Source organism: Sander lucioperca, chromosome 15 (genome assembly GCF_008315115.2).
Source record: "Sander lucioperca isolate FBNREF2018 chromosome 15, SLUC_FBN_1.2, whole genome shotgun sequence".
In the NCBI taxonomy this organism is placed as follows: Eukaryota; Metazoa; Chordata; class Actinopteri; order Perciformes; family Percidae; genus Sander; species Sander lucioperca.
The window spans coordinates 22640257-22741716 of NC_050187.1; the positions used below are offsets into that span (position 1 = coordinate 22640257).

The window sequence follows — 101460 nt, forward strand, 5'->3', positions numbered from 1 at the left end:
TTACAGTTTCTCTCATGGCTAACAGTCAGGACTACTTGACATGTTCATGCAAGTGTGGAAGTTTGCGCTCAGGTCCTGGACAAGTTTAACCTTGACAGAAAGGAGTAATTACTCTCACTTTATTTCAAAATGTAACATTCACCTTCACATTATAAGGACATATGTGGATATATTCTTTGTCCTGTTCTTGTAATCCAAAGATGTGTTTATCGTCCTTGAATATGGAAATCTTTCTCTTGATGGTTGTTTCCTCTGGCAGCTGTCTGGCAGCTGAAGCAAACGTATCTAACGCGTGTTTCAGCTCTTTATCATCAGGCATCATAAATCAATAAAGTGAAAGAAAATAAGGCTTTTTTTCTTTTAACAAGACTGACATACAATTTCTGGAACAACAGACAGATAGCTCTGTCAGCAGGAAATAGGAATTGCCTTTCAGGATTCATTTGGCTCCACTAATTGAAACTAATACTTTTCAAATAGTATATTGATTTGGAGAAAGCTCAACTTTTCAGATGTGCACAGTAAAAATGAACGAATAATACAAAATGTGAAGGTACCAAGATTAAAAGAGAGTTGTGGGAGGCGTGTTACCTGTGTGGCACCACAAGTCATGAAGATGACAGAAAAAATAATAGTATGACTTCAAAGCTCCTTCTGCTTCCTGGGCTGTTAGAAGGCCTAAGGTGCATTGTATTAGTGGCCTAATTAAAATAAAGTCTTAAGAGTGTCAAGAAAATACAAGTACAGTGGATAAGCCTGCACCTCGAAACCATATCAGTGTGACGTCTGGATCTTTATCAGAAAGTCCAACTGAATTTCCCCAAAATGTAAAATCTCACACATGCGCACGCGCGTGCAAACAGTTGACAGGCGAATCCAGGGTTGATTGATGCAAGTAAATGATTTTTTTTCTGTCGTTCCAGAGTGAAAAAGATTGCCACAGTGTGAACACAACATTGTTCTGTAAAGCACAAATTACTTTCGCTGTCAACCGTTCCGAGTCAATCAATTGCTGTTTTGGATAACTTTTATAGATTTACATAAATAGCTTAAAAGACGTTGCTGAATAAAAACTGCCGTGCCAGACGAAAATATAATCGTGACAATGATCAAAATGATTTCAGCATTTTAAAGCCATATTTTACCCTGAACATCCTCATGAACAATGAGCTTATATCGTCCCTGCAGTCACTCCGTCGGCGCGTTTGCCTGATGCGCAGCGCCTCCCCAACTGGTCCCTCACTTTGACAAATTCCTGGATGTGAGCGGGTCTGCTGAATGAATGTCTTCTTGCTCGTAAAGATGATACCTTGAATGTTTTAGAAGTTGACACATCTTTTTTCTCCCCGCTGGTAGACTATCAGTTTGGAGGAACACAATGGGACTGTGGTCATTTTGGAGTTTTTCCCTTTTGGCTTTCGTATTTCTGTATCCCTTCCACCCCAAGTTTGTGGCTCAAGCGGAAATAAGTTCTTCCAGAGCAAACGACAGATTTCATCGCGTGGATGTAACGCTGCTGGAGGCACGAGTAACACGAGAATCAACGGTAGTCAAAGTCGACAATAGCTCAAAAGTTTTAAGCGCTTTTAAATCGGAAGCATCCGGTGCTTTGAATCCGAACAATGGTAAGCAAGTGGGGAATGAAACACAGAGTGGACTTGGAAACGAGGCACTGTTCGGCAACAAAACGGCACCAAACTGTCGGAATCGTCTCAAAATACCTGGTAAAAAGTGTGGTAACATATCCGAGGACAGCCAAAGGCGACCTACAGCGAAAATAATGTTAGAAAACAGATTTCCTGATACAAGAAATAGGGTAAAAAGGAGTGCTGGTACAACATACACCGAACATGTGGAAAGGAGTATAAGTGGAGATGCTCAGTCAAGAGAGAGGTTTGTGGAGACTGTCCAAGGTGTTTCCAACTCGAGACCCGAGTACCGGCGCACTGGGGAGGAAGCCAGAGGGTCTAACCCGAGGCAGAGTGAGCCGCACCTAGACACTTCTACTTTTGCTTTATCGGGAGACTCGGCGCACAACCAGGCGATGGTGCACTGGTCCGGACACAACAGCAGCGTGAGTTTCAGTTTTACAAAAACACTTGGTAATTTCATAAAGGTTTTAGAGCGCACGTCATTTCCACACACACTGATTGCAATGCTAACTGTGTTTTCTCTCTGAACTGCACATTTTTAACATGTTTTAATAGATTTACATGAATCTTGTCAATTTTTTACGCACAGCTGTTTCATCGCGCACGAGGGGAATTCCTACCTACGAACTCATTTCAGTCTAACATAGTCTTGAATTGAGCAGTGCATTTTATCTTTTTACATCCCTGATCATTTCTTTTGCTATTGCCTAGATAGAGGTTGTTACTGTAAGTGGATTGCTCGCCTGTTTGTGTGGGCGCCTGATGGATATGACTGTCCACTTGCAAGATTCCCTCTCGCTTAAAAAACAAAACAAAACAGAGTACAATAATTTATTTCAACAACTTCAACCTGAACTTTAAATTAACAGTTAACCCCGCAGGTACATTTATGTGAGACTGATCTATGGGAAAGTGCAGGTATTTTGGCAGCAATCACAACACATACATTATTTATGAAATAATCAAATAATATGTCTCTCAGGAAGCAAGTTGCAGTAGCTACAATTAATAGGGATTGTGTCCAACCTGACCCTTAATGTGACGCTGATGAGACACAGTCTGACTTTTTGGCAAATGAACCATGTGTTTGCCGTTGACATTTGACTTGCACTTTGTTGGTAGTTGTCTAATTGCCTGGATGAATACAGCATTGCAATATGTTTGTTGTCGAAATGTTGCCACGCTTTGCACTTTAAAACAGGTTGATGGGAATGTGCCCAACTTTAATGGATGACAAGACATTGCAGCAACCACCCAGATCACCCCACTGCACCCTCACAAACACATACACACACACGCACACACACCATTTTACCATCACAAAGACAAAGCCATGGAGATTTTATCTCTTACTTTACATATACAGCAGGCAAACGTGTTTGCAAGCTCCAGCATTTATCAGGAACAAAGATCTTACAAGTACAAACAGCCTCATACAAAAGAAAGGAGCTACTCTGCTTTTTTACTGCAGGTAATTCAGATCACCTCAGTTTGCTAGGTAAAAGGGTGTGATGCAGCAACATAAATCTGGGAGCACATCAGAAGATTTGTCTCAGAAACACTATGAATATTATTCATACATTATCCAAAAATGCATATACAGTATCTTTTACTGGATAGTTTATATAATTCAACCTTTGTATTTTCTTATCGTGTAAATTTTCTTTTTGGTGATATATGTCATAATGTTAGAGGCATCACAGACTTTGGCCTAATGATGCAGTGCTGTGGACAGTCTCTGGATATAAATCACATATGCACCTAATCTGATTTGTTAGCTGTATTATGAAATACAGTATGTTGTTGGTTTGAAATGTCTTCACCAACAATGGCCCTTTGTACTGCAGGACACTGTTTACTGCATCATCACTGATGGGCTTGTCACTGCAGCCAGTCAACATTTGAGATTTATATAGTCTGAACCCCTGTCCGTGGTCCCAAAAGTACGAGTGGAAGTGCAGAGTTTAAATTGATGGCATTTTATGACTGGATGTTAGAGCTCAGGCTTTATTAGATGTAAATGACTGATAATAAATCAAATCTAAAAGGGACATTTGAAGGAAAATTACTTCATTCCTGTGGTCTAGGGTAGCTCTATCAAATATTAATTTTAAGACTTTGCCTGTGATCTGGCCAAGATGTAAACTCCTATAGGGAGTGAAAATGAGAAAGATGTAGATGGTGATGGTGAAAGCGCCAGGGGCGGGATCTTCAGAGTTCAGATTTGATAAAGAATTTCATCGTATAAAACCTCAAATCTGTCCACAAATCACTCCTCCCACTATTATTTGATTTATGTGATTGTCTGAGACATCAAAGCCTGGAGTCTATAGCTCTCTGGTCTCTGACTTTGAGAGAGATAACATTAATTGGACTCAACCATGGTAATACATATACTGCACAGCTTCCCTTTTAAATTCATGCTTCTTACTTGTAGTATTGATTGACTCTGCATGCTTCTCGCTTTTTAAATCTGCCCAGAATGTGAATGGGGATGGAGATATAAAGATTCACAATTTGTAATCACGTGTGCCATAAATATGAGCAAAAATAGAAATTAAACTAATACAAATATACTGATAAATACACTTGGCTGGGGATGTCCTTTATGGAAAATCAATATTTCAATATTTTTGCCTCACATGAGTGTTCAAGCTGTGATATGTCTATGTTGGTTATCTTTTTTAACAGCCATTGCAGCACATCCTACACTCAAGGGATGCAGAGCCCCCCCCCGAAGGCAAAAGTCTAAGTGTGCAAGCCAGCTGGTGATCAGGGAGTTATTGGCAGCCAAATGATTTTAGACTCCTGATTGACCATTTTTGCAAGATCCTCACAGACAGCTGACCAAACTAGGACACTGTGTTGAAGCTGAAGACAGTTAATGAGTGTATTTATTGACATCCCTCTCCCCCACCCCCTCCCTCTGAGCTTCTGCTGCAGAAATGTATATTGGTGTAAATAAGGCAAAATATGGGTCTGGTCATCTTCATTGGCCTACTATTAGAAACTTGCTCAGGGAGGAGCTTGACATTGATGAGGCCAGCTGTTCTTCTTGGCTAAGGAGTGGATCTTGTTGTTTTGTAATGTTTTATAAGGTGGCGAGAGTCAAACCAATCTGTCAGCTCTGTAACATCGTCTTTTTCTGCTGCGTTTGACTGGGAATCAGACAGGCCTCCTGGGCTGCGTTGTCCGCATGCTTGATCAGAACGAAGCGGTTATTGTTGCACATAATCTCATCGGTATAAATAGATAATAAAAAAGAGGAAATGGCACGGCCCTGGGGGACACTTGTGTTTAAAACCGGTTCATTAGATAGACAGCCATTCCATTTAACATGCCGGAGCTGGTTGCGTAGAAACTCCTTGATCCATAAAATCAAATGGAATGGGTTCCCAATTCACAGAGGCATTTGACCAGTTTGTGGGTGTTACAGGATGATGAAAGTGCAATAAGATGCTGCATGTTCGGATACAACGAAGGGAAAACTTCCAATGTGGTTTTGTTTTTCTGATAATTTCCCACATTTCTCTTTCATATTCTTCACACATAATTGCATTTTCCTGGTTTTGCAGTTATAGTTTGGGGTAGGATCCATTTTGACAGTGGTGGAATGTAACGAACTACAAATACTTCGTTACTGTACTTAAGTACATTTTTCACATATCTAACTTTACTTAAGTACAATCAATAGTGCATACTTTTGACTTTTACTTTGTTACATTTTGCAGCAATTATCTATATTTTCTACTCCACTACATTTCTACAACGTTCTGTTACATTTTCGTTGCATTTTCTGATCAGTTTTTCCCCCTGCCAAAACGTCTTCCTGACCGCCACACGTTTGCAGCATAGACATTATATAAACTGGACCAACAGATGCCATTGCTCTGGACGGAGACCAGTGAAGGATATTAGAAGCACTTTTCCGGTGATGGCTGAGCGTTACTGCGCAGCCTCCAACTGAGAGAGACGACGTAAATGTGACGTGAGCAACCTGTCTGAAAGTTGGAAGTCTTCTGGTAGCTTGGCCAAGAGAAATCTCAGTCATTCCGAATCTTGCAGAGATGGAGAGCGTATGTATATGTAAGGAGATAACCTAGGCACAGGCTAATTATTGCTAACTAAAATGCTAGTTAACATTAGTAATTAAATCAGATCACCCTGATAGATAACCAGAATTGTAAGTCAGAATGTAAACTGGGCCACATATGGTAAGCACAATTACATTAACCTAAAACTAACATAATTAAAATGCCACAGCCCATAGTGTTTTTTAAAATTATTAGAATATAGACATTAAGAGAATAAATCGTTATGCAATTACTTTTACTTTTAATACTTAAAGTACATTTAAAATCAGGTACTTTTTACTTTTACTTAAGTAGGGTTGTTATTGTTGTACTTCTACTTTTACTAAAGTAAATATATCTCTGGTTATTTGTACTTTTACTTAAGTACTGAGATTCAGTACTTCCTCCACCACTGCATTTTGATAAAAGTCACATTATGTTCAGTCAAAGGGGGCTGATATGTGACCTTATAAAACCTTTTATTCATGCACTTTTCATCATCCTCTGGCCCCCTGGTTGCTAGCTGATCCATACTACGATTGATGAAAATCAAAAGTGGTTCACGTTTTATCATTTCAGTACGGACTGTTTTCCTACTATGATACATTTTGTATTAGCAAATACTGCAGCACCTTAGCATTTGGAATTTTTTTTATTTAAAGGTCCAATGTGTGGGAATTTCTCCCATCTAGCATTGAGATCATATATCACAATCAACTCTCTCGCACCACGCAGTTCGAAGTATGTATTACAGCTACGGTAGCCTTCACGCTTTTTTTTGATGACGCCGGTCTCTTGCTCTTTTCAATATCCTTTTTTTTGACTCCTGTTCCTGAAATTTGGATTTTGAACACGTGTGGTCCTCCATACCCATTAGCAGCATTAGCAGCACCTGTGAGTTTATCATGTGACAGCGAAAACACGAAAGGCAGAGCGGTGTAACGTATTTCAAGATGGCGCATAAATATGGAACATCTACCCCAGTTCATGCAAATGCAACTGTAAAATTTCAAGCCAATAGGAATACTTGGAATTGATGGTGGTGATAAATATTCATGAAAAAGGACAAGTTTGTGAACGGACAACACAGATTTTGAGAATGAACAACTAAAAACCTTACACACTAGACCTTTAAGATAAGCCTTATCTAGAGTGTTTGTGTATATTATTGTTAATACACCATGGTGTTAAGTTTCAGATTTTTTACTAAATATGGATTTTAAAGTGGTAGCCAATGAAAAAAATAAAACAAAGGTAATTTTCTTTCTACAAGCCATTTTCATCCTCCACCTGCTTGTCCCTTGGGGTGTCAGCACCATAAGTCTGTTCATTAATCCAGCCTGTCTCAAGCCTTTAGGGGTGCACTGTCCACTGATGTGATTGTAAGATGCTGATAGAAACGGCAGCAATCCTGCGGGCCATGTTAGAGGTAGACTGCTGGTCACAACAGCAAAAACAATTTCTCAGGAGCCTGGATGGGCAATTTCTAAATATTTTAGAGAGAAATACAGCATTTCCTATAGGTTCTTTTGCCTCAGTTTTATTTTATAGTGCACAGGCTACACATGTTACCCTCTCTATAGTAATAATTCAGTGAAATTCCAGTTTTTAACTGACATGCATGTGTGACTTTTTTCCCCCCATGAATCATTTGTGCTTGGGAACCATAATGCAGTACATCAACAGAGCCTCTCAGCACTTCCTCAGCACTTAGACTGTAGTTTTGGCTCACAACGTGCATTTTAAGCAGCAGATAAAGGTCTGCCACCAGTTGTATGTTCAAGTGCACTGTCGTTGCTTGATTCCTATCTGTTTCTCTATCAGTCCCAGTCTCTCTCTCCCTGTTTAACACATGCGCATACACACACTTATATTTAAATTTTAATCAACAGTGACAAAGCGGGTGCTGAATAATATCTGACAGGTTTGCATGTGATTAATTATTTTAATGTCTGTCGCAGTGTGGTAGACACATACTATAGCTGTGATTAGGTTTTGAAAACAAATTTATGCATTTTGTGATTGGGAAAATTATAAAATTCAAATTGGGAGAAAGTCCTCCTTATTAATTATCACAGAGATAGAGTTAACACAAACTGTGGCACTTTACATGTATTAAAGAAGTTTTTGTTTCTAAAGGTCATTGCTAAATTTGTTCTGTTCTTTAGTTTCATCACTCCTAATATCAGGCCAACCAAGTGACCCCAGTTTGCAGAGGTGGAAAAAGTACTAAAATATTGTACTCAAGTAAAAGTACCAATACTTTGATGAAATATTACTCAAGTACAAGTGATATTACCTATTTGAAAAATTACTCAAGTAAAAGTAATAAGTAGTTCATTTAAAATGTACTTTAAGTAAAAGTTACTTAGTTACATTTAAAAAAAACTGTAAAACGGGGCGGGGGGATCTCTCCCATGTAGTGAAAATAGGACAAGGGGTCATAAATCCAAAATTATTACACACCTAAGTAGCCCGTATGAGCTAATTAGATGTATGTGAATTAATTTAGCCAGTTTCCTACATACGTTGTCCTACGGGTTGCTAGTGCTAGACAAAAATTAGCAATGCCACAAAACATGTTATTTTGCTAATTGGCAATCTGCTATTAGTCATGAAAACTTCGTACAAATGCACAAATACTTACCAAAACATGCTTCCGCAGATTAGATGTGGAGTTATTGAATGCTGCCTGTTCAGTCACCTTTGGCAGGCACATCTGGCATTGCATGATGAAACTATTGGCCCTCTTGAATTTAAATGAAAAACAGTCTTTCAAATGTGGCCAAGGATTTTCGTCGTTTTGGGCAGCAGAATTCGATGTTTCAGCTAGCATTTCTACTGAAACAGTCTCTGAACTGTCGTTGCTCGCCTGATCCATCTCCATCTCGTTCTCAATCTCCTACCTTTTTTTTTTTACTCAGTAACGGATGGGATTTGTAATGTAGCGAAATGCAATACTTCACTCAAAACGTAATCAAGTACATTTTAAATGACCGATTTTAAAAACTACTTGAAAAATACAAAATACACAACAAAACTACTCAATACAGTAACGGGAGTAAATGTATTTCGTTACTTTCCACCTCTGCCAGTTTGGTAGTCTGTATCCACGACGTTCCACTTCCGGGATTGATCCGTTGCCTTGGGCTTCCTTTGTGTTGGCATTTGAAACGCTGGTCAATTTATGAGGACTATTGTCAACCTTTTCTCAGATCTCTGCAGGGTAAATCCAGACAGCTAGCTAGGCTATCTGTCCAATCTGAGTTTTCTGTTGCATGACTAAAACAACTTTTGAATGTACACGTTCCACCAAAACAAGTTCCTTCCCAAGGCTATTTTGCAGCGGCACTGTGGCTTTTCCCGGTGCTTAGCACCACCCAAGATGATTGTGATTGGTTTAAAGACATGCCAATGAATCAGAGCACTTTTTCTCCCATCCCGGAATGCTGTGTGGACTAGCCAGACCCTCCTCCGCAGCGCTGCGGTGGAAGAATGTCTGGCAAAGCGAGACTACCAGTTTGGTTACATTATGCCTTGAGACTCACAGGGCCTTGAAGCAGCATCTTGCCTGAAGCAACACAGCAGTTACTATCATGTTTAAAGATGACAGGGATTGCTAGTTGGCAGTCAGCTTAAATAATTGTTTGACTTGGCAGTTTACAGTGACAGGAATGTATTAGTTGCGGGAGGAAATGCCTCTTCCTCTCTAGTGGGATAGAATGGACCCAAGCTAACGCACCACACACACACACACACACACACACACACACACACACACAATCAATGGAGATGATGGACAACTTCCAAACAAAAAAGGACACATTTAGAAAACAGTGTATTGAGCTATATAATTTGACAAAAGAATATGGACAAAATGATGGCAGTAATTCAGAAATTATGACAAAATATTCATGAGCAGAGGAGACTTGACAGAAACTACACATCATTTACATGAGTTATGGATAGTATTGGAGCTGATGTGAATTGACATCGATAAGAATTTCATTAGACTTTAAATTATTTAAACAACTAAGCATTGAATTTGAAATAACATCTAATTGTATTCTGTGCTTTTCTACTTGACAAGCTCTGATAGTTAAATATTGCTCTTCACCATGTTTAAATGACTTTGATTATATTCCCACTAATTTCCTTCTTTCTTTGCTCTGTGCTCTTTCTATTTCTTTACAGTAAATGGCTCAATTTTCCTCACGGAGGTGATTGAAATTGAAATTTCATCATATATGATGTTGTATTTGTTTGTACTTCTGTTGCCTTTCTTCTTCCAAACAATGTCCCTGGCTGGAAACATATTACTAAGTGTAGATGGCCTATTGCAGCTGTTAGCATGGTATGCAACAAAAATCAAAACTATGTGTGACATATATGGATCAACCAGTCTCTGAAATGCATATGTTAGAAAATTGGTAGCTTATGTCGATATTATTGTGACCAAACAAACTAAGAAAAAAGCAAACAAATCAACAGCTCAAAATGTCTCATTATACACAATTTGGGTTAAAGGGCATCCAATATTAACCTAGTGTGACCCACATTATCAACCCTATCTCCTAGATATTATGTTTATATACTACTAATATAATAATGATATACTACATTTTGGCCCCTCAGAACTCTGTTGTGTTTTGTGACTGAAGACAAATACAAGGTGAAAAATAAAGTGTTCTGTTGGTCTTCTGTTTAAGCCAAACATAAACCATGGTTAAAGTAATGAAAATGTTTCTACTTTGACTCTTTCAGATAACGTTACATTAAACGTAAAAGGTCATCACTGCCCTGTCAGTATGAATAATAATACCTGGAGAGGAAAAGGGGCCAATTCACTGGACTGTATCTCCAACTTTTTATCAGGGGAGAGTGAGACCAACCAAATTGTACAAAAAGTAGTCCAAATTACTACAAGACGCCCAAAACAAATTTTACCTTCCCAATTGGCTGGAAAACCACCCAGTGTGGCAACACTGACGCCCTCCAATTCAACCACCTTTTTATAACTTCAGTTCAGTCCAAGAACATACAGTAGTACTTTGTTGCCTGGGAAAGAAGTTCCCTCTAAGTAAAATCCTGGCAGCATTTATGTTTCCTTCTAAATGTAACTGGCAAAACAAATGCGTAGTATATAAACTTAATGTCTAGGATAAATAGATACTCAAATCTGAACTTTGACTTAACCTTAAAGAGCAGGCAGTATCTACCACTACACATTGTGAAAAATGCAAATCAGTGACAAGGGGATGAAAAAACAGGGATATGTGGGACATATTTAGCTCATGATCTGAGTCTCACAGCACTTTTGGCAGTGAAAGGGGTCGTTTTAGGTGGAAGGCTTCTCTTTTCCAAAATCTCAATTTGGACCTACTGCCGCCTTTGGCTCCAGCTCAGACCCCCGTGGGCAGAAGCCAAGCCATTAGGAGCCAAAAGTTGTGAAGGAATATAATAGAGTGGAAGAAATGTCTGAATGGTGTTACATTGCTCAAAGTTCTCCAAAATGCAAACTAGTGTTCAAATTGATCACAAAACAGTTCATTTTCCATATATGTTATATTATTATATTTTACCTTGGTACATTTCTCTGTTGTAGTCCATAGCTTAATGAATAACACAGAATTACACACAAAAAGAAGTAAATGTAGTCATGCTACAACCTCTGAGCAATAAATATGAGCAAACAAGAGTGGCACAGAAAAATGCTAATGTTGTATTTTTGGCTCTCCACACCGCTTACAATGCATCAAATTAATTTTAAATTGCATTGGGATGTGCCTAAAACTTTGTGAAATGTGTCAAAACATTTAAATGACTTTTAAAAATTCCATCAGATTTGTCCTTGAATGCTGCATTCCTTTTTTTCACCATCTCTGCAAACCACAGTGCATTGTGCTGTAACGTCAACATCAAAACACAAAGGAAAAAATAAAAACAGAGTGCCGTGTATATTTCTATACCTAGTCCATTAAACATAGTTCAAGCTTTCTTTAAGGAAATGCAGCAGACCAATCACAAACAAACAGCACAGTTTATTGTGTATTGTTGTTAGCAGCAGAGAGACATAACACAAACTCTCCTCACAATAGAGCTGTGTTCAAAGTGAAACCCTTTTCTCTTCAGCCCATTTCATTAATTCCCCACCATAATGGACTGAATTGATTGCAGCAACCTGCATTAGGTCTATATGACCGGAGCTCAGAACTCAGGAGGATAAGCAAACATACAGACAGCAGACTAATGCACCAGGGAGCTTTTGCTGGGGTTTACTTGATGACAGCAGCATCCCCAGAGTATGTTTTCACCCTTAAAAGTACAATCAATTTGGTCCACAGATAAGATGAGGACAGAGTAAGGCCTCCCTTCCACCGCACCATTCCTCTTAAAAGACTCATGTCTTTTCTGCTAAGTGCTCTACTTTAGAGACGTCCTCACAGAGCCATAATCAAGATGTTGTGTTTTTATCCCTCCACCCACTTGCAATGCATCTTGATTTTGCCCTCGTCGCTGTCAAGCGAATTTATGCAAATTTGCAACCAATACTGTATTTCTTTTCTCTGCAGGTGTTTGCATCAGATAATTTCTAATTGATGCATGAATACATTCATCTTTAATCTTATGAGAGGGAAAAAGAAGTTACATTTTATGTCTTTTGTTTTGGATGAGTTCTGATACAAAAGTTTTGAGCTCATTTCGATACACAGATTACTACACTTTCAAGTGTGTTTGTGGCCCAACAAAGGACATACAACAATATTCTTTCTTGTGTTTGACTGGTGATCTTTTCCCTTCATATCACAAGAAATTAAAATTAAAAGTGATAGTCCAAAACAGACCAAAGATGTTGTCAGCGTGCGTAGGAGATTAATTAGCTAGTTGACTTAAAAAAGAACTGTGTTTGTCAAATTGCTCAAATGACTCTACTTGCCCTTGGCTTCTTCCTTCCTTCTCTTAATGAAGTTGAGAATGTAATGAGCTTAACAACAAATGAAACCGGTTTTATTTTTGTGTCCTCAGGATAGCATCTGCATGAACAGGCCAGTGAAATGCAGTGTAGTGAGGTGAACAATGGAGTCTCAGCTTGCTCTTCTCACATTGATATGCCAGCTTTTGGTTTCTGATAATGGCCAGGATACATTAGGGTGCCCCCATGGATCTGCATTAGTTCGTAGACTTGGCTCTTCCCACTACGTTTTTCCCCCTGCTTCCTTTTCCAAACCACTTTTTATGCTTCTAATTCAAAGCAGTAATAGCTGAGAGTCAATTTTGGGGTAATCTATGCTGTGACACAAATTTGGTAAAAGCTTGGCATCACCCCAACCTGGCCTACTACAGTCCATTTGGTCTAAAAGAATTTTTTTTTCTGTCATTTTTGCAAATGTACACAATAAATAATACATAAAATAAAAAATAATGGTGTAAAATACCCCAAAATATACTAATACGTACCTACCCTTTCCGTTTCACTCACCAATGCTGTTGTGTTGTGTGAATAGCTGTCGTGTTGTGGTGAATTGCTGTCGTGTTGTGGTGATTAGCAAGTTGCTAACTGTGTCTGTCTGTGTCTGAGCAGGTAGTGTACAGTGGGTTTTTAGACCTTTTTAACTGAAAACAGTTGCATGTTGCAGCCGGAAATTACGCTACAAGAGCGGTGAGAGTGAACCAAAACAGCAAAGTTATGGACCGGACAGCTAAACAATGAGCCAAAACTCTTTTATAAACCCTTTAAAACCGAGCTGCAGATTTGGCTGATGATTCTCAGTTAGTTACACATTTTGTAACTTCTATTCTGCTATTATGATCAAATTACTACTATAAAAGATGTTTTTAGTCTTAGTGAAGCATTTTGGTTAAGTAAAGTTATTATTGTCATAACATTATACATACATTGTCATGTTATAAATTATATAATTTGTGTATTATCATCTTCATGGCCTGACTCTCTAGTTGGAAAATAGAAAAACAGAAAAATATTCACTTACTGTACACATGTGTCAACACACAGCCCAGGTAAATAAGAGTGTCTACACTCAAGGCTTGTCAGATTATGTTTTAATTCAATCTTTTGACAGATTCAAAACCCACTTTTACTTTGTTTATCAAATTTGATGAGGTCACATAAACTGACCCCCCAGACAGCTGTCGGAGAAAGATGGCATATTTGGGTAAAAGCCATCTTATGAAAGCTATTTAAGACATGATTTAATTAGTGTTGATATATTTCAGCGAATTGTCAGGCATTTTGATGTTGTGGTTGGACTCAGGAGGTAAATAGATAAGGGTTACTCCTGGGAGATGGCTCTGTGTATAGATGTGTTTACCCTACAGTACAATATACACAACATTATGTGTATTCATGAGAATGTAAATTTGTATCATTTTAGCAGTGCACTTTTCACTGGGTGCTGAAGGTAAATAAAATATAGATATATGTGTCAATGCATGAGCCATTAACCATGTTATTACAAAGAGCCTTACATCACTCACTGTTATCAACTTTGGGGGTCCCTTGGAAATTAATTTAGATCCTTCACTTGGCCCCTCCGGCTAGGTTCAAAAACACTGCCAGATCTACATGAAAGTGGCTGTATTTCTTACACTTCTAAAGATTGCTCCTACTTCCTGTTGTCTGTTACTCCTGAAAAGGAAAGAAACAACAATCTGGAGGTGTAATTTTTAGAGAGAGGGTCCCTTTTTTTCCCTTGACTACCCAATTAAACAGAAATAGTTTTTGAGGGGTGGCGTGTTAATGATGCTTTACTGGGGGCAACAGGTTCCATTTGGAGCGTGAGGTTAAAAAAACACAATAAAACTGTGCTGATGTGCTGCAAGTCTATTTCATTTTATTAATAGCTATATTGCAGTACACTACATAGCAATGATTCATACCTAAATTGTGAGCTGTGTAGAAAATCTTCTGCCCACCAACATGGTGTTGAGATGCCTCTCACGTCCCACTGAAGCACTTTAAAAAATAAAAATGGAACATCTCTCTTTTAAAAAAAACAAACGGAGGGATATGGAATTTCTAATTCGATTTTTGTTTTTGCGTGAATGTGCAAGACATGTATACGCTGCATGCTTGTAGAAGTGTAGCGTGCAGGTCTGTGAGTGGATGAGTAATTGGTGTTAAGGCGATACATTATATCAGAATGATTTAATGGCTCTAACACTTTGTTGCCATGGTATTCAGCCACCTGAAAGAATTAATATACCTTTACATGGCCAAACAGCATGCGCAGGTTTCTCGTGAAATATGCTGGTTACATGAAATAAGACAGCAAAAAAAAAACTGGTGAGCCTGTTTTTAAAAGGAATAAAGAAAAAGAAACAAAGACAAAGACTGAAAGAATAACAGAAAGAAAGCGAGAAGGAAAGAAAGGAAGCAAAGAAGGGAAAGCAAGCGACAAGAATAGAATGTTAGGATAAAAGGATGACTAAACCCAAGTCCTTGGTGGGGGAGGGCCAATCGGAAAAATGATTGGTTGACTTTCCCGGGGCAAAACTCTCTTTGCTCACATCAATAAAACATAAACATGAATAAATGCACTGCTTTTGGCCTTCTAGGGTCCTTACTTAATTTCATGTATGCAAGTGAGCGATGATACGCATGGAAAATTGTATTTACCTAGAAGGCTCAAAATAATTCTGGAAGCCATTTTGTGTTTGTTTGTTCCCAGTATTTACATAAATGCAGGGCTGCAGCATAAACTCTTAGAATATGCGTTTAATGCTACTTCATTTGCCGGGTTCTCATAGTTAAAGTCACGCATCTGATGTGCACAGCACTGTACGTGCTCTCCCTCAGCATTTATTATTTTTTATTCATGTATAGTAGCTCCCTATTGACCTGAGCCACAGATGCACAGCTATCAATAATGTTGAAGACGTGTCTCCAGTGATGTACTCTTGATGTATCCACTTTGGGACAAATCATCCAAACAGTCATCTGCCTGGCTAGTCTGTTGGTCCCTGAGGTAGATCGTCACTGACCCAATTTAAAGGGTCAGCTTTTGTTAATGAGCCGACCACACAAACACGTTTAAGATGGAGTTCCTAATGACAATTGCAGATTTGTTGCTGAGAGGCTTTTTGTCATCAAATTTTAGACACTGTTTAACATCCTCAACAAAATTTGTGAGCATTTGATTAAATTGGATCCATGTGCAAGATGGTGCAAGTGATTGAAGCCCATAAAACTGTGAACATTTATGCGTTGTTCACTCAGTTAATTTGCAATTTGCAGTGCTGGATATTTGAATCCCTTTGGTTGGGATGAACCGCCTCTAGTTTGACACTGATAAAATCAATTCCAGGTTCAATTTACCTCGTAGTATTTATAATGTCTCATGACACACAGTCGTTGTTAGCAAAAGAGAACTAAAGAGTCAAACAATCAACAGTTTGGCAGAGTTTTTCTCTCGTATCTATTTTTCAAAGCAGGCAATTAGGCCTAACATCACAGCCACTTAACTAAGTCTGTACTCCAAATTGATTCAGACTCCAGCGTTGGACCTTGCAGACATGGTGCATTTAGTTATGCAAATGCTTATCTCTCTGTGTGATTGGTTAATTAACCTGTAATGCATATAGTCCCAGCCATGCACAGTGGCCGTTTGATAGCTAAATTGTGGGTCAATTGGCTTTTTAACATTTCCAAAGCAGGCTTAGAGGAATGTCTTTTGTTCCTCCGAATCTTGTGTGGCTTCTTTCAGTTTAATGACTCGTTCCATGGGTCCCATAAGGTTAATGTGTTTAAACTCACTGTAATTGAGCTTTTGACCTATCTTTCAAGCTTTTTTTTTTTTTTTAATTCGTCATATTATGCCATGTCCCTGCTCCTTGATTATTATATACCATTCCTTCTCCCTCCCTTCATGCCCTGCCCTAAACTCTCTACCCCAACGCCCCTTTCTATCCTGAGCTATGAGCATCCCCCATGGCAAGTCATTTATAATACCATTGGAGTGACAATAATTCGTTTGCACACCATTTCACTCTGCCCTCTACGCCTTGGCAGGCTTTTATGGGCCACATTTTTGTTTCCTCAGAGAACACGCAAAAGCATTTAGCCAAAACTGGAACTGGACATCTTCCAATAAGTAAAATGAGTGACATAACATCTTCCAGCAACATTTGACATCAACGTCTGTTTATGCTTTTGCAGCTTACTTCACTATTTTAAAGGTAAAAGCAAAACAGAAGAAAAAAGGAAAGGAGAGAGGGTTGTGCGGTGAAGCCACTGACTGCATTTCTTCTCATTGTTCAGTGAACAATTGTGTTCAGATTTTGCTGTTATGTAGGTATCATTCCACATGAGTTACAGACACAATTCTTGAAAGCCCACATGGATTTTCTTTAGATCCTGCCACTAGGAGACTGACATCTCCTGACAACATGAGGATCACTTGTCATTGGGATAACATAGTGTAAGACGCTGATATTTATTAGTAAAGGGATGTAGCAGACATGTTGTAATCATTCCATGTCATTAGGTGTAGACAGGTAAGTATGCTGGTGAGGCACTTACGCAAAAGCTTTTTAGTGCAGATGTTGGCATGTAATTAAGCATGTCTGTTGCTGTTATGTTGCAGGTGATCCTGATCTTGACTAAGTTGTATGACTTCAACCTGGGGGCTGTTACTGAGAGCTCACTCTGGAGGTAGGTTTGTTTTTAATCATTGCTATTTTTCCTTTTCCATCTAAATAGAAAGTTTATGGCATCATTGCAAGGATTTTTTTTAAAGATGCCAGAGCACAGCCCAAAAAAACAATAAGTATAATATATTCATAGAGAGTGCAGTATAGTGCATGTGTGATTTATAGTGTTCTTACTTGCTAGGAAATGAACAATCAAGTTACACTGGAAGCCAATATGAAGTATGTTTTAATAAAGCAATCTGAAGTAGTTCCGAAGGAAATATTCTCATCTTTGCTTCCTTCAGCGTCATAAATAACACAACTGAAAAACAACCTTTAAAAAAATGCCCAACCTATTTTATGTCCATCATCAGCAAAGAAACTTTTTGAAAGGCTATTTTTGAGAGGTAAACCGGAAGACTTATCAGAAGGATTCTTTTTTGGTGTCTGTTTTCCTCTGACCTAGAAACTTCCTGATGGAGTTTTTTGATTGATTGTCATCTGTAACCTTTTGTTTCAGAAGCAATTGACATGCAATTGCTACTGTATATCTGTAGTCATTTCATTCAGTATGTATTGAGAGGTGAGTTACAGTGCCCTGTCAGATCATAAATAAGAATGGAATTCATTAAGGATTATACCACAGAGGCCAATTCAGCCCTCTGATATGGCTTCTTTCTCACCTCTCTCATAGCCTGCAGAGAACTCATTTCATTCTGAAATACACGTGAAAGAGACCATCAGTCCGCCAAGCATAGAGTTTCAAATTAATATCTGTTTCACCAGAGGCGCCGCTAAGATTTACACCCGACTTGACACGTTTTGAAATCCCATATTGTGTACAGGAGGTCTTCCATCATCAAGGTGTCTGCTTAACAATAGCACCACGACTAAATTAGAGTGTACCTCAGGGGGTGCACAAAGGCTCTTAGTATAGGTATTAGAAAAGCAGAGATCTGAATGTTATGAAAAGAAACGGGAGTAAATGATTTCTGTGATAACACAATAAATGATTTATGACTACAGCTCCAGGCCACTGTTGGTGGCAGAATGCAATGTGCAGATCAATGGGTGACTTGCAAAAGCTAAACACACATCAAGTCCCTTTGTGTTTTTAGATGGCTACTCTTTCTTCACAGAACTTCACGATGTAATGACATCATTTAAGAGGCTTTCTTTCACAGCCTCAATCAAAGATGCCAACTGAAAGGAGTAGGCTACTTAAGCACAAATACAAATGTGTTGAGGGGTAAGTCTTTGTAAACAATTTCAACATCAAATGGGACGATTCAGATTAATGCACAGACAATGATAGCAGACACTGGGTATCTATCCAATTATGCAGTGAAATTACATTTGGATGCACTCAGGTAGAACTGAGAGTGTGTATTTGTCAGCTTTGTGTGCTAATTTATTGCGCTATAGTAACAGAAATACCACACTTAAACTTCCCCTGCTGAAAAGAAAACTGAATACAAAAATATGAAACTAAATATCTAAGTCAGTTAAAAACAGAGAGAACCAAAGGCCACTAATTCATAATAAAAAAACAGCATGAAAGGATTATACCACTGCTCTGGAAAGGATGTTTTTAAATTACTTCCTCACCATCTTCAATGTACAAACATCTACCAGCATGAAAATATGCTATATATAATGTGTTCTTGACTCAGAATGTTGTTGTATTCAAGGGCTATGCTCATGTTGGAGTTTACAGTCCATTTACTGCAAATGGAATTTATTGTATACACTTATGTTACTGTTGACCATTTTCCAAAACATACCTGAGGTTCATAAATGGATTTCCTATCTTGCAGGCTAGTTTCATTACATGTCAGTGTAGCATGAAATCCAGCTTGCAAAGACTTGGTTGACATGTGTAAAGTGAATATTTAGTCTGCATAATATGTTTGTCAAAGCTACATTTTGCTGAATGGTATTATAGTTGCGAGAGGAAAAGCCTAATGAATATGCCACCATTTTAATGCAGAAAGCTAACATACTTGCAATGTGCTTCTCTTCATATCCATATTTCTCATTGGTTTTCAAAAGAAATGTGATTGCAACTCTGTGAATGCATTTCTTTTTTTTTTTATCTTAGAGCTTTCTTTTTATGCACTGGTAAGGAGGAGTTTCAGATTAGCGCCTGTGCGCTAATACGTTAATAATTTTTTTCCCTCTCCATTAAACAAAATATGCTAAATGTCCCTGCTGAGTTTTGGGATGTTATGTTGACACTAGTGTTCATTGTGAGGTCTAACAAACCTGTTGTATGCATGTCCTTTCTAATAAAACATTTGCAAAGTTGATTTATTTATTTTTTTTTTTTAAACCTGCATTGTTAAATCCATAAATCTTCTACTTTCTGTCTTTTGATGGTGCATTTCTACATTTATTGCACTGTTATTGCCACTGATTGTTAATCATTTCATTTATTCATTTATTCATCATTCATTTTATTTATTTAATCAATACAAAGTATTTCACTTGTTCATCTTGTTCTATGTACAGGTAGTCTATGTATTTTATAGCATGCATACACAATACATTTGCATTACTGTCTTAGCAACTTTCTCACTAAATTTAGACTTTTTGGACTCCTCAAACTTGTTTAGATAATATTTCTCAGTCAACAAACCAATCTTCAGCCTGAAATAACATGAATGTAAATGTCCGTTTATCGATTAATCCCTGCTTTCCATTGTTTGTCCTTTTTCTTGGTGTTGGTGTAAATTATGTACATGACTATTTTCGTTTGAGTTTCCAAGAGTTTATTCCAGTGTCTGGATTCTCACTATTCATGATATTTATACAACATCCTACATATAAGGCTTTTGAAATTGGAGGTGAATATTAATGAGATGATAGCAGGTTGAAAAATAATAATGGCTAATGTTAAAGCTTGTACCGTCAGTTAAGTTTTGCTTGACTACTTTCATTTTTCAAAGTCTTGTGTACTGTATACCTATCTATATTTATATATTATGTAAATTAGTTTGTGACGTTATCTTAAGAAATCCAGCTACTTTCTGAGCAGGCTTTAGTTACTTACTAATCTTATTTGTGGTCAAAACCTCTGCAGGGTTTCTTCAACAGTTATTCATTGAATGAATCAGTCTGTTTGTACAGCACATTTCTGTAAAATCTCTACAACACTAACTGACTACTTGAAAGCTCTTTTTATTCAACTGTCACCCTGTGCTGATGAAAAATGTTGGTTGAATAAAGAGCAGACTCTTTCATTAGTGAGTGTGTTTTTCCGTGTTATTTTTTCCCATTTGGTCCTTTGTATAATTTGAACACCTACAGTAGATGACTAGTGGAATAATGACTCACTTTTTTAGCATGGCACATTTCTTGCAGGATTGCATCAAAGTGCTTTATAAGAGCAACACAAACAAAAATAACACATTAGCAAGAAGCTAGTCTCTAGCTCTGCAAGTTGATATCCATAACACAAAAGGCTGCCCGAGAGGTAGAAAATCAATCTAAAAACGCATGGTATGCTTTGGAGATGCAGTCATGCGAAGGATAACTGATTTGCAGTTAATCGGCTAAAGAATGCCAAACCACTGGTATGGTGCTTTAAAATCTGTCTCAGGCAAGTCTCTAATGGATTTTTTCATCCTACATACAACATGTTTTGTTTGTTTGTGTCCAGATCCTCTGATTATGGAAGCACCTACACCAAACTCAACGACAAAGTGGGCTCAAGGACAGTTTTAAGTTACCTGTACGTCTGCCCCACCAACAAACAGAAGGTCAGCATTTCCCTGTTGCTTTTATCTCTCTGTCTGATCTCTCACAAGCACGTTCCTGACATCAAATTACATTTTTTTTTTTTTTAAATTGCTGCCAAATGACAGTATCTCTGTCTCTCTCTCCCTCTTCTAATGCCTATCCTTCGTCTGGCCCTCTGTACTTTAGATAATGATGCTTAGCGACCCAGAGGTAGAGAGCGCTGTTCTCATCAGTTCAGATGAAGGGGCAAGCTTTGAGAAGCATCCTATTAACTTCAATATCCTGAGCCTGCTCTTCCACCCTGCACAGGAGAACTGGATACTGGCTTACAGTCATGACAACAAGGTAGCTTCTGAGTGAATCCATAATGAAGATAATATATGGTATGAAATGAAACCTGTTTTGTTTTTTATTTTATTTATTATTATGTATTATTTATTTTTGTGATTCTGCTGTGGATGTGATGATGGCTGTGCTGCTCATTAACATTATCTTCCTCCTCAAACATTTAAGTGTGATGAAGATGGGGCCCAATTTTATCTTGCAGCTGTACAGTTCAATGGACTTTGGGAGGAAATGGCAGCTTGTTCACGACAATGTGATGCCAGGACGATTCTACTGGTATGATTACATGCATCCTATTTTTCTATAGTGATTGATTGTAATTTGGATAATGATAGTGTTCATGACCCCTATGCTGCCAGAAGGATCCAGTGACCTATTGTCTAAAACAGGTCTCCCCCATGGCAGTCAAGCACAAAACTGATTATATCCATGTCACGTAGACCTGAAGAAATATTGTTCTTCCTTTTCCATAGCACAAACATGACATGCTGTTTTTGTTGTCGCTGTCATTTAGTAATCTCGACTGCTTGGGCACAAGGCATTGAATAATGATGTGAGCCCATGTATCCGTATTTGTCATGGCACGTGTCAAACCCAAGAGTGTTTTTTAGCTGCGAAAGAAAGGGCATTGGTTGGAGGACATCCTCTCCACATGCACGAACAGCGGGACGTTAGATAAATAAGAACAGCGCAGCAGGTATAGCGGAATCCGAAACAATGCATTATTTGTGCTCTTGAAAACCATTTCTTCATGCACATTATGTCAGATAGTTATTTTTCACATTGGTGTTACAGCCACCAACAATTTCATAACAACACACATTTGCCATGGTAGCTATGTCTCGGAATACCTATTGTTCTTGGGTCCTGTACTGATGCTTTGGTACATTGAGATTAATTGCCGCTGGTGGCGCAGATTCTACACTGGCTGATTTACAAGAGATAAAGACATCTTTCTACGGGTTTCACAGAATAGGGATGTCCATCTGCAGAGGTGATACTGAACCTGACCTCCCTATCTTTTATCTCATTCTCATTTTCCCTTTTCTTCCCCATCTCCACTTCTGTCTGCTCCATCTATCTTCTCCTCCTCACACTCTTTCAAGGGCGGTAATGGGGCTGGACAGAGAATCAGATGTGGTCCACATCGAGACGCGCATCGCAAAAGGCCGTGAGTGCTGCACTCCAGTCCGCCGCTGTAGCAAGACCCACAGGACCCCTTGCTTTTCATTTAGAGCGAGGTCACGGGAAAGTTCTGTTGTTCAGATTGGTCCCTGAAGTCTAGTAAAGCAGAATAGGTGTCTCCTGACAAAAACGGAGAGTTTTAGTGGGTTGATGGATGTTTCTTCTCTTTAATCTATCCCCTGTGTCTCATAGGCAAATCTCAACTCCCCCCTTCTAAAAAGCATGGTATGTTCTGTCAAACCAATTACAGGGGTTTCCTGAATTGGAAAATATACTCATATTTATCCTGTGGTGAGAAAATCTGTCTCTGAATTAGCATACAAACTCTTCTTGTCTCATATAAATACTGCATTAGTCTTAAATCTCAGCTAATTTGAAATGCAAAAGGGCCAACTGTCTACTGTAGTAGTAGTAGTTGTTGCATATTTTCTACATTATTTCTCTAGTTAGCTTAGATTAAAGTTGTTTCAGGACTGTGAACTATGTGTAGCATTATGCATAATGTCTAGCTGCTCCAGTGCATACAGAGTACGCTTTAAAGGTGTAAATGTTTGTAATTTACCTCTGATTGATTTCCTTTCGCCTCTCTCCAGGCGCCCAGTATGTGAAGTGCAGAGCCCAACGATGCACAGAAGGCAACAGACTGTACCTCTTTCCTGGACATGTAGACACCAACTCACTGGTTGTGCAGGATGAATACGTTTTCACACAGGTTTGCATAGTAATAGATTACTTTTCTTTTTCTCTTGCATCTTTTCACGCAAAGGCTTCTGTCTTCTTGAACTTTGATTTTATTTTTCTTTTTTTTATTTTTTTGGTCTCTTGTGCATCCAGTTCATGCTTTTCCATCAAAACCCACATAATGGCTTTCCCCAACACACCTGTTCCCCACTTGCCCAATGTGTGTTTTGATTATGTTTTGTCTCGTTCATGTGAAGGCACGCTCAGTATTTGAGTTTCCGCACAGACATACTCCATTCCTGAAAAATGTGTTTGCTAGCTGAGATCACACGGCAAAGGAACTGTGAATAGACAGGTTGGTGTCCTTATTACTATTCACTCTGACTTTGACTCCAATTAGACACTGGCAGTCAGGGTCATCATTAGAAATTTAATTTTCAAATGCCCTCAGCTGTCATTGATTTCCATCCACAGCTCAAGTAATTTTCTCTCTGCTGGTCAGCCTTGATGCATCTGCTCATCCTGTTAGACTCCAGCTAAGTTTCAGGAAAATAAAAAAAACTCAAATGATATAGTTTTCTAGGGTTCAGTGTTTGTAGTAAATCACTCTGCACTCTTACATTTCAAATAAACGCCCCTAAATGTTTGCTGTTCGATTTTAATTTATTTATCCACAGATTTAATCTTCTGATATGATATGATGTTGCAGCGGCAACACTTTAGCAGTGACCCAGTTTCACTTTCAACACACTTAATCCACAGACTTGATTGGAATGGCTGTGATGTAAGAATGAAAATGTATGAGAAAAAAAATATCACAGCGTGATTCAGAAATGGTGATTCAATAAAATGCCCAAATTGCATTTAGCTGAGATGAGATTGACCGTCAAGGCAGAGGCAGACACGAGGAAGATGTCTGGTGAAAATAACTGGACACAGAGAGTGTCTGCGCGGCGCTGTGGTGGCACAGATGACTTTCTTGTGACTTTCATTGCTCGGGGCAGTTGGATTTAACTTGACAAAGAGTAATGAGGTTATCGATTGGGCTACAACGAAATAAGCAGTCTTCAACACCTCCAAAGTCTCTTGGGAGAGAAGGAACAGCCAAGTGCAACATCCTCAAAAATGTGGCCTGGGAAAATGCAGCTCATTGATTTTCGATAGATTATTCCATTAGAGCCCTAATGTAGTGTGTTGGGGGACAAACACCATCCTTCTAGTTGATTAGAAAATAAGCAATCAAGTAGTGTTGCTCTGCCCTGTAAGTGGACGGGAAAGTGTTAGTGCATTAAGATCTTCAAGACACACTTCAGATAAAGCAACACAATTTTCAGTGCCTCTTAGCGTTAGACTAATTGAGATAATTATAATACGTGCAATTTCTGTTGTGCTTGTAATTTTAGTCTGCTTTTAACACTGGAGTAAAATTGCAAGATTCTGGTCATGTCAGTCATGTATTGCAAATTCCCATCCCAATTTGTTTTTTCCTTTTCTGGAAAGTCTATATAGTCCTCTCTATGTAGGAAAAACTCATGGCATCAATCAAAATGCAAATAAACGAGTCACTGACCTAACAATAGAGGTGTTAGGTGAAGCGACACTAAAACATGTATATGTGGTCTATTTAAAGAATGACAAAACTTCTTTGACTTCATTGCAAAGGTAACCAAGTCAGGACGAGCCAGCTACTTTGTCTCCTACATGAGAGAATCCTTCAAGCGGATGAAATTACCTAAATATTGTCTCCCAAAGGTAAGCAACACCACATAACTGTAAAAATATAAAAGTATTATAATAGAGAAACATGATTAGTGTTTCTCTTGTAGAATACAAGTCGTACAAATGTTATTTTGTGAAAAAAATTGCACACTTTATTACAGTAAAAAACTCTTCAACAATACATGGCTTCTCTGTGTTTGCTCACTTGAACCTATCATTCTCACCCGTTCTCTCTTTTCATCTGTCTCACTTTCTTTCATCAACACCTCCCTACAGGACATGCATATAATCAGTACAGATGAGAAGCAGGTATTTGCTGCAGTCCAGGAGTGGAATCAGAACAACACCTACAGCCTGTATATCTCAGACTCCCCCGGGGTCTACTTCACCCTTTCATTAGAGAACCTGAGAACCAGCAGAGGACCTGCCGGTAATCTACTGGTTGACTTTTATAAGGTGCGTAGTTAGTCTTGTTCATGGGCTGCTGCTGTCACTGCACCACTAATGCCTCTTTTACTTATTCCACATAGTAGTAGAAAACATTGTTCAGTTTAACCTGTGATTGTAATTAAAGTAGGTCAGCAACTACCAAATATTTTAATTTTCAATTAATCTGGCTATTATTTTCTCCATTAATTGATTAGTCGTTTTGTCTATAACATTTTTCAGACCCTGAGGGGACATATTCAAATTGCTTGTTTAACTGATCAATGTAATAATGCCAAAGATATTAATTTTAATGTGATATAAAACAAAGAAAAGCAGCAAATCCTCATCAACACGTAGCTCTTTTGTTTGTAAATTTGGAGTGCTGTCAGTAGCGAGAAAAACGAAAACAATCGGTGTTGCCTATACAGTGTTATCCTCCTGCTAGCGTTAGCACCCAGGAGGCTGAAACCTGAAAGTTTTAAAAGTGCTTTTAGCCTCTTAACATGTTCGAAATGTCATTACAAGTGCCTACCCATGTGAAGTGATTCCTTCCGAGTGAAAACAATGAATCTGACTGCAGTAGATGTGAAAGAAATGCATAAAAGTTGTGCTAATTCAGCTCTGTTTAGTTCCGGTGTTGAGACGGCAAGACAAGTGCCTAGGGACCGTCTACAAACTACAACACTGAAAAGAGATACAAAAATATTTTCAAAAATAGGCATATGCTTATTTTTTTAAAGTGCTGTAGTACAACTAGCAGGAGACAAGTTATAATTGAGGTAAGTTTGGAGACCTTATTTAATCATTAAATTAATACATATTTTGTATCTCTTTTCTACTACTAAGTACATTTACTCAAATACTTATGTACAATTTTGAGGTACTTTACTTGAGTATTTCTACTTTATGCTGCTGTACTTCTGCTATACTACTTTTGAGAGGTAATAATTATACCTTACTCCACAGCGCTGTGGACATTCCAGGATAGGAGAGAAAAACGGTCTTGGTTGTTTGCATTTCTTTAAACCAATCACAATTGTCTTGGGGGCGGCGCTAAGTTCTGGACGCAGCAAGGTGGCTCTGCAAAATGGTCTCGGCAAGGAACTTGTTTTAGTGGGACATTTGCACCCTGCAAAAGAAAACGCCACATACATTATTAAATGAAGTTGTTCACACAATACAGTTAACACAAAACAGTAACGTAAGCTATTTAAATTAGCTGTATACATGTTAAATGTAATTTGCTCTTAGCAGTGTATCGCAGTGTGTAGTTTGTCCATACCAAATACCCGCCAGTCGGTCCCAAAAACTTCCCATTTAGATAGTAAATGCCGTAAACATATTATTATATACATATAACCTTACTGCACGATCCAAATTTTCTTCAGAACTTGCCATTTTCAGCGTGTAGCTTGCTATCTCAAAGCCTGTTGTTCGGGTCGCGAAGGGATTTTAAGAACCGCAACACACACAGAGCAATAGGATGTCAGGCTTTATATAATAATAATAATAATGAACAAACATAAAAACAATAATAACAGTGACAAGTGCCTTTCAGAATACTTTTGATACATTAAGTACATTTTGCTAATAATACTTCTGTACTTACTTTAACATTTTGAAAGCAAGACATTTACTTTTAACAGAGTATTTTTACACAGTGGTATTGCTTATTCTACTTCAGTAAAGGGTCTGAATGCTTAATTTTCTGTTAATCTACTAATCGAGTAATCCTCTTAGCTCTAAAGCACCATGAATATGATTGTTATTGTACATCGGGAAAATACCATAGACAATAAATGCATCTTTGCTGTTTTCCTTCGCAGGTTGAGGGGATAAATGGCATGTATCTTGCCAACAAACTGTTGGACAATCATATCAAGACTTTCATCACATACAACAAGGGACAAACATGGGCCCTGCTGCCAGCTCCTGCCGCTGATGTGGCTGGAAATAACCTTCACTGCATTCTGGTGAGCTTGAGCCTTTGGGCAGGAGTGAATGAATGCTCTTATTCATGCAAAAGGAAGCTTATGAAACATATCATTTATCAAATGTTTCAACCTCATCAGCTGTGCTTTGGATGTTCTTTTAATTCCGAGTCATATTTGCAAAGGGCGAGGCGCCAGCTTCAGCATCACCCTCCTGAATTGGCGAGGAGATGCTCGGCTGGAATATTCTCATTATCAGTGTAACGCACAGAGTGTCATCGTGTATAGTTTCAGGGGTCCAGACTTTCCATTAACCTCTGTGATTTCAATTTACTACCCGTAGTCACACTGGACTAATGAATGTTAGATTACACTGAATTACATTATGCTTCTGTGTTGTTATTCAGCATATATGATATTAATCTAATCCAGTCAGTATGTTCTTTATAGTCTGTTTAAAATAATGTAAATTGTTCAGTTAATAGCAGGTTACTGCATTCATCCTTGTCATACAGATGACCATTTTGCTCTTGTCTACTTTCTGACCCCCGTCAAACCTCTGCTATTTGAAAAGCTGTATTGATGTTTTTCAATGTGCTTTAGTCTGAGAGATGAGTGAAAATGATTTGAATCAATTTTGCCAGTTTTATCTGTGCATCTTTGAGAATTTTAATTACATGCCTTGTTTGCTTTAGAATGAAACAATTCAAATGCCCTCTGTGTCCCCTCAGCCATTTTTTTGTCTTTTTATTCCAGGCAGAGGAGATGAGAGGAACAAAGTATCTTTGTTTTATAAATGCTATCTGAAAATGTTAGCACTTTCCTCTCAACAGGAAGCATAGTTTGAAGGCAAAGCTAATTATAAGTGCTTCTGTGAAGATCTGTCTGATAAATATTGTCTCAACCTGTACTCCATTGGAATCCGTTTTGTTGACAGCCATTTTGTTCGCTGCATCTTCATCTGGAGATGTCGGAGAATCCCTACACGTCTGGACCCATCACCAGCAAAAAGTCTGTGCCAGGAATCATTGTGGCTACAGGTATAGAGTTACCTGAAGGAAGTGCATTCAATTTATAGAATAAACTGATCAGATTAGACCAGAGGTATCCCTACTTTCTCAGAAAAATGCATTTTAGCAGTGCAAATACAAACACACACAAAACTAATCACACAGTGCCCTCTTTCTGTCATTGAAATCAGATACTGAAACTTCAACTCCTAAATCTCATATTTTGGGTGAGATGATTAGGTTGCAGACATAAACATATCCTCTAGTGGAAAATGAGGACATGTATGGATTCACAAAATAACTCTGACGATTTTATCAGGTGATTGTGCATAGGGATTGTGCATTGTGTGTTAGGGAGTCTTTGCTATGTAAATACACACTGAGTGAAATTATTCATGTTTTTGTACTCAGGGAATATCGGAAAAGAGCTGTCCTCCACTAACCTTGGGATGTTTATAACATCTGATGCAGGAAATAGCTGGAGACAGGTGGGTCTACACACACACACTGCATGCGTTTACCTTAAACAGATTATGTATTGTTATTGAAAGTGAGCTGTCATGAGCAGAGCAAATGTGTTTTTTCAATGTGCACCAATACAGATTTTTGATGAAGAGCACAACGTTTGGTTTCTTGACAATGGAGGGGCTTTGCTGGCAGTCTTACATGCAGCGAAGCCTATTCGACACTTATGGTAGGTGTAGCTACTGCTCAACAATAGCTGACATCATAATTACTGTAGGTATGAACTGTAGGTGTTGGACTTGTAGTGGGAAATTACCTGGGTATAATTTCAGGTTTCTTTTCTGTGTTTGATGCAGCATATGATTACATTTAATGTTTTGAAATGCTGATGGGCCAAGTTTGCATGATTATTGTATCGGCACTGCAGCTTCAGAACTGTCAGAATCATTTACAACAGCAGAGAGTCTGTTATGGCTTTGTACTCTTGGTTGGATATGATGGTTTGAGTGCTTTTATGTAAATGAAAAGTGGAGCAGGGTGGAAATATGAGACTGAGAATGCACTCATAAGTTCCACATATTGCAGGCGCTTTGTAACACTATCTACTTTGATGTCCCTGCATATTACAGCCCTGTCAAAAGTGATTAAGCTCTAGGAAAGGTGATTTGAAACCCCCCAAATCTATTTCTAATGTTACAACCTGAGTCATGTCTCTCTTTTCTGTTGTTTTGTCACCTTCAAAAATGTCCCTGGGCCAAGGAACATTTGTTCTATTGTTCAGCTCTGTGTCGAGATCATTTTTCACATCAAAGAGAATCTGAGGTGCTTAATTTTTCAACTGTGGCAAAAGCTAAATCACCTGAAATCTTTTATCATATTTTTTTGTGCCTTGTTTTTCACTGCTTAACCTCTGTGCTTGGGATGTTTAATGTATATGCATAGAGAAGACAATATATTTAGTCACTGCACAGAGATAAACATGGATGCATAGACAGAAGGACAGATGTTCATGCGTTGACATCTGTTGTTGTTTGTTTCCTGAAGGATCAGTCTAGACGAAGGAAAAAAATGGGACCGTCATAGTTTCTCCTTGGCACATCTGTATGTGGATGGAGTGTTAATGGAGCCAGAATCTGACAATCACATTATCACGTAAGGAAGAGACACACAAGTACAGTCAAATATTATAAGGCTTAAAGAATTAGCTCTTCTATGGATGTAAACAAAGAAAGGTACTGATGTCCCTAACTTGTAAGATTTGCATTTGGTGTTGTTACACCATCAGAAATGTGTATATCTTCATCTCAGAATAGTCTCATCTGAAATTTACGTTTTGTTGAATCACTTTTTAGTTTCTTTGGACACTTCAGTCATCGGTCGGAGTGGCAGCTGATCAAGATCGACTACAAGGGCCTCTTTAGCAGGAGATGCATGGATGGAGATTATCAAACATGGAACCTGCAAAACAAGGTAACAGGAATATTAAACATTATTGATTTAGTGTCAGCTTCAAGAGATGTTTGTCTGTCGTCACTGTAAACACACATCAGCAACACTTGCTTAATGCATGAACAAAAATCTTTCTTTCTGTCGATCTTTTCATCCCAGAGTTTCTTTCAATCTTGTAAAAAAACTACATGATCTTTTTATTTGTTTGATAGGGAGAGCTGTGTGTGATGGGTGAGAAGCAGACCTATATGAAGCGCAGACCAGGCAACCGTTGCATGCTTGCCCAAGACTATTCGAGGATCTCTTTCTCAGAGCCATGCCCCTGCACAGCCTATGATTTTGAATGGTAATGACTTCTTTTCTCAGCTTTCCCAACTGGGACTTTACTGTAACTGAGACTTTTATCCTCAGTGATCCTTAATTTCTTTCATACCATGTTTACCAAATACCCCCTCTCCTTTGAAAACCTAATTCACTTATACTTAATTACGACTGCTTGTAGACATTTGTAATCAAAAACAGAAGTATCAGTTTGCAGAACTTCATATGCCTTAATATTCATCTTACATGGCACATTTACTGGAAAACGAATAGGACTGAATTCATCAAATCTAATTATAGTTTTGAAATTGTAGATGGGAGTTTGGAACTTTTAATCGTGCTACTGTAATTTGCATAATGTCAAGTGACTTAGTAGAATTCAATTAATAATGAATCACAAAATTAATTTTAAATATCTTTTATCCATCTGTCTGAAATTCTGTTTGATCCTGCTTGTCTGACAATCATGTCTCTAGTTATGGTCTTAAACTATGCCATGAAGCACCAACTGCAAAGCATTTGCCCCATTACAAAAGCTTGTAGAAGCTAGATTATTTTAGTAGCAGTATTTATCATTTAAGAAGTATCGTGTTGTTTTGGCAGTGATTATGGGTGGGAACGCCAGGCAGGCGGGAAGTGCTCCCCTGCTTTTTGGTTTAATCCGAACGGTGTGGCGAAAAGCTGCAGCACCAGCCAAAGCTTTCTTAACAGCACAGGGTAAGTTGCCCCTAATGTTCAATCCATCACAAAACAGTATTATTCCATTTCAGCTTGTTTGTCACGTTGTCTCGAACACAAACATAAAATAATAGTTCACTTCCTCAGTGGTTCAGAAAAGAGCCTCTGAGATGAGCTGAAAAAAGTAACCTAGACTGTGTCCCAGTTCCATAATACATTATAATTCTGAGCCAGTTTTGAGTATGCAACGTGTTCACACTCAAAAAGTGACACAATGAAGTATACTCAAAGAGGCCAGTATGCATACTACTGTACATCTGTGTACTGTTGATTGACACTTTTGTCCCACAACAAATTGCAGAATTGAAACCGAGGAGCTGCTCAGAACTGGAAAAAATTTAATCAATTCTGGATGCTAGTGAAACAGTTCCAGAAACATAAAAACAAAACAAAAAAAACCAAAAAAAATATTAAATATTTGTTAAAACATTTTGCTTTCTCTTTGTGAAATTTAATTGACAGTAGCATTATAAGTTGCTGTATGATTGATATCCATTGCCACAAGTCTCCATTCACTGAAGTACATAGATTTATGAAAATTAGAAAATAGTACATAATAGTATGCAATATGGGATTATGACAGAACACTTTGTCTTTTTTTTCTTTTTTACTTTATGCTTCAAAAGGTATCGAAAGGTTTTGTCTAATAACTGTAAGGAGGAAGGGAGGAACGTGTACTCGCCCAAAAGGCAGTTGTGTCGTCCCAGACCACCCCGAGGCCTCCGGCTGTCCACCAATCAAGGGGAGCTCAGCGCCACTGTTGGAAGCAACGTTACTTTCATGGTCTACCTTGATGATGTGAGTCCAATCCCTCTCTATCATCACTTCTGACCCACTAGAGTGTGTGGCGGCCGGTGTCTGTATCTGCAGAGACCCTGTCCTCTGCCTGTATTTTGACTTTTCTTGTCATTTTGCTGTGTTCAGGACCTTTCTGAGCGTTTCTCTGCCCCTCGCTCTGCCTCCAGCTGTCACTCCTCTGCCTCTTCTCCCTCGGGGCTCTGTTCTGCCCTGGCTGACACTGTAATCAGTGTCGTCTAAGTCGGAAGCTTGGGAAGCTCCGCTAAATTCTCCTCTCTGGAAACAAATACTACGCCCATAAAGCTAGACTAATGATAGCTCACTGGCTAGTGTCGTTGCCGGGAAGGAGGGGCCAACTTTCAATGTTATGTTCACAAATCCTACTCATTCTGCCTTTAACTATTAGACAAATTACGATGTTGATAGCACTAAGTGAAAAGTCAGAGGATCACCATTATTAGAGGGGCATGAAGGTGTGTACAAATTACATGGCAATCAATCTATTATATTTTCAAACCAAAAATGCCAACCTCATGTTGGTGCAAGAGGAACAGTCAGGGGATCACCAATGTCAGGATACATCCTCTGGGCACCATGAAGGTGTTCACCAAATTTCATGTAAATCTGTCTAATAATTGTTGAGATATTTCAGTCTAGAGCCACTAGCATGGCTTAAAGCATAACTCTCGCTAAAATGCAACCTAGGGTCTTTTTGTGAATATACCCGAGTCAAACTTTCGTTTAAAAGCATAATTAGGACGGAAATACCACTTTTAAGATTTACCGTATTCTTGTTTTCGGTCAAATGGCCTTTTGAATGGGAGTGCTAGGGGCACTTCTATGATAGCATCAAAATCACTATTTTTAAAACACTAAGAAGGCTCGACACAACATGAAACTTTGCTCGAAGTATCACCAGGGGCTCTACACATGAACTCGAGCATTGAGAACATTGTTTGTGTACACAGAGTTTACTAAAAAGAAAGGTTTTAACAACTCACTGTAGCTGTTGGTTTTTCCGGTCGCCGTCCATCTAGCCAGTAAAAAATAGTCGATCTCTGAATGCTCAATGCTCGAGTTCATGTGTAGAGCCCCTGGTGATACTTCGAGCAAAGTTTCATGTTGTGTCGAGCCTTCTTAGTGTTTTAAAAATAGTGATTTTGATGCCATCATAGTAGTGCCCCTAGCACTCCCATTCAAAAGGCTTTTGACCGAAAAAGAGAATACGGTAAATCTTAAAAGAGCCGTTTCCGTCCTAATTATGCTTTTAAACGAAAGTTTGACTCGGGTATATTCACAAAAAGACCCTAGGTTGCATTTTGGCGAGAGTTACGCTTTAAGTCATCTTTCCCACTTTCCTGTAGTGTAGCCATAAAGATAATTTTGTTTGTATTTACCCAGGTTTTAAGATATCTCTGATATTTCTGCCTCCAGCCCAACACTATGGGGGTGAATCAAAATTTATTTGTGGCAAAATAAAAAGTTCAAACAGTATCATTATTGGATAATCCTCAGATTTCACTGTGAACCGTTTTCATTGGAAATACTTTCTGCTGAATAAATAATCACTGTAAAAAAACTATTGACAGTGTTCTGTGAATTATCCAGATTAGCAGGTACACTGTCTCGAGAAAGACAAGCTGTTGTTGATTCTTTAAATATTGTGAGCACCACAAATTAAACTAGATGGCTAAATGCCACTAGTAGATAGTGAGAAAAGCTGTTCTGTTGTTGTTGTTTTTATGTTTTTATGTATTTGGTGAAATACTCTTTAATAATGGGAATATGTGTTTGTTTTGGATGATTTTATTAGTTGGAGAGATGGCACCAGATAATAGACTAATCCTTGGGACGCTTTCATGACCTTTGTAGCTTTTTTAAGATTATTTTTTGGGCATTTTAGGCCTTTATTTTTATAGGACAGCTGAAGACATGAAAGGGGAGAGAGATGGGAATGGCATGCAGCAAAGGGCCGCAGGTTGGAGTCGAACCCGGGTCCGCTGCTTTGAGGAGTAAACCTCTATATATGGGCGCCCGCTCTACCAACTGAGCTATCTGTGCGCCCTCTGTAGCTCTCCTTTTACTTTAGTCTTCTTTTCTCAGTTGAGTTTCTGTCTCCTTCCATTCATATTCACCTGCAGAGAGTTTGTGACATGGCTTATAGGTCATTTCAGCTAAAGCACTTAGTGGACTGTGCTTACTTCACTTGTATGTGGTCTAATTGAAGTATCCTGATCTAAGCCGCGGTGACAGATGCCATGTCTTACCATCTGTTCACAGGGAGACTCGCTGAGGACCAGCATCCAGCTAGACTTCGGGGACGGCATCAAGATCACGTACTCTAACCTGAGCAGGACGGATGATGGCATCAACCACATCTACAGAACGACTGGGATTTACCGAGTGACAGCTTCTGCTGAAAACAACCAGGGATCTGACAGCAGCACACTGTTTTTACACATCACCAGTATGTGAATAAGAAACATCATTACTCATTCCTGCGGCAGTGCACATAGCATGAATCTCTCCTCTTTCATGGATAGTCACGTTCCCACTCGGCTGAATTTCATTTCAGTCATGGTTGTATTACTTTTATGCATTTTAGCCTTGGAAAATGGATAAACACTCCTGGAGCTAAATGTACATCAGCTGTGATCGAAGTAATACTCAGTGTTTTATGAATTTGTGTGTTTTTTGCGTATGCCTGCATTTATTTGTTTGCACACATGTGTAATGCATGTATGTGTGGTGGTGTATGTGTTGCTGCCTCAGGTCCAGTGGAGCGTGTATATCTCTCTGCTCCTATTGTAGCCATCAGGGGGAAGAAGGTTAATCTGACCGTGGTGGTTTGGCCGAGTCACACCAGAACATTGGCCTTCTTCTGGTGGTTTGACAACAGCTCCGAGGTGAGAAGCTTCTCCTCCCACTCCCGCTATTGTTCCACACACACTTTTTTGTCCTGTTTACTGCAGTCTTTTCCATCTCCTCTTGATGTCCTTTCGTTGTTGTTTACAAAGTGTAAATCTACAGAGCTTTAACACAAATCATTTAAAATGTTCCTGCACGTGACTGCACTGTCTTTCTGGAGGATCCAGCTAGGATGGCTGGTCATATTTATTTATCACGTTGATTCTGTTCACTGCAGCAACCCCTCATTATACAGTTTGTCAAGGGCTGCATGTACGTAGTATTCTATATTCGGCTGAGAGGATGCAGGATTTTCTGTGAAATTCTGTTTTTTTTTTTCCTTTTTGAAATCCAGCCCATTATAACCTTGGAGGGAAGCATCTCATACACATTTCAGAGAGAAGGAAAAAACAAGGTCACGGTCCAAGTTGCTTCTGGGAGCACTATAATGCAGGATTCAAAAGTTATAACTGTTAAAGGTGAGTGGGGGAGACAGTCTTCAAAGCACTTTAATTGGTGCGATGCACGTTACATGAATATGCAATATGCGATCTCGGGGAAAGTATGATGCTTCTCGGTCCACGCTGCAAACGGCGCCACGTTTATGTCAATGTGGACTTATCTAATGAATAAAATGTCACAGTAGGCGAACACAAGATTTTGAGAAGCAATTAACTTCAATGCGTATGTTGCCAAATGAGAAAAGACAAAACTGCACATCAGATTAATCAAAAACGAAACCAGAAGTAACATTTATATTCTTAAAGACATCACTTTGCTTTTTTGTCAGAGTTCTTCAGATCGCTGCTGTTGTCGTTCTCGCCAGCTCTTGATGAGCACAATCCTGACATCCCAGAGTGGAGGGAGGACATAGGGCGGCTGGTGCGGACAGTTCTGTCACAGGTACATTGAGTCCATATTACTCTGAGGTCTTTCCTGGAGCCAACATCAGCCACCAGTGGCTTTCAGGGTCATTACTATTTTATACCTGTGTGCAGTATTGATACGACAGTCTTGGCGTCTCTTTGTAGTTGATCTTTGACGACAGTAACCTTACACGGTTGTCTAGAGTGAATTTGAATTGAAGCTGATGTGAAAATGTTGTTGTCAATTTTGACTTTAATGCTCTAAGTTTAGGAGTATCAGTTCAAACTGTATACTTGCCTGTTGTGTTGGTCAGGTGTCTGGTGTTGCTGAAGATCAGCTGCTGGTGTCTTTGTATCCTGGACTTCCATCTACAGCAGAGCTCTTTATCCTGCCTGATGAGCAAACATCAAGTGAGCACAAAAGAGGGAGTGAGGAGGCTCTAGAGATGGTAAGATGTCCAGAAATATATAACATTATCATGTGAACTTGTATTAAGAATAGCTGTTTCACTTCTACTGATATGACACAAAAATCATATACAGTATGACATCATTAGGTATTAATTTTTTTTTATTAAATTGATTTAGGCCCTGGATTTATGTACTTTTGCATACTAGCTGCTACTGAATGTAAAGTGGCCAACAAACCAAAAAATGTTTAAAAGAATAATTCAGCATTTGTTTATTTGCTTTTTTGCTGAGAGATATGTTAGATCTAAAGCTCTAAAGCTAACAAATCAACACATATTAAATTGTTTGTTTATTCCGTACACAATAGAAATGTAAAGTTGACAAGTTGTGGTTTAATGGGACGTTAAATGCTGTAAGGTGTTAATTAGTCAAATTTGTAGGTGATTTTTTAACTATGGAGAGCCAGGAGAGAGCCAGGCTAGCTGTTTCCCCCTGCTTACAGTCATTATGCTAAATTAATCTAATTGCCTCCCGGCTTAAGCTCCATACGCAACGTACAGACATGAGTGGTGTTAATATTTTCGTCTAACTCCAGCTAGAAACGTATTTCTCAAATTATTCTTTTAAGAAAGTGTTAGTTATAAATTGCCAGTTCATAAGATGATTCGAGCATTATGATATTTAACCTTACAGAGTTGTTTTTTTATTTGCATATTATTATTTTCTTTTTTTGTGTTTTTGTTAAATACCTCAAACAGATATCGCATATTTTTGTCACTGCCCTGAACCAAGGCCTGATCCAGTTTGAGCTGAAAGCGGATATTCGCATTATTGTGTACATGACTCAGCAAACCTTGGGTAAGTTTGTTTGTAACCTTAGCATATCATTTCTGCACACTTGGACCAATATAATTGTTGCATTTAAAAACCTTTTGCAGGTACATAAAAAATGGTATGTCTACAGTGCATTTGTTTTGCCACGTGTCTTTCTTTAAATGATTTGACATTGAGTTCTACCCAAACACTAAAAAAATAAGACAAAGACAAAAGTATTCCCTGTGAGATGTATATGATACTGTATATTACAGGATTTAAATATATTTCACAGTGAATTAGTTTTGCACCTGAGGCTGTGAGACAGTAGTTTTCTTTTGAAGTCAGCCAATCAATGACATGATTGACAAAGAAGGCATTTGGTATGCACTGAGGAAATCGGCAGGGTCACCTGGTCATTAGCATAACGCAAAAACTTGTCGATCAACCCTGCGTGCCTTTACCCTTTTCATCCACCAACGGATCTGTCTTCATTTGTGTCTGCATACAAAGGTCTAAGTTGCCTTTAAAATGATCGAGAAAGGTCATAGACTTCATAGGCTTCTCTCTGAAGGAGAGAAAGATGGGAGGTGGGGGGAAATACTTTGAATATTGCATCTCAGCATTTAAAAAGCCATGACTATGCATACGCTACCTGCATGACAGACCCCAGGGAGAGCCAGTAGACCTCCTAAAGGTTCCTTTTAATACCCTGAGGGGATAATATGCAGAGAGCAGCTCTTCAAACTGTACCTGCAGTTGTTACATGACATGGGGTGATGAAAGTAATATCATGGTTTTGGGAGAAAAAGAAAGCATTTGTCTTGGTCAAAATGTGATGCTCATTTATTGTGTTTGTTTTTCAGCACCACTTGTGGATTCAAACTCCATCCACAGTGGGTCGGCCATGCTGATGCTGCTCACCGTGGTGTTTGTTGGTATAGCAGCATTCTTCATCTACAAGTTCAAAAGGTGTTCACTTACATAAGAAAGTAAATTGTATTGAATTCACCTGTAAATCACAAACAATGTATCTTTGTTGTTGATGAAAACCATACACAGCTGCTCCGCTATCTCCCTGTCATTAGGAAAATCCCTTGGATCCATGTTGAGACTGAGGACAGTCATGAGAAGGAACCGGAGGTGATCAGTACAGTCGGTCAGAACGACAACATGTCCAAGGTCAAGCTCAGTGAGTTTCCTTCTCCGAAGGAACTCATGGAAAAGGAGCTGGAGGCTAGGAGCAGAGGTACGTAAGCAACACCATTAACACTGATTATGTGAACATACAGCATTTTAAGCAGAGGTGGAAGATGTATTAAGATTTTTTACTTTAGTAAAAGTAGCAATACCAACATTTTAAATTCTCTGTTACAAGTAAAACTCCTACATTAAAAACCTTACCTAAAGGGATACTTTGCTGATTTTAAACCAGCTCTGTGTCATATTTGTGTTGGCAGTGTGTTAAGATGAACAGTGTGTGGCTTCCCTCCATGGCGCCAGTACATGGAACGCCCAGTGGAGGTCTGCATCATTTTGTGTCTCGGCAGGTCTCCGCTGCTCCAGCTCTGTCGCTATGGAGGGAAGCCAAACACCATTCATCTAAACACAAAGGCAACAAAATTATGACACAGAGCTGGATTTAAATCAGCAAAATATCTCTTAAAGTAAAAGTGTGTAGGTATTATCAAGAAAATGTAGTTACAGTATAATGGTAAAAAAAAACTCATTATGCAGCCACAATGGGTTCTGCAGGTACCAAATAAATGTAGTGGAGTAACAAGTACAATATTTCCCTTTGAAATGTAGAGTAAAAGCATAAAAGTGGAATACAATTAAAATACTCAAGTAAAGTACATGTAACTCAGAATTGGGTTTGATTAAATGTACTTAGTTACTTAAAAAAACAAATATACAAGTCAGTGTTTTTCAGGATGTGGAAAATTACAGTATATGACAGCTGTGATGCAATATTTTCTGCCAAGACCACATTAAATACAGAATATTAATATCTGTGTCCTGCTCAGACACTCACAGGATTTAAAGGATGACTGTCACTGTAAGAGACTGATACTGATTAACATTGCATTGCCCTAAAACACATCACTGAACGTATGTTTTGAATAAATTGCACCTGTATTTTGGTTTTGAGAAAAAAATGATTGTTTTATTTATATGACTGTACATTGAAGTGCAGCACACCTGTATAAGGTGCTGGAACGTGTTTATCAATGCAATATGTCATACTTTTGCAAATTGCACGCCAAAAGCAGTAACCAGATATCACGATGGCAAGTTAACTTTTTGATTGCTATGGTTGACATCCACCGTGATGGCTTTTAGATGAGAACTATTCAGTCCCTGCAGACACTGAATTATTTGACAAAACTTTCATTGCAGTGCTCCTGACAAAGACATGTGGGCTGCAGGCCATTTTCTGGTCACTCAGCACTTTGGCCATTATTAATTTCTTAGCTGTTTCTACCATTCCAAGTCCTCGCTGATCTGAAACAAATGAACTCCTTTTCGGTTGCTTTCTAAAGTGTTTATTTACTTAAGGGCAGAGCAGTATGGGACCTTTTGATTTGGTGCTCGCTAGATTAAATCAATTAATTTACAACCTGCTGTTTAAAGATTTCATTAATACTCTGAAGCTTGCTTTGATTCTTAGCCAGTCTCATTTAGGCTGGAATACAAGCCTGTTGTATCCATTTAGCAAAGAACATGATAAGCTCTGTCTGCTAGTGCAGGCCACTGTCCAGTAATCATTCATCTATTTTGACTATTGCCTTCATTATTCACTATTACATTGTTACATTGCTATTACATCCTTCTGAAATAGTACCGAATTCTTTATTGCCTGTAAAGTAGATCTTGCTCCAGCTAGTGGAAACATGTCCCCTACCAGAGGAAAACATTAACCAGTTTTACTTTAATTAATGTCTGGGTTCAGTGATTTTATGTGTTTTCATTTTAGTCCAAATGGCTCTAAGAAGAAGGAGAGTAGTCACTGATTCTCAGTACAGCTAGAACCATGATCAAATTTTATAAAGGTTAAACATGATTAGAACATTTAAAACAGGATTTGACATATTTAGAAAAAAAAAAATTACGTAATGATTGATGTTAATACAAATTGTTCTGAATGATTAACATGAAGCTCACAAGGGCTCGTGTTTCATAATAAGTAGAAATTTGCAGTTCAGTTGAAATAAGGTCTTTTTAAGCGTAAAAGACATTCAGGGCAAGGCAGGAGGTTGTCAGAACAGGTCTATGGAGCAATTGAGTCAGTATTTCCCAATTCAAGAGACACAAAATAAATGATATAAGAAAAAGTGTTATTTACATAACCGCAGTTACCCTTGATGCTCATGCACTGTGAGGAAGGGTGGTGTGAGTATTTATCAAACCTCTAAGAATTATACTTAAAGTTTTCCATTAAAGATACACCTTAGGATTAAAAAAAGTTCTTAGCTGAGTGTAAAAAATAAAACTCAGTAATTACAATTAATTCATTAATCAATTGTATTAACAGCCAATCAGAGACAAGCATTTATACCTACATCTGCTTTACTGTTTATTCCTTTAAATATCCTTACATTTTATTTTATTCAAAACATTTGTCATTTACATTTTTATATGTGTGAAATCCCTAAAGCAGCTATAATTACTATTGTATTAACAATGTATGAAATGACAATGTGAAAGGGGTCAATCATATTTTCTTAAGTAAATACAAATCACTGCATTTAAACTACTGACTCAGTTGAGAGATAAAAGGGCCACCTTTGAATAAACCAGTGTCTGCACATTCTAAATGACCCCACTTGGCACAGCGATCCTATCTTATCAGCCCTTGAGGCCATGTTCCTTTGAAACAACAGGGGGCTTTTCAACCAATATGCATGGCTTATAATTAAATGTAAAAGCTTGTACAACTCATTTGATCTTCAGGAAAAAGGATGACAGAGAAAGCAAGATTGAACTTTGACTTATTTGGTTGGTGTTAAAGGCAGTTATTCCTACAGCCCAAAATCAATGTCATTTAGATAAAGCAGAAATACCATAGAAGTTGTGTTTGCAAAGAGTCTATTTCATTATCATATCATCAAAACAAGCAACTTGTGATGTGCATGTGATATCAAAGCAGCTGACTGTCCCTGTATTTAGTTGAATCTTTTATTATTTGTTTGCATGTTTTCAGGAGGAATTGGAAGAAATATGGAGAGAATTGTTACAAGGGAATTCCCAAACTGTACTAATGTGTAAGACTCTGTTACTGAGTAAGTTGATGTGTTACAATTGTGCTGAAATAGTTTGCTTTGTTGAAATTTGTTTAGTTTTTTCAAATTCATTTCACGCCGATAGCTGCGATCATTCAAAGTAATGTTTTTAACCTACATGGATAGAGTAAGTATCTACTGTATAATACCTAATGAAGATCAATCCACCGAGCCAGACTCTAGGGCCTCTAGGTTGAGGGCGGTGAATTGATAAAATTGGTTGATACTGTTACCCAGCACAAAATATCCAATTAGCATCAAGATTCCCTTGCTCTACATCAATACAATGGATGTATTGCTATTAGTATTTTATGAATATTCAGCTGCCATTGTGTACTGTTGATGAATGCTTTACTGCCTTTGACATATATTTCTTCTTAACTAGGATCATGTCAGGATAGGAAAAACAGACTGATTTGTTGAAATAATATACCATCCATCCATCCATCATCCATCTTCGTCCGCTTATCCGGTCTCGGGTCGCGGGGGTAGCAGCTCCAGCAGGGGATCCCAAACTTCCCTTTCCCGAGCCACATTAACCAGCTCCGACTGCGTTCCCAGGCCAGGTTGGAGATATAATCCCTCCACCTAGTCCTGGGTCTTCCCCGAGGCCTCCTCCCAGCTGGACGTGCCTGGAACACCTCCCTAGGGAGGCGCCCAGGGGGCATCCTTACCAGATGCCCGAACCACCTCAACTGGCTCCTTTCGACGCAAAGGAGCAGCGGCTCTACTCCGAGCTCCTCACGGATGACTGAGCTTCTCACCCTATCTCTAAGGGAGACACCAGCCACCCTCCTGAGGAAACCCATTTCGGCCGCTTGTACCCTGGATCTCGTTCTTTCGGTCATGACCCAACCTTCATGACCATAGGTGAGGGTAGGAACGAAAACTGACCGGTAGATTGAGAGCTTTGCCTTCTGGCTCAGCTCTCTTTTCGTCACAACGGTGCGATAAATTGAATGTAATACCGCACCCGCTGTGCCGATTCTCCGACCAATCTCCCGCTCCATTGTTCCCTCACTCGCGAACAAGACTCCAAGGTACTTGAACTCCTTCACTTGGGGTAAGGACTCATTCCCTACCTGGAGAAGGCACTCCATCGGTTTCCTGCTAAGAACCATGGCCTCCGATTTAGAGGTGCTGATCCTCATCCCAGCCGCTTCACACTCGGCTGCGAACTGATCCAGTGAGTGCTGAAGGTCACAGACCGATGATGCCATCAGGACCACATCATCTGCAAAGAGCAGCAATGAGATCCCCAGCCCACCGAACTGCAACCCCTCTCCACCCCGACTACGCCTCGATATCCTGTCCATAAATACTACAAACAGGATTGGTGACAAAGCGCAGCCCTGGCGGAGGCCAACTCTCACCTGAAACGAGTCCGACTTACTGCCGAGAACCCGGACACAGCTCTCGCTTTGGTTGTACAGAGATTGGATGGCCCTGAGAAGGGACACCCTCACCCCATACTCCCGCAGCACCTCCCACAGTATCTCCCGGGGGACCCGGTCATAGGCCTTCTCCAGATCCACAAAGCACATGTAGACCGGTTGGGCATACTCCCAGGCTCCCTCCAGGATCCTTGCGAGAGTAAAGATCTGGTCCGTTGTTCCACGACCAGGACGGAATCCGCATTGTTCCTCTTCAACCTGAGGTTCGACTATCGACCGAACCCTCCTTTCCAGCACCTTGGAGAAGACTTTACCAGGGAGGCTGAGAAGTGTGATACCCCTATAATTGGCACACACCCTCTGGTCCCCCTTTTTGAAAAGGGGAACCACCACCCCGGTCTGCCACTCCTTAGGCACCGTCCCAGACTTCCACGCAATGTTGAAGAGGCGTGTCAACCAAGACAACCCCTCCACACCCAGAGCGTTAAGCATTTCTGGACGGATCTCATCAATCCCTGGGGCTTTGCCACTGTGGAGTTGTTTAACTACCTCAGCAACTTCCACCCGGGAAATTGACGACAATCCCCCATCATCCTCCAGCTCTGCCTCTACCATAGAGGGCGTATTAGTCGGATTTAGGAGTTCCTCAAAGTGCTCCTTCCACCGCCCTATTACCTCCTCAGTTGAGGTCAACAGCGTCCCATCCTTACTGTACACAGCTTGGATGGTTCCCCGCTTCCCCCTCCTGAGGTGGCGAACGGTTATCCAGAAGCACCTTGGTGCCGACCGAAAGTCCTTCTCCATGTCTTCTCCGAACTTCTCCCACACCCGCTGCTTTGCCTCTTTCACGGCAGAGGCTGCAGCCCTTCGGGCCCTTCGGTACCTTGCCACTGCCTCCGGAGTCCTCTGGGATAACATATCCCAGAAAGACTCCTTCTTCAGTCGGACGGCTTCCCTGACCACCGGTGTCCACCACGGTGTTCGTGGGTTACCGCCCCTTGAGGCACCTAAGACCCTAAGACCACAGCTCCTCGCCGCAGCTTCAGCAATGGAAACTTTGAACATTGTCCACTCGGGTTCAATGCCCCCAGCCTCCACAGGGATGCACGAAAAGCTCCACCGGAGGTGTGAGTTGAAAGTCTGTCGGACAGGGGCCTCCTCCAGACGTTCCCAATTTACCCGCACTACCCGTTTGGGCTTACCAGGTCTGTCCAGAATCTTCCCCCACCCCCTGACCCAACTCACCACCAGATGGTGATCGGTTGACAGCTCTGCCCCTCTCTTCACCCGAGTGTCCAAAACATACGGCCTCAGATCAGATGAAACGATTATAAAATCGATCATTGACCTTTGGCCTAGGGTGCTCTGGTACCAAGTACACTTATGAGCATCCCTATGTTCGAACATGGTGTTCGTTATAGACAATCCATGACTAGCACAGAAGTCCAACAACAAACAACCACTCTGGTTTAGATCAGGGAGGCCGTTCCTCCCAATCACGCCTCTCCATGTGTCTCCATCATTGCCCACGTGCGCGTTGAAGTCCCCCAGCAGAACTATGGAGTCCCCCACTGGAGCCCCATATAGGACTCCACTCAAGGTCTCCAAGAAGGCCGAATACTCCGAACTCTTGTTTGGTGCATATGCACAAACAACAGTCAGAGTTTTCCCCCCCACAACCCGCAGGCGTAGGGAGGCGACCCTCTCGTCCACCGGGGTAAACTCCAACGTAGCGGCGCTCAGCCGGGGGCTTGTGAGTATCCCCACACCCGCCCGGCGCCTCACACCCTGGGCAACTCCGGAGAAGAAAAGAGTCCAACCCCTATCCAGGAGTATGGTTCCAGAACCGAGACTGTGCGTAGAGGTAAGCCCCACCAGATCTAACCGGTAGCGCTCCACCTCCCGCACCAGTTCCGGCTCTTTCCCCCACAGAGAGGTGACATTCCACGTCCCCAGAGCCAGCGTCTGCTGCCCGGGTCTGGTCCGTCGAGGCCCCTGACCTTCACTGAAATAATATACCTCAAAAGCTATATATATATATATAAAAAAGTTAAATGAAAAAAGCACCATTAACTTAATGTACACTGTATATGTGTAAAGGCTTGATCAGTTTACATTAAATTCAGCATTGAATGACAGAGAATGATCATGATCTACGATATATACTAGGACATTTAGGCCAGTAGGCTATACAATTCATCAAATGTAACCTTTTAATTTTGTTTCTATAATTCTGTTTCTTTATATCTAGAATAGATGATACAACCCAAACAACAAAATACTTGTCTGTTTAAGGCGGAACACATTTTGCTTTGCCTCCATACCACAGAAATATAATTAATAGATCATTTAAGTCATCATTTTATTACGTTAAATAAACCACTTTGCGCCCTGGATAAACAATAACATTTACCGCCCAATAACTAGAGGTCTTTGAGTTGTAAGTATACACTAATGAATATTGATATAAAAAACGAAATCTGACTGTTGAATGCTTATAAGAAAGACATATGTAGTTGGTTTTGCTCTGTAAGATAACATGGTGCTTTCAATGACTGTTTCTCAGATGATGGTACGCTACAAAAATGTGATGTATGGACATGAAAGCCTGGCCTTAGAGGTGGACATACTGTAAACCTGTACATAGAAGAAGATGGAATGTAAATCTATACAGTAGCGCCATTCTACTTTATTCTAAAGCCAACTCACTGAACAGTCAGTAGTATGTTTCTTTGATCTTCAGTCTCAAAAGCTGTATGTCCTTTTTTATTTGATTTTTTACAGTAGCATGCCCTGTGATAAAAGATAAATTTAGGGTGAGCGAGTGCTGTAAATATATAATGGTTGGTTTTAAAGTTTACACATTAAACAAATTATTAAACACCTTGTCTAATAGTCTAGTTGTGCAATTGCCAAAAGTTGTGCATGATCTATAATGTTGTTCATTTTTGTCTATGATATATAAATTGTCTTGTTTTGAATCATGTTTCTTACTGTGAACAAATTGCCATTTTAAAATTGTTAAAAATAAATGTATTTTTATATGAAATTATGTTTTTCTATTATACAGTTTGTGTTGTAATGGAAGCTATACAGTACTATAGTGTACACTCTTTAAAAGGATGCCAAGACAGACTCTGTGTATGAGAAATGTCTGTGTTGTCATGACATAATCCTGAAAACAAAGAGATCCATGAAGCGTTTTTACAACATTGTCACAGTGTTATCTAAAACTCAGGTGCATTGTAGCAGCCAGCGTATCAGTCTCAGCAGTACAGTTTTAATGATCCCTCAGAGGCTCTGAAGTCAGCTTTAATGGGCAGAAGTGTGATAACACCCATGTGAAGATTCCCATCTGACATTTTGACTGAGCTTCATTCCACCTCTATCAATCTATCACTCAAGTTGCCAGTTACAGTTGTTTTTTTATTTAATGGACAAATTACTGTGGCTGCAGTCAAACGATAAATATTTTTTTAAAGAACTACTGGCGTTATATTGCTTATTCTCCATCCTCAGATTTAGAAGGAAAAAAAACAAGCCTTCTACATTAAAATGCCAGAGCAGGGTTGGAGGACAGAACTGTGCGGCTGAAATGATTCTTCACAAAGCTGCAGCAACAAGGCCCTTGTTCCTCTGTTTTGCATTTTGTTTGCTACCTCAACAGCTTTCATATCACACACCAATCTTCATCACTCCAACAGCCATCAACGCCCCGAGAGGCTTATTCTCGCTCCTGCTCTCAGTCTGAATTAACACCAAGGCCTTTCTCTAACTGCCCTGGGATGTTCGGTGGTGCACAATCAAATTGAACGGTGACAATCACTAATGGATGATTCGCTGCAGCCAGACACTGTAATGTAGCACTCGATGAAAGGAAACATGCTCATCAATTTCACACTGTGGCTAACACAATATTGCTGTGGGTTATTGTTGTGGGACATTTTTAATTCAAGATGCTACCCAGTCTGGGAAAATCTTTCTTGATTGTGTGCATGTGTGTGTGTGTGTGTGTGTGTGTGTGTGTGTGTGTGTGTGTGTGTGTGTGTGTGTGTGTGTGTGTGTGTGTGTGTGTGTGTTGATTTCCTGGAGAGGGGATAATTAATTTGTTCACAGTGGGAGAGCCAAAGAACTAGCCCATTAGAATCTCTCCAGGCTACTTGGTGCTTTTCTTTGTCCTCCCGCTCGGCCCCATTGTATCATGCAAATGGATGCACTGAAACTTTGAGCGTGCAAAGCAACACGTGTTAGAGACAAAGCAGCAAAAGCCACAAATTTGGTGAATTGATAGTGCCCGTCGATCAAAAGTACCAATTTGTTTCACCTTTTATGAAATCTGTTCTGTTGATTGACTAAATTAAAGGTCAAATACAACTATATGCAGCAGTCAACTACATGGATTTTACCAGATCGAAGACAGCAGAAATAATCTGTTAATGCTTTTGGGAAGTGAGTTTAACAACCAGCCACGCTGCATCAATGTTGTGTTTCTGCTTTATTCTGCAACCATGGTTTCTCCTGCAAGATCAAATGAAAAACACAGTATCAACCAACTGCATAATCAATCACTTGTAATGAATGGGTCTTCTATAACATCTGAGAAATGGAATATCCTGCAGTTCACATTTCTAACATTTCATTTTTTCCTAATTAAGACATATCTTTAATATCTTGAAAGAGGAAAAAAAAAAAAAAACATGCAATTTTGTTCACAATCATATTCACAGGTTGATTATTTGGACCTGACAAGAGTTTTGTTAAATAAATAACAATCACGAAATAAAACTCTGATGATCGGTGTGGAGAGACAGTGTTCGCCTGATGATGAGTAGGCCTATGAGTTTATTTATGCTTCAGGCTCAATGGCAGGATTGGAAGGAAGAAGTATGGAGAAGCCTCCAGTCAATTTGTCTTACTGACATATGATGCTGACAACACTTAAAAAGAAAAGTTTGATGAAGAAGAACTTCAGTACTTATCCCAAAGAGACAGCAGCTGACCAAAACTCTGTGCGTAGGCTGAGCCTTGTTGACAGGAGATACGTCTTCTCTATCTCTGTGTCCCTCGCAGCAAAGGAGATGAACAAATCTGCAGCCTTTTGTCTGCTGCGTCCTTGGGGGCGAACTGAGAACAGACTGCAGGCTCCTCTGCGTTACTGTAAACTGAGAAAATGCCATGTGGAGATGCTGGTATCACTGTGGTAGATAAACAGTCCAGAATTAAGAAAAAGGTGTAAAATGAGTTTCCATTCAAACCTGGTGGTTTCAGTGTTGTCGTACTTCCTGTAAGAAGGCACCACAGCCTTCACAGTGAGATCAGTTTTAAAGAAAAACAACAAAAACATGAGAAATGTTTTGTAACTGTGTCAAGGAGAACAAGTCTTTTCACTTTATGGTGGTGCGTCTCGAACACAAACGAATAGCTAATCAATCTCGAACTAATTAAATGAAATACATATGTAGCACTTTTTACTGCATTACAGCAAGTGTTTGCTGCTGTACTGTAGCTTCTTTGTTAACACGAATTATTCAAAGAAATTTACATTTAGTTTTCTTTATAGAAACCACAATGTACAAGAACAACAAACAAAGCAAAACAATGAAGCACATGTTTAAAAACCATTGCCTTGTTTAACAGGCACATTTACTTTAAATGAAAATATAAGATTGCCGCTGCAATAATAATCCATATGCATGATTTAGATGAAACATAGTGTATAACCTAGTTGTACAGTAAGTAGGTATAACATGTATCATTCATTCCAGTGGCACTAAAATGACTTATTTGAGTCTCCTGAACAAGAGGGATTGCTCAGTTTCTCATCTACTGTATACACCTATCTAGTATATCCACTTCTCCATCTTCTGTCCTTTTTTTGTTATGACATATATGACATTTTGAGCGGCAAAGAGACAGGCTTGATGGAATACACAGATCTGGGCCTAGGAGCCCTGTTCATCTCCTGGATATTGCAAGCTTTCATTTGATGAGAATCTGGTGATAAGATTTTCTGATTGTAGAGCTTAATGAATCTGCTTCCCTCACTGTCTTACTCAGATAAGCTATTTCCACAGTTAAACAAAGTAAACTTCACAAACACAAGCCCAGAGAACCAAAATAGGAGCATATTTTGAGATATTATTATACATCACTTCTGTCCCGCTGTTTAATATTTTCATATTTGAGCAGATGCAGCTGTAACCAGATGAGACAAATAACTTTTACTTCTTCCATTATGGATGTACATTATTTACATAACAAGATCAATGTCCTTGCAAAAAATACAAGTATTTTCAGTCAAAAAGTGTCCCTTTTCAAGAAGCAAGTATAAATCTGTACAGTCTCCTCAGAGGGATTAGGCAGCACAGTGTAAACTGGTCCATCCATGCATGGGTAGCAAAACACTCGAGACCATTCATTGTGACTGTGGTTTCATAGCTTGCTGGAAGTAACTGCCAAAGAAGATGTATTGCTTTCGAGTTGGTCATAGACTCTCAACATTAAAACACATGGGGCGCTTCATCAGAGAGCTTGATGTCTGTGTGAGATGGCAGGTAGCCTGACAAGGGAGAAGAAAGGAAAGCAACAGAGGAGGAATTTTATGTATCCATTTGCATACAGGGGTATTTTTGCAGGCAAACACATTTATCTTGGACGGGTCGATTGTTTAGCTACGGGTAGAAGTAAATCAACTGGAACCTCGTAGATATTTCTTGATGAAAATGCTTTCACCACGCCGCTACTTTCCTGATGCACTAATTATTTTATTGGGTCAAATAATTCACCTAGACATTCTCATCACTTTAGCTCGCACTTGATTGTGCTTCACTTACCTGTGAATACTAATACCTTGCTGTGACAAACTCAGGTTGGCAAATCCATAAATATACTGCACATAATAACTATCTTGGCAACTACTGTATGATAATACAGTTTTTAATATACTTTCACAATCTTTGTGACAACTTAATTTGCTGAAGGGTCAGTTCACACCATTTACAAAAAAACGTGTTCTTACTCAACCCTGATATATAACAATTTGTATAAAAATAACTATGCAGATAGTTTATGTACTGAAGTTGTAGGATATCTGTCTCTGTGATTCCTGCCACAACTCAAACACAAAGGGGATGAATTAAATGTTTGTGGTGTTCATAGCATTAAAGAATTACATTTAAAAATTCAACAGCAACAAGTCTTTCCAGAAACAATGTTCTGGTTAAGGCATGGTCACATTAGCCTTCTGTTTGATCAGATGGCCCCTAAACAAGGATATGGTGTCGAAATTTTGGTGTGGTAAAGGAATATTTTCAGAGCAATCATCGAACTGTAATTGAACTGTAGAACTGTACAAGTTGATTGCACGTTGCTAGGTAGTTCGTTTTTATATTTATATGTCATGCCAAACATTTGGCCCATATCCCATGGGATTACAAGACACTGCTATATACAGTATCACACATAACACACTTCAGATTAAATCATAGGCAAAACTAAAAGAAACATATGTACTTGTATGTACTCTCAAATAACATATGTTCATGTGTAAACTGCAAACATGTTGTACTCTGAATATTAGAGAACAGAAAAGAAATGCTACAAGCTTAAAGTTTGTCCTGATTTTCCTCATCTCCCAGGCTTTCTCTAAGTAACTGGCTAACTTAAATGTTTTGTACGTGAATAATAGTCAACTCAAGTCTTCTGTACTAATTAACAAGAATAATGACTGTATTTTTAAGCAGTGCATCACTGTTTCTGGAAATTTGCAAGGAAAAGTTCAAGAAGAGTGGCCAGGAGATCACAACGGAACAGGAAAAGCTTGCTTTTATTCGTCACGCGCACAATATGGGCTTCACTGAAGTGAGATGGAAGTGTGTGACCATACCTCTATGGCTTTACTCTTCATAGGTGTCACTCTGAACAGTTTTTCATGGGAATGACTTTATAGTTATGAAATAGTTGGATACCTCAAACCCTGGTCAAGTAAAACCACTACCACCAGATACAACTTAAGGTAATTGAGAGAATGATTTTTTGTCATTGAATTGGCCCTTTAAGTAATTCTGCAGTTTTTTATGACCAGTGCACCAGCATTTTGGAAGCTAGCCCCTTTTGTTGCATTGAAAACAATGCAGGTGGTGATTACCTGACCTCTTTCAGAGGTGTAATACCACAGACTGAATAATTACTTTGACAAGTGATATAATAAAACGCAACATGAAGAGGAATGACTGTAGCTTTAAAGAAAGACATAATAATACCTCTGCCTTTTGAATCCAACTGTACATCCACATTATCCAGTGAGGTCAGCTTGTCCCCCTCAGGGTTTGGGATGGCTATGGAGGTCACTGGCGGGATGACCTCTTGTTCTTTGTCAGGCTGCTCCACTGTGTATGTGTTGATGCCCGGGATCTTCCTGTAGGTCATGCAGAGGGGGAAAAACATTTTTTTTTTTTTTTTTTTTTAAAAAAGGCAAACTAATGAAAACCTGCCATCAGGTCTGTTTCACTAATGCTTTCACTAAGCATAATATGTCACACACTATTTTTAACTGTTAAAGGTGGGAGAGGATTGCTTGAAAGCTGGAAACTAGGGCATTTTGCATTCCACAGGGCATTGCTCTCTCACTTTCATATTGTTCACCTCCGTTTTCAATCAATTTTTCATCCCCTCAGATGCACCCCCAATTCTGCTTAGAACTAACATCTTGCATTTCTAATTTCAGAGTCTCCCCTTGTGATTTTGTGCCGCAGCTGGTGCAGTGACATTTGAGGCAGCTTTATAAACGAAAAGTTGATTTCTTAATGTAGTAATTAAGATCTTGAGAGTTAAAGTTAAGTGATGTTTTACTTTATAATGAGTAAAATTATACAAACTACAGAGGAACTAAACCATTCCCCTATGATTGGCATAGGATTACCTGCTGCAGAGGATGCTATTTACTGTATGTCCCTCACTGTATAATATATGTTGTCTCAGGACTTATCTCCTCAACCTTTCCTGCCATTCTGCAGAGTATGCCTCACCTTGGATGGCTGTGTTTAGCATTTCCGAAAGGTCAAACCTCACATTGTCAGTTAGATGAATATTGATAACTGCAGGACTCTGACACCCAATCAGCACTCTGGGAGAATTGATTAGACTGTCATTCTCTGTAATATTCTGCAGATTGAGACAGAGGGGAATTGTCTTATTCCTCAAGCTATTATTGTGTCGCGAGTGTCCATAACTCAGAGATATATGGAGTCTGAATACTTCTGGAAAGTTTAAGGAGTTCAGCAGTGAGGTGCTTGCTTGTAGATAATGGGTCCGACTCTGTAAAAATGCATGCACACACACACATACATACACACACAAAACAATAACTATTTATCTATATATCGTAGATATCTGCAATGATGAGTCTGAAAATCTGAGGATTGATCTCCACACATTCTTTCACAAAGTTCTCCTGTGCCTTGTACTGTATGCAGAGACAATATATTACATCCAGTATACTGTACCTTTTAAACGTATATATTACAAAGACAGCCAAGCCCATCAGTACGACTGACACGAGCATGATGACTGCAGTGCTGCTGTGGCCACTATCACCGCTGTCTACAAGAGGAGCTTTGAAGGAGAAAGAATGAAATGGAAATTGAGTACACATGCAGGCCAAATAAGGATAAATGCATATGTTTTATCTGACATCAATATAAATGATATAACAGTAGAGCATCTCTGCTGTCTTGTTATGCCGTCAAAATTACAAAAATCATGACAAAGAGCTTAATGTCCAATCAACACTTAATCGTTTTCTTCATAGTTTACTTTATCAAGAATAATCCACTCCCTATCATTACTGCTCTCCAGGGAGTTTAAATATACAAACAATACACCAATAGGACAATTAAATCGAGATTTCAGTTTACATTTGAAAGTCTGTAGATTAATTTGTGTTTACATGTAGACTTACTAGTCATCTTCACTTCAAACCTGGAGGGATTGCCAAAGTTTAGCCTCAAATAACAGAGAGACAACCACCTGAAATGCACCTCTCTCCCAAAAATGGATCAGACTACTATTTGTTCAGGCAGGTGTGTGGCAGAGGCAGCAGACTCACCTGGTGATAGTTGTGTGGCTAACACGTTCACCTGCACCCCAGGTTTGAGTGTGAACTGGATGAGGTCTTGGTTCAAAGCACTTAGCAGAATCTGAGAAAGCTATGAGGAGGAGTGACGGAGCAGAGAAGACTCAGTTAGCAGCGGCTGCACAGCAATATTCCACAGTCATCAATATTTCAACTGCAGTCATTCCATCCAACAGTCTGAATTATGAATCAGAATTTTTGCTTCCTTCTAAAGAGGAGCGAACGTTGATATGACATACAGAAAACCAAACCTGCTGCACCAAAACCCTGCAGGCTTTTAATGGCGCTGGAAACCCTATCAGATAAAAGGGCAGCCTGCTTATAGAGTGGCAGTGACATTTATAAAAAATAATAATCATCTTTTACGATTTCAATCGAAACAGGGAATTCTTCACGTGGTTATCTTTTTCAGCATACCTGATTTACCGATCCAAAAGTTCTGTGGGGCAAATCTATTCAAAATCAAAGTATGTTCTAATATCATAAAATTGCTGCTTTAATTTTCCCTTAATATGCCTCAAGTTCCCATGCTTTTCACACCTAAATGAAGCAATCATTTAACAGGAGACCAAAATGCCTTCCCAGAGCCCCTTTGAGTCCTTAGCCATGCCTCACTAATTCCATCTCGCTCTTTCTAAAATCTTTCCACTGGTTAAAATTAGACTGCTCTACACAGTATGAATAATTACTTTTTGTTCTAGTGGCATATCAGGGTCAGTAAATCTATTACACATTTTAATAAGCTGCTCCACACATACACTTACCAAATGCATGTATGTATGTGTGGGCGCACGATCACTCAATGCATCCACATTGCAAGTCATTCACTGGAGATGAGAGCGGTGAACTGAAGATTTATTACCCTATTGTCTGTGAGGTTCTGCCAGGTAATCAGACAGGCTTTAGATAAATACATCTCTTTAATTCCCAATCCAGGCCGCCTGCCCCAGTTTGTCTTCTTTCTCAATGCCAATTATATGATGCATCAATGTAATTAAATACCTATTAACTTAGTTCAAGACTTACTGAGAGCCAGCAAAATGTTTACTTGTGATACATCGATGTCCCATCCGTTATGATGAATAAATTAGCTTTTTTTTAGTTTAGCTGGTGCTTAAAAAAAAAATGTTTTATTGTTTTGTTTACATATTTAATAGCTTTCTATAACATGATAAGAGATTCATTTTGAAAAATGTATTTTCCCTTAAGAAAGCAATAACAACCATGAAGCAAGCTGGCATGAAATGATTATGGTTTTGTTGTGATTATCTAAAGGTTTATGCAAGTCTCTAAACTTCTAAAGAAAATGGCTGTGAGTCTACAACATGTACTGAGATGCTTTGTGAGTATTGTTTCATTGCTCTGATGGATGCCGTTTCAGTGTTTTTACATGGGAAGACATTGCCCTCTAGTGTTGACATTATGCATTACTTTTTAGGAGGGTTTGAAATACAAAGTGCATGAGTGGGAAGTGGGGACATTAAGTCATTTAGGACTTGAGCAATAAAGACAAACAATCTCATTTTTGAAAGCTTGAGTCTGTGTAATACAAAGAGTCCAATCACGTTTTTTAGTCTAGTGGCGAAGAATACAAACTAAAATGAACTATTTAAGTTTCTGTTTGGGGCAACCGCTAGCTCACCCAGTAGAGTCCTTGGCAGCAGCCGCGTGCAGGTTTGAATCCGACCTGCCTGGCCCTTTGCTGCATGTCGTCCCCCCTGTCTCTATCTCCCCTTTCCTATCTTCAAGCTATCCTATCAAATAAAAGCCCAACAAATTAATCTTTTAAAAAAAAGTTTGTGTTGCATCATTAAACAAAATGATTAAAGTCATAAAACCACAAATACAGTAAAATAGGAAGCAGTTCTTTGATTGAATGACACCCCAAGGAATCAAAGCTGTTTACTCCAAAACTAAATGAGGAGGATGTCTTATGGAGCTATTGTATATGAGATGAGATGGGTCCTATGTGTCTGCATGCTGATAACTGGAGCTATAGGAAACACATTCCTCTTGTTCTCTGTTTTTTTTTTATCTCAATAAACCACACCAGACTTCTTCGCATCTTTTACCCCAATTACTACAAAAAATTTACATTCTTCATCATTGCTGACCTTTTCCGAGAAATGATGTAGCATTTTCCCTACCCACCATGCAGCCAGTGGTGTCCAATCATTTTACCATGGTATGAAAATACATTTGCAGAGACTTTAAACTTGGCTGACTTCGGTAATCCATCACAATGAGCATCACGTCTGTATTTATTTTTGTCAAACTTAACCATATTGTTACATGGCAACAGAGTGTAGCCTTTCCACATCAAGTTGCACTTAAAACTGTGTTACCATGCAACAATAATGTAACTTTGACAAAAATAAATGCGGACATGATGTTCATTGTGATGTATTGCCTCACAGAAAGACAAGTTTAACGCACTGAAATTTATGAAACCAGTGGCTGCCTGGACGGTTGAAAAATTATTCAATATATGTAAAATGTAAAACACTTCATAAAATATATGGAGAACAATGAGTGATAATGCAAAGTATTTTGACTTTTAGCCTCTTGTATAAGAGATTTTATATCTCAAACAAAAAAAGTAAAGGAAAAGAGTAGAGCTACAGGGAGACATCTGTGCAAATATAAGTATCTGATTACAGCACACATACCTCTGTTCTTCAGATATCCTCAGGTCAGAGACTTCTTTAGTAAAGAAATTAACAAGCTGAGGGTAGTGGATCTTATTTTGGTTAACATATTCATTGATGTATATTAAAGACACCTAACAGTAAGACTATAGTGGAACACTAAACTCCAAAAACTCCTTTACTGTTCATGTGGAACGGAAATTGGAAAAAGAATTGGAGATAATTTAGGATGATTGCAGTAATATATGGGCAAGCCAGACAATGACTGATGAATTGAAATCAGCTTTTTTATATTGGCAAGAAATTGCAAACAATTTATATAACAATGAATAGAGCTTAATGGCTTTTTTGTTACACTGTACCAGGGCACAACCCTGGATAAACTCATGGCACAGATACTATCGGTGAAATAAATTGTAAGGAGAAATTGACCTTTATCTTAAGCCTACAATGTGAAAAATATGTAAAATACTGGAGAAAAAAAAATATACAGTGCCTATAAAATGTAACCTATACTGTATATGTCACTAAAAGGCAGTGCTTCTGTAGAAGTATTGTGATGCCCATGTCACGCTTTTAATTATCACAGAAAACCACATTGTAGTGAGCATCTGCCAGGGGCCGTTAAAATGATTTGATGAGACAGTACCTGATCCAGGTGTGCCCATTTTTCATCCATGGCTCCGTGTCTTGGCCTCTTCTCGGGCACAATGAAAATCTCTGCTGTTGTTGGTAAACCTGGAAGCACTGTGACCAAGAGCTGATCCCGGTTGATTCCTGTGACCTTTAATAACAACAACAAAACCTCATTATAAACTTTTTTTTTAATTGACAGTGTTTGAAGTGATACTCCATGCTTTGGCCCTGTATTACTGTCAAGATATATTGCACGGATCAACTGAAACATGCAAGTTCACTTTGACTGTCTTTGGTAAAGGCCAGGGCTTTTAGTGCATTTATGCCATAACCAGAGGTCTCTTGTCAGTTTCCTGGTGTAAACCATGGTAATATCTGACAAGACAGAAGGTCAAAGTGAATGTTTCATACTGAGGGCTAACTGTAGGATATATATAGAGTTCAGTATCCAGGTCTTTTACATAACCTGCTGCTTTTTTGACATCTGAGAGGTGAAACCAGATGCATTTAACCACAGTTGGGCTCTCTTTAATTGAGGTTTTGGTGTTCTCTCCAGGAAATGGCATTCAGTTCTTTAGAGAGCACATGGAAACTGTCACAGTAATGCTTTTACTGCCCTTTAGTGTTTTGACAAGTTCAGTTGAAAGCTGGTGATAATGATTTCAGGTGATGCGCCATGTCAGCGTGCAGAGGTTAACAACTAATTACACAGCAAGTGAGGTTAAAGACACTGCAAGTAGTGGAGTGCGACGCTTGACACAAGACCACATGCATACATTACAAACACAGCATAACCAAGAATGGAAATGTCAATGGCTCACTAGACAGAGACTTGAGTTTTTTTCTCCAGACTAGCGCAAAGCTGCTAATTGCCAGAATCTGAATTAGTTCAGTTTATTCTTGATTGTGTTACGACCTTTATAATAAAAGCTAGCAGCTCAGGAACTGACCTGAACCATGGAGCTCTTCACCACTCTGCCAATGTCCTCTCTCCACTCAGACACCCCGGGGTTCAGCTCGTCCAAAGTAGAAGAAAAGGCCAAAACGTGTGACCGGAAATAATCTGAAATGCAGGCACAGATCAAATTCAGATCTAATGTACGTCTTCTGTCTAACTAATGATACAGTATAGATTACCTCTTTAGAAGCCACCTCAGATACTTTGAATAACAGAGTACTGTACAGAGTCAATTCTCTATTGACAGTCTATGGTATTTCCATCAGAAAATATGGAGGCTAGAATTAAATGGCTTAAATGTGATTGCCAAATTGTAAATTGAGGAAGATGAAGAAGCATAGGAGCACAACCGAACATATGTCTGTCTCAAAGTTCATACATGTTGATGTGAATTATTCTTTAAGATATTGCATATTATATCCCAGAAAAGGTGCATAAAATGAATGGTGAAATGTTGGAGTTCCCATGATGAAATATATCCTCCTACTTTTGGCAGCTAGGAAATGCATTGTTATTCCCTGAATATCTAATATTTATCCAACTCCTTCATCAAGATCAAAGAGAAGCCTCAGGAATTTTACATAATTTGGCATTTTAAAATTAATTTTGAAAACATTTTGAAAATATAATGGTCCATGTTATATGTGCTTGTGTTTGGATGGTTCAATCTAGATGTCATTTCTTAATAAGATCAATGATGGGTTGGTCTTGGGGATGTACTATATGTTGTGGGATATGTCTTTAATAAAGACACAAAGAAAGTCAAATAATGTTTACAGTTAAAAAGAAGAAAACTCTAAATGTAATTTAATGCATACATGTTGTCTACATCTACATTAAACTGTGTGATTTCACAAGCTACAGTCAAAATATGAAGGAATAAAGAATAAACAAATCTTTTTAAAAAAGGCCTCAATATTGACCTTGAAGGTTTATTCCTAACCATGGAAACAGCAGCTTAACAAAATAATTCCTATCCACTTAGTTGAGTTTTCAGCCAAATCTCATGGCCTACATCAGTGACTTGGAGTTTGCTCCATATACAACAATGTGATAAAAACTAAACCATCACCATGACAACTAAGCAAACTCCATCCACTAATGAAGGCGACATAAGCTCTGGAAAAACCAAGTAAGGAGACATTGTGATAAAAAAAAAATTGTGGAAAGGCTTTGAAAATTTAAAAACCTTTAAATTTGAAGACACAAAACTGACTCCATAGTTTTCCATTCATAATTATATTAAGAGGCTGTCTATGTGTATTGAGTTTACCATAAACAGCCACAGTCATCTGATCCTGATGGACAGTATTGCCAACTGAAGCCTGAACAGTGACAGTGTGCCGTCCCTCCTTGGAGAAAGTGAAGGATATCGCTCCGTCCAGAGTCACAACAGGCTGAAAGGCAAACAGAAATAAAACAACATAACTACACAATAAACAAGGAAACATCAGATAATAAAGCTATACAATCTCCAAGGGGAATGTAAGGCAGTTTGCAGTACATCCACATTTATACCACAGTGTGCATAAATATGGATGTATCTGATGTCTTTCATGTAGTCATGTTGTGGTGTATAATGTATTTATGTATATATAAATGTATGCAAGGCTTTTTATAGACTGTGGCAACAAATTGCCTTGGAAAAGGATAATTAAGAATCTAAAAGGTGCATACCTGAAACCAGTTCTGTCAACATTTGTGCGTACATGAGGGATATCTAAGGTTAAGTAGTTACTGGATTTAAATGAGAGAAGAGATGTGAGGTATTTTGGAAGCAGGGCTTTATAAATGAATAACATGAGATGGCTATTTGTGACTTGTGAATCTATCACGCCATTCAGTAAACAGGCTGCATGGTAGGAATGAGATAAGAATGAGAAAGTAAGGCTTACCTCCGTTTTGTTATTAAACCACCAGTAATAGGTGACTGTTCCCACATTGCTGGGACGTAACACTGTCGTGAGGTTTACTGCTTTGTTCTTGACGACTACCGAAGGAGCCGAGAGCTGGACGTGTTCAAGCTGACCTTTAAAGAGAAAACATGAACGCTTTAAATTAACACCTTTTGTTACAATATGGCTAAATACTGCTTCCATGAAGCCATATTTTCAGCAATGACTGCCCGGAACATTCTGAGCATATACCGGTAGATGAGACAGTGGAGAAATGGATTGCACTGTGGGAGTTTGACTGTGTGTCTGTGGATGTTTTGATGCTTTTTTGCCGCCATGAAAATGTCACCATTGGAATCCATTATAATGAGCTGAATTCAAACTGACCGCATCTGCTCTTCTCTTTCAACGAGAAGACATCAAACAGCCATCTGTTAAGCCTACATGGGGTTAGTGACAGTCAAAACTTAAAATGGAGATTTTGGATGTAGTCTTGCTTTAATAAGCCTATTTGAAGTTACAGAAGAGTTGTTTGCCCATGTGTTTGAATTATTTTTTGATTTGTTAAGGCCAACAAATTGAAGTGTTTTGACTTATTGAAGGCTGCTGGATCTTATATTGGATAAAGGATCAATACCTTAGCTAATAGTGTAGTCACTTTATGATATTAAGTTCAACTCGTCATGAATGCAAGTGATGAAAGGAAGTAAAGGGGTGTTACACAATTGATTAAAATAAGGGTGAGGCTATTTGTACCCTGGTACAATTAGAAATGAATGCTATTCGTACCCCGCCGGTGCACACAGCATTGTGTTCTATTAATACCCCGTCTGGTACAAATATCAATGTATGCTATTTGCACCCCTGTGCATTTACAGTACCTTGGCATATATTTACACACAGTTATCCATATTACTCATGTATTACACCTTTTTGGAATATTCTAGTTATATATATATATATATATATATATATATATATATATATATGTAGGAGAAGATTGATGAATATTCATTAGGGAACTCATCACTGATTGGCTCGCCCTGACATTCTTACCCTAACCAACCCAACCAGAACAGGCAATGAGTACTAGCCATTCAGGGATGAGTCCCCAATGAATATTCATGAGTCTTCCCCTACCATCCTGCAAAAAAAATGTCGCGTTCGCAGGCCCTGACTTGCGCAATGGCATGCAAATTATCCAATCCAAAATGAAAAAAACAAGATCGCCTTACCGGGGAAGGAACTCGAACTCCAGACTCCCAGACTAAAGCTCAGTGTTCTAACACTGATAATAATGCAGACAAAGGGCCTGTTTTCACGTTTAAAAGAATTGGATGACTAATCATACAATTGTTTATGTTTTAGCAACCACTTTTAAATGACCAAGGTATTTGACTCACAGGAGACGTGGAGGTAGAGTATCACCCTGTCAAAGCCCAGAGTGTTGGTAGCTGTAGCAGAAACCTGGTAGATGCCAACTTTACTGTAGATATGCTTGACCCCGTCATCGATGGAGCTTATGTTAACATACGATATTGATGTCCCGTCGCCAAAATCTACTGTTATACTTGTCATGGAGCCGAGACCCTTCGAAAAGAAAACAAAATACTCACATCACTCACACTGTAGCCTCAGTTGTTTTGTCAGTGTCCTCGCTGACACATAACAGAGTGCATTTTCCATAATATCTACAAGAAGGAGGTCAAGTGGTAAATCATGTCACCGCATATGTATTTGATACGCTGGTGCTCCAGCCTCTGTGCTACGTCCCTGACAGCATCTCAATATACAGATAAAACACTAAAGAAAAAGCATGCAGCCTACAAGTATCACCCTGTAATACACACACTACTGTTGTTTTGATAAAGTGAAGCCAGCACCTCTTCCAGAAAGACCAAGAAAGTGACATTCCTCTCCAGTGTTGCTACCAGTGTTCCCTCACTGGTGAAGAGCTGGAGGCCCCTTGGGGCCTGACTGGGACATTTTTGTCGTCTGGGGCTGTACTTCAACAGCATTACCTCAGTGCAGTTGTTAGACAAAGCCCGGCGATATCTGGAATTCATTAAAGACCCCCAAAAGACACAAATGAGCACCACATGAGTTTAAAAGCAGACATATAACTGATGCACACACAGGGAGACATTCATAAGAGATGTACAACAACCTTTTTGGTCTACTATACCCCAACAGCTTTATAAGATGAGCTCAATAACCTTTTTATCAACACCAGCCTTCAGTTACAAATGTGTCCATGTTATTAACACTATTAATTATATAAAAATGAATATTTTTAAAATAGCTATCCAGAAAACTGTTGATGTTTCAACTGTTTCTCAGGTGCAGTCAGTTTATTGTGGCTTGTAGTTCATTGGTTATTTTGACAATACATTTGCTAAAGATCAGCCTCAAATCAATTTGTAATTCTGCTTTTTGTGACGATTTGTGTTCTGACTTTCTTCCAATCTTCCTCCTTCCATCTGTTTTGAAGGTTAGGAGCCTTTTAGTATGCAAGCAACCATTCTCACACAGAATAGCAGGTGTTTTTCAAGAAAGTTGAGCTTGAATGTAACCAACGACATCTTTACTGCCACTACTCCCTTTGTTCGTGTCAATACAACGGATTCAGGTGTACCCTGTGGTGTTGAGGAAGCTGTCCCCCGTGATGCAGTCTCGAGATGTTGCTGAAGGAACGAACCAGAAAGCCTGAGTGCAGCTACCGTCAATCTGCCTCTCAAACCCGTAGTCGCTGTTTTAGTTGGAGCAACATGTACAGAAAGAGATACACTGAGGAGTTACTGAGATTAGTTTTCATTCACATATCAGATATAATTACTCAACTCAAACAGAATCATACACAATATGTACATGTCTACTGTGACTGGAGGTGTTCTTGGCTCAAGAAATCTTTTCACAGCACAGCAGCTCAGAGTATTTGAGATTTGATGTTTTGTGTAACAAACCTCGGAAGAAAAAGCATTGTGCATGTTTTCACAAACTATAATTATACCTCGAGAAAGTCAGAGGGATCTGTCAGATTTTTTTCGTCGTGATCAGTGAAAGAGTCTCAGGAGAGCTGGAAAGTTTAATAAGCCTTTTAGTAATGAAGAGGTGTTAAGCTTTTTTAATTGAAAAAGTGTGAGACGGCGTCAAGTCATACAGAAGTATAAGAAGTTCTGAATTGAAGACACTTGTTAGACATACTAAGTATATAATATTATAATTGGTTCAGGAGTGAGGCATTAGTTTTATTCATTATTCAAATCTATTCAAGTGCAATTTATATGAGTAAAACATATTTAGAAATGCACTGCTATTATATATTTGACTGTTGGGGATGAGCATCAATATCTTCAGACATCTTCTGTCAGTTAAATTGTTACGTGATGAAAAATGATCATTCCTGTTTTGTAAAACTTACATCCTAAGTCGATAGAACGACAACACAATAACAGATCACAATATACAACTATTCAAACACTCCTCTTATTGTGCCTTAGGTTTGCTTCACATACTCTGCCTCTGGAGATTGACAAAGTGTTGTGCATTGGATTTAATGAAGTAAAAAGAGAACTTACCACTCAAAATCTGCCTCTGTGCACGGGCAAGAGTCTGACATCTGGGAAATATACTGATTTCTGGCCTTGACACATAGAATGTTTGCTTTCAGTTTTTGGAAGATTCTCTTCATTCCCATGATGCACACTTCGCCCTGTGATGATTAATGCATCAAAAACATTTCTGAGATTCTCTTTCCTTTTTTTCATCTTGCTTTTATTGTGTGACTGAATCAAAGAGATTCACTTGGGTTTAATCAGCAAGAAGCAGCAAGATCTTACCTCATTGTGTAACTGCCATGTCATGTAATCTTCAGATGTGCATTGTTGTTGGAAAATGGACCGGAAGTCAATTTTGACAAGTTGCCACTCAGATCGATGACTAAAATGGCCAAATATTCTGCACAAACAAGCCAGAAATACAAGGTCAAAAACATTGGGTATATATATATATATATATATATATATATATATATATATATATATATATATATATGGGGCTGATTTAAAAAAAAAAAAAAAAAAAGTCACTCCACTTTGGGCAATTTAAATGCACTTTTTAATCCATATTCCTCTGTGGGTTAAAGAACCTCCTCTACATCTTGGGCTTATGAAACCCTTTTAAAACCAGATTAAATAAATAATTACCCAGTGCAATAATTAACAAACTAGAAACACATGAGCGCTTTATGGTTCCTTCATATCTTACGTCATTATGAGGGTGTCCTCTCCAGGCTCCCCCAGCACCCCGTCAACATAGAGTGGAGAGGAGGTGAAGCTATATTTGTCCCAGTTTCTGCCCTCATCAAAACTCAGCCTGAGGGAGAGAACAATGGTTTGATCAAAGACAGACCAGCCACAAATAGAGTTGAATTCAGTAAGAAAATCCTCAGCAGAAAAGCAGTCTGACTCCTTGTTTTGAAGATTGAGTACGTCTCTAAAAAGATGCGGTACACCCTTGGAGAGCCTTACCAAATGTGTCTAATTGGCAGAGGTGTGTGTCGGATGGCCACCAGAGACCCTCCTTGATTCAGGAAAAACACGCTGTACTCTTCCTGAAAAACCTGCAGACACGACCAGCTTCCATTTATCACACCAGAGAATCAATCAAGTCGACATAAAGTGTGCACCGATGACAACATTAGGAACATGCATACTACACCTACAAAGTAAACAAGTAGAAACCACAAGTGTTCTTTACACAAGAGTCTTAGTTGTGTGAATAAACAACAGCGTCAAGCAAGCGTTGCTCTCTTTGTTGATTTTTGTTGTCTTAAGCCGATGGCAAAAAAAAATCTGTACCTTCCTTTAGGTTTATTTGTTTTACAGATCAGAGATGCACATGTCTTCACAATGCTGGGTGTCAAACCTCAATTCTTTGTTTCTTTGCGATCATGGCTGTATCACCAAGAACTGAAAAGCGTGATCTGAAAGTTGGTACTAAAAGCTCAGCCAGAGACCAGATAATGCCTGACTAAAGTCATGTTTGTTTCATTTTGTTCTGTAATATATTGAGGGAAAGACAACAATTATCACAGAAGCTTTTAAGAAGTTCAACAAAGTGATTTATACAAAAAGTATTGGTATAGAAACACAGGTATTGGAACCAATCTTACAGTTATCACTGTACTCAACTATATACTGTACCTCTCTCCAGCTGTTTCCAGCATCAGATGTGATGAAAATACTGACATTATTACTGGTCAGCTCAGGTCCAACTACACCTGAACACAAAAGGTAGAACAGCACTATTTTCAGTATTTATTCTGGCTAGACACACAAAATGTTTTTGTTATTCTTTCCACTAAAGTAACATGGAACACATGTGCAGGAAAGATTGATTTCAATTTATTTTGAAAACCGTTGTCGGCTGAGAAAGACAGATTTGAATGAGAGTGCTGAGGGATACATTCGGGGACCATCATTAAGGCTGAGAGCAAATCAAATAATCTCCTCACCTGATGCTATTATAATTCCTGGAGCTGAATCTTTGCTGACAATGTTTCCCGAGGTGTAAGGATTCTCTGACACATGAAGGTGTAGATGCAACGAACAGTCAGGCTGCAAAACAAACACGAGGAGATTAGTTGGCTGAAGTCAAAACGTGTAATTCAAAGGTTTGATAATGACCTGGATCACATACAATAAGCTTCATAATAACTAGCCTGAATTGAGTGAGAATCTATAATTATTTGAAATAAATTAATAATTGTCTTGTTAACTAAGAAAAAAGTAAATGTTAAACTCAGAGAGATCTGGTAAAATAAATTTGAGCAATTAAAGAAGAAAAGTTTTCCCAACAAGAAACATTACATAGATAACATCATCCACCATCAAGTCTCCATAGAATAAAACTGAGTAAGGGTATTTTATGCTGGAAGCTCAATATGGAAGTATCCCTTTGACTCTTATACATGTTTACTTAACAACTGAATATATCAAAATGTGTATTTTCAGTTATTATGGTTAGTATTATTACAGCTAAGACATCATCTTATGTGTATGCACAGTACATTAAAATGCAGTCTGGATGATGGGACATGTTCATGGGACTTTTATTGGACTCATAAAAATCGACAAAGTGGCTTTTTAGATTTTATTTATGGCTAAGAATGCCCTCTGTGTAGAATTGCAGGATTGTATTAATTTTCATTTTAACTTTCCTTTAAAATGAATAAAAATTAACAACTATTTCTTCATCTAACTATCAGTCTTGATGATTAATGAATGGTGACATAACTCTTACTGACTTCATTTAATAAAAGAATCTAATAAATAATGTTTAAAGAAGTGATACTGTACTGCACATCAGTGCACTAAAATGATATGTCATATCATATCATATGTTATACATAGAGCATTTTACAATTTATGATAAAATCCTCACTAAACTATTAAAAGACTATGACTACTACGACTAGCAATATTTATGATTACAATAGAACATTGTTAATATGACTTTTAGATTCATAATTAATAAAGGATAGTTATGTTGAGATTGGTGTTACCTTTAAAGTGATATATAGATATTAATTGAGTATGTCAAATTATTTGAAAGGTTTCTTCAGTTACTGACATATTTCTGAGCCATCTTGATGTGATTTGCATTTAATTGCACTCTTTGACAACAGCTTTGCATGATCTAGTGTTTTTTTTTTTGAAAAGATAATGGAAATCCAAATAAATAAATCTATCTCTTGTCAGTGGCCCACTTACTGGTTCACAATAGACCTTGTTTCCCTGGAGATCGGTTGTTGGAGCCTGAAGAAGACGCCAGTCTCTCCCCTTGTTGTATGTGATATAAGTTTTCACTTGGTTCTCAACAACTTTATTTGACAGGAACACCCCTTTAATCCCAGCAACCTGCGAACATGGGAGACAGAGAGGGGTTGGGGGAAAAATTGCAAAAAAGGGAGGAAAAGAAACATATATTATTCAGACTTAAGTAAAGCTGAAGGCCTAGTTCGGAGAGAATACGATGTCAGAAAGTGATAGTTTTACTGACAGGAAGCACTATTTTGGACCATCTGTAGGACTCTGCGGAATCAAAACAACATATGGTGCAGCCTTGAGATATTTCTTCTTTGTATTTATGTGCACAGAGATACTGACTCTCACGTTCAGCTCTCACTTGTGTTTACATTTCTCTTCCATTTAAAGAGCACAGATCTTTGTCAAAGGAATAAATCATTTCATATATTCTACTGGACAATGCAGCTAAATATTTCTGGGCATAAAATGTGTGTGGAGGTCAGTGAGCAGTAAGAGTAACCAATGCTGATGGCTATGTTAGGTGTGTGTTTGTAACAATGTGATGCTTTTACTGCTGGCTGCTGATGAGGATAATCTAAAGTGATGCATACATGTGCAGTCACTGTGAACATCATAACACATTTGTCAACACAGATATAACATGTTCAGGGCACAAGTTAAAGCAGATATTGTCCCTGCATTGTGACTATGCACTTTAAGTGACACTAGTGATTCCTAAACTTGCGTATACATGGTACATTACCCGAAGACCTGCAAAATGTTTTTCTTTGTGCAACAACAATGTCACATGAAAAAGATAATAAAAGCAGGCAGAAAGTGCATATGAGCGAGACACTCAGATGCAGCAGGATGAAATGTACCAACATCTGTTCCATTATGGTGAGGACATACAAGACATCTGAGCGCAAGGTACAATTAAGCATGGCAGAAAATCAAAATGAACTCTAAGCAAAGTTTTAGGCTGTCTGTTGGTACTTTACTTGTCAGAATCTCTTGTTATTGTTCAAGCTTCCAAACCAGGAATTTAAATTTGTATGGTGCTCTTAGATAGTCTTCAGTTTCTTCTCGAAGTTAGGTGGACTTCAAATTGCATGTCAATGTGAGTGGATTGATGAATAAAGCTAAGAGGTATTTTACAGTGTACAACTAAGCATTATGACATCACCCTCGGCTCTAGAAAATTACAATGGGCAACTTCTACTAGTTCTGACATTTATAAACCTAACGATTAATCAATCAAAAAAACTGTTTGAATAAAAACAATCGTTACTTGCAGCCCTACTCTTGTCTGGCCAATAGTTTAAAACCTGAAATAATATAGTCAGAAAATCAATTTGCAATAATACAAAACAGATAAAATAGCAAATCCTCAACTTTGAGCAGCAAATCTGAGAACCTGGAGCGACCAAACGTTTAGCTTTTTGTTTGATAAGCGATTTAAATGATTACTTGATTATCAAAATGGTTGCTCATTGATTTTCTGTCAGTCGATAAACTTCATTACAGTGCTAATTAAATGTAATTAATTTAGAGTAATCCAAGTATGGACAGCATTAGGACATACAGAATATCAGTGTAGAATTACATAAAGAGTTGAATTGCATATCAGAATGATTTTGCATGTATAATTGCACTAATTATTATGAAGCATGTCAACTCATTGGTTTGACAGTTAAAGGTCCTATGACATGCTGCTTTTTGGATGCTTTTATATAGGCCTCAGTGGTCCCCTAATACTGTATCTGAAGTCTCTTTCCCGAAATTCAGCCTTGGTGCAGAATTACAGCCCCTAGAGCCAGTCCCACAATGAGCTTTCCTTAGGATGTGCCATTTCTGTGTCTGTAGCTTTAAATGCTATTGAGGAGGAGAGAGGCGGGGCAAGGTGGAGGGTGGCGGTGTGGTCTTGATCAACTGCCATGCTTCGCTTGTTTGCAAGCTATGATGTCTCTCTCTTTCTCATGGGTGGGCCAAATTCTCTGGGCGGGCAAAGCAGAGAAAGGGGAGGTAACCTTCCCCCTTATGATGTCATAATGGGGAGATTCCAGATTGGCCCATCTGAGCTTTCATTTTCTCAAAGGCAGAGCAGGATACCCAGGGCTCGGTTAACACCTATCACCATTTCTAGCCACTGGGGGACCATAGGCAGGCTAAGGGAACTCACATTAATGTTAAAAACCTCATAAAGTGAAATTTTCATGCCATGGGACCTTTAACAGTCACGAACACGACACATTGACCTATAAACTGCAAAAGTTTTATGAGTTGGTCCAGCATGCCTGAATAACATGAAAACATGTGAAACAATGACTTATGACTACCTCATAGAGGTCTATCATGATGTTGCCCTCCGGTCCTCCACTGCTCACAACGTTTTCCAGCATCAGGGTGAAGAACAGCCCTCTGGACTCAGACATGTACAGGTTGTAGGAGTCATTCTGATGCCAGTCCTGAATCGCTGCCACCACCTGGTTGTCATCTGTGCTGATTATCTGCAAGTCCTAAATATGTGAAATTCATGAGTACTGTAGATGCCATCAAGGTTTTAAGAATGTATTCAAAGTAGTTTTCTCAACAAAAACAGTGTGAATCTGCATATTATTGTGCGCATATTGGCCACAGAGCTGGAGCAGCAAGCTAGCAGTTTGTCACTTCTTGACATCATTCAGTCAGGATCAGCAGAGATTAGACCTCAGATGTTTCATGCCATGCACTAAAAATTAAGACAGGCTCCATTTAGTTTGACTGAATCCCTTCTCCAGAGTGAGGTGAGGTAGGGGATGTGTGTCCATCTTAAGAACATTTTCACGGTCTACATGGATGGATGGACTGATCGAAACAACACTATGGGCACTAAATCTGTTGTTGTGACACAGTCTCTAAAACCACTAAGCCATCCTGCTGTGCTTTTAGTAAATGGTATTCAGTGCAGAACACTGTTTTTGTGCAAATGCAAATTGAATTGAATTTTTCCTTAAAAAAAAGTTGCTTTGGAGCTATGGGGAAACTGCAACTCCGAATTATTTTTTAAATAAAGATCTGTTGATACAGATGAGAGGGCAATTGATTAAAAACTGTGCATGGGTCTTAAATAAACACAAGATCTGAAGATGTAGGCTAATTATGCATAACTGAATCAATTTTCAGGAGGATAATAATGTGGGGAAAACAATTTAATGCATTTGTCAGCAGACATTAGTATTAACTGGGAACAACTGTACTTAAAATCAACCCTCACTAAGTCATCATGATACCACAAATAAGTCTGAAGTAATGTTTCACAGTAAAATGAATGCTACACTTGTTTTGCTGTTTGTTCTTCTGCATGTGCTCAACTCACCAAACTGCATCCCTTTCCAGCAGTCTTACCTTTGGCAGAGTGTACTTGGGAAGCTTCATTGGGTAAAAAGAATTTCTTTTATAGGACACATAATGGACAGACTGGCCACCTACTGGCACCTGGAAAAGCAATATAATGCAATTTGCAGTTTAATCGAATTTCAGGTAAATATTCATAAACTTCACTGTGTACACTGATTGTTAGCAGCATGTATCAAACAATTTAAGCCACCATCAAAACTCGGGGTTTGCTACTGATTAGGATGCTGTACATTATGCAGAGTGGAGTTGTAGTATAATACACAATGTTGTGATTTCAATTACATGCCATCCTTTCCCAGGATAATGGCCCCTTTTAGTTAATGAAAAACATGACTGTACATTAAGATGCGATTGAATGCAGTGGTTATACAGCTTTTAATTGTCTTTTAATGAGCCAGACCTTGCAATAAAAACCCACCTGGATGAAAACGTATTCATCCTGAACCACCAGGGAATTAGGGATGATAAATCCAGGGAAAGGCTTGCCCTTGTTTCCATCAGAGCAATTCTGAAGTTTACAAGTTATGTACTGTGACCCTGTGGGGAAGCAAGAAATGAGTGCTAAAAATATAACAAAGAGAAAAACAAACAATCTTCTATAGTCCCCAATCAAGGTTTAGCTTATGCTGATGGTATTAAGTGACCCATAGAAGTAACATTTTGGAGGCCAATCCTCATTCTCACTAATAGATAAAGTAGAGAGAGAGCTGTCCCAGTGTGTTAGCATCAGCCAAATGAGGCAGTCTCCCCAGGGACAGGGCATTAACACACGAGGCCTTATGGAAGTTCCCCCCTCTCTGCACTGTGGCCAATAAAAAGAGCCAAGTCACAGCCTGGCCCTTGAAAAATGAATTAGCTTAATCGTATGAAGAGTCTCCATGCAGCCAATTCAGATGGGGAGGCAAGTTTTAGTACAGCAAAAATAAGAGCTCTCACTCGTTTTTGTTTTTTTTAAATCAAGGTTTAAGAATCACAACAAATGTTGCTAATTTGATGTGAAATCTGTTTAAAATCCAGACTAATCTAGTTTTCTATGTTGCCAAGGTAACATCATTGTATTACTCACGTCCATCAGAGACGCTGATCTCCAGGTGAATCATTCCTTGCTCTTTGTCTAAACCCAGTCTGGACCTGTAACAGTATTACAAACAGGTAAGAAACATAAGATTTCTGCTGAAGGGAAAGTGTCCGTTAATAATTGTGTGCATTAATAATGACGTGCCCATTACAAATTACATCATATGGGTAAGGGTACATTAATTATCATGAATGTATGCATGATTCAATTAATGAAAAAACATGAATAAATTCATGTAGTAATTTATGAACTATCAGGAATGCATACATCAGTGGTGTAGTCTAGTTTTTTGTAGTATACTGTGATTTTTCCCTCCCAGCCTCATTCTCAGCCATGTCCCAGAGCGACAACCCCATACATTTTTTGTAACGTTACCGCGTGTAGCATCAGTCTCATCTGGCTTATTTTCTGTAGTTTCTGTAACATAACCGTCTGCTGCAGTGCCACCCGAAGCTGCAGTAGCTTCAGGGGCAGGCTTACAAAAATAATGAGAGTGTAGTTTGAGTTGGCTTTTCATCTCATATCTACTTTAGTGATTCACATTAGTTCATTTCATGTTTGCACAGAGAATGACCGGCAAGCCACTGTGTTGTTGTTCCTAGTTGACTTGCAACACAGACGGAGTAAATTTATGACCAAAACGTTATGTATCTTTGCGCTTTTATATGGGTATATGTCATATCACGTAGACTACACCACTGGCATACATGATAATTCATGTACCCGTACCATAGGGTGTTCAACCCACATTTAGGCCAGTAGTTTCACCCAGGATGGGAACTACTGCAGTGCCTATACAAATAGTAGACTTGGTTACAAAACATTTGTCTTGTAATTTTAACTTTCTTGTTATTTATTTTGATCATCAGGTGGCTTAATAAGGCATTGAGGCAAAAAAAAGCTTTATCAACTATTTTGTTGCTGTCCCAAGGCATATTTAATAAAGTGATGCTGTGGAAATAATTATAACAAAAACAAAGAAAATTGAGAAAACTGTTCACATAATAAATGCATTTAGCTCACAGTAATAGTTAGTTTTTTCTGTTATCAGAAGTGCAATATTTGTGGTTTACATTAGATTTTCATTTTGAATGTGTAAGGGGGCATGGGAAATACAGCTGTGATCTTAATTGTTCTCTCAGCAGCAATAACACAACTGTATCTATAAACACTGGCCTGACAGACATTTGACCTGCACTGTACTTTATGGGTAAGGTGCACTTAGCCATTTCATTCACTTTCAATAGAGATCCTTCATGACGTGCAGAGCGACAGGAGTGACCAGTGCCACTTGTATTAATAGCAGCTGTTGTGACAGAAGATGGGTTTCTTCTCATTTTCTATACCGTGTCTGAACTACAATATAAAAAGCCCCCGTCCTGCTTCCCTCAGCACTCTGTAATTACCTCACAGCTCCATCTCTTTTAATGGACTTTCTGTCAAATACTTCATCCAATTCTATCAGGGAACAGAAGCGCTTGCTCTTAAATAAACCCTTGCAATGTTACACAGTGTTCTCCCATAACTAACACATACCAGTATGTCTGCCTAGCGCCTTGGCTTTTAACATGTTTTTCTAAATCATGTTTATCAGATTTTTTCAGATTAAGATGAGTAGTGGATGTGATGTAATAAATTCTTTCATACTTGATGTCTGATGTGCGGGGAGCGTTTTTTTTCTTCCTGGCATGTATTGGTTGACTTGTTTCCTCAAAGATAAAAGGAAGTGCATATGTGAACATCAAAAATTTGGTCTTTTGATTGATCATGTTCTAACGCTCAAACTTCAGGGTGATGTTTTTTCAATTTCAGACACCATTGTCCTTAATTAGCATATAAACTCAAGCTGTAAATAATTATTGGAAATACATGGTATACAGTATATTAATATTATGTAAAAATGTAACTGTACAGAATATACCTGACTTGTGACTATGCAGCTCACTAGAAACATATTTATCTGGGTTAGTGAGGTGAAATCTTTATTTGCTGTGATTCATTTATTTTCTATTTTTCTCAACAGTCTACAGTGTAATATTTATGAAGCTCAGTGCAAATTGTTCCTGATGTATGAGGCAAGATAGTCTGTTGATGTTTGGTACAAACTTAAATTATGAACATATTCTCTCATGGAAAACAACCGCAGCTTAGAGAAGCTTGTGTGAGCTCAAGTACATTACCATTAGCTACAAAAAAGTTTAATTGTTTCCCTGCAGAGAAAAGGCTTTGTTATGTGATTTAGGTGAGCCTGAAGATGATTGATCATGTATCATTGCTCACTATTTGTTGATTTATTTATTTTTTTTATTAATGTGTCTGTAGCTTCTCTGAGTTTTTCTGGATGGATAATTCTAAAAAAAATACTTAAATGTACTTTTGGTTTCTCATTAGTCCATGTGGGCAGTGAATTTGTATTTGTATTGCATGACACAATAAACAACAATGAACCACACACAATGAGAGAGTCACTAACTCTTGTGGAGTTTATATATTACTCTTTAACCCCCATAAGAAATGAGTTTTCATGCATCCACCTTCCCTTTGATGATACAAACATCAGTCTCATTAAACAGGAGATAGTCCTTGTTTTGTCTGGTTCATCACCTCTTTCCTAAAGTGATTTTTATTGACTGTAACATTGTTAATGTGTTGGTCGTATTTCCCAGACCAATGCAAAAACATGTACTGTAGGTCACTCCAACCTGCTTGATTAATCGGTGGTTCTGCTACTTTAGTTCTATGTGTGAAAGGGATTCTGTCGCCAACAACTATAAAAACCGTTATAAATGAAACATTTATCCTGGGCCATAATCCCTGTACCAGCACCCAACAGCTAATAACGCTAAAACACTCTGAGAGACACCCAGAAGCTCTCTGCCACATCACCACAGCGAATTTTGTGCAATATACATCGGGTAACCTCCTCAATAAATTGGATATGATTTGATTGGTAATACTGTGGTCCCAACATTATCCTAACAATATTTCATGGGCAGAATGCATCCAGTGAATGAAATATTAATCAGTATATAGACACTTAGTATATTAAGTTAAAAGAAAGAAAAAAAGAAAGAAAGAAAGAAAGAAAGAAAGAAAGAAGCCTAGTGTGGTTTAGCATTTAAAAATAAAAACAATGGGATTAAAATGTGTCACAGGATTTCATTGACTCAATCTGTACTGTAATCAGTTGTGGTAAGTAAGTAACTGTTCATTTACTCAAATGATGTACTTAAAGTGCTCATATTATGCTCATTTTTAGGTTAAAAAAACACCATATTTTTGTTGAACTTCACATTGCTGCAGCTCCTCTTTTCACCCTGTGTGTTGAGCTCTCTGTTTTAGCTACAGAGTGAGGCATCACACTTCTGGAAAAAGCCAAAAAGCATAATATGAGTACTTTAAGTCTGATCTTAAGGTATTGTACTTTTTGTTAACTGACTATTAACTGTAGTAACTGGTTGCTTTTCAAATTAAGATTTCACATATATATAGATACAAATATAAAATACAATACAAAACAGCCCTGTCCACAGGTTTTTTTGCACTTCTACCAAAAAATGCATTGAAGTGTAAATATTTAGAATTCAATAATCTTAATATATATATATATATATATATATCAGTCAAACTGGGCAAAATACTTCTCATGTTGAAATTGTAAGCACATTCTGCTGATAATACTTTTGTAATTTGACCTTAAAGTAAGTTTAAATCTGAGTACTTCTTCCACCACTTCTGACAATTTTGTGACATTTCTTAAAAGTACACTTGGCACTCTAAACTTGTTATTAGGTTCAAATCTGGCTCAATAACATTGTTTTGTTGATATTAATGTAAATGAGCTGCTGACTGATCAGAAACATGCAATATTAATGCAGTATGTTTACTCATGTTTTTACCACACCACTGTTAGCATATTTAGCAAAAATATACATCTAAATAAACATGTTTTATGGAGCATGTAAATATGTACAGTGAAGGCATTTCCCCTCTGTACAACTGCTGTGAACAGAATGCTAAAAATGCATACATTTTTTTAATTAATGTATAATTCTGTGTTTGTCTGTTATTCATAGTGTTTTGGAGCATATCAAATATTGCAGCATTTCTCTCCCAGGAAGACAAATGACTGATTGTTCATCTCACCAGTAGAATCTGTTGGGGACGACTCTGTCATGCACAAGCTGCCATCTCCTCCCAAATTCAACAGAGACATAGAGCTGAAAATGAGAGGAATGCATTAACAAAATGAGTTACAGTATAAAGAATAATGTTCCACATCAGAATATCCAAGATAATTATTCCCTGATAAATGTCTAATTGTATTATCAAGAAGCTGTCAAGATTTGTAGATTTTGTGGCGTCAATGTGTTGATGTTCTTTTGAATATTGCACTACTGAGTGCATACTTTGTGAAAATGCATCATTGATGAGAAAATGCATCAGTTCCTGTAAAAATACAGTGATGCAAAAAAAATGAAATAGAAAAAGATTATTTATTCTGATGCCTTGGAAAAGAGGGAAGTGGGGACTGACAAATTGGTCTCTGTATTAAAATCAAAGTGTCTCCTTCTTATAGTAACTCAGCAGGCTTCGGCCTAATTGGTGTTAGAAAATCACTCATTTAACTGCCATTGTAGTCTTTTTATTCCATAAAGCTAGACTTTTACTGCAAAGCTGGATGTGTGTTCAAGCATTCAGAAGGCCTGTCATCTTGCCATAATGATCAGGCTGCAAGCATCTTAAGCGCATCATTTTGACTTATCTAAGAGCATTTTACTTTTAAAGACATGACAGGCAATCAATAAAGGTAAAAATTAAACCAAACTAAAATGAATTTCAGCAGTTAAAATAAAAAAAAAAACATTACATTTAGCTTTTACAAAGTTGTGAAGGCAAACTCCTCCATGGCGTCTTTATTTTGACCCGCCGATGGTTCTCAACTAAGCTTTCATCTTCCTCCCAGCACCATTTATCTCAATTCTCAGACCTTGACTGTTTTTCTCTCGGAAAATCAAGTCTTCCAATAGCATGCTGGGAAGGCCGAGTTTGACGTCTGTGGTGTTGAGTAAAGTAGACAGCAGGGTTCTCACACAGAGTAATGAAGAGTGTGTGTTTATGCTCGCAAATTGTGTGTTTTTGTGTGAGCTTGTGGATTGTTTGGGTGTGTCTTCCTTGTTAACTTTGCCCTGTGTTATTTGGGACACATCTATTCAGAGTTAAGATTCTACAGCCAGACCTTATGACTTTTTTAGGGGAGCAGGTGATCAGCTGCTTCTATTTTGGCAACGGCAGCCTTGGCTTAAGTGGCAGATGTCTCTGACTATGTCCTGAAAGCTAGCCGTTATTATCAAAATGAATGCCTTTGAACATGACAACAAAGATGGTTTGTATCATTTAATAAATATATTAATTTTGTTGTGACCCAACAGGCTTGGACGGACGGAACAACAATTTGGCAGAACACTCACACCGAGCTAACATGTGCATGATAAGCAGTAAGTGAACCACACATATATTCAGTAACCAGAGATATTTTTTCTGTCACATTTTCAGTTTTATTCCAGCTATTTCATGCCTACTGACAGCCACACATTACCTTTTGGTCGTGGCTGTAAGCCAGAATCCAGTCCTCCTGCTCGGGGTGAAAAAGCAGACTGAGGATATCAAAGGCTAGGCTGTGTTTCTGATAGGTCGCCCCCTCGTCAAGGCTAATGAGCAGGCTGCTCTCCACCTCCGGGTCGGTAAGTAACATGATCTGAGAAGAGACGAGAAAGGAGACGGGGGAATCAGCAGCCCACCTTGACAGCATCCATTCCACAGGGCTTATGTGTACTTGTGCGTTGCGCTGCCTGGAACAAATGTGTGGTGCAGACACCTGCAGGGCTGCTTTGTGGTATAAATGATAAAAACTCTGCTACACAGCAATAATAAATGACAATTTTTTTTCAATACAGGCAGGATTTTTTTTTTTACAAGATGCAACTTACCTTCCTTTTGTTGTTCGGACTCACGTACAAGTAGCTCAGGATGGTTTTTGGCCCGACTTTCTCATTAAATTTCTCATATGTGGTCCCATAATCAGTTGACCTAAAATTAAATTATAAGGATAAAGTAAATATGTTGTTGTGAAGAGTAAAGGAGAATGGAGAAACATCTACTGAGATTAAGATGCTAATGGTATCATTAAGCATATCAGGCAAGCAGAAAATTGCAACAGCAGAAGTCATGAAGCAATTTGCTAGATGAATGGAGATTTTTTTAATTATCAAAGTAAACAAGAATATCCTGTGACATGCATTGAGAGGGAATGAGATATTATTATTATTGATGCTTTATGGTATAAACATCATTTAATATTTGTGATTTTTATGTTTCAGAATTCAAATGGAGGATTGGGTAAAATATTTGCCTGTTGGCTGAAAACAAAAGCTTGAAAAGGTTTTTGAAACTTTTTCAAAACCAGAGATATACTAAAAAAATATATAAATTGTCCTCCAAAAAAGGCACTGATTTCCTGACCTTATTTTGGTTGTTTTTCATATAAATTGTCACCTAACACACATTTCAGAAACAAGCAACCTTAAAAATGGTTAATACTGCTTTAAAAAAAAAAAAAAAACACATTTGTGGATTCTTGTGTTTTTATAATTTTTATAGGATCTTTCTTTCTTTATAGGAACTTCATATTTCCCAAATGCTCGTCATTACTGATTATTTCACCCTTGTGAATTGATGCTATTCGATTTACTTCCTGATTGTTTGGAACTGCAGAATAACCACGTTTTTCTGACCTTATTAAAACCTAATAGAAACTATTTGTGAACAAAACATTGACATAGCATCACCTTTTGAGTTTATATAGCGAACCTGTCAGCAAAAAGTACTTTAGTTACAAATCCAGGGAGCAACATTATCATTCGTTCGGAGTTGTGTGATGAATGCAAGTTCATGCTGTTATGCTGTTTATGCTGTTTGGTGCTAAGCAGGTCGTGTACACTTGGTTTTTAGAGCTTTTCAATGAACATCTGTATGTTGCAGCCGAAAACAATGCTATGAGAGCAGTAAGAGTGATCCAAACAGTAAAGTTGCCGGCCGGACGGCAAGACAATGAGCTGAAAACTCACTATTAGGCTGTGTTTCACGTTGTCATTTGAAACTCTATTATTATAAAAATATTGTTTATAGCCGCTTTAATGAAGAAAAAAATAATAGAATGACCAAAATAATTCATGTTTTACATGTTATATGGGTCATGCATAAAAAAATATATTAATTTTGTCTGACAAATAAATGTATACTATGTTATTCTACACGCACATAGTAACATAGTAATGTTACTTATATATAATTAGACAACAGAGAGTTTTAAACTACTTCTTATAAAAAAACTCCAATAACAGAAATCCAAATAAACTTATTTGGAATTTACTAATGCGTAAAAGTGCTATACACTTCAGTCACAGCTATAAAGCAGATTAAAAAGGCATTGCATTTAACCATGTTTATGTGTCATTTTCTGTAGCAGATTTCTGACAATCTACAATCAGTTTGATATGTAATACCAGACAGAAGATCTCACCTCCATAAAGAACTCTCTGTTACTTTGCCAGAGTTGAAGTCGTAGTACTTTGTCAACATGAGGATCACCTAAGAAACAGATTAAACAGATTATTTTGAAGGAATGGTATCATCACAGTGAACAGCAGCAATAAAGCGTCACATAAATGAAACAATAGAGCTGAGCCATCCATGCACATGTATTTTAATCTCCCTGATAGACACAGCTTTATAAAATACAAACAAAACTGTGATGGCATGTCAACCCATTGCTTTGTTTGTCGTGAAGCTATAAAAATTGTGCATATTCTCTGAGAAAAAGATGACCACATATGCATGCTATAATGGTCTCCGAGACACAGTGGACTACCAGCAAATGCTACCAAACTATGACTAAATGAATAAATAAGTCAACCCTATATTTTATTTCAGGTACAGAGAGACATCGTAAATATCATGGGCATCTTTTTTTGAAGAGGATCATAAAAAGTGTTGCATGTGGTTTACAATGAACAGGCCTTTACTTGATATACATTAAAAAGGTATAGATTTACAGATGTCTTTTAAATTGCCCCAGCTATTAATGAATGGCTCACTGTGGACATTTCTATTTGGCTCGGTTTCATTTATTAAAGAGAGACTAACTAGCTAAATCAAAACCTGTGTGTCTCCATGCATGTTGTTACTGATGCATAAAGCCATGTTTAGCTACATTGTACTTGTAATCTCCTTTTTTTCAATTATGCAATTATTATAATAACCTCCATCTAAAAGAATGCATTTTTCCACAATGGCGTTTTATAAAATCTCAACAGTCCTTCACACAGAAAGAGTTGTTCACATTGTGCCCTTCACCCTTTACACAAATGAATCGCTGAAGCAGTGTCCAGCCTGCACTGTGCAATCGTAAAATCTGCAGATCATATAGCTCTCTGGAGAAGCCTCTCTGGGCAACTTTTCATAGCTATCCTCTAATTATCAAGTGTTATGAGAGCTTGGGGTAACATTCTCCATAATAAGTGAGAACTTCATCATGTAAACAAGAGATTTGAACTTTGTAAAACCTTGCTGGCACAGTTTGTAGAAATTCCAAATAGTTATTTTCTAGGCTTTCGCTCATATCAAACAAGTCAATCGTCCTCATCTCTAAATAAAAGCCTCTTGAAACCAAATGTGACAGTCAACTCCAGCAGCTGTAAAATCAATTTTAAAAAACGATAGTACCTTAGATTTTTTTAAACTAAATTCGTTAACACCAACTGTCTGTCGATATGCTTTACTGGTGCTACACCACAAAACACAATAACAGTAACTGATATATTAATACAAAACACTATTCCAGTATTCCATCCTAAATATAGGCCACTCACTATCTGATTCTCTTAATTGATATTGTTAATTCTCGTATCAATACATAGAATCACCAAAGCCAATGAAATCTAATAAAAATCTTCCTACAGAAACTCCTGTTATGTAAGATTTTCAATTTCCTAGAGCCTAACAAGATAAAAGGTCATTTTTGTCTGACCAAAAGTCAAACACAGAAAATCAGCAAATCCTCACCAATGAGAAGCTAGGGGTGCCTGGGAAGCTTACCTGGTAGAGCAGGCGCCCATATATAGGGTTTTACTCCTTGACGCAGCGGCCGCAGGTTTGACTCCACCCTGCGGCCCTTTGCTACATGTCATTTCCCCTCTCTTTCCCCTTTCATGTCTTCGGCTGTCTTATATAAATAAAGGCCTAAAATGCCCAACAAAAATAATCTTAGAGAAATGAGAAGCTAGAAACAGATAGTTTTCTATTTTCCTTTAGAAATTACATTACAGAAACAATTATTAGTTGCTGATTAATTCTTCTACTAATTGATGACTCTACTAGCCAATTTTTTGAGCTCTAAAATAAACTAAGCAGTAATATATGCATTGTACTAAAACGGTCTTACATGTCCTGCACATTTATCATAATGCTGATTAATGTTTTCTAACATAGAAATATGTATCTTCTCCTGCACGATATCTCAATTTATATACTGTGAATATTAAATAATGTACCACAAGTTCCTAAAGAACCTCTTGTTGTCAAAGCAATGCATTCCAACTTAACCAGTTTTGCTTTATTTCCTAATTATTTGCCCTCTTTGTGAATAAGCTGACTAAGAAAACTCTGACTCTGCTATTACTTTGTGCTGAATATATGAAATAGATGAGCTCTAGTTCAGAGATAATCCATGAAGCTTGTTATAACTATGGTACCAGGTGTCTAGAATGGGTTGCAGAGATTTATGGTCTTCCAATAAAATGGCCTTTATACCTTCCAAAAGTCATACCCTCATGGACACTGTCATATGCAATAAAACAACCTGCAGCAGTCTGAAAATTAGGACAAAATATATCCCCCATTATGTATGGCAATTAACTTTATGCATTTGCTTGGGAAGGATCCAGGATTACAGGCGGATGTAATTTGCATCCAACTTTGCCGCCTGGAAAAGTTTCCTGTGTTCTGACAGACGGTGAAAGTGGAAGTTGACGTATAAATACAGTGATACAATATTCACTTTGTAGATCTTTCTGTGTGAAACAGGCATTTGGAGTTCAGCAAGTCACATAAGCCATTAAATTGCTATTTGAAATAACTGGACGAAGGCTGCTTCTTTTAATGCTTACACCATACATTGTATAATGGCATTTGCCCTTTGGATTTAAATAATAATGCCATATGTTTTAGCATATCTTTCCCTTTGAATTTCAACAAAGGTGTCACATTTGATGCCAGCTACCATGCAGTGCACAGCCCTTTAGACTGCAGTGGCACCAACATATCTCCAAACTAGATTACTTGACATCCAAGAGCAAGCAAATTGATTTTTCAACCTCTAATCCTTTGTAAATCTTAAACCTTAAAGGTAAATGGACTGGGATGAATTTGATCATTATGTAAGAATGAATGGAGGCTTAATGGGGACTTATAGGGCTTAGGGTGAAGAGATTACTGTTGAGAAATGGAGGTGTTGTATGACGAGGAGAAGGGATAGGGTATCCAGAAAGCAGAAGTGGGGATGGACACCTGAGTCAAATGAAAGGAGCTACAGAATACACATTATGATTCATTCTCACTGCAACCAACCAGTTGATCCAGCCTCATCAGCTGTTGGAATTAAGTTGCCTCATCAATTAAACTGTCATCACATTTAGCCACTGCAATTAAACAGATGGATGATTCCATAAAAGCAATTGTTACAAGAGTTACTGACTGGAATATTAATAATAAAGACAAATATGACATATCAAACACTGGCCATGTGTCTAAAGTGTTTCCCTGCCTTCTGCATTAATGTTGCACTACAGGGTTGGGCGATTGGAAGGATACATCGGCGATTGGCTGAGTACATTGCACATTGTTTTTTTGGGGGGCACTTTTTTTAATTTTATGTGGGTTTGGGCTGACAGTGGCCAGTTGGAAATTTTAACACGCCTAATCTGATCCATTATTGATATAAATAAAATTGATTATAGCAGCTTTAATATAAAGATTTGAATTTCACATTTTCATAGGACAGACAAGATTTTGTGTAATGATATTCAAATAAGTGAGAACCGCTGACATGAAATGTCACAACTAAGACAAATTAATTGGGAGGAGAAGGGTGAGAACACCTGCCTACAAGATTTTAACACCACAGAAGTGTTAACAACGTGGCAGAGAACCCCAGGGGCCAGTATAGCATAAAGTATGAAACTTCACTTGATAAAATCACCACATTAAAACAGCATAATTTAACACCTTTAATAAAGAAATCATTAAGTATTACATTGTTTATGGCACTGTGATTCACTCAAAAGCCTGCAGGAAAGCACATCCGCCTATACTTCAATACCACCTCAGTGAGACACGTAATGTACAGAGGCTTTTGTCTGCCAAATCAATTTATATAATTTCATTAACAATGGCAACATTTCCTCATAGACCAGATGTTGTGCTGAAGCTAGGTTGTTTGAAGTCAGAGCTGTTGGCTCTCACATGGATAACAGGTCACTGCAATCATGAATTATAAAGCGACTTCACAATATCACTTTGCACAAAAAAAGCTATGGGTGTCCTAATAAAACCTGATATCCTAATACAAGGAGGAGTAAATAAAACAGTATTGGTCATTGCTTTCAGCACTGGGTATTAATATGACTGGAAGTTTTTAAAATGTGATTCTTAAAGTAATAACGTTCAGCTACAATGTGACTGATGGCAACATGCCGTTACCTTGGCAGAGGGTATATTATTGATCTATGTGCATCAAATAACTGGCATTTCAAATTGACAGAAAACAGGTACTCTATGTTACAGCTGTGGCTTTCAAGCAGAAGAGTCTGACTTTATTGGACTCTTCATGTCGAGACCACGAATCTGTGTGGAAGTAGCAGCTTGGTTGACAAGTCATCTGAAACGGCTTTCCTTCAGGCTACAGCTCTCGCATCATTTGCTTCTTCACCATAAATGAAAGTCAAGGCTAGTACAGCAGCTAGGCTACGGTGGCCTGCTGAGCTTGGAAGCGTCAGTGTGCATTAGGAGGGGGTCTGATCAATGCAGGCAAGATTAGAAAGCAAGAGGGTAGGTTTGAATCGCCCAACCAAAAAGTTGAGCTCACTGTGAAAGGAGATTTTCTTTTAAACTTCTTTTAACTCTTCAGCACTCTTGTGTTGTTTGAAAGTGCTGAGTGCGATGGTAGAAGATTAGTTGCATGTTGACAAACAAAAAGCTCCCTGGACTCTCATAATAATTAATAAATTACATTTTCTATGACATAAAGTAAAACAGCAGATTACATAAATATGCTGGGGAAGGATTTATTTTGCCCATATGTCTTCTTAGGCTCACCAACAGTGTTTGAAACCTCCGGTTTTTGCATCACTCTAAATCCAAAAAGGAAACTTCAGGGAGTAAATCAAAGTTAAGGTTCTGAATGAGAGGCTTTTCTTACAGCAGCCAGATGGTGTAAGTCATACTGTATGAATGAGTAATGCAGGTGGCCACTATAAAATGAAAGAGTTCTGAAACACAAAATGAGTGGCGACTCAGCAATGGCCAAAAACCAGCAGACTGACAACAACAGCAACTATGAGTGTTTCTGATTCATAGATGGAGTACTGAGGCACTGACCGTGTTGGTTTAAATTTAACCACACCAACTAGCAGAGGACTGGAAAATGCATTTCAAAAGGTACAGTGGTCATTTTAGTTTGAAAAATAATGAAAGAGTGAAAACTTGCAGAGCACATATAACAAAAATATGGACCTGCACAACATCAGTTTGATATAAGCGAAAACAAAGTAAAATAAATAAATAAAAAAAACTAGAATGGCAATCGGAGAGTGCATCTCCACCAAAGCAGATAGTCCAGTCTTCTATGATATGCAAATCTGCAAGCACAACAGCCATATATGTCTGGATATCTCTCCAAAACTATTAAAATTATGTCAAAATATGGTTGTGCTCAGCAGAAGCCTCGTCATCTCAGATGGGCATTTATTATGTACTTATAAATTGGAAATATTTCACATACTTAACATACATTTGGTACCTTCTTAGTAGGTACATATGTATAAATGTCAAATGCTTAGACAGAAAAAACATTATGAACAAGTTTATGGCAGTTTTAAAAAGGACTGACCAGTTTGCAGACAATAGTATAATAAGTTAAATGATACAGTATGTGTGTTTATTTACAGTACATGTCTATAGCCACACCTTAGTCTGAGAAATGGGCGTTGTTACAATTGTGGTGGTGTTAAAATTGTACCTGTTCTCCCAGAGGATTACTAGCACCTGTGAATGTGGAATGTGATATGGAGTCATGAGATGGTCATTACTCCAACTCCGTTTTCACCTGTCTCAGCAAGTCTTCCCAGGACCGTCTACAACTGGTCCAGAACTCTGCTGCAAGGCTGTTGACCAGGTCCAGCAGGATGTCGCACATCACTCCTGTTTTATCCTTGTTACATTGGCTTCCGATCAAGTTCAGGATCCAATTTAAAGTTGTTGTTCTTACATATAAAGCATTGCATGGTCAGGCGCCTGTTTATATCTCTCACCTGCTCCATCCGTACACTACTAACAGGTCCCTCAGGTCTTCTAACCAGGGATTATTGGTGGGCCCACACACACGTGAAGACCCACTACCCATCTAATTTTGTGTTCTGACACTACTGAACAATTTGAAATTGTTAGTATCGCCACCCGTGATTCGGATCAGCTCCAAAATTTAACAGGTTCTTCCTTTTCCCATGCTACAACCGTCCACCAAGTTTCATGAAAATCAGGCCAGTATTTTTGCAAAAATCCTGCTTACAACAGACAAACAAACAAACAAAACATAACCATGGCTGAGGTAATGAAAGGTAAGATGGCATTATGCTTTGTTCCAGTCAAATTAACTGTATCGTGGTCTAGGATCAAATCTTTTTCTGTTTTTTTATGGCATTTCTGCTCTATTTGACAGCACGCAACAGAGAAGAAGAAAAAAAATCAGGCGGGGGAACACAGCTTGCCGATAGAAAAACACACTGCAGGATTTCAAGGCGTTAGAGATCCTCCCCGCAGGAAGGCTTGGTGGCTTGACAGAGCTAAACTCAGCCTGCCGGTAGTTTCATCGCAGTGCTGAGCTTTAGAAACCAGCCATTCTGTTTATCCATGCAATGTAGGCAAGGCCACATCCTGAATTTGTAAGGAAAAAAAATAAATATTTGTCTTTAGATATCTTAAGTTGAGTCGTTTTATTACAATTCTTATCAATATGTATTTCATGAATTTATTTATGTTTCTTTAGCAGGATGTGTTATGTTCACTCCCCCCTCCCCACCACCCCGCACCCCCAGCAGCCTGTCCATCACAGCCACCCAGGAGAGAGGGGAGCTGGCAGGGGTCCGTACTAAAACAGGGTTGTCTGAGCACGTCAGCATGCTATGTGTAGGAAGCTGCATACATCACAGTGTCCAGAACAGGGCTGTTTGTGATGGTATGCTTAGATACCAGAATCAATGTGGGGAAGGTAGGGATGGTTGGTAGAGATAAAATGGACTAGAACTAAACTGAATTTAACCATTGGTAAGTCACCTGTTCCTCCCCCTAAGTCTGTCCATTTAAAATGCAGAGCGAGGGCTTACTGACAAAATGGTCCCAGCGTCAACCAAATTAGATCTTGCTGTAGTATAGCAAGCTGCAACTTCTGTAGTAATTGTTCTATAAATACTTTATAAATGATTATATTTTTTATTAAAAATAGTATACGGTGTGTATTTAAAAGATAAATAGCAGCAAGTCACAATTCACTTTAATGTTGCCTTGAATAAATCTTAGGTGTCATGTTAGAAAGTTAAAGTTGTACTGATTGTTTTGACTGAAGAGTTCATCCATTAAGCCATGCTGCACATTGACCGCAGAACATACTGTGGATACAGTCATTTAATTTCACTTTCACTTTTGTGCAGGCATTGAAAGAGTCAAGGTAAATCCTTGTAATTAACATGTCATAATAAGCTAGAATCAAATTCAACCTGAAATAACCCTTGCTCTGTTTGACTGATTACTTTCACCTTTTTGCCTCACAATGATGATTATATAAGTAACAACATGACATTTGTCTTAATAGCACCAAAGTGTTATCTTTTATGGAGTTTTTTCCCCACTGTGTAATTGAGGTATGGCACCCGTTTGCTCTCCAAAGGACAGTGGAGATTAATGATTAAACACAACTGAATTATTTCAGTAGAACAAGATAGATGTTTGCATTGAATGGACAGGACTGACAGCTTGCTCATCTCACAGTTCAAGACAGCAAGACTCAGCTCAACAACATGAAATATAACAGCAGATACATTGGTTTTTCAAGGACCTTGATTCTTCAAGTGGAACCGGAGAATGCCACCAAATATTTTATCCATCGTTCAGTCAGTCCCAAGAGACAAAAGCCCTTTGCCAAAGATGGAGGCACTCAACAAATGTTTCTGACACTGAAGGGTTTGAGTACACAGTAGCGGCCATTCAGCTATGGAAAAAAATTACTAGGACCACTTTTTGCCAAGAAGGCCAGTGAGATGAAGACACAGGCTCTACATCAACAACTTGACTATTTTGGGACAAAAACTCAAAAAAATGTCCTAGGTGCTGAAGAGAGCTCTATCGTATTGGCCCAGTGCACATGTCCACTGACAACTACATGCTTTTTTTTAAATTAGGACCAACGTGCCTTTTTACTTTGTTAAAAGTCCACTGTTCTGTAATTCTAACTAGTCAGCAAATAAATGCACAAACGGTAACTGCTTCAAACGAGGATTCTTTACTTGCAGAATTTCAGGCGTGAACAGGCATTGCATCTCAAAAAAAAACCTTGCTCTTTTTTTCATTCACGTCAATTCCTAAACATAATCCGCACTGCATTATGGGTAATGTAGTATTACTCAATGTAACCTTTTAATCAACAATTTACATCAATAAGGAATGATGCATGTATGTATCTCCTTGAACATATTCAATCAGTAACTCAAATTCAAAGTGCTTAACACCCCTAACAATAAACATTAAGTTGCAACATCCTCCCCCCCGATGAACCATAGTTCATTACTCAAGTCTCTAAAGGATATAGCAATTGAACTGGTTTTCTCAGTAAAGTCCCAGATGATGTGCGAACTACACAGGACCTCACTTTCCCGTCACGACCTGGAAATAGTTCCTCAACTCTTCCCAGCTTCCAAGTCTGTATTGGCATGTTGCTATCTCCAAGGAGGACGATGTCGCCCACCTTCAACAAGGTAGGTTGCGGTGTGTCACAGTGATGGGCTGATTTTAGGTCCAAGAGGTAGTCCTTCCGCCAGCTGCTCCAGAACCCGGTCATGAGCCGTTGCCTGTATCGCCATCTTTTTGTCATCTCCTCTCTGTTCAGTATTGCATTCCCACTGGCAACTGTGAACGGCTTTGGTGGCAGAGAGGGGAGTCTTTTTCCCACAAGGAAATGGGCAGGTGTCAGCGGCTGTGGCTCATCTAGGTCATTGTTGACAAAAGGTAAGTGGTCTGGAGTTCAAGATGGCCTCCACCTCTGTCAGGATGGTGGTCAGTTCTTCAAACCTAAGGGATGCTCGTCCGAGAGTTTTTCTCAGGCAGGTTTTCACTGACCTGACAAGTCGCTCCCAGAAACCACCCCACCAGGCAGCTCGTTCAGCAATGAATCGCCATCTTATTCTCTTCTCTGAGAAATATTCTAGGAGTTGCTGATCTTTGATGCCCTTCCAGAGTTCTTTCAGGTCTTGGTCAGCTCGCTTGAATGTCTTTGCATTATCTGAATAAATCACCTTACATAGTCCCCTTCTAGCAATGAATCTTTTCAGAGCCAACAGAAAATGCTCGGTCGTTTGACTGGAGACGAGCTCCAGATAGACTGCTCTAGTCACAGCGCAGGTGAATAATGCAATATAGGCCTTACTAGGTGCACCACCAATTGTGACATAGAGAGGCCCAGCAAAATCCACACCTGTGACTTCAAATGGAGGAGTTTCTGTAATTCTGTCACGGGGCAATAGAGCAGTAACCTGCTGCACAGGCTTTGCTTTGAATCTTCTGCACACATTGCACCTTGTTATAACACTCTTCACAAGCTGTCTCCCTCTCATTATCCAGTGTCTCTCTCTTATTTGCACCAGTGTGTCTCGCACACCTGCATGCATCAGGTTCTCATGGCTGTGCTGAACTAACAACTCACCGTATCCGTTCTTCGCAGGCAAAATCCACGGATGCTGCTGTCTGAAGCTGAAGTCCGATTGCTGCAGCCTGCCTTCAACACACATCATCAGGAGAGCGATTTCTTGACTGAAGTTATGGCGTTGCGTTAACTTTATCCAGTACTTCTCTGCTTGAAACAGCTCCTCTGCTGTCAGTTCTCCCTTTCTTTTTAGTGTCAAGCGTGTGTTGTCTGTAAATCTCTTTATCCAGGTTGTTATTCGTAACACTGACTTCAGCTTATTGTATCTTTGTAGGTCTAACACCGGTTCTGATGTGTTATGCTCTTCACTGCTGAGCTGTACGGTTACATGTTCACTTACGTTCAGTTCTTCTTCAACTGCGTCGTCTTCCACTGAATGGTCATCAGAGTCTTCCTCATGTTCAGATGAGGTCAGGAACGCAGGCCCCTTCCACCACAGGCGATCCTGACTCAGGCTCTCCACAGGTGGGTAGGTCAGCCGGATTTTCCTTTCCTTTACAGTGAGACCATGATTCTGGGTCAGTCAGGGACTGAATTTCTGCCACCCTGTTGGCCACAAACTGCTTCCACTTGTTCCACTCGCTGAGCTGCGAATCCAGTGTAGCATGATCATTGAATCTGTCCACATGTGAAGTTGATAGATTTCGATTTTCAGCAGGTTTATCAAATTTCTTGCAAGCCTTGCTCCTATCAATGCTCCCATAAGCTCCAGACGTGGTAGTGACAGTTTCTTCAAAGGAACCACTCTTGACTTTAATGCAACCAGACTAGCGGCCATCCTTCTGTCTTTTTCCTGCCACTGTAGGTAGGCTACGGCACTGTAGGCCTTCTCGCTAGCATCACAAAACACATGCAGTCTTGTTCCCTTGCCACCTTGCTCATCCCTTTCCCCATACCATCGTGGTATATAGATCTGGTGAATAAGGGGAAGTTCAGAACGCCAGCTGTTCCATTGTTGATTCAGGTCAGGTGGCAGCTCCTCATCCCAGCTCAGCCCTCCTTCCCACATCTCTTGCAGCAGGCATTTTACCCTTATGGTAAAAGGTGTTAGGAAGCCGAGGGGGTCAAAGATGCTAGCAGAGTGTTGCAGAACGCTTCTCTTTGTGCTGTTCTTTGTCACTTTCTCCAGCAGAGGTCTCATATCAAACACAAAGTCATCAGTCTGTGTTCTCCACACTAAACCTAGTACCTTTAGCACTGTTCCATGAGCCTCTGGCTCCTCAGCGAGTCCAATGGGTGTCTCTTTCCACCTTTCTTTCAGTGCTGCAGAGTTCGTCATCCATTTGCACAGGTCCATGCCAGCAGCAGACATGATTTCCTTCGCTCCGGTCGTCACAGAGACAGCTTCGTCTACATCACGGACACTAGCTATAAAATCATCAACATACAATGACTCCTTAATTAGCCCTACAGTATGATGCTGTTCTTCATACTGCCCGAGATGTCTTTTCACTGTAGCTGCTAACAGGAACGGGCTTGGGGAGACTCCAAACACCACCCTGGTCATCCTCAACACGCGCAGCTTCTCACCAGCTTCTTCTTTTGGTGAAGCAGTGAGCCACAGAAATCTCACTGCATCTCTGTCTTTCGCTGCAAGAAAAATCTGCAAAAATGTCTTCTTGATGTCTGCCGTGAATGCAATGTCATGCAGTCTGAATCTGATCAATATGCCGAGCAGATCTGGATTGAGGTTTGGACCAGTCAGGAGACAGTTGTTCAGGGACGGACAGCCATCTTCATGTGACAAGGCATCAAATACCACTCTCAGCTTTGTTGTCATTTTGTCCTCTCGGAGCACAGCATGGTGAGGTAAGTAGTATTTGACGTTTGATGTTGAACACTCACCCTCGGTTACGTCTTCGGCAATGCCCTGTTGTAGATAATCTTCTACCACTTCACTGTATCTCTGGAAGAAGACTACATCTGCCCGCAGCCTCCGTTTCAGTCCTTCAAACCTCCTCTTTGCGATTCTGTAGTTGTTTCTGTTGGTTTCTCATGCCGCCACGGCAACTCCACTTCATATCGCCCATTCTTGAATTGCGTTGTTTTTTCAAACCTTTGAAGAGCTTCTTCTTCATCTGTATGACCAGGCTCTTGTCTTGTAATACCAAGAGATTCTATCTCCCAGAATGCTTTCAGCTGGCTTGAAATCAATCTGTCCTCTTCAATGTGAATGTGCATACACGTTGCTTCAGTGATGCTCGACATTGTCATTGGGCCCTGCGCAGACCATCCAAATACACTTTCAAGTGCAACCAGTGTGTCATTGAGTCGTTCTACACGGCCTGACACCGTGCTCCAGTAGTAGTCTGCAGTCATCTTCAGTTACATCAGCAAACTGCAGACCCCTTCTTTCCAGTTCATGCTGGATACGCTCTCCTGGAACTTTCATTACAGCAGTGCACACTTGCGGTGTTTCGATCGCTTCAATTTCTACTTTCTGTCCCTTATTCCAAATGTTCTCCAGAACGAGTTTCACAGTGTTGCATTTGGTTGTCACAGGAGCAGCAGAGCCAAATGTATGAAGAGTGAAGTCTCTTGTCTTATAACAGGTAGCTGTAGGGCCCTTGACTGTTTTTCACACACAAAGCTCCTCTGACTTCCTCCATCTAGCAGGCAGCGTACTGCTGTCCTTCCACCTGGACCCACTGCATATGCCTGGGCAGTCTGTAGCAGCACTGTACTCTGGCTCTTTGGCTTGACTTTCATGGCATGGGTAGTGAATGAAGAGACCACATCTTCTACATTTTCACCGGTGACCGGCATAGGCTCTTTACGGTTTCCGCATACAGCACTGTGATGTCTTTTTCCACATTGGTCACATGATGTGTCTTTAATCCTACAGTTTCTTGCTATGTGCCTCGGCCCAAGGCACACAAAGCATCTTCCCGTCCTTTTCAGAATATCCCAGCACTCAGCTACATTGTGTGAAGGACAAAGTTCTGGTTTATGCTCTGCACTGTCACAAAAAACACAATTCTGTGTCCTCTGACTGGCAGTGTGCAAAGCAGCGGCTGATGGCATGCTCTGCCTTTTCTGTTTCAGCTCATAAGCTGTATCATTTCTTTTCAATGGCTTATTTAGACTCTGGTTATCCTTTTCTTTTCTTTACCTCGTGTCAGTTGCATGGTTCTCTCTCTGCTGATGATCTCATTTTGAAGAAACTCCATCACCTCTGGGACTTTCCATTCATCATACAGCTGTCTCAATGCAACAATGTCTGATGACTTCTTCACAGGGGTAAGATTCAGCAATTTTGTCATGTGAGCATTTACTACAAGGTCTTTTCTCCCGTATCTCTCCTGTAGCAAATCCAATGCATGATCATAGTTGCTGTCTGTTAACATCAGCCCTGTTACTGTCTTAGCTGCACCAGAGAGGTATGACTTCAAATAAGTAAACTTTTCCGTTTTACACAGTGTCTCGTTTTGGTGAATAGCTGTCTCAAATTGGTTCCAAAAGTCTCTCCATAAACTTATATCACCACTGAATCTTTGAATGCTCAATTTGGGTAACTTAACAGAGTTCTGAATTGGAGTTCTGTCTCCAACACCTCTTCTTGGGCTACTCACGCTGTCATGAGCTCGTATCACGCTCTGTGCACGCGTCCTCATCGTGATCACTCGTTCGTTATATTCCTCTTTCTGCTTCCAAATCGTCCGTTGCAGTTTCCCGTTCAATTCCTCGGTCTAAATCCAACAATACTTCTTCTTTAGTAGACAAGTTCACCAATAACTCGCAAACGCAAACGTCCAACATCAGCATTGTCCAGGCTAAGCTCCGTGTCGATACTTTGCAGGAGTCTCGTTGTAGCTCCACGCATCGCTCGCCGTTTTCTGACCAATCTTTCCATTTGTTCTTTCATTTTCCTTTCGTTGGTTGCTGACTAGATATCCCGGGTTTCGGCACCAAACATTGTTCTGTAATTCTAACTAGTCAGCAAATAAATGGACAAATGGTAACTGCTTCAAATGAGGATTCTTTACTTGCAGAATTTCAGGTGTGAACAGGCATTGCCTCTTAAAAAAAAAACCTTGCTCTTTTTTTCATTTACGTCAATTCCTAAATGTAATCCGCACTGCATTATGGGTAATGTAGTATTACTCAATGTAACCTTTTAATCAACAATTTACATCAATAAGGAATGATGCATGTATGTATCTCATTGAACATATTCAATCAGTAACTCAAATTCAAAGTGCTTAACACCCCTAACAATAAACATTAAGTTGCAACATCCACTGTGATATTTAATAAATAATAAAGTGTGCTGCTTGTATCTCGTCTGTGGAGAATTTGTGATTAACATAAGTGTGGCATTTAAAACAGCTGGATTGAGTGGAAACAAAATAGGACAGATGTGTTCAAGGTCATCAGTGGCTGGAGCCTATCCCAGCATGCACTAGGCAACACCCAGGACAGTTTGACAGTCTCACAGGGCTAACACAGAATGACAAAACACATTCACACCTACAGAGGCCCGTTTCAGAAAGCAGGTTTAGTGAAAACTCTGAGATGAGGGAAACTCTGAGTTTTCCATTTCAAAAAGGGAGGTTATTTAAATCTGAGAAAGAGGGGTTACTCCAGCCCATTTCAGAAAGAGAGGTAACTTAACCTCAGAGTCAGTTACTATGGTAACTGAGTCTGTGAACCTAACCTGGTCGGGAGCAGGTTTTCTTCAATAAACCTCGAGTTTCTCTCAGTCTCCTCCCTCTGACAGCGCTCTTTCATTTCCTCATTCATTCATTCAGTCTGTATCAGGCGCATTTTAGCACAGTTTGTTATCTGCATGAATAAAAAAACAGGGTTGGTTTATTAACTGTGTTAGGCAGACTATAAAATGTATTTTTTTCTCAAAACATTTACTGGTACCAGTAATATTATACTTATGATTAAATATGATATTAATACACTATATTGGAACTTACACATTTAATCTAGCAGCAATTTTCTCCCACGCAAATTCTCGCTCTTTTGCAGCAGCCGCTGTGTTGCTTTTTTAACAAAATACATCATCAAACTTGCTGTATGCACGCATGAGTATTTCTGCCGACTACTTTGTTACCACAGTGAATCGTAGTATCATGGCTCCATTCATGCTGCCTTTTTATAGTGGTGGTGTGCGCGTTTAACTCTGAGTGAACCTACTCTGAGTTGATTGAACCAACTCAAATCAGCTGTTCTGGAACCAAAAACTCAGAGTTTCCCATCTCAGGGTAAATCAACTCAAAGTTCAGGGTTAGACTCAGAGTTTGTTAAACCTCCTTCCTATAACGGGCCCCAGGCAATTTAGACTTTGCTGTTTCACCTTACTTGCATGTGTTTGGACTGTGAGAGGAAACTAGAGCACCTGAGTAATAGCCAAACATGCTAAAACTAGTCATTCATTCAAATTAATTTAAACGCAACGTAACTAACCCTAATCCTAAAAAACGCTGTAGAGTTAATTTTGTTCTGCTTATTTGTAAGTGACGAGCTAACATTACTGTAAAGCAGAGCAGACGATGTACTGTACCCCAAATTTCTGCAACATTAGTTGCTGTGTGATGTTCAGTTTGAACCATCAACGATCTGGCTGTTGGGCAATCAGATGAATTTCTAGCATGTTCGAAATTTTCTTCTTTGAATAACTTCATTGGAATTGTCACTGGACAAAACTGACTGTGGGTTCCGTGTGTACTTTCAGTGTGACCACCTTACGTCATGACTGGTCAATTGATCTGTACAATGTGAGCAAAGAAATCATATGTTTAGGCCGTGCAGAAAGGCTGATTTAATCGTGTGTGAGTTAACACAGTGTACAAGATTCATAAAAACATACAGAATGCAAAAATGAAACAAAAATGCTTCTTCATATTACCTCTTAGAAGGTTTGGTGTCATGATTATCGCTAGTTTGCTTGCTAGCTTTCTCCATTTTGTATTAGAGAAGATAACAATAGCATAGTGTAGAGGTAGGGCAACAGGGCATGCAGTATGTTTTACGAACACCCACCCCTAGAGTACAAGGCATGGTCTGTTGCAGTTATAAAAACCCAACAAAATCAAATATGCCTTGCTGGACACTAGAAACCTTCAGACATTGAAGCCCTAACATTTTCTTCAGTAAAACATGTGGTCTTGGCTGATGCTAATAAAGCCCCAGTGGATCTTTGAATAACATCCTCTGCAACAGAAGATGATTGAAGTTTTATTATCTACTGTACTGGCTCCTGTAGGTAAACCATTCAAGGCTATGGCAGCATTAATGCTGCATTCGAGTTCTGAATAAAGCAAACACTCAAATACATCTTTTTAATAATACTGCAATACTGCTTACTTGCTCAAAATTACGTTATAAATGTTCCTTCCAATTTTTTTTCATTGTAATTAAATCCTTAAAAGCATGGTTAATTGCTGCAATTCAATTCCTTAAATTCAGTGAGAGGACACTTGGTATTGAAATGTTGCATGTTATGGACACGGCCCAGGTTGTGTCGCTCATGCATTAGCATACATAAGCAGGCACAACTTGGGAAACAAGTTAAAAATGTGTTTTTATTATTCAGCAGAAGGAATATATTTTCATATAGATAGATGAGTCTTTGAAGATTCTGTAAATACCGCCAGTGCAGAGGTCGATGTTTTCACAAACTCGGGTTAGTGACGGACAATAACCACATGAATCAGTGCAGAAGCAGCAATGGATTGAGCACTACATTTTCCTTGGTTTTCATGTTGATTGAAAGGCTGAAATGATACTGCAGCTTAGTTCTCAAACTCTGATCATTGGGCAAATGATAAACATTGTAACAGTAACACCCACCAACTAGGCTTCAGCAGCAAAGTACTGGCAAAATAAAATCTGGAATTGGACAGAAAAAAATAGAATAATAAAAATAAATAAATAATATAAAATAATAATTAAAAGTCAGCAAGAAGCTCAAACAATGGGTCTCACAAACTGTATGCAAATTGACTGATGTTCTGTAGACCCATAACTAAGCCAATAATCATATCTCAAAATTTGCAACAAACACATCACAGTAGGCTGCAAACAAATGTCTGAATTTCTGAGCGTGTTTTAAGTGTGAAAAACTGATTTCATGTCATCAACATGTGGGAACTGCCTGAAGTGTCTGAACACAGAAGCACTTTCCCAAACAAAGAAGCCCCATTTACAATGTATATGAGCACTGCAAGCATTCACCAGCCCCTAAACCCTTTCTTCATTCTTTGTATTTCAGTGTTTCCCCACACATAGACTAATTTGTGGCGGTGCGCCATACAATCAACACACGCTATTTAAAACACGCAGCTTATTCGTTCAGCTGCATTTCCTTTCCCTGCTCTCCTCCGTCTCTGTCGCTCACGCATCTCTCTCACACACACAGATACACACACAGCCCCTCCCCCTGTGCACACAGCGTCTGTCTCCATCAAAACGAGAGAAAGACGGCTGACACAATTCACAAGTTCATGAAAGGTTGGTATCTCATGAACACCTTTACACAATCACACATTAAAAAGTCCTATAAAAATATTTTATATTCTGAATACAATGTAGAAGTGTGTTAATGTTGGAGTCCCCACCCGATCCTTAGCAAACAAGCGATTGCGCCTGCTTTAGAAAGTTAACTAGTCGCAAGTTTGCGGTAAAATGCAGTTGGGTTGTCAAGGTCAAAACAATATGTAGCAGCTGTGAATCAAATAAACTTATTATAAATAATGTTATGTCATTTTTTTACTCTTACACTGAATGTTTGCTGCTTCAATCCAGATGATAATTGAAAAGTATTTTCCGCGACTGAAAAAGGCACGTGTTGAGGACGAGGACTAGAGGATGGATACCCGAACCGAGCCTGTCGGTACCCGACGGGCCGGGCCAGGTTCGGACAGATATTTAGAAATGATGTTCGGGTTTGGGTTGGACCTCGGTCACATCAGTACGATACGGCATTGAACATTTTAAATTTAAAAAAAGCTTATTATGTAGGTGCACGCCTGTGTTAACGTGCGCTTGTTGCCCCGTGTGCGCTGATGCGCTCATCTGTTGACATTTCCGTCTGACACGGGGCCGGGCGGGGCCGGACGGGGCGCCACAAATTGCTTTCTAATCAGTGGGAAACACTGTATTTGTTGGACAATTTAAACATTTTACAAATGGTCTTTCTCTCCTTATTCCTTCTGTAAGATAAGGTTGCCTATTGATGTGTGACTGGCTGCTAAAGATCTCATAATCTTCTCATGAACCCAGGGAAGTAGATTGCTGCCATAATGACTGAACTGTGAGACAAAGACGTTTAACTTGGAAAAAGGAAATTGGCCACTTTTGAAATAGATTACTACTTTAAATAGATTTCTAAAGAGTACACCAGCTGGAAAATCTGCAAATTTTCTTGGTGACCATCTGGCATACACCTACACAGAGACAGAAAGGGTGTGGCACGTTGCAGAAGTTGGAACACACACACACTATTACATTGTTAGTAGGCAGGATGAGGCTCGGTGTCATCAGGGGGGAAATTTCTCAAAACAGGACTAGAAAGAGTAACTGTGAAAAAGATGATGCCATATTCTGGTGATAATGTTGCTGTGATGTGATAGCTTATAGCTTAGCATAAGAAATGGAAATAGGGGGAAACGGCTAAGAGAGCCAAGAAATAGTTGTCTGTATGTGTACAGATTAAACAAACAATATATAACTTGTTAATTAGTACAATTTAGAGGTCGTAGTAGGTGGATTTTAATATCTTTGGACAGAGCCAGGCTAGCTGTTTTCCCCATGCTTTCAGTCTTAAAGGACAATTCCGGCACAAAATGAACCTAGGGCTTAATAACAGATGTGTACCCACTCGATTGCTCTCTGGGACATGTTTTCATGCTAATCGAATGTGTTTGTAGCTTGAAACAAGCTAGCGCGGACCGCTGATTAGCTTACAACGCTAGTATTCGGGGCACAGGGAAAGTAAAAACAAATCGCTATTTTGTACCACTAAAAAGGCTCAAAATATCACCAAACTTCAACGGTAGCATAATGAGGGTCCCTAAATGTTAACCGAAGCATTGAGAACGTTGTAAGTGTACAGACAGTTTATTGAAAAGATAGATTATAAAGACACTCACGTTCATGTTTACATGCGGCTGCCGTCTTGAAAACCAGTCATGACTTACAGCTGGCGATGCAAGCTAAAATCAAAAGCAATTTGCTCAATATATCTGAAATAATCGCACTCTGCATAACTTGTCTAGTGTACTTACTCAGTGGATAACTGTCCATCTGGTCCCTCCGGTCTGGGTCGCCGTCTCTAATTTATTTTTGGGACATGGAAAAAAGTTTCAAGTACAGCCCTGTTTATCGGAGAGGGGAAATCTTCAGACTGTACAAAACACTGTGTCTCTTGGGTGTCGCGATGCAACAGGTCCCACTCCGTGTAACACAGACACTCCTGTTCGGTGGCCATAGCTTCACAATGTCCACAGGTACACCACCAGTTTCCCGAAGTATGAGGCTGTATTGCGGCATTGACTACCAGTAGCTCTCTCTCTCTCGTAGCCCTTTCACGGAGCTCCCACAGCTCTTCGTTCAATAAACTGTCTGTACACTTACAATGTTCTCAATGCTTTGGTTAACATTTAGGGACCCTCATTATGCTACCGTTTAAGTTTGGTGATATTTTGAGCCTTTTTAGTGGTATAAATAGCGATTTGTTTTTACTTTCCCTGTGCCCCAAATACCAGCGTTGTAAGCTAATCAGCGGTCCGCGCTAGCTTCTTTCAAGCTACAAACACATTCGATTAGCATGAAAACATGTCCCAGAGAGAGATCGAGTAGGTACACATCTGTTAATAACCCCTAGGTTCGTTTTGCGCCGGAATTGTGCTTAAATGCTAAGCTAACCACCTGCTGGCTTCATATTCATTAAGCAAAACGTGTATTTCCCCAAAGGTCAAACTGTTCCTTTAATGACAGTAATAGTTTAAAAAAACAACTAAAAAAAACATAACTTGACTCAAACTATTTGTTGGGTTTTATTGACTAACAGTCAGATGTTATATGTTTATTAAGCATTACATGGGTCAAAAAACATTTTAGATACTGTTCTGGTTGGCTGCGTTATTTTACTGCAGCATTGTTATAACTCCCCTTGTGAAATGGGTTGGTCTTGTTGAATGCATTTTAAATCATTAATACATGACTGGGACGTGGTCTCATGCTATCAGTCTAGATGCTGCCCTTCTTGGATCTCTGGTTCCTCACATCAAGCCTCGGCCCTCTTTGATAGTGTGTTAGACGCTGCTTTAAGTATTAAATCACACCTCCAAATCAGCTTCTTTCATCTCAGAAATATTGTCAGGGTGCAATTTAAACCAGCAAGATGTCAAATAGCTAATTTATGCTTACGTCTCAAGTAGGCTAAACTACAACACATTCCACTAGTATTACCGAAAAGTCTATTTAGGTACTAGAAATAATTCAGACTCTGCTGCTTGACTCCTAATGAAAACAAGACAAAGAATATGTAAGTGTGTTTTTTGGCTGAACTGCACATTGCTCCAAGTATTTTTCCAAATTGATTTTAAAGTCCCTATATATAGGCCTGCAGTAAAGCTCTGAATGGCTTACATCGAATACTCCCTGTTTTTTGAGTGCCTTCAGATTCACTCACATCCTCCAGTGGGTTGTTAGATTTTCAGAACCACAGATACGCTGTGAGAAAATTGGATGTTCCTAAACTGGGTTTGCTGGAGGTTAAAACATCTATTTCTGTTAGCTTTCAACTTGTCTTTTAGCTCTCTCTGTATTTTTTATTTTACAAAAACACCATGATGCTATTTTATACATTTTACTCCCCATTTCTCTTTATTGTATACAGCACTTCAAGTTACATTCTTAGTGTAAAGAGTGTTATATAAGTGAAGTTATATTATTAATCTTATTATCATTTTAGCATATCTGCTGTATAATGACTTTCACTTTTAGACCGAGTGTGTTCAGTGAGCTGTCTAATTAACCTTTAGTAGGATCAACCATTTCTCTATTTTGAGCAAGGTGGATAAGGCTCTAGCAAGAAGACAGGTGCAAAGGTTAATTGATCTCATATACGAAATATATGCCTACAGCCAAAATCAGTGATTTGAGAACAAAACAGCAAAACTGTTGGCAGAAAATAAAACTTCTTTGACTTATATATTTGTTTCCTTTAAACTTCAGTCTACCTGCCAAAGCAGCTAATCCATAAACAATAGCGTGTGTGTGTGTGTGTGTGTGTGTGTGTGTGTGTGTGTGTGTGTGTGTGTGTGTGTGTGTGTGTGAGTGAGAGAGAGAGAGAGAGAGAGAGAGAGAGAGAGAGAGAGAGAGAGAGAGAGAGAGAGAGAGAAAGGGAGTGTGTGTGTGAGAGAGAGAGAGAGAGAGAGAGAGAGAAAGAGAGAATGATGCAAGCAAAGACTGATTACCTCAAACTCCGCAACCTCTCAGCAGTCACATTTAATCTCAGTTTCGTCTGATGTGCTCTGTCAATACTAAACTACTGCTTTAAATGACTCAAATTACCATGCAAGATTTGTGAGTGAACACTGACCACTCACTGCGTCAAAAGAGGTCCGTGCGTAAATCTGGAGCACATTGGCTACTCACGCTGCTGTTTTGTCCGGACCAGTGCACCATCGCCTGGTTATGAGCCGTGTCCCCGGTGAGTGCGAATGTCGAACTTGTGAGCTCAAACTCCTCCTGGTCCGACAACGAAGCGCCCTCCCCGCCCTCAGGTCTGAGTTCAGACCAAGTCTCTGCGCTCCTCGCACTCCGTGTTCGTCTCCAGCTGGCCACATCCGTATCCTCGTTTACTGTCACATTAACCTGTGCCCCATTTTCAACGTAAAAGCTGTTCTTTTTTCCATCACCGGTGCTATTTTCGGTTACGTTAGCCTCACTGGGAGAAGTGACAGCCGCGGGCGAAGCACTTCCAGGAAACACTTTCGGGTGGGAAAGTTTTTGCTGTCCGTTCAACGCGTCCTTTTTGAGACAACTTGTGTTATGAACCCCTAATCGTGGTTGCACTTTGGACGAACTTTCTTCGCTCGCGGTTAATTCCGCAACGTTGTGCCTTTCGTCCCCGTAGGCGATGGGTTTGGTGTCCGGTGACCCCTCCGTAAAACCAATCAATTCTTCAACTGGTGCCTCGCCAAAATTAGTCAAATCCAGCTCCGAGAGTTCCCTGGGAAATGCTGTAATTAGCGGCAGCTGGCACGAGGGAATGCACCTTAACTCCGCTTTTGTTCCGCCCAGGATGGAAGTTAGGGTGAAGAGCCAAATCCACTCGGAGAGAATGATAAAAAGGCAGTGACCAAGGCGCTTCTCCATTCTACGTTAATTCCGACTTCAGGCGTGTTAAAAACATATCATATTCACTCTTGAGCGTTTGTCTGTCATCACCTGATAAAGTGGAGTCCGTGAATGCACTGTGGGGAGGTACAGCAGCGCGCAGACAAGTGTTTCCCTACTGATGCAAACGATGCATCAGAGGAGGAGCTGGAGGCTGAATCCTGGACGAGAGGGGAGAGGGGCCCATACCCCCGCATCCTCATCTCAACCTGGATGAAAAAAAACAGCGTAGGCCTACACTTAATGAAGTTATATATCTGTAGAGGCACGTGGTCCCCTGTGGGTTTTTATTCTGTTTTTGATCAGTACTGTGCCAGATACTATTCCACTGTAAAATATCAGACTGGATATATAGGTAATTATGCATCGGATCAAAATAATCTGAAATATTCAGATGTTGGGATCCCATGGGGATAATGTCTAGAGACATTATTGGTTCTGGCTCTGGTAGTCTGTGTGGAAATGTTCCTGACAGGGCCTTTATGGAAGATACAGTGAGGCTTTGCATTTTTCATTAGTAAAGGCCTAGGTAATCAATTAACAGGATTGCCTGTGTTCACTGTCAATTATGCCGTGCAGGTAATGAGTCTGTTGTGGCCCGCCTGCAAAGTGGCTTAGAAAATTGGTTTGCTTCTGGGCTGCACTTCTGTATTATCCATTCAACACAGCTGAATGGAGAAAATGCATATTCCCCAAAATGTAGCTTCTGTTTTTTGTGCCCTTTTCTCAGGGTTAATATAGGGGTGTCTGGCATAAAATAATGAAAAGGACTCAAACAAGAGGTGAGCAAATAATCATTTTCTCTATCAACCACCCCTGGTCTCTGCTGTTGTATTTAAGCACAGAGGAGTATGCAGGTGCCATGGCAATAACCGAGAACCCATTACTGCCATGCAATGCTGACACCCTGGAATATAAAGGTATATTTCTCTATACTTTGGGCTTTGTTCCAGTCAGCTAATGGTAAACCATTAGGAGAACTAGAGTCTGTCCAAACCCCGTGATTAGATTCTATTTCTAGGCAACATTTAGTCAATAGGACGAGGATGCTGTTGACTGGTGACTGATGCTGAAGAGACTCCCTGTATTGAGCTGTGTTCTCCCCATCGCTCTGAGCTGCGACGTGATCCTGTTCCACACATGGGTCAACTGCACAGAGACGTCTTTCATTGGCAGCCATTAGTGATGCAGTGAGCAAGAGCTGTCTCAATCTGTTTCAGTTAGCCCCCACCAGACAAGGGGAAACCAGTCTATAATGCAGATTGATGGCTGACTGAGAATTTCAATCATGGAGAACATTGGCTAAAAAGCTCAAGTCTTGACTATAATGCAAACCTAATGCACAGTCCAACTATTACAATGCAGACAACGTCTTAAAGA

General features: G+C 39.1%; 2 protein-coding genes across 3 annotated transcripts; one reads left to right on the top strand and one right to left on the bottom strand.

Annotated features, from left to right (window-relative positions):
- Window positions 1-1206: 1206 nt before the first annotated feature.
- On the top strand, window positions 1207-45743 carry sorcs3b (sortilin related VPS10 domain containing receptor 3b). Of its 2 annotated transcripts, none has more exons than XM_031307260.2 (27): window positions 1207-2074; window positions 17329-17396; window positions 21036-21135; window positions 21302-21460; window positions 21663-21736; window positions 22567-22631; window positions 23239-23357; window positions 24989-25078; window positions 25322-25501; window positions 27301-27447; window positions 28343-28445; window positions 28827-28903; window positions 29018-29109; window positions 29925-30032; window positions 30233-30350; window positions 30542-30675; window positions 31254-31367; window positions 32015-32186; window positions 34467-34653; window positions 34959-35092; window positions 35449-35572; window positions 35884-35996; window positions 36274-36408; window positions 37129-37228; window positions 38050-38155; window positions 38272-38432; window positions 45427-45743. In XM_031307260.2, the coding sequence occupies exons 1-27, from the start codon at window positions 1379-1381 to the stop codon at window positions 45462-45464; spliced, it is 3714 nt and encodes a 1237-aa protein (XP_031163120.1). In that variant the 5' UTR covers window positions 1207-1378; the 3' UTR covers window positions 45465-45743. The 2 variants fall into 2 exon arrangements, with proteins under 2 accessions (XP_031163120.1, XP_031163114.1); XM_031307254.2 differs by lacking the exon at window positions 45427-45743 and adding an exon at window positions 41388-41890.
- A 1593-nt stretch (window positions 45744-47336) lies between these two features.
- LOC116055334 (VPS10 domain-containing receptor SorCS1-like) lies at window positions 47337-100264 on the bottom strand. The gene is made up of 27 exons (XM_031307273.2): window positions 99337-100264; window positions 77998-78065; window positions 76406-76505; window positions 76015-76173; window positions 74562-74635; window positions 70404-70468; window positions 69756-69874; window positions 69326-69415; window positions 68278-68457; window positions 65903-66049; window positions 64645-64747; window positions 64334-64410; window positions 63659-63750; window positions 63396-63503; window positions 62969-63086; window positions 62708-62841; window positions 61765-61878; window positions 61013-61184; window positions 60533-60719; window positions 59130-59263; window positions 58508-58631; window positions 57227-57339; window positions 56290-56424; window positions 52966-53065; window positions 52364-52472; window positions 51122-51276; window positions 47337-49419 (listed from the first exon to the last, which is right to left on the bottom strand). Exons 1-27 carry the CDS (start codon window positions 100057-100059, stop codon window positions 49361-49363), a joined length of 3759 nt encoding a protein of 1252 aa, XP_031163133.1. The 5' UTR covers window positions 100060-100264; the 3' UTR covers window positions 47337-49360.
- Between the last annotated feature and the right edge of the window lie 1196 nt (window positions 100265-101460).

Excerpts from the sequence above, each read along its gene's own strand:
- sorcs3b (XM_031307254.2), top strand. The coding sequence starts at position 1,379 with ATGGGACTGTGGTCATTTTGGAGTTTTTCCCTTTTGGCTTTCGTATTT. Across the intron at positions 25,502-27,300 it reads TACTGGTTGACTTTTATAAG|GTTGAGGGGATAAATGGCAT; the intron begins GTGCGTAGTTAG and ends TTTCCTTCGCAG. Across the intron at positions 30,676-31,253 it reads ACAGCCTATGATTTTGAATG|TGATTATGGGTGGGAACGCC; the intron begins GTAATGACTTCT and ends TTGTTTTGGCAG.
- LOC116055334 (XM_031307273.2), bottom strand. The coding sequence starts at position 100,059 with ATGGAGAAGCGCCTTGGTCACTGCCTTTTTATCATTCTCTCCGAGTGG. Across the intron at positions 68,458-69,325 it reads CCAAGTACACTCTGCCAAAG|GACTTGCAGATAATCAGCAC; the intron begins GTAAGACTGCTG and ends TCACATATTTAG. Across the intron at positions 51,277-52,363 it reads GTAATATATACGTTTAAAAG|GAAGATCCCGGGCATCAACA; the intron begins GTACAGTATACT and ends CATGACCTACAG.